The following is a 135,900-nucleotide window of genomic DNA, read 5'->3' on the forward strand; positions in this document are numbered from 1 at the left end:
GCCCAGAGTCCTTCTGTGAGCTGGTTCAAGGGGCCTCAGACTCCCACACCCTCCATTGCTGCATCTCCTCCAAGAAGCCAGAATCCTCAGTCACTCACCAAGATGTCCAGCTGCCAGTCTCCAGTGTCCAGCTCTGCACCAAATGCCACTACTTCTAAGGACTCCAGCAGCCGAGGTCCCTCACAGTGGCCAGTATGAGAAGGGAGGGGGCAAACAACAAAGGGCAGGGAAGGGACCTCAATAGCTGCAACCCAGGCTGACTTTCCCTAACTTCTTCTGTGACTGCAGATGGGTCACTGTCTCTTCAAGCCTCAGTTTCCCATTTGATGTGCTTCCATGCATCAATCTCACACAGACTGTGATTAACGATTTTCATAGAAAGGCTTTGTCCCTGTGGGGAGCCACTCCACATTCATGCACCTTTAAGTCCTCATGCACCACAGGGATCAGAAAGATCAATGTACCCCTTTGCCCTTTTGGGGATAGAGTGTTCCGTGGAACCTCCCTTTGTGTGTTCCTTGTATAAGAATAAAGAATTCCAATGGCTCTCTCTCTTTTCAAGGACTCTTAAGATCACAAAGCCATCTCCGGAATATTGAAAAAGGTTTTTCTGTGTGGTTGAGAGCTTTCTTTGTCATTTTGTTGAGTTCTTGGAATAGTCAGATTTTGGGAACCCAGCATTAAGTCACCAGCTAAGATAGAGGGCGATAGTTCCCTTTGCAGTTCCTTGTGCAGTTAAGGGGTACTGGATCCTTTTTGTGCAACTAAACCCCTGGGTAAACTTAAGAAGAGGCTCACTTCAACTGTTACTCCAGCCTGGAACCCTGGCACCCATACCTCAGAAGTGGCCCTGGGCACTTTAATAGCCCCAGGAGCAACCAGTGTTAGGGATGGTTCTGGAAACCAGGGCAGGTGAAAGGTGACACTGTTCCCTACCTCAAATCCTGCTAAAAAGAAGCAAAATTTGCCCCTTCCTGTAATTGATAGATCCCCAGTAGGTTTCAAGCTGGAGAGTGAATGGGGTCTCTCTGCCCTTCTGTCTGCCAGGCCTGGCTCCAAGCTCCCCAGCTTGAGATTAGCCAGGGATGGGGTGCCTTGATCACAAGTGGCTTCCAGGGCTGTCAAGCCTGGCCCAGAGGCCCAGTACGGTGGCTGGACCTTCTCAAGATCCCCTCAGGACAACCTGACTTCAGAGACCAGACCTGCAGAGAAGGAAGGGGCTTGCCAGGGGCCTCGTCCACTGGAGGCCACAAATGCCCCCACTGTGGCTGAAGAGTTCCATCTGCAAGTCAACCACACAGGGGCAGCATGTGCCCAGAGCCAGGTTGAATTTCTGGTTCTCATTGTCCTTCCCCAAATCCCAACTTGGTTGAAGTCCTGGCTCTCTGTCTCATGGGAGAGACAGAGAGCCAGGACTTCAACCAAGACAAAGAGGTGATGGGGCTAGGGAGGGACTATTCTCACCTATAAAAGAGAGTCTTCCCATCTAACACCCAGCCCATCTCAAAGACTTGGGGAAAGGCTCTCCACTTAAAAAACAATTATGGAATCTTTTTTGACTGCATTGGAGATTGAACCCAGGGCCTCACACATGCAGGAAAGCACCCTACCACTGAGCTACATCCCCAGGCCCACAATTGCAGAATTCTCAAGCATACACAAAAGCACAGGGGATAACTTCACAAAGCCCCAGGTGCTTATCAGCCAGCTTCAACCACTATCAACTCATGGCCAACCCAAAACTAGACCCACATCCGCCCCCCCTCACCTCTGGATTACTTTAAAAATAAAGCTATCAAGTCATTTCACCTATAGAACTTCAGAACAAGTCTCTTAAAGACTGAAAGAAAAAAAGAAAAAAAAAAACAGCACCGTTATCACTTAACCTTATTCCTTAATATCATCAAATATTTCATCAGAGTTCAAATTTCCCCCAACTGCTCACGAATGCTTTGCAGTTAGTCTGGATTTGAATCAAATAAGGTCAACACATCACATTTGGTTGACATGTATCTGAATTTCTTGGAATCTAGAGATTCCCCATCTTTGCTTTTTCTTGTAATCTTGTTGTTGTTATTGTTGAAGAAAAAATTAGGTTATCCGCTTTATGGAGTGTCCCAATCCAGATTTTGGTAATTGTATCCCCATGTGTCATTTCACATGTTCCTCTGGTCCTTGTATTTCTTGTAAACTAGTAATGGATCCAAGAAATCAGATTCAGATTTGATTTTGTGGCAGAAAGAATGCCCGCTTGGATGCATGTAATCCCAGTGGCTCGGGAGGCTGAGGCAGGAGAATCTCAAGTTCAAAGCCAGCCTCAGCAAAAGTGAGGTGCTAAACAACTCAGTGAGACCCGGTCTCTAAATAAAAGACTAAAAGGGCTGGGGATGTGGCTCAGGGGTCGAGTGCCCCTGAGTTCAATCCCCAGTACCACCCCCCCCCAAAAAAGAATGCCTGTTTGGAGCTCCCTTGCCCGGAAGGAGGGTGTGGCTGAGATTTGAGCAGCAGTTTCAGGTGTTGCCAGTCGGATGTGCTTATTATGAAGTTCCCATCAGGTGACAGCTCCAGCTATAAAACCCTTGCACAAACACATAGACTGGCTGCAGAGTTGGCAGGGTTACATTTTGGAAAGATCACTCTGGGTGTTGAAGGATGGGTTGGAGAAGGGAGCCAGACTCCCTTCGGAGGGCTGAGGGCGTAAGACTGCTTTCTGGAGGGGGTGGAACTGTAGGGACAGAAAGCAGATCTGGGGTTGGTTGGGGGTAGGGGAGTCATTGGCAGCAGAGAGGAGGGAAGTCATGGAGCCGTTGTCCAGGCCCTGGTGCTGCACGTTCAGCTGTCAGGACTCGCTGTCCTCCCAGCCCAAGACAAGGGTGCTGTGGACCCATTTCCAGCTCCCAGGCCCTGTGAGGGACACCTCTAGTTCTACGCTCTGTCAAGGTATCTAACCTGCATGATAGTCCTCCCTTGAAGTCCATTCACTCACTTAACTAGCAATTATTGGGCACCCAGTGTATGCCAGGCTCCATGCTAGGCAAAGAGAATCACATGGACCCCTGCCCCCACCTTCCCTTGAGAAACATCCAGAGAGGCCAGGGCGTGGCCTCTGCCCACCTGACCCCTTCACCAAGGCCATCACTGGTGCATGCTTCTTCTGGTCCCTTCCCGACACCAACTAGCCAGGTCTTGCCAGACAGAACTCATGGGTGTATCAAAAAATAATCTTTATTGTCACTAGTAGAAAACACAGAGGACTGACTGGCCTCTCAGTCTGTATAAAGTGCAGGGCATGAGACCAGCTGGGCTCTCCCCATTGCTCTCAGAATGCCCTGCCCTGGAGCAGTGCCCCAGGAGCTCCACAAAGGGAGAGTGCCACCAAGGGCCTCCCCTTGGGGAGAGGGATGGAGGGTGTATGAGGTGGGGGCATCTTCTGCCTGAGGGAGGTAAAGAAACCGGGAAGCCGGAGTGGGGAAGCCCCTGGATTGTCCATTATCTGCACCCTCCGAGTCCACTTGAGTGGAGGGGTGGCAGGCATGGCGGGTCGCCTGATGCTGGGCCGTACAGGCTTGGGCTCGCGTGGCCGTCAGAAGGCCACGCGGGTGCAGCAGAGGCGCAGCAGGCATGGCAGGATGCCACGGTTCAGCTGGTGGAACTCCACGAGCTGCAGCAGGTCCGTGAAGCGGGTCTGGCCATCGTCCATGCTGAAGTAGAGGCAGCCCTCGTCCTCGCTCTGGGCACAGCACAGAGGCAAAAGCTCAGGGAGGGCAGGGCACAAGGCTTGAGGAGCTGCCTGTGTCCTGGGCCAGACAGTTGAGGATCCCGTTTTTTTGTGCAGGGAAAAAGGAGGCACCCTGGGGGCTGGGAACTTCCTACGGGAAGCTGATGAGGACAGGTTGCTGGGAGTCCTGTGTTCCCCCCTGCAGGAATCCAGGGACAAGGGGGGCTCCTCACCGGCAGGATGAGATAGTGCTTGACTTTCTTCAGGTGGCACAAGGACAGGACAAAGCCCTGTGGGTTTCGCTGACTCTCCCGGACCAGGAACAGGCTGCCAGAAATAGAGCAGCATCCCTGAGGACCCGTGGTGGCTGCCTTGCCCCAGGGTCTGTGATCCCAAGGTCTGTGATCCCTGGATCTGTCGCCCCACTCAACCCTGCCCCTTACCCATCCACCAGGCCCTGCTGCCCAATGAGCCGCTGGCTCTCCTCGCGGGAAATGCGTCCATGGAACCAGGGCTGGGTGCGGTGGATGGCTGGAGTGGGGGGAAGCAGACGGGCTGTCACTCAAGGAAGGGATCCCCATTCCACCAGGAATGCTCAGAGAAGCATTCCTGGTGATCCCCCCATCCCTGGGAACTCAGGGTCATCACCCACCTGCACTGAGGCTCGTGCCTGAGCATGGGGTGGGCAGGCTGAGGCGGTGGTTTGTCTTCTTCTGCAGTAGAGGGGACATGGGGAGTCAGGGCATGGTTGGGAGTGCAACCTGGCACCCCCCATCTGAGGTATCTCCTAGGTCCCTCTCTTCTTCCTTCTCACTCCATGGAAACCCCCGTGGAGAAGGGTCCCCTTCTCCACAAACATGCAGATGCATGCAGGCCCCTCACCCTCCAGGCCTGGGCCTCCTCCAGGGCTGCACTCAGAGCTTCCCGGGGGTTCTCGATGACTCGCCCAGCATGGCCGGAGAAGTCCATAGCCACCAGGGTATTATCCGAGACACTCCTCTGGAGATGGGACAGGATGGGGAGGGGACGGGTCAGAACAACTGCCCTGGACCAGGACCTGGATGCCCACCCCCACCCAGTGCCCCTGGGTATACTCACCAAGGGCGGGGAACCCAAATAGGATGGACGCAGGTGGCGAGACTGGGCCTGCTGATAATTCTTATACAGCTGCATCCCATACTAAGGGCAGGAACAAAAAGAGGGTAGAGGTTCGGGGGGCCTGAGAGCTGGCTGTGACACCTCCCAGACGGGGACTCCTCAGGAGCAGGGCTGTTTCTGCTCTTGGCTAGAAGCCTCCTAAAGCCACACTCGAGTTCTCAAAGACCAAGGTGGTCATGCCGTCTCCTCATTCAGGAGACTTCCAGAGGGCAGCACTAGGACTCCTTCCTCATACTAGGGACCCCTCAGGCAGGACCAGCCCCCTACAGTCCCAGGGTCCCACCTTGAAGAGACGGAAGGCAGACAGCCAGCAGGTGCGGCTCTGCTCATCCTCACTGCAGAAGATGCGAAGCCCCTTGTGGCCATTCCGAAGCTTGTTGGGCTGTGGGGAGAGGAAATAGACTGGTCCCATATCTGCCTTTGGAACTAGATGTCTGTCCTCGGATGTCCCATGGGATACCCAAGGAGTCTCCAGCAGTGTAGGTTACAGGGAAAAGTGTGTGGGTTCCCAAGATGGAGCTCAGAGGCCCCAGGTAGGGTCCTGGTGTCTAAGCAGCCCCCCCACACACACACACACCCCAGGTCCAGGCTAGGGTCATCACCTTGACACAGAAGCCAAAGTCCGTGGGCATCCCGTAGAGTTTTCGGCCCTGGGTCACCACATAGACATTGGACTCATTCACATCTGCCACATATTGTAGGTGCCTTGGATCCTGAGCATGAATTATGCAGAACTTGGTACAGGCAGATCCCATCTGCCTATTACTGTCCCCAAGCCAGGTGAGATTTCAGGATCAGAGAGGGGCAGGGAAGTACCCGAGGTCCCACTAGCAAATAGAAGGCAAAGCCTGACTTGAACTCAGGTTCCCCTGCCTTTTCTACTGTCACCTCCTGGGGTAAGTCAGCTGAGCAGGGGCAGGGCAGGAGGCCATGCACAGGAGGCAGTCAGCTTGGAAGGGAAGGAGAAGCAGCTGAGGATCCAAGGCCTGGAGGAGGAGGGAGTGAGGAGTGAGGGGCTGGGAGTGGCACCCTCATGGCCTCACCTTGGAGGTGCCCTTGGTGGAGTAATAGAGGCCAGACCGGCGCAGGAAGCAGAAGAAGCGTTTCCACAGCTTGCGACCTGAGCCCCTCAGCTGCAGGAAGCCCTGGATCTCGGGGAAGCTGCCGGCATTCAGGAAGTTCTGAGGAGAGACCACAGGGTGAGGGCTCCCCTCTCCTTCCCTGCCCTGGGGCCTTGTAGGAAGGGGCTCTGTCTGCAGGGATCCTCCCACTTAGTCGATGAAAAAGTGACACACAGGTAAGGACAGTGACTTGTCCACAGTCAGGTAAAGGGGAAAGAAACATTGGGCGATTTGGGGGGGACTTGGGAATACGTGGCAAAGTGGGGGGCCCCCTCACCTGGATGAGGTCTTCATGGGATGCGCCGGTGTGGGCATCGAGACAGCTGGAGACCATCTTTTCTGGGAACAGGGAGTGCTGGGGGAGAAAGGGAGCAGGAATCAGGGCCCAAGGGCCCAGGTTGAGGATCGGGGTGTTCCAGCGCCCAGAGTCCCCTCGCACACACTCACCGGGGGGCTCTTGAACAGTTCGTACTTGGTGAAGTTTTTCCGGAAGATGAAGCGGCTGTCTCCACCCACGGGCCAGGTCGCCTGCACTTCCACCACAGACTCGTGGTCCTCCAGACCCCGCTCTGGGGTCAAGGGCAAAAGGCAGGGGTTAGTGGAGATTAACCGAGCCGCCCAGGGGAGCCAGGCCGGGCCCCAGATGTGAGGCACTGTAGCCCAGCTGGTGGGCTCCCTGCATCCCGACTCACCCAGGGCTAGACAGGGGTGGCACTCCACCAGCCCCCAGTGCTCGTCGCTGAGGGCATGCGCTCGCTGCACCAGCATTTCACACACGTGGCGAGCCGTGGCGCCTGCCGCCACCTCCACCGAGCGGCAGGCCCCGTCCTCACTGTACACCTTCACCACCTGCACCCCAGGAACTGCAGATGACTTGAGGCAGGGGCACAGGGCGGGACCCCTGACCAAGATGCCCCCGCTCCACCAAAGAGATGCTAAATCCACCCCGGGTCCAGGGCACCCCCCAGCCCTGCCTTGCCTTGCCTTTCCCAGAACTCACGTGAGGGCAGCTAGCATCTCGTGGTAGCAGTCCCCTTGCACTGGAGGGCCCCCCGAGAATGGGGGTCTTTGAGGGAGGACTGCAGAGCTCAGGGAAGGGGTTGGGGATGGAGGGGAGAGAGGTTGCCTGCCGCTCCTCCTCTGGGAGTCTCCTGCAGCAAGTGCGGGGAGGGAAGCCTCAGGTGCTGATGTCCCCCCCCAGGCCCTCCCCAGCCCCATCTCGCCCCACTGTACCTGCAGGTCGGGATGGGCAGAGGCTGGGACCTCTTCACCTCCCCAGACAGAGGGGCGTCCTGGGGCGGAGGAGTTCCAGGCGGGGTGCCAGGGGTTGGGCACAGGTCTTCTGGGGAGCTGCTGAGCTGAGGTGGGGAGAGATCCAGCTCCATGACATCTAAGGGAGGTGGACCGATTCCAGCTGCTCGCAAGCCTTGTCCTGAGGAGAGGGGCCAAGAGAACTCAGGCCTGGGGACCTCACAGAGCTGGCAGTTGCCCTCTGAGCTGCATTGCTCCCCCTCTAAATGGAGTTCCCCAGAGCCCTCAGAGAAGGATAGAATGAACCCAATTTATTAAAGGAGGCCCTGAGGCCCTGAGAAGGAAGCATTCATGCCCCTGAGGACAGGTGTTCGGACTCCAAATCCAGTGCTCTTCCAGCCAGAGTCACTCAGTAGAAGAGCTAAGAGGGTCCCACTTGTTACACGCCTGGTAACAGCGACCGACTCCACAACCCACACTGTCAGCTCTCAGAGTCAGGGCAAAGGCCACCCTTCGACCTCCAAGTGTGGGACACTCACTGTGCAGGGCTCTGCCCCGGGTTTTTCCAGCACTTCCCCTGCCAGACCCAGTTGCCAAGCCTGTTGTGGCAACATCAAGTGATGAGTGATCCACAGAAAGGAAGAAGGAGGTGGAGAAAGACAGGAACCAGGAGGGCTCAGCAGTGGTGGGAGGGGAAGGTCTAGTTGGGGGCCCTTGCTCCAGTAGCCCCTAAGCCTGTGTGCCCTCCGTAGAACCCTCAACGGGCCCAACTCTTTCCTGAATCCCCAATGCTAGAGCCACCTCCTCTGAGAAGTCTTCCTGGATTTTCCACATTCAGACTCAATGGCTCCCTCTCAGCACTGGGCCTTGGCAACAACTACTATGCACCTGTCTTATCCACCACTGGTCTGAGGGCATCCAGCATGGCCCCTCCCAGGCTGAGCCAGAGTCTTATCCATGTTTTAGCACCCACAGGTGTTAAGGACACCCAGGACAAGTAAGGACAGGAAGGGAAGGGCAAAGATGCCCCTAGGGGTAGAGGCAGTACTGCTCCACCTCTCCAACAGAAACCACAGACCCCATGGGCTGAGTAGAGACCAGGAGAAAGCACCAGCCCCAGCCCCCTGCTTGCTCTCCAGACACTGGGCCAGTACCATGATGCTTTGGGGGGCACCCAGGATTGCCACCTCCATAGGGCAGGCACCTGACCCTTTAGTGAGGGCATGAGGGACGTTGGGGGACAGGTGAGTCAAGGCGGGCGGGACAGCACTGCTGCAGGCTCTACATTCAACCTTGACTCATCCACACAACTTCCTGGCTTAAGAGGAACACAAACAACCCAGCCCCCCCCACACACACACACACACAATCTACAGGTAGCCTGGGAGGATGGGGGAGGCCCTGGGAAGGAACAGGATGGGGAGAAGAAGGATGCCGGCCTGAGGCTCCTCTGACGTCACCTCCTCCTCCCCACCCTTGGCTTACCAGGTGGGAATGCAGCAATCTGCCTACCTCCGGGTCCCAAGCCACCACCCAGTCACAAGCCCACTTGCCCAGGAAGGAGAGAGGAAATGCCCGGCCTGGATTCCTGAAGCCTGTCTGGAATGGAGCTCATCTCCTTGTGTAGCCCTCTACCTCCACCCCGAGGGGGCACCCAGAGTTTCCTACCCTGGGTCTAGGGCCCGAAAGTTTCTCATTTCACAGCTGGCACACCCATAGGACTTAGGAGGTCATATCTGGCCCAGGGGCTTTTCCGCATCATCCTGGGAATGAGGTTCCTCCTAACACATCCCGGGGTTACCACGGGAGCAGGAGTGGAAAGTCAAAATATCCAAGAGGACAGACTGGCAGATGGGCGAAAGGTCCTCAAAGAGCCTGGGAGAGATGGTGCGCTATGGGTCCTACCAGGACCAGGAAGGGTAAGAAACACCAACCATCCAGGTCACCAGAGCACCAACACTTGAGCACCAACACTCGGGGGCCCCACCCCCATCCCTCTAACCTCTCATTTAAAGGACTAGAGGAGGTGCTGCCGGGCTGCCCCTTCCCCAAAGCAGGACCATACATGAAGGGGTACATACATGGTGGGGCAGGGCGACCTCCAGGTTAGGAATCCCTCCACCCAGCCCTACAGACCCTCCCAAGGCTGGGGAGAAGTGGGACAGTCCTGATCAAAGAGATGAGGTGCGGTCTGGGGCCTGGCTCAGGGGCAGAGCGCTTGCTTGCCTACCACCTGTGAGGCACTGGGTTCGATCCTCAGCACACCATAAAAACAAAAAATAAAGGTATTGTTTCCATCTACTATAACAAATATTAAAAGGAGGAAGGGAGAGATGAGGTGGGAGAAGGAGGCCCCTTCCCAAGACTTTCTAACTGGGGCCTCAGCAAAGCTTGTTGGAGAGTCCGGTCCCCAAAATCAATTTGTCCTCTCAACACTGCAAGTCCAAAGCAGGGCTTCCCCAACGGCCTCTCCTGCCCCAGCGGCTCCAGCCCCACCCTCCTCCCTACCCTCCCTACCGCCCTGTGTTTACTTCCTGAATCCAGCCCCACCTGGCTGGCCCCAAGGGCGGGTGTCCAGGCCCAGTGTTTAGGGCAAACAGAAAACAAGGCCACTGGGTTGTAGCTCGGTGGTAGAGCGCTGGCCTGGCATGTGTGAGGCACTGGGTTCCATTCTCAGCATCACATAAAAATAAATAAAATAAAAATACTGTGTCCATCTACAACTGAAAACATTTAAAAAAGAGAAGAAAGAAAGAAAACAAGGCCACCTTCCAGGCTTGCCAGGGTGGAGATAGGGGCTGGCGGGCTGCGGCTGGGGCCAAGAGGCAGGAGGTCGGGTCAAGCCCAGCCCTGCAGACCATCCCTTAGGGATTTACTTGGGGGCGGGGCTTAACCTGGGGGGAGGGGGATGCGGGGCCCAGGTAAGGAGGTGGGAAACCCCTAGTTGACCCAGAGTTGAGGGCGAGCCCAGGACACTGAGGCCCCGCCCACTGACTCTCAGGGGAAAAAAAACACCCAATGAGAAGGGGAGGGGGCAGCTCTTTTAAAGTTTAATTTGGGACAAACGCAAGACCGTCCCCTGGGGAGTTAATCATTATTTTGCCTTCAGGGAGGTCCCCCTCCTCCAACACGCACAAAGCAGGATATCTGCGGGAAAAGGTAAAGCAGAGTCCAGGCCTGGCAGACCCAGAGGGCATTCCTGGGGGACAGAGGGATTGGGGGGGAACTTCCACCTAGTCCACAGGTGCATTCTCTGTCCCCAACCCGCCATAGAGAATCAGACCCCAACCTGGGTCTTTCCCCAGTCTCATCAAACAAGACCACCTGCCCCCAACACACACACCCTCCACAGGCCCCACTACACTGTAAACCCCCCAGCATCCACCGCTTCATTCCGAAGCCAGGAGGGACCCCCGGGCCCAGCCCCACGTTTCATCAAAGCCACACGCTGTGTTCCCGACCAGGGAATACAGTGAGCAGAGATGGAACTCCAGTACTTGGGAAAAATCCCTCTTCTTTACTAATCCTTCCAAATTCGAAGGTGCCCCCCACCCCGCCCGCGGAAGCATCTTAGTAGAGACTTGGGGATACACAAATTGAGGTAAATTGGGGTGAGCAAGGGCATGAGGGCAACCTCGGTACGGAGACCCCTTTCTAGCTCCTTCTCGGTAAGCGGGGAAGGGCTAGTTTCAGCGGGAAAGCAAGCCTCCTAGAGGAGCCCCTCTGAGATCTCACATCCCCTCCGCATCAATGGGCGGGGAGGGAAGGAGGGAATGCGGAGGGCGGGAAATGAAAAAGGGGGGTTGGGGACGGATGGGAGATGGGAGGAAAAGAGAAACTGGGAGGCCGCGGGGTAACACAGCAGGTGACAGAGTCTTCCCCTGCTGAGCCCAGACCTGCCCTGCATCCCACCACCAAGATGAAGTGCCCACTTTGGTCCTTACCTGGACCCTGGGCGTCGGAACACCTGGCTGGAGCCACCGGTTTGGGGAGGGAGACGTTCAGGCCCTTAACTACCTGTCCTTCTCCCTTGCCCCCGCCCCTGGCCTGACATCACCAAGCGGGGAAAGAGAGGGGGAGAGCCAGGCGGCCGTCTGTCCACCCACCTGGGCAGCCAGCCAGCTCGGAATGAAACGGGCACGGCCTGAGGCCCCGGTGTTGCTGGGGAGCGGGGTGAGGGGTATTAGGAGCAGGCTGTCCTGGGACAGATCTCGATCCGCTTACCTGAACGAGCCCCAGCAGCGGCAGCAGGTCACCAGGTCAAAGTCTGCCTCTGTCTAGGGACCCCAGGGACCTGAATTTGATTTCAAAACCACTCCGGCTTCTCGACAGGTGCTAGGAGAGGGTCCCGACCCTGGACGTGGAAGTCGAGGAGGAGGCGGGAGCTCGGCGTGTCCAGATTCCAGGCCCAGGGAAACTAAAATTATCCTGGGCAGGTGGGGGCGGGGCCGGGGAGGCGCCGGGAGGAGCAAGCCGAGGAGGAGGGGCGGAGACTCCCGACGCGGTGCCGACTGGAGTTGTTTTTGCCCTTCCTAGCCCGGCAGCAGGTGCCGGGGGAGGGTGCAGGTACCTGGGGAGAGGCGGGGAAGACGGTCGAACAAAACAGCCTGGAGAGCGAAGTTCAAGAGACGTGTCTACCTGGGAGAAAGGTTTTGGAGACTGGAAGATAAGGGGAACCGGCCCCGCTCACTCTTCCTCACGCCCCTTCCCAATACTGGTCAGTTCATTGGCCTTGCTAGGGAGCCCATCAGCAGCTGTGGGGAGGACAAAGGGCACTCTGAGAAAAGAGAAACCAGCCAGAGGGGTGTCCCACAACGAGTCCTGCCCCTTGACCTCCAGCTAGCTTGGCCACCCAAGAGGTACCCTTAGAGGTACCCAGAGTATGCCCTCCCTCTGAACAAAGTCCAGGTCTCATCTTTTATTTATTTATTTTTTTAATCCAAAGGGTCAGGCAGGGTCACACAGCAGGAGGGGCCACGGTGATCTGTAGAAAGCTCTGGCCCCAGCACCGCAGGCAACTTCTGTGAGAGTAATCCTCTTCGCTTTCTCATTCAGCCTTGGACAAACACAGGAGAGAGCCACCGTCCACCGGCAGGGGCCACCTGCCAGCTCTGTGTAGGTTACAGTTGAGAAAACAAACAATCCACCGTGATAAGAGGTCTGCCCTGGGGGGGGGGGGGCATGGAGGAGTGGCTTCAGCCTGCTTTCTTCAAACTGAGTTTTCCTTGAAAAACCAGTCTGAGTGGGACACTAAATGGGGTGAGCTCGCAAGGGCACCTGGACCAAGGAGCAGCTTGGAAAAAAGGTAGACAGTTCACTCACTCACTCATGTAATCCGCTGTTTAAGTACCTACCATTTGTCAGCCCCATGCTTGGTTCAGAGGATACAGAGTTCAGAGGTGAGCAAAGAAAACAGACCCCACCCTTAGCCTCCTGCAACCCAGTTTGGAAAACCTTTGATAATCAAGAAATCAAACAAATAAGAAATGACTGGTGACCACTATTCTGGGAGAATGACTCACATAGGGACGTAGGGAGAACCTCTTTGTGGAAATGACAATTGGGCAGAAAAGAAGGGCCAAAGCCTCTGGCAGGAGGGGACACAGCATGCAAAAGCAGAGAGGGAGGTGGTCAGAAGAGAAGGGAAAGAGGCCACACAAGGAAGCTGAGCAGGGGTGGAGAAAGCAGCTGTGCTTCTGAAAGGGTAGCCTGAGACCACTGGCCTCCATGTCTCCAGGCTTCTGTGAAAAACAGATCACTGGGCCTCTCCAGCTACTAAATCTCAATCTCTGGGGCAGAGTCCCAGGAATGTGTGGTATTGACAAGCCCTCAGGTGGCTGTTCTGCAAACCAGGTCTGAGAGCTATCTGTCCTGTTTGTCCGGATTGGCAAGAGTGGTGGGTAGAAGCCAGACCCTGCAGGTTCCATCTGGGCCTGAGTAGAGGACAAAGCACTGGTCAGGTTTACTTACATTTTGAAAAGATCGCTCTGGGTGTTGAAGGATGGGATGGGAAGGCAGCCAGACTCAGAGGGCTGAGAGCTATAGGACGGCACTTCTGTGGCTTTCTGGAGGAGATAGAACTGTAAGGACAGAAAGCAGATCTGGGATTAGGGAGGAGGGAAAGGTGTTGGTAGTTGGTGACACAGGGACTTGTGCGAGGTCACTGAGCTATGATGATGGAAGCACAATTATGTGTGTTTGTCACAGAAAGATCCACTAAAAGGATGTAAAATTCAAATCTGAATTTTTAAAAAAATTTTTAGTTGTAGTTGTCAAAACCTTTATTTTTATGTGGTGTTGAGGATTAAACCCAGGGACTCACAGCGGCTAGGTGAGCCCTCTACCGCTGAGATTTGCAAATGTTCCTTGGCTTATAATGGGGTTATATCTCAATAAACCAAGCATAAACTGAAAATATCTTGAGTTAAAAATGCATTTAATACACCTACCCTACCAAGCATGAGTCCAGCTTCTACTGAATCCTTATAACATTCACAACATTGTAAAGTTGAAAAATCGTAAAGCAAATTGTGGCAAGTCAGGAATCTTCTGCATAGATCAATGGAACAGAACTGAGAGTTCACATATAAACTCTTACAATTCCAAGCAATAAATTTTTGTATTATTATTATTATTATTATTATTATCATCATTTGGGTACTCAGGATTAAACTTAGGGGCACTTTATCACTAACCCATATCCCCAGCCCTTTTTCCTTTTTCTTTTTTTTTAATATTTATTTTTTAGCTGTAGGTGGACACAATATCTTTATTTTATTTTTTTTATGTAATGCTGAGGATCAACCCAGTGCCTCACGCATGCCAGGCGAGTGCGCTACCACTTGAGCCATATCCCCAGCCCCCCCTTTTTACTTTTCTTTTTTTTTTTTTTTTGAGACAGGGTCTCACTAAATTGCTGAGGATCTTGCTAAGTCACTAAGACTATTCTCAAACTAGCAGTCCTCCTACTTTAGCCTCCCGTGTCGCTGGGATTACAGGCGTGTGCCACAATCCGTGCCTGGCCAATAGATATTTGGCAAAGGTGCCAAGACAATTTGATAGGGGAAGAGATAGTCTTTGGGGGAGGAAAATGATGGGGCTGGAACCCAGGGCCTGCGGGTGCTAGGTAACTGCTCTGTCACTGAGCTACCCTGCTCCAGCCCCTATCCTTTTTTTTTTTTTTTTAACTTTTCTTTTTTTGAGACAGAGTCTTGCTGTATTGCCCAGGCTAATCTTGAACTCAAGGTATCCTCCTGCCTTAGTTTCCTCAGTGGTTGGGACTATAGGCACATGCCACTGCACCTGGCTATAAAAGAGTCTTTTCAATAAATAGTGCTGTGGCAATTGAATAACCATATGCCAAGAGATGAATTAGATATATTTATCTCACCGGATACACAAATGTTAATTCTAAATATACCATACACCTAAATGTAAGAGCTGAAGCATGATGCCATTTTATCTAGATAAAATGAGAACTTGTCTCAAAAAAGGGAGGGTGAGCATGTAGCCCAATGTTGAGTACCCCTCTGTCCAATCCCCCAGTTCCAAAAAAAGAAAATATTGCACTTTTTAAAAACATCATTAAAAAAAGAAAGAAAGAAAGAAAAAACATCATGTGGGGTAAAAAGGGTTGGGGTGAAGCTCAGTTGCACAATGCTTGTGTAGCATAAGTGAGGCTCTGAGTTTGATCCCCAGCATAAGGATGAGATAGGGAAGCTAGCTAGTCAAAGACTTGGAGAAACTACCAGAAAATCAAGTTATCTCATTAAAGACTTTGTATCAAAAATATATAAAGAAACTGGTGTGGTGGTGCACACCTGCAATCCCAGCAGCTAGGGATGCTGAGGCAGGAGGATCACAAATTCAAGACCAGCCTCAGAAACTTAATGAGGTCCTACACAACTTAGTGAGACCCAGTTTCAAAATAAAAATTAAAAAGGGCCCCTGGGTTCAATCCCTGGTACCCCCATATATATATATATTTTTTCAATCCCTGGTAAGATATATATATATATATCTTACATGTCAAAAATAAAGAGATAAGTAACCCAATTAAAAATGGGCAAAATATCTGAATAGATATTTCTTCAAATAATATATATGCATGGTTAATAATTGCACAAAAAGATTAGAAATGCAAATTAAAACCACAGTAATATACCACCTCTCACTCACTAAAATAGTTAGTCAAAGAGACAGACAAGTATTGATGAGGATATAGAGAAAAAATCCTTGTATATTGTATTGGTGGTGGTAATGTAAAGTGGTACAGCCACTTTGAAAAACAGTTTGGCAATTTCTTAAAAATTTAAACATAAGCTTAACCATAGAATCCAGTAATTCTACTCCTAGGAAATGAAATAAAATGAAAATACACATCCATACAAACACACCTGCATGATATTTATAGGAGCATTATTCAAAACAGACTGGAAACCCAAATGTCCATCAACTGGGAAATAAAGAAAATGTACTTCATCCATGGAATGGAATACTTTTCAGCAGTGGAAAAGGACCTACTGCGTGTAGGATGATGATCCTTGATAAATATTTTACAGCGTGAAAGAAGCCAGAAGCAAAAGACCACATATTGTATGATTAGCTTCATAAGAAATATCCAGGAAAGGGAAGTTTATAAAGTAAGAAAGCAGATTAGTGGTTGCCTATGACTGGAGTTGGGAACTGAAATGATGGCAAACAAGCAGAGGGGACCTTATTAGGCTGATGGAAATATTTTGTAACTGGACTGTGGCAATAGTTGCACAACCATACAAATCACTGAATTGTTTAAAAAGCGAAAGCGGGGTGGGGGGGCAGTTTAAAGGGACACTGAAGTGGGTGACTTGCTAGGATACTATCATGATGCTCCAGAGAGGGGAAGAGGCAGCCAGGACTTAGGCAGCCTCCGCTTCTCAAGTTGCAAAATGGAAAAGATGATGCCAATCCTCTAGTGAGGAGCCGGAATGAGACAGGGGATGTGCAGGAACTGGGTGCAAGTGATGGAGACATAGACCCAGAAGCTGGCACCTTCCCGCTCCCGAAGTGAAGGAAAGAGGCAGTCGCAAAATATTGGAAAAAGAACCGCGTTAGTGCTTCAAAGTCCAAAGAACTTGAGCGTGTGACCATGGGACGTTTTAAAATGCCAGCAGCAGACCAGCGAAAAATGGCAACTATTACCAACCATCAGTCACTCCATCTCCATCCCCAGAATGCTTGCCCTTTTATAAACTGGAAAGCGCTTTGCAGCCTAAATTCATCAGATTAAGCAGGGCCATGAAGTCCGGCGGACCCTTGGTGCGGGGCAAGACCCCTACTCGAGGGCCCAGGGACTCCAGTTCTGCGCGCCGCAGTACAGAACCTGCACGTAGCACAAGCCGTAGCCCGCAAGGGGCGCCCAGACGCAAAGCGCGGTCCCGCCACGCCCCGCGGCCACGCCCCGTCACGTGCTCGCGGCATCGCGTCACACCCGGAAGCAGCGGCCGGAGCAGAGCCGGCAGCGATGAGCGGGGATTCGGGGCAAGTGTCCGTAGCGCCCCCTCCTGGGGAGGTCGAACCGGGCAGTGGGGTCCGCATCGTGGTGGAATACTGGTGAGCAGTCCGGCTGGAAAGGCCCCTCTCTGTCCCCGAGGCCGGACGGAGGTGGGTCCATGGGAAGCCCCTCCCCCGAAACCCCAGTCCACCCTATGTCTCTTCTCCCCAGTGAACCCTGCGGCTTCGAAGCGACGTACCTCGAGCTGGCGAGTGCTGTGAAGGAAGAGTATCCGGGCATTGAGATTGAGTCGCGATTGGGGGGGACAGGTGAGGTCCGAAGAACACCTGCTGAGTCAGTCTGTGTTCTAAACCCCAGCTCTCCTACTTTCTAGCTCTGACATTGACTGCTTTATGTGAAGTGCCCAGCAGTGTTTTGCACATCGTAAAAATGTCCAACCACCATGCGTCTGCTTGCATAGGTGAGGGGGCCACGGATGAGGCCTATAAGGAGTAACCTGTTAGACTGCAATAGTGTGGCTTTGGAGTGTAGGGAGCCCTTCATTAAGTGGTGAAAGGACACACAGTTGAGGCCTCCTCTAGGTTCCATTGAGTTGACACCCAGTTGAGGATTGGATTAAGGAGCTACAAATGTCTCTGATGGGGGAACATGAAGAAGCCTGTGAGGAGTCTAAGGAATGTGGAGGGTCTCCCCTGACTTTTTGCCTGTTCTCAGCATACCATTCATTCATGCCTTTATTTCATACCAGGAGCCTTTGAGATTGAGATCAATGGACAGCTGGTGTTCTCCAAGCTGGAGAATGGGGGCTTTCCTTATGAGAAAGATGTGAGTATTTGTAGTCTTGGGAGGACCCTGGGGCATCCTGCCCCATGAGTGCATCGTCCTATTCCACATCTCTACTCTCTAGCTCATTGAGGCCATCCGAAGAGCCAGTAATGGAGAACCCTTAGAAAAGATCACCAACAGCCGTCCTCCATGCATCATCCTGTGACTGCACAGTTCTGGGTTCCTGCTGTGTTCTGGGATCCAGACCTTGGTTTCCTTTGGTCCTACTGGGAACAACCCCTGCCTCTTTCCCCTCACTTAGCTCCTGGTAGCTAAGAGGCCCTGGCCTCCACTTTGCCCCTTTGGGCAACAGAAGGGAATAGAAACTTCTGTGGTCTTGGGTGTAAGAAAGGGATGCTCTCTGTGGATATTTCACATCCACCCTAATACCCGCTTCTCAGAATCAGTGCCCACAAAAGCCCGGTCTCCTCCCCAACTTGGCAATACCTGTCAGATGCCACAGTAGATCTAATTTATTCCCCAAGCCCTGGGCAGTGTCAGCAGTTGGCAATAAAGAGGCACTATGAACACTTGTGCCAACTAGTGTGTGTTTATGTGTCCATTCTAGGGTTAGGGGTGGGGGGCAAAGGTCAGCCTGGCCTTGACACTACCTGATGCGTGGGCTTTTGCTGAACAACTGCTTCTTGGTTCAATAAACCCCTTTTTTAGCCAACAGCAAAGAAAAAGAGCCACACAGTAGACACTCCCACTTCTTTCCCCTTCCTACCCCCAACTCCCCTTCCCCACAGGGAGGAAATGACCTTAGTCTAGTAGATAGCCTTAGGAATGAGTTTGTTCAAACAAGAATTATCTGGTTGTCAAAGGGCTCTTGGATGAGTTTCCTAACTTCCCAATCCCCCCCCAACCCAAACCCAAGCCATTCAAGCTTAGGGAAGATTCTTCCCACTCACTCTTGAAAGAGAGTTGCCTATAAGGTGAACAATAGAGTTGAGCATAGATTCACTCCCAGACACAGGCTGGGGCTCAGCTCTTTTCCAAAATCTATTTGCAAATGAAATGGAGAAGAGACATCTTTCCCCAAACCCCAGGGACACCTCCCTCCCCTTTCCACACAACACCCACTCTCCCTCTGGTTCCTTAATTCATCTTTAAAAAACAAGTAAAAACAAGGGCTGGGGTATAGCTCGGTGGTAGAGTGCTTGCCTAGCATGTGCCAGGACCTGTGTTCGATTCTTGGTACTGAAGGGGGGAAAAACAAGTAAAAACATAACAAAAAAGCACTCTGTACAAGGATTGGTCTGGACGCTAGTACAGCTCCCTTCCTCCTGGAGCATAGCACTAGGTCTCAGGGACAGTCTCCCAGTGTCTTGTTCTCAGAGATTCCCTTGGGGCCTCTTCCCTCCTAGGGCCAGCTTCTCTCTTGTTCTTGATTCTTCAGTAGGAAAGATCTGGAAGAAGAGGGCCAGGCTGGGTCACAGCCTCTGGTGAGGAGACTGTGGCCTTGATATCCATTGGACCCTAAAGTCTGGTGGGGCAGGGCTCCAAAATCCCCAGTGCTGCCTCCATGTCCAACCAGGCTGGGTCCCTCTCAGCTGCCTGGGGAATTCAAACAGGAAGGAAGGTTCCTTAGGACACATTCCTGGCATGGCAGTTTCTTCTACACATGGTCAGAGGGTTTCATGACGACATGGCCCAAGTCAGGCCTTCCCACTCCCTGAGAGCACAACAGGGCCTCAGCAGACTAGGCCCTGGCTCACACTGGCACATCCAGGCCCAGGTACTCAGGGTTCTCTGCTGTTGGGGTCCCTTCAAAGGTGCCAGGCGGAGATCCCCGCTCTGATGAGTCCTGGTCCCAGTAATAGAGGTTGTCAAAGGCTGGGCTGAAGGCAGGAGGAGGATGGGGCTGAGGGGCAGCACCTCCTCTGGGTGCCAAGTACTCAGGGTTCTCCACAGTACCCCCAAAGGCAAAAACGTCTTTGACAACCCCATTTTTCCCAGGGGAGAGAGTCTTGGGTCTTTCCAGAGTGGCACCAGCAGGGCAGACAGGAGGCAGAGGACCCTCTAAGGGTGAGGGGGGCTGTGGCCGAACCTCTGGCTGGTTCACATATTCTGAAAGGGCAAGAGAAGAGGACTTGTTAAAGAAAAGAACCAGGTATCCCAGCCTCTATCACTGTTCCCCCAGCCAGCCCTGCCTGAAGGTCCCCAGCTCCCCCGCCTCCACATCTCTGAGCTTGAGCTTGGATTCCATACCAGGCTGGGGGCTGCAGGTCAAGGGAGCAACGTAGCCATCAGTCTCGGGGGGCAGGGGTACTGTGGGGTCCTCACTGTACCGCTGTAGAGGGTTGGGGTCGTGTGTGGGGAGGCTCTGCAACCCCTTGGCTGCCCCTATTCCCAGGTCACCATCAAACACATCAGAGCCAGCCCCTTCTGAGGGGGCCAGAGGAGACCTTGGGGGGTCTTCTTCAGAGGGCTCCAGCCCCAGTGTCAGCTCACCACCACCACCACTCTGGGGACAAGAGAGAAAGTTACGATGGGGTTCATTCCTGGGCCTGGGAGGGAGACTCTATGGAAGGTGACAGTATCACAGGAGAAAAATAGGTCACTTTTGGGGTATGATAGTCATGATAGAAAGAAAGGGATGGGATGCAGCAAGAATCCTCCTTAGGGACAATAAGGTCTCCATGAGAGGTGAAGGTCGGGAAACATTAGAGAAAAGGACCCTGGTCCATTAGGGTGGGAGAGGTAAACAGTCACCAGTGGGACCAAGGGCACTGACCCTGGTGGATGAGCTTCGGTGCCTGCGGTGAGCTGTGCCCCCAGCACCTGGGGCAGGGTCTGGGCAGAAGAAGCCCTGTTGGGGTACCAGATACTCCTCAGCATCCACCAAGTCCCCCATGTCATCATCCTCCAGCAGCGAGCGGTAAAAGGTGCTGTCCAAGGGGCTGGCTGGACCCAAGTCCTCATTCTAGGGAGGAAGGAGAGAGGGTGCAGCTCCTCACCAACCCAGAGCATGGCCTCCCAGGAAAGCCCGGCGCCCAGGCCTCCTGTGCCTTTTTTCCCCTCTGTGGAAAGGAGGGAGCTCTTCGTCAGAGGTAGGGAGAGGCAGGAACACCCAGTACCTGGATGACCACAAAGCGCTGGGGATCCCTGGCCATACGGGAGAATTCAGCCACCAGCTCCCGGAATCTTGGCCGACATTCAGAGTCGATCATCCAACCTGGGGTGTGAGGAAGCTCATCATGCAGCCTCCCCCCAACACACATGGCTCTCATTCAGCCCTCCCTAGCTGCGTCTCTTCTCCCACCCCCTCTCCACTCTGACCTAGACGACTCCCAAAGAAGCCCAACGCCCCTCACATGGTAGAGAAGCAGAACCTTGGGGCATTTCTACTGGTTTCCTTCCTTTTTAATTTTGCATATGTCTTTGGCTAGCTCTTCCTTTATAGCACTCAGAACTTCCACTGTGAATAGGATACCAGATAGTTTTGAGTCTCCTTCAAGTACACCAGGGCTCCTAGGTCCATTCACATGCTGCTTTTGGTCCCCTCCACCCAGGACTTCCCACCCTTCCTCCATGCAGCCAGCACAGCCCCACTACACACATTTGACCATGATCATGTAGACATCAATGGTGCAGATGGGAGGCTGGGGCAGCCGCTCCCCTTTCTCCAGTAGGTCAGGGATCTCCCGGGCTGGGATCCCATCATAGGGTTTGGCCCCAAAAGTCATCAGCTCCCACACAGTGACACCTAGGACAGAGACAGGCATCAGGAGGAGGGGATCAGAGGGAGCTTTAGTGTAAGGAGCCCAGAGGCTCTGCCCAGGAGCCTGGTTTCATGGCAAGGAGAGTGGGACAGGATGCCAACAGACAGGGTCTACCCAGTCTTTCCACAAACTGGATGGGCACAGACCCTGCAGGGTGGGGCACAGGCAGCTCTTCTCCCTCCCTCCTCAAACTGTGTCTCATCCTTCCACCAGCCTCCCCCCACCCCTCCATGGCTCCTCATCCAGCCCTCCCTGCTGTTCCCACAGCACACCGTAGCTCCACACATCACTCTGATGGGTGAACCGCCGACGAAGAATGGACTCCAACGCCATCCACTTGATGGGCACCTGAGAGAGCGGAAGAGGAAGTCCTTCAGCTGGGTGTGGGGGAGGTAGCCCTTCTCGCAGTTTTGGGGGTGGGGCAGATCCCACTCTGCCCTGCCTTGCTCTGCTCCCTCCTCTGACCTTGCCCCCGTCGGCATGGTACTCTGTCTCATCAATGTCCAACAGCCGAGCCAACCCAAAATCTGTAATCTTCACATGGTTGGGACTCTTGACCAGCACATTCCGGGCAGCTAGGTCCCTATGCACGAGCCGCACATCCTCCAAGTAGCTCATCCCCTGGAAGGGTGGATCTCGGGGTCAGGCCTCACCCTGGCCACACTGCCAGGATGCTTCCCAGCCTTGCTCTGTGGAGAGAAGGGTTTGCTTCCAAGGGGCCCGCCGAGCCCGGCTCCAAGTGCATACCTTGGCAATCTGCACACACCAGTTCAGCAGGTCCTGGGAGCCCAGGCGACCACGGTGTTCTCGGACATGGTCCAGGAGGCAGCCATAGGGCATAAGCTGGGTCACCAGTTGTACCGTGGATGTCAGGCAGATGCCCAGGAGTCGGGACACATAGGGGGAGCCCACACCAGCCATCACATACGCTTCCTGGGAGGAAGGGCACACTGAGAGGGCACAAACCCCCAGCCACCATCTTTCCCTCTCAAAGGGTGAGGGTATAGCTAGGGACCCTCACACCTTGCCCTACCCAACCCCGTCCATCACAAACCACAGCTGGGGTCTACAGACTGGGGTTAGTCAGGATTTAGAGATCCCACCCGCTCCAATCCCAGTGAAGAGGGAACGACCCCCAAGCCCTACAGCCAGGAGGTCCCTCACAGATTCTCACAGGACAGAGTGGAGAGGCTTACATCCAAGATTTCCTTGTTGGCTTTGGGGGATGTGTTTTCTCTCAACACTTTGATGGCCACAGGGATTTTCACATTCTCCCCATCAGGGATCCAGATGCCCTATGTAGCAAGAGGAGAGTGTAAGTGAGGACTGTGGTCCCTGTGCTCTGAATACCTTCCCTGCCCTCTGGCTTGGCCCACCCCCCCTCCCAGATAGCACCGCCCAGGTTCTTGGCTATCACCCCCACTCCATATCAGAACTCCTGACTACACCCCTCCAAGCACTGCCCCATTCTCCAAATCCACCCACCCAGACCCTGGCTGGGCCCCTGACCTTGTAGACTGTGCCAAAAGCTCCGGATCCAAGAACTTTCACCTTCCTTAGCTCTGTCTCTTTCAGGATTCGCATCTGAGCCTGGTTGGGCATGGCTCCACTGGGTGTCAGCGGCTCCACCAGCTGGGTGAGGGGTGGTGGGTCAGTGCTGGGACTGGGCTGCAGACCCCAGGCTGGCTGGGAGGTCCTCGGCCTGCCTCACCTCGGTTTCCTGCAGCAGCCTCCGCATCGTGTATTTCCGAATCTTCTGTCGCCTTCGCTTGATTAGGATCCCAAAGACGAGTCCCATGACCACGAACAGCAGAATGCCCACCACAGCAGCAATGATAGATGTCACAGGGCTGGGGACAGAAGCCAAGGTCAGGGGTCGGGGGGGGCCAGTATGGGGCGGGGGTTTGAAGGGACTCCATGGAAAGACATAAAGTTCTCTGGCATTTGGAAAGGGTGACCCACAGGCTCTGACCCTCTCTTTCCTACTGTGCAACCCGTCTTGGCTCCCTATTGCCTCCATAATAAAGTCCAAACCCCTGTGAACACTTGCAGCAGCAGACATCCCGGTCTCCCTATCCCCTCTGCTCTTGTCCTTGGCTCTAACTCAGGGCTCTAAAACTTCATGGCAGAAAACTCACCAAGGAACTTGTTAATATTCATAATTCTGGAGTCCCACCCCCAGAGATTCTGATTGTTGCATAGGGTGGGGCCAGGAATGTGTACCCAGTGATCCTAGTGTTCTAGCCAATTTTTTCACCTCAGGTTATAATTTTCCACACCCCCCAGCATTTACACATGCTGTTCTTACTGCCAGGATCACCATTTCATCTGTTAAGACTCAGCTTATCCTGGATAGATAAAGATGGGTGTTTACCTGACATTCTTGTCTCCCCCTCGCCCGTCACCCAGCACAGGGCCTGACACATGGCAAACCTCTAATGAATGTTTGCATCTTGGACAAATGATTGCCTAAGACATACTTCAGTCTGTTTTTCTTCTTTCCAAAGCTCCCCACTGTCCAGACAATCAAGTCCTGTGGCTTGGTAGACAAGGCGCCTGCCCTCCAGATCTGGCCCTAACATGACTGCACTCAGCAGCCCACCACACCAGAACCTTCGATCAACCCTAGATTTACCTGACACCTCTTCCCCAGGCTTTCCATCCAAATGCAAGGGAAATGCCTGCCCCTCTTTCAAGGTCTGGCTCAAATGCCACCTCCTCCTCGGAGACTCCCACTGCCCCCAGTTACAAATTTGCTAATTCCTCCTCAATCTACGTTGAATTCCAGGGAGTTGAACTTGGCCCGTGTCCTTCAAAAAATATCAAGCTACTCCAGAGTGGAAGGTACACATAATATACTGGGTATATTAGCCCCCTTTCCCTGCAACACACCACCCCTAGCATCCCGACCAGGTCCTCCATCCACTTATTGAAAGAAGGCTCAACAGTGTAAGAATGCGATGGAAAGGAACTTGTCAGGTGATCCCTCTCTGCAGTAGTGACCCCCCACCCCCGGGGACAACACGGGTACCTCCTGGGGACCAGGCCCACCTGGCTCTCTGCTCAGCTGGGCAGCCTTTGTCATCCAGGTCCACGCAGCTGCAGGAAAAAGAGTCCCATCAACAACTCAGGGAACCAGCCTCCTGGGGTGGATGTGGCTGGTTATTATCCCCTTTTTGACAAAGGCAGAAACTGAGCTCAAGGTCACCAGCTCAAGGAATCACCCCACAAGGTGATTCCTTCTCCAGATTGGGAACCCACATCCTGGCTCCCCTGTACCTCCCTGTGATGCATAGGAGTGGGGAGCAACCAGAGGAGCATTGAGCCTGAAAGCTCAACTATTCCTTCTATGAAAGAATCTCAGGGTAAACTACACAACTTCTGAGACTAATCTGGCAATGCCTATTAAAAAATAAGGATAATTAATTCAGTGGTAAAAGCACACACGTGCTCAGCATGCACAAAGCCCTGGGTTCAATCCCCAACACCAACCAATCAATCAGCAGTGCCACCTGTCAGTATGCACCCTAAAAATGCCAATAGCAGTGTGCTAGGGGGCATGCACAGAATGTTCCTCCACACATGGAGCTGAATTGCAATAAGCTACTGAAAAAAAAAAAAAGAATAAGTAAGCTAAAAATAAGGACAGGGTTAAATTATGTCCATGCTAGAGTGTGAGTTGCTTTAAAAAAGAAGATAAATCTATTTGAACTCATAAGAAAGGATGCATGAAGTAAGGAAGAAACCAAAATTCAGAATAATATGCAGAGTGTGGTCCATTTACATTAAGAAATGCACACAAGGGGCTGGGGTTGTGGCTCAGCGGTAGAGCATTCACCTTGCACATGCGAGGCCCTGAGTTCGATCCTCAGCACCACATAAAAATAAATAAATAAGGGGCTGGGGATGTGGCTCAAGCGGTAGCGCGCTTGCCTGGCATGCGTGCGGCCCGGGTTTGATCCTCAGCACCACATACCAACAAAGATGTTGTGTCCGCCGAGAACTAAAAAATAAATATTAAAAATTCTTTCTCTCTCTCTCTCTCTCTCTCTCTCTCTCTCTCTCTCTCCTCTCTCTTTAAAAAAATAAATAAATAAAATAAAATGAAGCTATTGTGTCCACCTAAAACTAAAATAAATATTAAAAAAAATAAAAAAATAAAAATAAATAAAAATAAATAAAATAAAGGTATAAAAAAATTTAGAAAAAAATGTGTAATGCTTTAAAAAATGCACACAAAATGACCATTTTGAATTTACACAAACAGCAATCCTTTTTTCTTTCTTTCTTTCTTTTTTTTCTTTTGGTGTTGGGGATAGAGCTACACCCCAGCCCCACAAAGAACAATTTTACATGATTCAATCAAAGAATGTTGAAATGGGCTGGGGATGTGGCTCAAGCGGTAGCGCGCTCGCCTGGCATGCGTGCGGCCCGGGTTCGATCCTTAGCACTACATACAAACAAAGATGTTGTGCCTGCCAGAAACTAAAAAATAAATATTAAAAAAAAATTCTCTCTAACTCTCTGTCTCTCACTCTCTCTTAAAAAAACAAAAACAAAAAACAAAGAATGTTGAAGAATATACACAGAGAAGTCAATCCAGTGGTTCCCCCCAGGGAGGGGAGCTGGCTGGAAGTGAAAGTGCATGTTTAGAACACAGGAAAACATTGCAAGATGCTATTTAAAAAAAAATTGAAAATAATAGTATGGTCTATGATCCCAATTTGAAAAAGACAATACACAGATAAACAGGCTGGAGATGTAGCTCAGAGGTAGAATACATACCTAGCATGCATGGAGCCCTGGATTGGAGCCCCAGTATGGGAGAAAAAAAAAGATGGGGGGAAATATTCCAAATCATTATAATTTCATTTATTTATTTATTTTTGTATGTATGTATGTATGTATGTACAGGAATTTAACCCTGGGGTGCTTAACCACTGAGCCACATCACCAGCCCTTTTTATTTTTTATTTTGAGACAGGGTCTCCCTAAGTTGCTTAGGGCCTTGCTAAGTTGCTGAAGCTGGCTTTGAACTTGCCATCCTCCTGCCTCAGCCTCCTGAGTTTCTGGGATTACAAGTATGCACCACCATGCGCAAGCTCCAAATTAGTAACAGAGGATAAATCTGCTAGCAACCTTCATTAATTTCTCATGTGTTAGTTTAAATTAAGTCTGAGTGAGTGAAGGTAGAGTTGTTCCCCTTTTCAAAAAAGATCCCCAGAGAGGCCCCTGCAGTGAAAGCCCTCCTTTCCGCAGAAAAGGCCCCAGACTCACGAGTGAGTGCAGTTGATTGGGCAGGGCTGGCACACGCCCTCCTCATCCGGGAACTTCCAGATGGGCATGTAGGAGACATCAGCTTTAACACCACTGGGGCAGCGAGCCACACACGAGGGAGGGTCCTTGTAGTGGGCACAGGCCACACACTGGTCAGCCTTCTGGATGGGGAGAAAAGGTTTGTGGGCAGCAGGATCAGTCCCATAGGTCCCCTTTGTGGCCACTCAGCAGTACTTGTCTCCCTACACTTCACTCAGTCTTGTGGACCCTCCTTCAAAGCTTGATCCCAAGCAGGGGTTTCAGCAGAGAAACTGAAGGTGCCCAGAGAGGGCCATGAGTTATCCAAGGTGTAAAGCGAGTGACGATGATCACTGTTATGTAGAAAGCCTCTTCAGTGCCTAGGTGCTGGGCCAACCCTATTTAATTTTGCTCTCATCACACCCCCACCAGGTAGGTACCATTACAACAATCACTTCATAAGTGAGAAAAGCAAGGTTGGAAGCAGGGCCTGGATTCGAATCCAGGGAATCTGATGCCAGGGCACACAGGTCTAATCTCCTTAGCAAGCCACATCCAAGAACACAGGCCTCCCTGGGACCTTGTCACCATCTGAAAGGTCCTAGGCTCACAGTCTGAAGGGGCAGCCCCAGCCTGGCAGTCCCCACATTCCAGCTTCCCTGACCTTTGGCCCTCCTGCCGTCCAGGTCTGAGTCCTGCGCAGTCTCCAGGGAGATTTTACTAGACAACACACCCTGAGGCTTCTCCCCAATCTGCCACGTTCCTGCCAATACCCCTTCCCAGCTCTAAGCCAACCAGCACCTCACCGATCCAACGCAGGTCACGGAGCCATTCTGGGGCTGACACTCGGGGTGGCATGGTAGACAGTGCCTGTCCCTCATATACTCCCTGGGGAGCCTGAGAGAAGGGATGAAGGATGAGTGGGTCTGAGAGAAACCTGTGCATCCCTCCAGCTTCCCCCTCCTTCACCCCGCATACCCCTGCAGGACTCGGCATTCCTCCACGCACTCTTGGCCCCGAAGGAACTGGCTGCAGTTGACACACTGGGTGGGCCCTGGCCCCCAGCAGTGCCCATTGGCACACAGTGGGTAGCAGGACAGGCCCTCACCCGCTGCAGTGAGGAGAAAGGAGTCAGAGGGGACTGTGGATGTGGCTCTGGGCTGAAGGGGTGGGGACAGGTGCTGGGCAATGCAAGAAGAGTCCTAAGAGTCCACAAACAGAGGGAAGGGGAGGGCATGATGCCAAGGCAGCGTGGCAGAACCCAGTGAGAAGCTAAGGCAAGAGGTCAAGCCAGCCAGGGGCCCCCAGTGCTGGGCTCCCAGTCTCACCACACTCATTCTGCGGCCGGTTGCCACTGTGGAGCAGGGCCTGGTGGGGGTTCCGAAAGAGCTGGTCCCAGGGCACCGTGTGCACAAAGCAGAGGCGGGTGTTGCGGTGAATGAGGGCCAGCCCGCTGCCCAGCTCCCTCAGTGAACGCAGTCCCAGCCAGCTGATGCCCAGCCCTTGCAGGGTCAATGAGTAGGCGCCACTATGGGAGGAGGGGCACTCAGACGCAGGGGCACCTGACCCCCACCCCTTCCAGGTCAGCAAGGGCTGCCCGTGCCTTCCACCTGCCTCCAGCACATCCTGCGACTCCTGTGAAAGGCTACTGCAGTGTCCCTGGGGAACAGGGCCCCCCCCCCACGCTCAGAGCTTCTCACAGAGGGCCCTCCCCACTCTCCCAGTGCTCACTCATGCAGAACTCGTCCCCTGATGACTCGCAGGTTCTGGAAGACACTGAGGTCAGGCAGGCTGTCTGGCCACGCTGAGATGTACAGGTAACCTGCAGGCAGAGGGTGAGGCTAGAGGTGTGGGGACAGGGAGAGAGCCCCCCACAACCCCCACGGAGCAGGATGCAGACATCCAGAGCCCACCTGTGATCTCCTCCAGGGTCTCAAACACTTTGAGCTGCTCAGGTTGTAGAGCGGCCGTGTTGGAGGCAGGATCCCTGGAAGGATCAGGAGGAAATCAGCAGGACCAGGAAGCAGGCGGGCATGAACCCAGAGAGGGTCCAGCCACCACACTCTCTACCGCCCACCAACACCTTTGCTTAACCCCTTTGCCCACTGAACCCAGCTGTTCCCATTCTGGGCATCAGAGCCCAGCCCCTAGTTTGGCAGCACCTATCAAAACAATATTTGTATCTTTTGATCTAAAAATCTTACATCTAGGAATGTGGCCCAGAGAGATACTGGCTTCTGTTATCAGAGGTAGACACAAGGCAGAACTGTTTGAATGAGCAAAAACTGAAAATGACCTAAGTGTCCATCAATAAAGAGGGGTGCGGTTAAATAAACCCTCATATCCGCAGACTACAGAATGAAAACCTGGGAGTGTTTAGCATCTGCAGGCACTGTTCTGAGTGTAATCAATTCTAACTCAGACTTTATAACCACCTTAGGATGTCGGGACTATTATTGACCCCATTGTGCAGATGAGGAAACTAAGGCCCAGCAACAAGACTAATAAGTGCAAGATTAAGCGGTGGTAGAGCCTGGTTTCAAACCAGTCAGCCTCCCAAGTCCGGGCTCTCAGCTGCCTGTCTTTGCTGCCACCTGCTCTGTAGTTGTTAAAAGAAGCAGGCAGTACGACGCAAACTGAGCAGTTCTCCAAAGCAAAGGCACACAGTTGCTCACAACATGCTCCCACTTAAATAATCCACCCTCCCAGCTCAGCCACAAAACTGTTTCTCTGTATATCTGTCTACAAAGATACAAGTGCTCAGATGAACACAACTGATAGTGGTTCTCTCTGGGATGGGGAATAGAAGTAAAGGAAACTTTGGAAGGGTATTTTCTTCTTTTTGAATATTATTTTTAATTAAAGTATAATTTACATACAATAACATGCAGATTTTTAGTGTCCCGTGTGATGACTGTTGGCAACTGCATTCACCCATGTATCTATCACAATCGATATTCAGTACATTTCCACCTCCTCGGAAATAGCCCTTGTAAGTGGGCTGGGACTCTGGCTCAGTGGTAGCGCACTTGCCTAGCATGTGTGAGGTACTGGGTTTGATTCTCAGCACCACATATAAATAAATAAAATTTTAAAAATAAATAGTCCTAGTGTCCCTTTCCAGGCCTCTGCCCTGGGGCAACCACTGATCTTCTCAACAGAGTGGTTCCCCCGACCCCCACCCCAGATACTGGGGATTGAACCCAGGGGTGCTTTACCACTGAGCCACATCACTAGCCCTCTTTTGAGACAGGGTCTTGCTAAGTTGCTAAGGGTCTTGCTAAGTTGCCGAAGCTGGCCTTGAACTTGAGCTCCTCGTGCCTCAGCCTCCCAAGCTGCTGGGATTACAGGCATGTGTCATCCCAGCTCACCAGAGTGGTTTTATCTGTCCATAAAGAGAATCATACAGTGTGGAGCCTATGTGATTCTGGCCTCTTCTGCTTAACATGTTTTTTGAGATCCACTCACTCTGTGGGTACAGGAGGTTCATTTATTTTTGCTTTGTGCAGGACTGCACTGTATGGCACTATCACCGTTGGTTTATTCATCCACCTACTGACATTCAAATTTGGATCATTTCCAATTTGAGGCTATTATGAATAAAGCTGCTATAAACTTGGAGAATTACACTTACCTGGATGGCTTCATCTCCATACAAGCCCATGTTCATGGATAACACGTCACTGGCAAAGATACCCCTCCACCTCCCGGCTCCTACTGGTCCCCCAGCTGCCTCTTTTGCCTTCCTGGCTCCCCACCTCTGTCTCCCTCCATTCCCCAGGGAGGCTGCTGCTACAGCTGGGTGCTCGGGATGAGGTATCTGCCCTGACACTGCCTAGGCCATTGTGCCCACCCTTACCCATCAAAGCTCTCTGGCAAAAATGCCAGGCTCCCAAAGATCTTCTTGCAGCCAGCAAACTCCTGGATATTGGCACTGGTCACTGCCCTCGCCGCCCGCAGGTGCTCCATGCCCAGACCATAGCACACTGCAGGAGTAGGGGGCAGGTGGTGAAGGGCTGGGTCATCTCCACGTGGAGCACCAGGGTCCTGACTGCAGTCCACACCTGGGCCCCCAGATCCTTTCCCCACATAGGCAGGAGGCACGGGGAAACTTGGGGGACTGATATAGGGAGGGCCAGGAGCAGAGTCAGTGGGAAAAAAGAACCAGGTCCCAGAAGGGCCCAAGGAATAGTAGAACAGAGTGGGCTGGACCAGGCTGGGTATGCACAGGGACAGGAATTACAGCGGGTCTGGGAGCAGGGGTTGGGTACCTCGAGCACAGGGCTTGCTGCATTTCTCACACCGCTGGGTCCCGTCCTCCCCTGTCACTTCTTGGTTGTTCAGAGGGCAGACCAGGGTGCAGGATCCCACATCCGTAGAGAGGTAGTTGTCTACAGAGATCAGAAACATGTATCCATGTGCCCTATTCCTTTCATGAGCAGTGTCACTGTGCCCAGGTACAAGAGTACTATCAACCAATTCTTAAATTCCCTTACTATATGTCTGAGCACTTGACATTCATTTACTCTTATAACAACTGATTGTGATCAGCAGTTATATTTTCATTTTTGCCAAAAAAGGAAACCAAAGCACTGAATTATGTAAATTATTCAAGGTCATTGTGCTAGTAAGCAGAAGAGCCAGGACTGGAGCCCAAATGGTCTGGCTCCACACCTTGTCCTCTTACCCACCAAAAGGAGGTGCAGCCTGGACCTAAAGGCCCACTACAGTCTCCCACAAGATGAGGAAAGAGATTCCCCAGGTTCAAGCCCAATCCCTAAATGTCCATCAGTGAACAGAGGTGCTATTTAATAAAACCCTGATCTTTGCAGAGCATAAAATAAAAACTGACCATTAGGAATGTTTAAACTAGCTTTTAGGCAGTGTTCTAAATGCTTGACAAATATTAACTCACTCAACCCTTAGGAGGTTGGGACTATTATTGCCCCATTTTACAGATGAGGAAACTAAGGCCCAGTGAGCCACATGCCTTGTAAGCGGGAGGGCCAGATTTCAAACCCAGCAGTCTGGCTCCCAAGAATGGCTCTCAGCTGCCTGTCTTTGCTGCCTCCTCCTCCATAGCTGTTAAAAGAACCAGATGACCAGCCCTCCAAAGCAAGGGCACATGGTACTCCCAATCCATTCCCATTCACATACACCATCCTCCAGCCAAATGACTGAACCATGCTTTTCTCCCAGCACTCACAGGGACAGGTGGTCACACAGCTGGCGCCAAAGGTATAACGGCCCTCAGGGTTGGGCATGGATTCAAAGGTGTCTGTGTTGTAAGTGACCAGGGCTGGGCAGTGAAGCTCACAGATGCCACTATGGTTGAAGTGGAGGCAAGCCTGATGGGGACAAGCAGCGGGCTGTCACTGAGCGGTTTCCCCCAGTGTGCCAGGGGCAACCGGGCATACAGGGCAAAGTGCCCACCCTCTTGCATCTTAGTGAGGAAGCACCAAGCAGAAAGGCACATACCAGGCAGTCCGAATGCTTGGGGCCTGTGCAGCCGGCAGCACACTGCTCATGGCAGCAGTCGGTGGGCAGCGTGCCCTTGCAGCGGGCACAGCCACTGGCACAAATGGTGCGTGTCACTGTTGGGCAAAGGACAGGATGAGGGCCATGCAGTGGCCCTGACACCAATCCTCACCAGTATCACCTTCTGGGGAGACTTCCTGTTCCAGGGAAGTCACCAGGGACCTGTTATCCCATCTCTCCCATGTCACCTGTTTTCCCATCCCGCCCCAGACGCTAGGCCTCCCCAAGACTCACGGCTCTGACAGTCCTGGGAACCTTCTCCCCAGCAGTGGTTGGCTTTACAGGCTGGAGAACAGGGTTGGCCTAGGAGAGAACCAGAGAGAGGCAGCAGGAGATGGGGTGCAGCAAGAGGTTGGAGAGACACAGCCACCGAGACAGGAGGTGGGATGTGCCACGTGGGAAACCCAGGGGAGAGGGTAAGACAGAGACTAAGAGACACAGGAACAGCGGGAGGGCCTGAGAAGGGGGAAATGGGGAGGTCAAGGCAGGGGTGTGGCTGTAGGTCAGGAGTTTGGGGTTGGGTGGGCTGTCAGAGAAGAGGCCACAGGTAGGGAAGGACACAGGCAAGGAGGGAGGGAGGTGACTTACAGGCCCGTGAGCGGTTGGTGTCTATCACCGTAAGTGCCAGCTGGTTGTTCTTGTGGAAGATGTCCTTCCACAAAATCGTGTCCTGGTAGCAGAGCTGGGGGTTCCGCTGGATCAAGACCCCTCCCTTCAGGATCTCTGTGGGGTAGGCAATAATCAGTGGACCGTATTCTCATGGGTCACCTCTGTCCTCCCTTGGGGCCTCCTGCCTTCTGAAGGGCGCAGGCCTCTTAAACAACCCCCTGGCTCCCCGGAAAGCAGAAAGACATCTTTAGCATCTTTCAGGCCTGCAGACACCCCCGACACCCCTGCCCCCCACACGAACAACCTGAGACCAGGCGACCAGGCGACCAGGCGGGAGTGAGCAGATGGGTGGGGTCCAGATGTTCCCATGGGTATGAGCGCTCTCCTTTCCTTTCCCCCCACCCTTGCACACCTCTTGGCAGTCAAAAAGGGGTTTGAGGGTGCAGCTCAGTGGTAGAACAACAACTCAGCACATGCAAGATCCTGGGTTTGATCCCCAGCACCACAAAAAAATAAGAGGCTGGAACCCAGATTAACCAATAACTTGCTGTATAACCCTGAGCAAGTCATTTATTCTCTGTAAGCCTCAGTTTACTCCTCTGTAAAATGAGACTAACAATGATGGATTAGTAGCAAGATTCACAAGATTACTGTATCCCGCATGAAAAACCTGGCACGCAGAGGTTGGGACACTGTCACCCCCAGGGCCATCACCTAGAATTCCATAAATTGCTGACTGCATACTTGTACTGAGTCAAGTGGGGGCAAAAACCCAGGCTGCATTCTAACGATTAAATTGTGCATGCTGGAGCAAGCTGCTGCCACTTACTAGAAAGAAAGGAAATCTGTCTGTCTGTTTTTTTGTGCATGTGGTGCGGGAACGGAACCGGAACCTCCCAGTTCTAGACAAGCGCTCTGCCAGGAAGCCACATGGCAACCCTATTTCCAATCTTCACAGGGCTCCTTACCAGCCTCTGCCTGCCTCCACCCGGAGGGGGCACTACTTGTAATTCACACAGACCCTCTCTGTGGCTAGCAGTGGCCCTGCTCCCCAAAACCAAGAGACTTCAATGATGGCGAGGGCTACCTGTGAGGCTTCGAAGCTGCAGCTCCTGCAGCCCTCCAGGAAAAGCCCCCGGAGCAGGGGTGGCACTGTCCAGAGGGTCTCCATTGTCTAACACCGCCAAGGCATAGCTGTCCTCGAAGAGTTGGGTGCCTCGTACAATCCGCAGCCTCTGCAGAGGGACTCGCCTCACTTGGTTGTGAGCAATGAGCATGTAGCCCTGCACCTCCTGGATGTCCTGGGAGGGAACAGGGCAGGGTGGGGGATGAGGTGGCCTGGTCCTGGACCACTGCTATCCCCCTGGGACCCCTGGGGCTGCTCTGGGATCTTTGGCAAGGTCCCCAGCCATTGAGCAGGTCTGCTCCCTCAGGCAGGAAATGGAGATGGAGGCCGCTCCTCACCTGACCTCGCCAGATTCTTGGATGATCTAGAAAGATAATGCTGGGGATGGGGGCGTTTTGTAAGAGGTGAACAAGGTCTGCACACTTGCTCTGCATCTCAGTATCTTCTTCTATTAAAGGGAAGGCCTAGATAAGTGATGTCTGCCATCTAGTGCACATGCAGCCCCGCTCCCCTGCAGGACCCGTGGACACAGCGGGCTGGTCTCCTCTCTCCTGCTCATAACCTTTCCACAGACATTTCTCTGTGACCTTCACAATGGGTCCCCTGGAATGCCTATTGGTCCCAATATACAGATAGGGAAATTGAGACCTAGTGAAGCTAAGAAGTCTAGACCACATTCACATTCCTGGTCAGTGACAGAATGGGACCTGGGAAGCATATCTCTACCAACCCTTACTACCACTCTAGGCAGGAGAGGGACAACAACGGTTGGAAGGACAGCTGGCGGGGGAAGTGATCTTCTGGCAAGATGTCACAAAATTTAGCAGAAACAGAATTGCATCTCACTCAGAGATGTCCATGGCCAGTCCCATTACAGAGGGAGTTAACCATTTTTGCAATTTTGCAGTAGAAAGGATCCCCTCTTCTACCACCCACCAATAAGCAGAAGGCTCAGCCCCACCCGGTGGGCCTGGCTGCTCTCCCCATAGGCCTCACCTGCAGGAAGGAGAGGCTGGCATTAGCAGGCAGGTAGGTCAGTTCCAAGTTACCCTGCACCACCTGACAACCCTGGTAGAGGTGGCGGAGCATGTCAAGGTGGGTCTCAGGACTGGCCGGGAGCCGCAGCTTCATGTCTGTGCCCGTGCACACTGGTGGGAGAGACGAGATGGGTCAGGACTCTGCCCAGTGACTTCTGACCTGGCCACCTCCTCCACACCCACTCCGTGGAGTCAGGCCAGCTCTGACAGGAAGAAAGCATGGTTGACGGGCCCCCTCCTCCCACCTCCTTGCACCTACAGGATCCGCAGCAGAAGAAAGCTTTCGTGTTGGGGAAGAATAGGGAAATTTGGGACGATGGTCCTTCTGGCTGGGCCACCCTGAGCATCCAGAGGGGCCCCAGTGTGTCAGCCCTGTAGGGCTTGCTGCCAATATTTGCGTGTCAGCTGGCAAAGAAAGCTTTCCTTTGTCCCAAAGGCACAACTCAGGGCCAAGGGGTAAAAATCCCCCAAGAAGTGACGATGAATCATGGACGCTCTGGATACCCCCTGCCCTTCTCCAAGCCATTCCAACACACCCACGTGCCCACCTCCTGGCAAGGGGTAGTGGCCCTCACAATCAACCCAGCAAGTGGGGAAGGAGAGTAAACTGGAGTCATAGCTGGAGCATTGGGCACCCAGGGGCCTGGTCATCACTGCAGGGACCTCTGGAATTCCCCCATGCAGAGGGAGAAAGTCTCAGAGCCCAGCTAAGGGATCCAGCTGCAGATCATGGGCCAGAGTGAAGCATGTTCCACAGCTTCCTACGCCAGCACCCTCACCCTTGGCACCTCCTCAGGGCAAAGCTCCAGAACCAGTTGGCACAACCTATGCCACGAAACTTCTGCCACAAGGGCACTACGTCAGCCCTGTGTACCTGCCCGGCACCAACCGTCCACCAAGGGGCATCGGGATGAACTGCCACACCTCACCCACCTGCATCGCAACCTGGTGTCCTTGAGATCAGAAGCATCTACCAAGCCCAGGTGTGCTAGAAGTGTAAATCAGCCTGTGAGGGGGCTCTGGGCAGCAGTTAGGACCAGGCCTGCCAGCAGGGGGGGAGATTAAAGTGCCCAGTTCAACTTGTTTTTCTGCTCTGGTGAGAAGATGAATCACCTGGTGCGTCTTGCCCAGGAGGCTGGGGAGCAGGAGGGGGAGGGCACCCTTGGACACACAGGCCCACAGGTGCCTGATGCCCAGAATTCCTGGCAATTGCTGCTCTACCTCCCAGGGACTCGTGCAGATTCAAAGGACAGCACAATAACCAGCTGCAGGTGCTGACGCCAGGGGACCTGCTCTCCCAGCGACTAGGAGCCTAAGGTCAAATGCTAGGTGGTGAAAAGATATCCACCTGCCTCCAGAGAGCTGGGTGAGGTTGGAGGGCAAGTCCCCGGGTTTCCCACCTGTGCCAACCGCCCCAGACTGGTGGCCTCTCAGTAACACCCAGAGTGGTCCCTACTGGCACGGCTCCCGGGCAGATAGAAAAGGAAACAAAGAGGAAGGAGGGGGAGGGCCCCAAAATACAGCTCCAGGGTCCACCTCCCAGATGAGGAGAGAGACTGTCAGGCCTCCCCACTCCACGCCACACCCACTTATTCCCACTCCCCTTCCTCAGCCCCCCGCCACAAGGCTCCCAAGAGAAACAGGAGCTGGGGGTGGCAGGCCAGGCCCAAAATAACGCACTGCTGCCAGGACCTCCCCCGGCCTGGCGGCTTCAGCTGCTTTATAGGCGCAGCTGTCTCTAGGCCTAGACCCCAGGCCCTGGCCAAGCTGGGGACAGGGACCCACCCGCTGCAACAGTTCACCCCTGTGGTTCTCTGCAGCCTCCAAGGGATACCAGCTGTGGCAGCCAAGCAACAGGAAAACAACAGTGACAACCACCACAGGCAACTGAGCTGAGCTCCTACTGCGTGCTCAGCAGAAACTCGGTGGAGCCTCCTCATCCTCCAGAGACTGGGGCTAGCACCTCTATTTTGCCAAGAAGAAAACAGGTGGACAGGGATTACATCCTCCCAAGGTCAGGTCATAAAGCTTGTGAGTGACAGAGGTAGGATTCGAACTCAGGTCTGTCTGCCTTAGACCCTGCCATTAAGCCTAACTGCACACACAAATAATGCACCACACCCCACACAAACGTAAACACACACCAACTCTCCCGATGCTACCCATCAACACACCCGAGCACCAAGCAGGGCAGGGTGGCTGGGCTGGGCAGCAGGTCAGAAAGAATGGGAGCCCCGCCCCACCAGGCAGTTTGTTTACCTGATTTGTGGCTGATTTGAGTAAGACTTAAAAAGCGTTTGCAGACAGGTGGTAAAATTGGTACCCTTGAGACCTACACACAGGGAGCTGGAGGCTGACACGCCCACCAAGCCCCCTCCTGAGCCATGAGGAGAGGTCAAAAAGGTCTGCTGGACACCTTCCACCTGACTCTCCACCTCCCAACCAGTATCCCCAGCCCCAGTCCTCACCAAGGTCCCCATAGCCATCCTGCCTTCATTGATTTTCTTGGGGGCCAGATGGTCCTAAATCCACACAGGGTGCTCTTTGTCCCTAGGGTATCTGCCTCTCAGGAGCCCCATCCTCCAACTTTCTGGGGCAAAGACTGAGGCAGGACCAGTCCAAAGCCAGGGCAGGGCCCATAAGTGAGCGCTGCCAAATGAATCAATGAATATGTCCAGAGTGGGCAAAGCAAAAGGGACCACTGAGGTTACAGTATTCATCCCTCTGCCTGGTTACAGTCCATGTCCCTCCTGCTGGACTTTGGTGGTCAGAGCTTGGCCCCAGCCCTAGTTCTCCAGTGAATTCTCCCCATGGCCATCAGCCCCAGCGGCTCCTCTTGCTTACAGCACAAAAGTCAAAGCGTCCTTCCATCTCCATCAACACTACCAGGAAACTATGGGCGTTGCCAAAGCTCCTCTCTCCCCAGCCCTCAAGGCCAGAGCCCACTCAAGTGTCTCCAGGACTCACCTGCCACACACACCTGGAGTATAGAGCATGGTATCAGGCTAAGGCCTGGGCTCAGGGTCTTTGGAGCAAAAACCCTAGCTGGACCATTCATTGTGTGACCTTGAGCACATCTCTAGACCTCCAGGGCAGAAGCCAAATCAGTCATCTCTACGCCCAGCAGTGCCTCCATTTAGTCGCCACTCAGTGAATATTTACGGACCTAAACTTGGCCCTAACAACTCTTACTCCCTCAGAGAAGGTCCATGAGATTAAAAGAGAGGATAAATCCAGAAGCAGTCTGTAAACATGACAAGGCTTTGTAAACAGAACTGGGGCAACACAAACATTAGCTATAATAATTCTCCCACTCCTCGTGAGAGCACACATGCCCTGCCCCTACTTGGGCTCTCTTCCCAGGGCTGGGGATAATGGGTGACCTAGCAAAAGATAGAAGTGTCACTCCAGATGGGTTTCCCACAGGTAGAGGCAGGGAGGGGTTCTCTTTCCAGCTCACTCCATCACCTAGGGGCAGGCACACCTACCGGGGACCTTGTAACAGCTCCCCAGCCCAGCCTCACACTGGCCCCTCACACTTCCACTCCAGCTGCCTCCCTTGCCCACAGGCATGTCTGTGCCCCCTGGCCTCCGCCCTCTACGGACCTCCATCCCTGGCCAGAATGGGAGGGCTCAAGAGGAAAGCAGGCATGGGCCACACAGGAAGGGAGAGGACTCCTCAGTCAGGAGAGACCCTCAGGCCCTCTCAGTCCACTGTCTACAGCCGGGATAAGTGGGTGGGAAGGCCATGCTTCTGAGTAACATGGTAGCACTCTTGTCCCATGCGCTGCCTGGTGGCCCCAAGACTTTGCTCAAACCATTCCTGTTAAGTGAAATAAGACTTTAACCAACTCTCAATGCCTCCTCATGAGAGTCCAAAAATGCCCTGGACATTATTGGATAGCTGGAGAGCCTTGGATAAGTCTCTTCATTTCTCTGAACTCCACTTCATCTTGCACCTACTTCTCCATATGTTGTAGAGATCAAATGAAAACAGCTCTGGATTACATCTGGCTTATAGGAAACACACTGTACCTTTTTTAAAAGGCAAAAAGAGGCAAGCGAGGGTCATTCAATACAGCAGGATATGGGTAATCCCAAATCAAAAGAAGAAATGCTTTCTACTTGACTTAGGAATGTGATATATTTTATCTTTTCATATTTTATCTTCTCTTTTCAGCTGTTTTTCCCCTGAATATTAAAAAATAAGTACTTTCCCTACATATAGTAAAAAGAAGAAACATAGAACTGTTAGAAGAACCATACTGGAATTAAGATATAAATGAGCTCTACAAGAGTAAAAAGATGTTTTGGCTGCAATTTCCAAAACTTTGACCTCAAAGAAAGATCTCAGCAAAATCCCAAACTTCTGGGCCTTTCCTGTCACTCCAGCCCTAACTTCCAGCCCTGGGATATAGCTGGGTGCTCCACCTGCACATCACACTCTGTCTCTGTGCATTTTGAGGGGTGAAGACAGGAGGAGGCCCCAGCGAAGAGAACCCAGCCCTCAGATCCCACCTCTGCAGCACCAGGCCACTCCCTGCCAGCTCCACTCCCAGGCTAAGGTGAGGAGGGCACAGCCAGGCTGGCCTCACCCTTCTCGTCAGAAGGTCGGAGGTGAAGATGCTGCCTGGGAAACAGGGAGGGGAAGGATGGGCTCCCTGGAGAGGAGCCTTCTTCCTAGGCAAGGAGGTGAAGGGCCACCTCCCGTTGTTTACAACAGATCTGGCCCAGCACCTTGAGGGAGTTCCTGGAGAGGGCAGAGTTCAGCTTGTGTCCCCAAGTCAGCAGGGAGACTGCTGTTTGGCAACACAAAGCCAGACACACACAAACAATCACACCACACAACTCAGGGTAGACACGAAGAGCAGCCTCAAACACACAATGACATGGCCACTGGGGCACCACGAAGCTTGATGATAACCCACCCCCTCCCCAGATTCTCTGATCTATGGAGACTACCCATGGCTCCCAGAACACCCTCTTTTTTTTCCCCTTTCCCATGACCCAGTGATTCAGTGAGCGGTGTCCCCCAGTGTTCCAGGTGGATTAATAATTGTGATCTAGAATGTCTGGTTACCCTGCTTGAGTCCAGTCTGGGCCCCACCACTTACTGGTTGCTACTTAACCTCTTTCAGTCCAGGTTTTCACCTGAAAAATGGGATACTAACAGGATTTCTACTCTAAGTTTGTTCCCAGGACTAAAGAAGGGAATGCACGCAAAACACCATGCATGATGCCTGGCAGAGTAGACCCAGCCCAGAGTATGTCAGCTTTTATCATTACAGGTACAGATGGATGGATGGGTCAGGAGACACACGCTGCAGGGATCACCCCTCAATATGCAGTATAAAGGAAGAGGCAGGGGCACAACCCAGCCCTCTATTCATTCCCATCTGGCCTTATTTCTTTTAACTTCAGTTCCCTCGACCACCCAGGAATCCCTTCCTTAAACCTCTCCCACTCTAACTAAGCTAGAAACCAGGAAACCCCCACCACCACCCTCCTTTGCCCACACTCTCCAAAAGTCCCAAAGCATGCAGTCCCAAAGCTGGCCCTAAGAAAATTTGTTCAAAACTCATTGATAAGGCGTTTGCCTAACATGCTGGAGGTCCTGGGTACCATTCCCAGCACACACACACACACAAAAAAAAAAAGTTGTTCAAAACAAATGCCTGCCCCTCCCCCCAACCCAGACCCCAACATGAGGCGACTCTGCAGCCTACCGGCCACCCCTCCTCCCCGCTTGGCAGGACAGGTTCCTTTCCCCACTGCCCCCCTTCTCCCGACCCTGCCTGAAGCTTGAGTAACTAAACCCAATCGGCTGAAGGGGGGCGGGGAGGGGGAGGGGCAGGGCAGAGGGGACCCCCGAGGAATCCAGCCCAGTCCAGTCCCGAGGCGAGGCTGCCAACTGGAAAAGCTTTGAGAAAGCGTCCGGGGGCTCCGAAGGGGGAACACACAGCACGCATGCACACACACACACACACACACACACACACACACACACACAACTCCCTCCCTCCCTCTCTCTCTCTCACGCACACACTCCCCACGCAAAAACCCTCTGGAGGAAAACTTTCTGAACAATCTCAGAGAACTTTCCTGACAAGCTCCGGGCGCCCTCTCCGAGTCGCGAAAGCTCGGGTCCCTACAATCGGCTGTCCCGCGCCGCTTCAGCGTGACCGACCCCCGCCCCACCTTCTCCGCCCCCTCTCGGCCGTGGGCCCCTAGGCTCCCGAGTGCCCGCACGGTCGCACAGTCGCCGGGCGGCTCTGCCCGCCTCGGCCGTCGGCGGGGACTCTGGCTGCAGGGCCGGTGGCCGGTCCGTCCCCTCCCCACACCAGACCCACCTTGGGTGCCCGCGGCTCCGGGGGGCAGGAGGGCGAGGAGGAGCCCCCAGCGGCACCAGGCCGCCAGCTCCATGGTGCTCACTGCGGCTCCGGCTCCATGGCTCGGGCTGCACCGGGCTGCGGGTGCGGGGTGCGGCGGGGGCAAGGGCCGGGCGCGCGGCCCGGAAAGGCGGCCTGGGCTGGGGCGCGAGCTGCTCGCGGGGCTCTCCGGCTCTAGGGTCCCGGTAGAGGGGAATCTCAGCTCCACAACTTCATGCTGTACTTCCTCAAGCTGCCCTCCTCCTCCACCTCCTTCGCCGCCCGTGATTGGGAGCAGCGCGCTCCCGGCTCGCCCCCCCACCCCTCCAACTGCATTCCAACAAGTCTGGGAGTGGCAACTCCCAGCTTCACTTTCTCCCTCTCGGCGCAGGCCTGGGTGCGTCCCTCCCAGCGCCCGGTCGCCTGGGTTGCCTGCAGTTCTCACCCATTTCCGTGGAGAAGCCCTAAAAGGAGACGAGGGTGATCATCGTCCTTCCGTGGAGTCTGGGTCAAATTCTCCAGGCTGCCATCCTTGACCCTTTGAAACCTCAGGTTTTTATCTTAAACATTCCTGGGGAGTTTGCATCCTACTCCATCACATGCCTATTTGTTTTAATATCAAATAATGGTTTCTCCACTACATTCTCAAGTAAAATCGACAGTCAAGGAGGGCATGTGTTGTGTCTAACTGTGTCTTCCAGGACTCCCTGAGATAGCTTCTCAAATCTTTTGGGTTTCTCCAGTCAAAAAAGCATGATATTGAAGGGGTCTACAAATCTGGGAGGAGACAGATTGGAGAGGCTTCTATCTCAATCCTTCCAAGAACATCCTTCCGGTTTCTGTATGGGGGCACTAAGCACCCAATTCGTTCAAAGTTTCTTCTCAGCTCCTTACCTTTTATTAGCTTGTTAATTCCACTTTGAGTCCCTGACCCTTTTCCTAAGACCTGGTGTTAGGGAGGGGAAGGAGAGAAGGCCTATTTTTGTTGAAAATTCCAACAACATATTGCGTGGGACATGTTTATACTAACAAATTAGTCATTGTTTATCTGAAATTCAAATTTCACTGCACATCCTTACTTTTATTTGCTAAATCTGGCAATGCTAGTTGGAATGCTGTAGCCAAGAACATACCTATACTGGTCAAGAAGGGATTATAGAGCCAGGCACAGTGGGGCATGCCTGTAATCCCAGCAGCTCAGAAGTTCAAAGTCAGCCCCAGTAAAAGCAAGTTACTTAGGGCCTTGCTAAATTGCTGAGGCTGGCTTTGAACTTGAGATTCTCCTGCCTCAGCCTCCTGAGCTGCTGGGATTACAGCTGGGCATCATCACACCCAGCCTTACTGAGCACAGTTCTCTGTAGGCACTTCCACAGTAGGGGAGTTGTTCCACAGAATAGGGGGTTCTGGGGCGCTGGGGATGTGGCTCAAGCGGTAGCGCGCTCGCCTAGCATGCGTGCGGCCCGGGTTCGATCCTCAGCAGCACCACATACCAACAAAGATGTTGTGTCCGACAAGAACTAAGAAAAAATGAATAAATGTTAAAATTCTCTCTCTCTCTCTCTCTCTGTCCCCCTCTGTCTCTCACTCTCTCTTTAAAAAAAAAAAAAAAAAAAAAAAAAAAAAAGAATAGGGGGTTCTGGTATCCAGATGACCTGGGTTCAAGTCTTGACTACATTTCTTGGCAGCTGTGTGACCTGGGCAAATTACTGAGCTTCTCTGGTTCTCAGTTTGATTATCTGTAACATAGGATCTGGCATACTGTGCTAGGGGTTAAAGGTGATAATGCTGCTGAAGCACTCAGCACAGAAGTTGGCACACAATAATTGCTCAATATATGATCCCATATTTAATTATATACTATGGCAGATCCAGGTTTTGTGGGGCCTGAAGTTTATAGAATTTGAGGGACTCTATTTAAGAAAAGGAATACAAAGTTAGACACATACGCAAATGAGGGCCCAAAGTTTACCCTTTCTTACCAATTTAGACTATCGAGTGGAGTCTTTTTTTCTTTTTTTTTTTTTTTAAGAAACAGAATGAGGGGCTGGGGATGTGGCTCAAGCACTCATCTGGCATGCGCGGGGCGCTGGGTTTGATTCTCAGCACCACATAAAAATAAAATAAAGATCTTGTGTAGGGGCTGGGGATGTGGCTCAAGTGGTAGCGCGCTCGCCTGGCATGCGTGCGGATAGGGTTCGATCCTCAGCACCACATACAAAACAAAGATGTTGTGTCCGCCGAGAACTAAAAATTCAAAAAAAAAAAAAGATCTTGTGTCCACCAAAAACTAAAAAATAAATATTAAAAAAAAGAAACAGAATGAGGTATGGAGTTATAGGTCAGTGGTGGATCATTTGTCTAGAATGTGCAAGATCCTGGATTTGGTCTCCAACATTGCAAAAAGAAAAACAAGAAAAGAAAAAGAGAAAGGAATAGAAAAGATCCAAACATACCACCTGTCCTAAGAGTCAGGTTTAGTTTTGTTGCTGTTGTTGTTTTTAATGTGGTGATGGGGATTGAACCCATGGCCTCATGCATGCTAGGCAAGTGCTTTATCACTGAGTTATCTTCCCCCTTCAGGTGTAGTTTTGTATGTGTGTTCTGTGTGATGATATATTTATTCCCTGGATTATTGTCAAGAACATTCAAGAAATACTGCTGTACCTGTGGGATAGCCATCAATATCCCTATTCTCTCTTGGGGGTAGTTGTAGGGTTAGGGTGAGGATTGGGGAAACTGGGCCTCAAAAGAGTTAAGCTATTTGTCCAGAACATCTTCAGGCCAACAAGAGAAGTTAAGAATCCATCAAAACCCAGCCCTTGCCCTTTCCCCATTGTTCAACCCAGGTCCTAATCCACAGGTCTCCAGGACCTGCAACTTCTTAAGTTTTTGGGGGGGAGAGGATTCAGTGACCTGGTTCCCATATTCACTTGCTGGCCATACCCTGGAGGGTTTGTGCCTAGGCAAGTGTACCTATGGCTTTAGAGAAAATATCCAATGCTAGGGTCAAAATTAGAGGTGTCTCTTCCCCGCCAGACCCCATCCCTCCCATGTCCTCTGGTTAGGAAGGGCTCATCCAGATGGGAAAGCTGTTGTGGATGCTGTCCTTTACTGGCCCCTACTTTGTGCCACTCTGTCCTAGAGCCTCATTTTACTGAAACTGTGAATTTCCAGAGGAGGCACTCCTTTCCCACTTGGCAGAAGAGGAACCCAAGGTAAAGGAACTTTTCCAGGCAGAGCTGGGAACTGAGCCACGGAAGCTTTGGTTTCCACTCATTATCCTCATGATCCAAGAATCAAGGGTACCATGAGCCCACCCTCTCCCCAGGCCCTTGTAAGGAAGTCAGAGGTGGCCCCTCCAAAAAGCCATCAGGGCCCCTCCATCAACAAACATCTCTTCTCCTCCCTCCCTTCACTCCCTGCCCCACGCCGAGGAGAGATCTCAGATCCCAGGAGAGACTCCAGGAGAGATCCCAGATCCCAGGAAGAACCAGCGCAGGCGGACTACGCTCCATCCTAGTGGGCTGAGGGAGGGCGGGGCCGAGGCCGGGGCGGGGCGGAGGGGCGGGGCTGGGGTCAGAACTCACGCCCCGGGGAGGAGGCTCGGGAGGAGGCTCGGGAGGGCCGGTCCGCGCCAAGAGAAAGAGCGCATTCAGAAGCCCGGGAGGAAGAGGGAAAAACCTTGTCTGGTGTTTGACAAGAGAAGAGGAAGGGGGGCAGGGTGGGCGCTACTGATTTGATTCTTTCCTCAACGGTCCTTCCAGCCAGGCCTGGCAGGAGAGCCAAGGAAAGAGGATGTCTGAGGGACAAAGACCGAGGGGGGAGCCTCGGGGAGAAAAGGGGGATTGTTGGAACTGCAGAGTTGTGTGAGGAGAGCCCAGCGAGAGGCCTGGGAGGCTGGGAGACGGGGCTACAGAGGGAGGGGTGGCCGTGGGACAGGGGCCCTCAAACCCAGACTTAGAAGGCAGATGCATCAGCTTCGCCACAGGTACAAAACTGCGGGCAGTGGAGGTGGCCACTGAACGGAAGAGGCAGCAAGCGGCTCTGGTTTATGGAGGTGACCTCTAAGGGCTACCAGGGTCTGAAACCAGCAGCCTGTAAAATGTCAGTCAATCATTGACCAGCCTCTTAGGCTGGGGGGCATAGGAGACCTGTGTGTGTGTGTGTGTGTGTGTGTGTGTGTGTGTGTGTGTGTGTGTGTGTGTGTGTTTAGAGTCTCTTCCCCTCTGCGTACCTCGCCAGCCAGCCTGGGGTCAGAGGACTACAAACAAAAAGAAAAAGGGATGCGATGGTCCAGTCCAGAGTCCAAGGTCCAGTCCATAAACTGGGGCCTACCCCACAGACCTTGAGACTGGGGGTGTGTGTGTACAGATTAGTTACTTGGAAGGAATCCCCCAGAATAGGCATAAGGCTTCCCTGGGACCAAAGGGGAGTAATTTAGAAGTTTATGATCAGAACAATGGTCCAAGCTGGGCGTGGTGGCACATGCCTGTAATCCCAGCTACTTGAGGCTGAGGCAGGATTATGGCAAGTTTGAGGCCAGTCTCACCAAATTTAGCAAGATTGTGTTCCCTAACCATGGCCCTCACACTGAAGCATTTCAAAGATGCAGGCCATTAGTGAGAAGTGATATTTCCCTAATGAGATGTGGGTGGTACCTTGAGTACTATTTTGCCCAGACCCTGTCAAACTCATGGGCTTAAGAAATCTTCCTGCTTCGGTTGTTTTGAGGAAAGGTTTCCGTTTCCCAGATTGGTCTCAAACTCATGAACACAAAGCAATCCTCTTGCCTCCTGAGTAAAAGGGGCTTGACACTACTGAGTACAATTCAAAGTAGCTTTCCCCTCCCTCCCCAGGCCCTCCCCTCCCTGCTGTCACTATCCCATTAGCCATTGCTTCTGTTCACAGCTTCTGGTTAATGCTTTAGGATTTGGTGTGGGGGTAGTGACCCTTTCAACCTCCATGCTTATCCCTTGAAAGACTCATTGAGCCATCCCTTTCTGGATTCCAGATTCCTTGTTTCATGAGCTCTGAGTCTTCCCACTCCACTGCTCCACTAGGCCCTTCAGGACCACAAGCTCACCTTTCCTGTTGCTAGAGGTATAGACCACTGGGGTATGAATGAGGACACCTCTTGCCTCTGGCTTTTGGTTTTAGAAAGACAAGACTAAGAAACTTTCAGAAGCATACAGCTATGGCAATCACAAGATCCTGATTTGGGGGACAATTCCAGTTTCAGATGATTTCACTCACTAAACCCACCTTGTTGATCCTTCTGTTTCCTTGCCCTTTATACCCAATCATTCCTGGAGATCTACCGACTCTCTTCCAATACACTGATGCTTTTTCTACCTCTACCACTGGCTAGGCTAAGCCAAATAAATATATTAAGCCTAAATCAGATCATGTAATTCCCCCTAGGGTGAAATACTCCTCAAATGGCCTTTCATTGCCTGCAGTCTCCATGAATCTATGGAATCAGGCAGAGCCTGGTCTCTGGCTGCTGCTTCAATCTCACAGCATTACAGCCACCTAAGCTTCTTTTCTGTTTTTCAAAGATGCCAAGCTTGTTCCTGCCTTAGGGCCTTTGCACTGACTGTTCCCTCAACCTAGAGGTAACTGCCCCCGGGCTTTGCAGGTCTGGTTCTTTCTGGTCATTCGGGTTTCAGCTCAAAAGATCTTCTATGGTCATGCAATTCAAAGTAGTCTTTCCTTCCCTCCCCAGGCCCTCCTCTCTCTTGCTGTCACTATCCTATTAGCCATCATATGTCACCCAATACTTGTCCATCCATAAAACTTATTTTTACATCTTTTTTTTCCTTTCTTTTATTCCCCTAGTACTGGGGATAGAACCCAGAGTCTCACACATTCTAAGCAGGCACTCTACCTCTGAGCTACATCCCAAGCTCTCTCTTTCTTTCTTTCTGTAGTTATCTATTTATTGGTACTGGGGATTGAATCCCAGGGCACTGAACTACTACTGAACTAAAATACCCAGCCTTTTTTGTATTTTATTTATATACAGGGTCTCTCTGAGTTGCTTAGGGCCTCGCTAAGTTGCCTCAGTCTCCTGAGCTGCTGAGATTACAAGCATGCACCACCGCACCTAGCTCTTTATTTTTAACTGAAGATATATGCAGATCACTGATACAAAATTTTAATAATTTGAGGATAAAAAGTGTCTTTCACCTCCCTGTTACTCAGACACACAGTTCTATTTCTGCCCAAAGACAATAATTATTTCTACTTTCTTATATATCTTTCTAGATATATTCCCTAAAATAACAAGCATATATTCTTTTATGATGAGTAATGTGTGTATGTGTGCGCATATATATATATATATATATATATATATATATATATATATATAGTTCTGCACCTTTTTGTGCTTATTAAAAATACTGCGAGCCAAGCACAATGGTGCATACCTGTAATCCTAGCATCTCTGGAGGTTGAGGCAGGAGGATCACAGTTCAAGGTCACCCTTAGCAACTTAACAAGGCCCTCAAAAACTTAGTGAGAACTTTTCTCAAAATAAAAAATTAAAAGGGCTGGGGATGGAACTCAGTGGTAAACCACCCTCAGGTTCAATCCTGTGTGTGTGTGTGTGTGTGTGTGTGTGTGTGTGTGTGTGTGTAGAGAGAGAGAGAGAGAGAGAGAGAAGATTTTTCCATGCCAGTACATTTCTATTGATTTCTATTCAGCATTAATTGAAAGAAATTCATTCCCTATCAATGGGCATTTCATTATTATTATTTTTGTTATTCCAAAATGACAAGTGCTGCCACAACTAGCTTTTTTTTTAAGTTTTAAAGATAATATTGTTATTTTTTTTTAGATTTTTTTTTGAGAGAGAGAGAATTTTAATATTTATTTTTTAGTTTTCGGCGGACACAACATCTTTGTTTGTATGTGGTGCTGAGGATCGAACCCAGGCGAGCGCATGCCAGGCGAGCGCGCTACCACTTGAGCCACATCCCCAGCCCCCCACAACTAGCTTTGTACTTACAGCATTTGCACTTGTGTAGGTATACCTGGGAGTGAAATTGCTGGGTTACAGAGTGTTCATATTTTCCAGTCTGATTGTGCCAAATTATCCTACTGAGTGGTCATACAATGTGTTCTTCCCTTAGCAATGACATTATCTTGGTCTTTTGTCTGATACTTGTTTGTGTCCCTCCTCTATGAGAATGAACAGTGCCTTGTTGATCATTCTGTCTCCAGAGTGTTGCACATTACAAACCTTAATAAATATTTGATGAATAAGGAATCCTCATGGTAAATAATCACCAGTGTTTGCTCTAAGGACATGGTCAGCATGTCACCATACTGTGTGACTTGCTTTGTCTGTACTGGGAACCATTTCTTTTATTTTCTTTGTACCAGGGATTGAACCACTAAGCTACATCCCCAGCTCTTTAATTTATTTATTTATTTATTTTTGAGACAGGGTCTCACTAGGTTGTTTACAGCCTCACTAAGTTGCTGAGTTTGGCTTTGAACCTGCAATCCTCCTGCCTCAGCTTCTGGAGCTGCTGAGATTACAGGCATGCATCATCTCGCCTGGCTTCTAATTGATTTTCATTCATGGTTCATGATTGGAGCAGCCTCCATTCTACAACACAGAATGAAGTCTTCCACTGGGCAATAGTGGGAGAGTGGGTTTTTAAGGCAGGAACAAGGGAACAGAACAATAGGGGAAAAGTTAATTGGTTTTTTGTTTGTTTGTTTTGGTACTGAGGATTGAACTCAGGAGCACTAGACCATTGAGCCACATCCCCAGCCCTATTTTGTATTTTATTTAGAGACAGGGTCTCACTGAGTTGCTCTGTGCCTTGCTGTTGCTGAGGCTGGCTTTGAACTCTCAATTCTCCTGCCTCAGCCTCCTAAGCTGCTGAGATTACAGGTATGTGCCACCATCCCTGGCATCAGATGACTTTTTTTGACTGTGTGTTGGAAATTTAATCCAGCTAGGGCTTCAAGTGAGCTAGGCAAGTATTTTACACTGAGCTATAGCCCCAGTTCATATCAGGTTACTTCTTTGGTAAGGATTAAAGCAGCGGGGAATTCCTTATTACACTCACTTAGAAATCTTCTGTTCTCCAGAACAACTGATCTGTTTTGCGATCTAGCTACTTCTCTAATGATTATGTGGCATTTAGCACAAATAACTCCATTTTGATCTCTTCTGCTGGGCCCCAGTGTAGGGGCACAGTCCAAACAATGGCCTCCCACAATTTTGTTTAACAACCCTATCTCCCAATAGGACAACAGTACAGATGACTTTAAGAGGATTGTGTTCTCTGTCAAGCACATAAGCATATAGGTACTCAGGGGTCTATGAAGCACTTGGATTCTGAACAAATTTTCACTGTTAGCTCAAAATATGCTACGAAAATTAATATTTATCAAATGTATATAAATGTAGCAATATTTAAGTTATTAACAGTAACTCAACTATAATTTTTATTTAATATAGGATATTGCCACATTTCAATATATTTAATATAATATAGGATGAGACTTTCAAATTTGGAACCTGAAGAGCTGGGATGTAGCTCAGTTGTACAGAACCTGCCTAGAATGTGCAAGGTCCTGCGTTTGAAAAAAAAAAAAAAAGTTGAAACTTAAAAGTTTTGAAAGAGTCATGTCTGTGCATACAAGTTTTCTCAAAGGAAGAATACTTATTTGACAAGACTTCATCCTCTTTGATCCCAAATGTCCTCATCTTTAAATGAGGATCTTCATAAAAATATTCATCCCAACACTGTAAGGACAAAATGAAAAAAATTGTTATGAAAGGGCTAATAGGTCAAATGCAAAGAAGTAGTGGTACATGATTGTTTTCAATCAGCTAATGAAGGGCTGAGCAATTGTTTTATTCATTTCAGCTTCCCAGTTAGTATCAACTAGGTGCTTAGCTCCAGGGCACATTATTCAAGTCATATTAACTTGAAAAAGTGCCATCCACGGGGGCTGGGGATGTGGCTCAATCGGTAGTGCGCTCGCCTGCCATGCATGCGGCCCGGGTTCGATCCTCAGCACCACATACCAACAAAAGATGTTGTGTCCGCCGAGAACTAAAAAGTAAATATTAGGGGCTGGGGATGTGGCTCAAGCGGTAGCGCGCTCGCCTAGCGTGCGTGTGGCCCGGGTTCGATCCTCAGCACCACATACAAACGAAGATGTTGTGTCCGCCCAGAACTAAGAAAAAATAAATAAATATTAAAAAAAAAAAAAAAAGTGCCATCCACAGAAAATAAAACGTGAATTGTGTGTTCTGGCTTTACTTAGTGGCATAGTGCTAGAGCTAAGGACTCAGGATATGTTTGCTGGTGACTGAATGAATAGAGGCAGATGTTAACTTCTTGCTTATTCCACTACCTCCCCAATCCTAACTCCCTCTCCAGGATACAAAGGAACAATCTGACAAAGAGTCAAAGAATGGGGGAGGAGAAAAGGCAATCATTAGCTACCTGACTTCAATGCTTCAATGAGATTTGCTTGAGTGAGTGGGTGCTGGTGGTCGTTGAGGGAGGTATGAGGAGTTACCAAAGCAAGCATCCTATTTCCAATGGTCCCCCTTAATTTTTTCCTCAAATATTACAGTTATTCTATCTCAGTGTATAAGCATGCTGGTGATTTCGCAGCTCCTGATTTAAGTAACCAGTGTTATGTTGTTCATTCATTAAAAGAAAGTGCACTAATTCCTTAAGTCTAATTTTATGCTAGTGCTGGAGGTAGAGTAGTAAGCAAAACAGGAGAGGCAGTTGGACAGGTGGCACACACCTGAAATCCCAGCGGCTGGAGAAGCTGAAACAGGAGCACTGCGAGTTCAAAGCCAGCCTCAGCAAAAGCGAGGCGCTAAGCAATTCAGTGGGACCCTGTCTCCAAATAAAAAATAGGGCTGGGGATGTGGTTCAGTGGTTGAGAGAGTGGTTCAATTCCCCGTGCCCAAAACAAAAAAACAAAAACAAAACAAGAACAACAAAAAAAAGAACAAAACAGGAGAAATACCCTATTCCTCCCTTGTGGGCAAAACAGACCATTGTATCACCCTCCAGTTGTTAACAATCACCCTAGGAGTTGGTGTTTGAATTAACAATGGAAGGGTAAGCAAGAGTGAGAGAGTGATACAAATAAAAACAAAGACAGACTTGAGAAACATGGCTCTTTGAAGAAGATCTGAAGCAAAAAAGTGAAGTCCAGAGGGCAGGAGCCAGATTATGCAAGGCTTGTGAAGTTTGTATTTTATTATCCTGAAGGCAATCATGGGAAACTAGTAAAGAACTCTAAGAAGGAAAATGACGTGATCAAATTTGAGTTTTAGAAATGGGTCTCGGATTGGAGGATGCAAAATTAGACAAGGAAACGCTTTGAGGGGCTACTGCAGCTGTCTCAAGGATAAATGAAAACGTCTTTAACCAAGGTGGTGCCAGAAGAGATGGAGAGAAGTAAGTAAACAGTGCCAGGTACATTTGGGAACTGAAATCCAACAGGGCTGGTGACAGAATTAGCCCTATTCCAAACAAAAAGAGCCCCTAGAGGAGAAAAAAAAATCACTCCTGAACCCACCAGGAGTCCCCTTTCCCTTAACTCTCGATTCAATATATGCAGATAGCTATGGGACGAGGGGCGGGGCAGGCGCCCACAAAAAATCCGGGAACCTTCATTTAATGTAGGCGGACATCAGCGTAGAGTACAAAGGAGATGACAGGTACTTCCGGTTACTCCGGAAGTGAAGGCGTCACAGGCTCTTAAGTTCCTCCCTCGGAGGCCAGCCAGAGTGACAGTATGGCCGGCCGCGCGGCGCGGCTGGTGCTACTAGCCGGAGCAGCCGCGCTAGCAAGCGGCTCTCAGGGCGACCGCGAGCCGGTGTACCGCGACTGCGTGCTTCGGTGCGAGGAGCGGAACTGCTCGGGGGGCGCACTGAGGCACTTCCGCTCCCGCCAGCCAATCTACATGATTCTGGCAGGTAAGCCCCACCCATAATAAGCCCCGCCCGTTTGGCTGTGGCCCCGCCCATAACACCCTAGTTGTTCTGCGATCTTTGACCCTTAGTTTCCCCTTCTGGTCTCTTGTAAGGGTGATTGGCTTCAGGGTTATGGGGGTCTCATCAGCTCTCTGACTTTCCCACAAGCTTTTACTTTACGTTTACTAAGTCAGACCCGTTATTTATTAAGTACTAACTGCATACAAGGCCCTGAATGACACAGTAGTCAGACCAAAGTCTTTTAATCTTTGGAGCTTTCAGTCCTTGGGGACATTAGCCTTCCCAAACAGAGAAGGTCCTAAAGGATCTTTAAATTAAGCATTAGATGTATTTGGGAGAGGAAAGAAGGAATTCTGGCTCTGAGGGAGTGGGGAAGGGATTATCTGGGAATATTTTGTGGAAGAGGGTCTTCCAGATATTTACATTAAATTTACACCCATGACTGTATTGGACAAGGAACCAACAAACTACATGTGACAGATGTCACAATAGGTCAGTTAACTTTCACCACAACCCTTTGAAGTAGTTTCTCTAATCCTAGATGTGGAAGTTAAATACCCAGCCTGAGGTCATATGGGTGGTAAATAGTTTCCAGTTCTGACTTATTTGACCACAAGCCTGTCTTCTTTTCTACGCCTTTCTATTCTAGACAGAGGGAATAGAGAAAGTGAGTGTCCTGGGAAGACCTGGGCAGCAGCTTGGATTACCCAGGGAGCAAGGAGCATGAAAAGGAGTAGTGGCAGTAAAGATGGAAAGATGGTTTAGGACCTCAGGTCAGGGTGAAGGATTTGGGTTTATTTTCATAGCAGGGACAAGACAGCAAGGACTCCTCCCTGGTAAATAAAAGTAAATCCCTTGTTGAGGTAGGTCAGACATAAACCCAATTCTCCATAGATAAGGCCTTCGATGCCAAGATCTCCATCTTGGACAAAAGGAGATGAAATATCTCTATTTGCTCACTGCATACCCAACCCTAGATTACAGTTACATATATACACATCCCTGGCCCTTGTGTCCACTATCTCTCTTCTCTCCAAGTGGGAAGCTATAATTTTGGAATTTCTTCTGGTTCTCTCCAACCTGCAGGCCCTCTTGGCCTGCATTTGTGCTTGGACTCCATTCACACCTCCTCTACACCTCCCTGGGCTGCAGAGTACACAAACCAAATTTGTCTGTTTCAGGTTGGACTTGTCATGACGACTGTAAGTATGAATGTATGTGGGTCACTGTTGACATGTACCTCCAGTATGGTCACAGAGTGCCTCAGTTCCATGGCAAGGTGAGTTGGAGGGTCAGGGAAGGATATGGCAATTATATGGTGGGAGTAAGATGCTCTGAAGTTGGCCAACACTGTCTAAGCTATTTGAGGTATGGGTGACAGATATGTATTTAAGGCAGGTACCTGTTCTCAGAATTTGTTTGTTTTCATAGCATCTGATGGGACCAATGTGTCTTGCTTCTGAATATTGAGTAACAAGACCTGAAAAGCTTTGGAGCCTCCAACTTCTTGAGGTGCCCATCTTGCTTCAGGAATAAATTCCTTGCCCCACTATGACATGTTTCTCCAATACATATCTGGATCAATAGTAATATCCCTCAGATTGCCCAGTGAGGCAATTTTTTTCTGGTGTCTTTTGATCCAGTATTATCTCATTCTAACTTGTTGAGGTTAACAGAAATTATTCTCCCCAATTTGCCACAGAGTAAGGTGATACTCAGAGCACTGGGTCAGTAGCAGAGGAGGGATTGGGACCTTTTTTTGGATAGTAGGTCTGTACTGTTTCCGCTATGCCATAAGTCATCCCATTGGTATCCCCAGAGATGGGGCTGACAGAGTTGGGCATGTTGTCCAGGATAGGGGATCCTATCCTTAGCCAGGGACTGGAGAGAAGAATTGACCTGGAGAGAATCAGAGGCTTTGACTAAAATTCAGAACTAAGACCTATAGATGCAGCGTGTCAAGAAAAGATTGATTGAAACTAGGTACAGTAGCACTTACCTATAATCCCAGTGACTCAGGAGGCTGAATCAGGAGAATTGCACATACAAGGCTAGCCTTGGCAACTTAGTGAGAACCTGTCTCCAAAGTACCACTGAGGTTGTGCTCTGTGGTAAGTGCCCATGGGTTCAATCCAGAGTACCAAAAGGGAAAAAGAAAAAAGACTGAGGATGTAGATCAGTAGTAGAGCACATGTCTAGAATGCTTGAGGTCCTGAATTCCATCACCAGAGCCCTCCCCCAAATAAAAAAGATTGGGTTGCCTGCCCCTCAGGTCCCCTCCTTCTGCTCCTTTTTCAGTGGCCTTTCTCCCGGTTCCTGTTCTTCCAAGAGCCAGCTTCTGCCCTGGCCTCTTTCCTCAATGGCTTGGCCAGTCTGATGATGCTCTACCGCTACCGCACTTCCGTGCCAGCCTCCTCTCCTATGTACCACACCTGTGTGGCCTTCGCCTGGGTAGGTAACCTGGCGGGATGCCTGCTGCACACTTCATCTAGGAAGGAGGAACTCTGAGATTCCCACTGACACCTGACAGGGCTTCCGCCCAGCCAGCTTCTCCTCTGTTTCCAGGGCTGAAGTTGCAACTATGGGGGGTGGGGGTCAGCCCTAGTGAGAAAGACGGGAAGGTGCTGAGTCAAGCTTTACCTTTTTAAAACAGTCTAGAAGGCTGTTTGGAAAGGAAAGAAGAAAGAAACATTTTTCTTGTCCTCAGAAGAAGGCACTAAAAGACCCAGTAGGGCAGTTTATGAGCACAGAAGAGAGACGGGCAGCAGGGAGAAGGCTGGGACCATGGGCTTTGCTGAGGTCCACTCTGGGGAACTTGGAGGGATCCCAGTTCCAGCCCAGGTTGTAGGCAGTAGCAGCTATAGCGCTCTTTCTGGAGCTCACCCTGGTCTTAGTATATCCCAGGGTGTGTACCATCCAAATACAGAAGGGCTCTCAGCCTCATGGTGAGGCTACTCTTTGAAGAACCAGTATCCAGGGCCTGGAACTGTGTGAAAAAAATGGACTAAAGCACAGATGTGAACTGTGACAACCTTGGGGTGGGGTCAAAAGTAAGATATTGCAGTGATTGTCTCTAGATCAGAGCCTCCCTGCTAGACCTTAAGGAAAAAGTTCTCACTCACCTTCATGCCATCAAAGCCACCACTCATTCACATATTTAGCATGTACTATGTATGTGCCAGGCACTTTGTTGGGTGCTGGGGATCCAAAAGTATATTAAAAAAGATAGGTTCCTGCCCTATGGAACTAATCACACAATCATACAATTGAATTTAAAAGTACAGCGATGAAAAGGTGCAGTGGAAGCTGGGCACAGTGGTGCATGCCTAGAAACCCAGCTACCAGGGAGGCAGAGGCAGGAGCATCAAAAGTTCAAGGCCTACTGGGCAATTAGCAAGACCTTGTCTCAAAACTAAAAGTAAGCTGAGTACAGTGATACATACCTGTAATCCCAGCAGCTTGGGAGGCTGAGGCAGGAGTTTCGCGAGTTCAAAGCCAGCCTCAGCAATTTATCGAGGCACTAAGCAACTCGGTGAAACCCTGTCTCTTAATAAAATACAAAATAGACCTGGGGATATGGCTCAGTGGTTGAGTGCCCCTGAGTTCAATCCTCGGTACCGCCACCCCCAAGAAAAAGAGCTGTAGGGTATGTGAAAGGGGCAGGACCAGCACAGAGCAGACAGAAGGCTTCCCTGAGGAAGGGAATGGGAGGAAAGATGGGAATGATGAGTGAAAGTTACTAGGTAAATTTGAGCAGAAGAGGGCTAGGGGTATTGCTCAGTGGGAAAGCACTTGCCTAGCATGTGTGAGGCACTAGGTTCGATCCTCAGCACCACATAAAAATAAATAAATAAAATAAAGGACTATCAACAGCTACAAAAAAAATTTTTGGAGGGTACTGGGGATTGAACTCAGTGGCACCCAACTATGGAGCCACATCCCCAGCCCTATTTTGTATTTTATTTAGAGACAGGGTCTCACTGAGTTCCTTAGTGCCTTTGCTCTTGCTGAGGCTGGCTTTGATCTAATGATCCTCCTGCCTCAGTTTCCCCAGCCAATTGGAAATACAGATGTGTGTTATTGCGCCCGGCAAAAGAATATTTTAAAAAATTTGAACAGAATCCAGAATGTGCATAGACAGGAGAGAATGAGGATCAATGCAGGGCCTGAAAGACCAGAAGACCTAATGTTCAGGCAGTTAGGAGGCATCTGGTATAAGACAGGTATGCAGGTGGGCAGTGGCCAAGCCAGCCCCTGGAGAGCCTAACACTTTAGATCTCAACTCTCAAAGTGTCAGGAAGCACCAAGAGATTTTCTTTCATTCATTCATTCATTCATTCAATTTTTGTGTTGGAGATTGAACTAAAGAGTTTACCACTGAGATATACCTCCAGCCCTTTTTTATTTTTGTTTTTATTTTGAGCCAATGTCTCTCCAAATTCCTGAAGCTGGCCTCACACTGTGATCCTCCTGCCTTAGCCTCCAAAGTCTCTGGGATTGCAGATGTGCTCCACCATGCTTGGCTTGCTAAGGGATTTTGAGTGAGAGTGGGGACAGAAATGATCTCAGAATAGCTTTGTCCTTTGGAAACCTTGTTTTGTCTACTGTGTGGAGGACAGATGGGAGGGTGAGGTGGATGCTGGGGGCCAGTGGGAACATTAGCACATGCCCGGTCACTGGACTAGAGGGGTGTTCTGGTCTTAGGCGTTAAGGAGAAGTACATTCTATTTTATTTATTTATTTATTTATTTTGAGAAGTACATTTTAGCTATGTTTTGGAAGTGACATTAAAACTTTTTTGTGGGGGTTACCAGGGATTGAACTCAGGGGCACTCAACCACTGAGCCACATCCCCATCTATTTTGTATTTTATTAGAGACGGCGTCTCACTGAGTTGCTTAGAGCCTCGCTAAATTGCTGAGGCTGACTTTGAACTGGCGATCCTCCTGCCTTTGCCTCCCCAGCCACTGGGATTTCAGGCATGCACCACCATGGCCGGCTAAGACTTTTTTTTTTTTTGTAGTTATAGTTAGACATAATACCTTTACTTTATTTATTTATATGTGGTGCTGAGGATCCAACCCAGGACTTTGCACGTTTGAGGCGAGCGTCTACCACTGAGCCATAACCCCAGCCCCGGCAAAGACTTTTTAAAATTTTATTTAACAAACACATATATAGCTCTTACTGTATGCTAGGCACCATTCTGACCATTTTATAAATATTAACCTTGTTCATCCCATTACAGAATTAAAAGGTGTAGATGATAATCTTATCCCCAGTTTACAGATGAGGGAAGCGAGGGCTGCAGAGGGCAAGGAGCCAGCACTGGGTCATGAGCCAGGGCGGAGTCCAGCGTCTCCTCCAGAGTCCACACTCTCACCTTCTTGGCCATGGATAAGCCTGGCAGGGCTTAGACACAGACACGTGGTGAGAGAGGATAGGATGCAGCCATTCCCAGCATTCCTAGCTAGGGGCTCGGGAATGACACATGGGACCTACGAGGAAGCTTGGGTTGGTCAGCTTGGCTGCAGTGTGGCTGAGGGAAGAGGAACAGAGGGAGGGAGTTGAGGTTGACCCTCTGCTTTAGTGACTGAAGCTGCTGAGTATGGGTAAGGCCACAAAGGGGAATGAGACAGTGAGAAGAGAAGGAGTCGAGGGCGGAGACCTGAGGAGCCCAAAACTCGATGGCTGGATAGAGGAGGATGAACCAGCAAATGGAGACAGGGGTGGCCAGAGGAGAAGCAGAAAACTTGGAGATTATGGGATTGGGGAGCCCCAGGACAGGTCAAGAAGGAAAGAGTAGTGTGCTCTCCTGAATGATGCTGGACAGACAGGTGAGAACTGAGGGTCTGGTGGCCCGAGGACCTGAGGATAGTGTGGGCATGCTGAAAAGTCCAGGCTGAGCCCAAGATCTAGGAGATGGGCACACAGGAGGCTGTTAAACTTCTGGGAGATCCTGGGCCTTCCTTTTACTTCCTTTTCAACAAATATTAATAACAATCATTAAGGATCATAGAACACAAGCCCTGTTCCATAAACACTTCACACACATCTCCTCCTGTGATCCTTGTAGTGCGCACTTGAGCTCTGAGTAACTCTCAGAGGTGGGAAAGTTGTGCCTGAGTGAGAGCGACCAAGTCAGTGGCAATGAGTAGCCTCCAGCACTGTCTGACTCCAGGGCCTGAGGGCTCAGCACCTCTCCTTGGCTGCCGGCATGTCCTGGGAGGAATGTTGGTTGAGCACTGGTCAAAGTGGACAGAGGCTGAAGCCCCAGCCCCCGGGAGCCGAGCATAGTGTGAGTACAGATCCAGCCATCCCTGGTGGCAGGACACAGGCTGAACCCAGGAGCCAGAGAGATCCCATCCTCTGGTTGGTGCCAGGGAAGCCCAGGGAGGGGGTGAGGTGTCATTGGGAATTTGCAAGCCTGGTAGGCCTTAGACACAGACACACTGGGGGAGAGGAGATAGGATTCAGGCATTTCCAGAATTCCTAGCTAGGGGCTCAGGAATGACACATGGGACCTAGAGGCAAGCTTGGATTGGTCAGCTTGGCTGCAGTGTGGCTGTGGGAAGAGGAACAGAGGGAGATGAAATGGAGCAGAGAGGACCAAATGCCAGGTGGGGGTAGAGCTTCTACTTTAGGCAGGGGCTTGGCACACATGGTTTTGGGCATGGGTGAGATAGAGCCACCACTTCCTGTGTAGGCCTGTCACAGGGAAGGGAATTTGGTCTTGGCCAGGAAAGTAGGAAAGTGAGGAGGTTACACCTGTCCCCTTTCCCTTGGGAGTCTTCAGGGACACTGCTTGTGTGGGCTCACTGCCTGTATCTCCTCTTTGCCTCCTTCTCTCTTGGAGAACGTGGGACAGCTGTGCCTGAACACTCTGAGCAGTGCTCAAAGCCTGCATGCTAGGGCCTCAGGTCTGAGGGATCCTCAGAAGGTCCCAGCCCTTGGCTGCCTAAAATGTGCCAGAAACCACTAGTCACGTCACAACTCTGGTCTTGATCTCCTTGTTTCTTGGGTCTTTTGTCTCAGTGGTATCAGCACTTATGGATGGATAAGCTTCCATCTTAGCAAGGGATCACCCCTCCCAAGGATACCCTGCAGTCCATTGTGACCAAGGGCACTTAGAAAAGGACCCCAGGGACGTTGAGGTGGGAGAGGGTACCCTACAGAATATGGGATTCTGAGTTTGGGGTCCTTCTCATGCCACCCCCAGGCCCTCAAGGGGCACATCCTCAGAGCCCGTACCACTTTGATGATCTAGTTGGATTTTACATTTGATCTTGAGCCTGTGTGTGTTTCTGCAGGAGGGAGGGATCCCAAGCCATTCAGAGGGCATGACAATGGACTTTGTCCTTGGCTGGGTCTTCTGGAGTGAGTGGGGCCCCTGATTTCTATTGGTTGCAGGTGGGAAGGCCCCTCACCTACTCCAGGTTAGTCTTGCAGGAGGGGTGTCTCAGGCTTTTTCTCTGGGAGACAAGGAAACTCTTGTGCCAAAGCTGTATCAGGCAGCCCCTGGGCTGGGGCTGTAGCTCAGTGGCAGTGAGCTTGCCTACCACGTGTGAAGCCCTGGGTTCGATCCCCAGCACCACATATAAATAAATAAATGGCATTATGTCCATCTACAACTAAAAAAATAAATATTTTTTTTAAAACATAAGGCAGCCACTGCATTCCCCTGTAGGCTTGGGCTTGGGCTGGGCAGCAGCCGGGCAGAGCTGAGGAGCCCACCGAAGCTCTGTACACTGTGGCCCTTGGACTTCACAGAGCAGGGGGCCCTGGCTCTTTGCCAAAATTAGAAGGGTAAACCAATTTTTCATCCCTTCATCTAGTGGGGAAAAGCCCCCACGTACAAGAGTGAAACGAAGAATGGCAGGGAATCCAGTCTGTCTCTCTAGTATGATTTGTGGAGGTAGGCACTGATTATATCATCCCTGTTGAGGAAACTATGAGAAAAGATAGGCTGAGGATATAGCAAAATGATGGTAGACTTCAGGAAGGACTTCCTGACCATCAGATAAGTCAGTGGAACAGAAAATCAAGGAATTCTTTGGAAAAAGCCTCTATCTCTCAGGAGTGAGCTGGGACAGGCTTGTCTTGCCTGAGGCATGGAGCGAGACACTGTGGCCTCCGTGGTGGGGGCAGTAGGCATCATATTTAACATTCTACCTCCCCCACTTCTGAGACACAGAGCTATTTAAAGACTCACTTGTCCCCACCACTACGGTGTCAATGACAGCCCCTAGCACTGGGGCTTAGCACTGGGGTCGAATTCCTGACAGATCTGGCTCACTTGGCATCCAACCAGTTTCACGGCTGTGATATTTTTGTCTCAATTTTCTTATTTTCCAACAGACTGAAACAGCCTCCTGCTCCCCCCACCAGCTTTTCCTGTCCCCCTCATCCCCACCCACACTGGCTCCCTGCCCCTGGCTGCCTCCTTTTCTCAGTGTTTGCACAGAGTTCTTAGTGCCTTGGGCCCAGCCATCACCCTCCTGGCCAGTTACACTGTCTGCCCCCTCCCATCCCACTAGGGCCTGGCCGAGAAGCCTGGGAGTAGTGGTATGTTTGTATCTTGGGACTGTCCCTTCCTTCCACATCCATCTGTCCCCTTTGCTTGTGTCTTGATTACAAACTCTGAAGAGAAACAGGATCTGTTAGGTCCATACTGGTGGGATTGTGGCTCAGGAGCAGGGAGCAAGGGGCTCTTCTCATAGCTGAGACATCTACAGGCTGGGATCCATGGGGCTTCTTCTGTCCCATAGTCTAACCTTGAATTTGGTGACCCTTGAGGAAAGGAGAATGGGGATGCATGGTGGGGGTCTGCCTGTACGTGATGCAGGACATGGACATTTATGGAATCCCTGCCGTAGGCCAGCAGTGATAGTAGTGGCCCTTTCTGGAGTGGCTGCTCCGTGCCAGGCCTTTGTGACATTGTCCCTCACAGCCCTCCTGTGGAGGAAGTGCTGTTTCTAACCCCATTTCCTAGGTGAACAAATAGCTGGAGCTCAGTTACTTGTCCAAGAACACATAGGTAAGCTGGGCAGGAGGCACACACCTGTCCTTCCAGCTCCTAGGGAAGCTGAAGCAGGAGGATCGCTTGAGCCCAGGAGTTCGAGGCCAGTCTGGGCAACATAGTGAGTCCCTATCCCAAAAAACAAAATCCAACAAAACAAAAGAAAACTCAGTTGTTTAGGGGCTGGAGCAGTACTTGAGGTCAGGGTCTGTCTCATTGTAAAGACTCTGTACTTTTCTGTCTCCGGCCTGCACCTGTGGGGGTGGGATAGCAGCAGGGGAGACCAGTTTCTCAGCCTAGACCACCTTAGCCTGGTGGGAGATTGAGAGGCAGACTTGTTCTCGGTGGCCTTTGGGCTGTGGGAGAGCTGTGAGAGTTCCATGCTGGCCCGCCGGTAAAGAAAATAGCAACTAAGGCTTTAAACCCCATCCTGGACACCATGCTGCATGCTGTGTTTGTACAGGTGCTCACTCAATCCTGATCTACACTGATATTATTCCCATTTTACAGATGAGACAACTGAGGCACAGCAAGGCTAAATAACTTGCCTAAGGACACACAGGAAATGCAGAGCCAGGATTTGAACCCTGGCAGTCTGGCTCTAGGGGCTGCATTGTTAATGACACAACTTCCCAAGTCTGAGGGAAGGGTCAGAAGAGGAGCCCCATATGGGACACTCCCAGGGGAAAAGGGCCATCTCAGGGGTGCAGAGTCCAAGCTTCAGGTGGGTCTCTGTAAGTGGAAGGCACCCTGGGGAGGCAGGTGGACAAGGGACCCAGCAGCCCTGCCCTGTGTGGAGCTGAAGCTTGGCCAATGCACTTCCACCTCTGCTTTCAGTGTTCCAACCGCCACTTAGCTCAGTCCTCTTGTCACCTCCCCCTTCCTGTTGTGGGTGACAAGGAGGCCTGGCCGGCTGCCAGTCCTAGCTGTCTTCCCCTCCTCCTCCCCACACTGGTTCCAGGGACACTGTCCTTTCTAAGGATGTCCCTGTGCCTGGTCTGCCTGACTGCCTAGGCCTTGTGTCCAGCCCAGGGCCTGCTCCTCTCCCCACGTTGACCATACACCCCACAGACTCTGGGGGAGTGTCCAAAGAAGCCACCAGGGGTAGACTCACTTCCTAGCTCCAGACTGTGCCTCCATGTTGTCCCTGGGGAGGAGCCTCGAGGCTGGTGGAAGGGGCAGAATGGCCTTCCCTCAGGGCAGGAAGGCTCTGAAGACCACTCAAGCCAGCTGGTGACAAGTCCCAGGGGAGATCTTGGGCCTGGGGGAGAGGAATGGGAGTTGCCTTGGGCCTCTGCAGCCTGGTAGCATGAGGGTGCCTGACTGGCTTTGCCACTGAGCCCTGCCCTGCCTCCCCCTGGGTCCCCCCACCCTCCTCCACTCCCCAGGCCTGTCAGGCCCCACAGAGAGGCTTCTTCCCTTGCTCCCTCTGCCCTCTGCCTGGCCAGTTGTCCTGGCACCTAAGTGCGCAGTCTTTTCCATGTCCGGCAGGCCGGGCCCACCCTGGACACCCCTCCCCAGCTCCGGGGCAGGCCAGGCCTGGCCCCCGCTCTTTCTTCCTGGGACTGTCTGTCCCTGGCTTCCCTGCTGCTATTTGTAGCTTCTCCTCAGCCCATCCCTCCCCGAAGAAAGTGCCAGCACCACCTCCCAGAAGACCTGGGGCTCATTTACAGGATGGTTCTTACTCTCTCAATGCATTTAATTTCCAGGAAGAAGGCCTCAGATATTCCCCTGGACCCTGCCCACTGCAGCCCCTTCATTCCTGCCCTGCTCCGCCCAGGTCTTAAGAGCAGCTCTGGTCTGGCAAGTCAGGCCGGCCCAGCCTGGAGGAAGCTGGGCTAGGCTGCCACTGGAGTCCTGTCCTAGGACTGGGCCCAGTGGGATCTGCTGGATCTCCCTGCCTTGCTTGCTTTTGGGGCACGCCCCAAGCTGGCTCAAGCCTTTTCCACCCCACCCACCTCATTCCCGCCCCCAGAGGCTGAGGTCACCAGCTCCCCTGGGCCCGGGTGGGGCTGTCATCACCTGGCAGTTGGAGGAGGAGGTGAGGCCCCTGGGGCCTGTTGTCTTAGTGATTGAGTAACCAAGGATCTTGGCTCTGCCAGAACTGGTTCCCAGGCCAGGCTAGAACATGTGGAGGCTGCAGCCCCCCAACCCCTCCTCCATGGCCTTAGGGGCTGGGGATGATGGGGAGTTGACCTGAGGGGACTGGGCTGGGCCTGGATGGGGGACACAAGTTTGTTTTTCCAGGGGCATGGGAAAGCACATTTCTTGCCCCCAAAGCCCCTTCCTAAAGATGAGGTGGAGAGGGACCCTGGGGTCTCCCCAACCTTGGGGCAACATGTTCATTGGCCCTTCCGTCCTCAGGTGTCCCTCAATGCTTGGTTCTGGTCCACAGTCTTCCACACCAGGGACACCGACCTCACAGAGGTGAGAGCCCTCATTTCCCTCTCCTGCATGGGACTGTCCCCAAGAGCCCGGGGGTGGCAGAGCAGGGCTCGGGAGTGCAGCTGCCCTCGGCTGGGCATTCTAGAACACACTCGAGCTTCCCAGCCTGGCGAGGTAGGGCTGATGGTTAGCTCTAACCATGAGGCAGCTGAGCCTTGGGACGCGAAATCATTTTCTCAGGGCCACCTGGTGAGTGAGGGGCTGCAGTCAGGGTAGAGTGCACAGCTAACAGACCCAGGCACTGGGCGTCGATGGTAGGTTCTCCTGCCCCACAGCCTGGCAGAGCCCGCTGCTGAGCAGCACACTGTAGGCTGTGAGCACAAGGGTCAGTCTGTCACCTCCGCAGTGAAACAGCAATAGGCAGAAGGAGCGGGAGAAGAGACCCCTCTGGCTGCAAGGTCAGGCCCTGTCCCCTCCCTTCCTCCACCCACAGTGGCTCATCTGGGCCACAAAGCTGTTCAGTCTCCAGCAGCACTCATGGGCTCCCCTTGTCCTCAGAAAATGGACTACTTCTGTGCCTCCACTGTCATCCTCCACTCAGTCTACTTGTGCTGCGTCAGGTATGCCTGTATTGGTGGCTGCAGGGACAGACTCAGGACCGGGGTCAAAAAGTGGGGTGCTGCCCCAGGGCTGCCTTCTTTGGTCTCCCACACATCCCTGCTGTCCTGGATGGGGGTTCTGCAGAGGACTGGGTGCCCTGGCTCCTCACAGGGAGCTGCAGCACTTGGCCAAGGCCCCGGGGGTGGGGTGGGTGGAGTTCTGCCCCAGCGGCCTGTTTTGGTGGGGGAAAGGGCAGTAGCTTTAGTGAACTCACTGATGTTGGGGGAGGAGAACTTCAGGGAGGGCTGCTCTGGTCATGGGCCACCTGCCACCACGTAAGCAGCTCTGGGTGGTGGGCAGGACCGTGGGGTTGCAGTACCCAGCCGTGGCCAGAGCCTTCCGGGCCTTCCTGCTGCTGCTGCTGACCACACATGTCTCCTACTTGAGCCTCGTGCACTTTGACTATGGCTACAACCTGGCGGCTAACGTGGCTTTCGGTGAGACAGAACTGAGGCGTTGGGTTGGGCCATCTGCAGGACTTTGGGGTGGGCATGGTGGGTGGCCCTTCTCTCTTCAGAAAAGACAAGGTTCTGGAGAGAGACTTGCAGGGAGGAAGGGGGAGAATTTGAAGTGGGAGAGAGGGGAGGCTGGGAGGAGTGTCTGAGGATGGTCCCAGGGTCAGAGAGCACGGGAGGGGTGGCCTGAGGGAGAGGCCCAGAGAGTGAGCCTGTCCTGCCTGTGGCACCCAGGTCTGGTGAATGTGGTGTGGTGGCTGACCTGGTGCCTACGGAACCACCGGAGGCTGCCGCATGTGCGCAAGTGCGTGGTGGTGGTCTTGCTGCTGCAGGGGCTGTCCCTGCTGGAGCTGCTCGACTTCCCACCCTTCTTCTGGGTCCTGGACGCCCATGCCATCTGGCATATCAGCACCATTCCTGTTCACATCCTCTTTTTCAGGTTGGTGCCATCCCTTGCCCGGTGTTTGCCTTCCTTGTGCCCAGTCCCTTGACAGGTCCTAAAAGAGACTGGGGACCCCATGTACTCTCTCACCCCTTCCCGATGGCCTGCGCTCACCCCCCTTGCCCAGGGAGCTTTAGAGCTGGGTTCTTTAGTGGGCTCCTCCCTTGGCCCGCAGCTTCCTGGAAGACGACAGCCTGTACCTGCTGAAGGAATCAGAAGCCAAGTTCAAGCTGGCCTGAAGACACTTGGAGTCGTCTGGTCCTTTCCTACTGGCTTCTCCTTCCCCCTCCCACCTTCAGATGATTTGTTTTCTCCTTTTAGTTTCTTGAACTTGGACATGAGGAGTGTGGGCCCAGAATCATGTAGCTGCCCACCCTTTGCTGGCCCTCACAGGGCTTGGAGCCTGCCCTAGGGATGGCCTCACACCTATCATCTGGGGTCACAGAATGGGCAGCCCCTCTGGTTCCTGAAGCTGAACTGGGGTAGAACTGTGTTCTGAGTTCCACTGAGAGGAAGGCCCTTAGGGATCCAGCGGGGTCCCTTCTATTATTGGCACCCTGCTTTGGGGCACCACTAGGTGGTGCTAGAGGCCTGCTCTTTGGCTACCCGGTTTTAAGGCCAGTCTTAAGTTCCAGGAGGGATGCAGAGGGACTAACCTGCTGGGATTGGGACTGGGGAGGGGTTTCACCCTGACTTTTGCCCCAGCCAGGCTCCCAGGAGACCTCACCACACATCACTCTGAGCCAGGACACCAGAGGGCCCAGGACAAGAATCTGATGCTGTTCTGGTTGGGAGCTTATGTGTGAATGTATAGGAGAGCATGGGCAGGCCAAGTACAGAGGTGACTGGGTAGCGAGCCCGTGGCTCTGCGTGTGTGTAAGAGACAGCATGCCTGTGCACAAGCTACTGCACTCGGGCCTGAGTGTGTAGTATAGAGTGTTTGTGCCTGTTCAAGGGCAGCTAGGTATGTGTGGGTTTGGGGAATATGCATAGATTGAGTGTGAGTGTGCTTGTGGGTGTTTCTGAGATGGGTGTAAATGCAAGTGAACGTGCCATGCAGTGCTGGAAATTGGGAACAGGATGGGAATAAAGTCACCATCACCAATCACCAGCTCTGCCCAAGGCCTCAGCCAGGATGTGTACACGCTCTGAGTGGAGTCTGGGGGTCCAGGCTGTATGCCTGCCTGTCCAGTGCCCCCTTTGCCATTCCCCTCCAAACCCCACAGGGCCCCCTCATAATTTAAGATCAGTACTAGCTCCTGGGGGCAGAGTGAAGAAGGAAAATGGGGATCCTGGGCCTTCTTCAGTCTCCCTGTCTCCTCACCTAGCACGTTTGGCCTTTCCTCCCCGGTTTCCTGCTCTAGCCCCTTTGCCACAGCCTGGACTTTGGTGTGTGTCTGTGTGTGTGTGGGGGGTGTTGCACTGTGAATTCTAGGGACAAGGGAAGAGAACTGTGGCCGAGTCTGGTTTCTGCCATCCCCAGAGGCACTCACTATTCCAGGGTGACCCCAGGGAAGGCAGGAACCACACTATGCTTGTGTCCTTATAAAGGTGACCCCTAGCAACTGCCAGCAGCCCTGGCACTCCCTTGCCCCACAAGAATAGGGTATGTGGCTTCAGAAACTTTCCATCCTGAAGGCAGTCTGCAATTGAAGCCAGAATACTGTTGTTTTGCTCTATCTCTGCTCCCTAGCATAGGGAGCTATGCTGAGACTCTAATCTCAGAAACTTAGGTGGCCCATGTGAGGTTCTTTTGATACTAAAAACTATTTGAAGGCAGGATGGTAGTGAGGATGATGCTTAATAAACCAGTTCCCCTCACCCTCCCTTTTTCAGTTCATTTGTGTACATAGGGTAGGCTGGAAGGAAGGAAGAGCTGGCTGGAAGCAGTAGACAGAGGTGGGATCTCTACCTAGGCATTGGGGGTGGGAATGGTAGGGACCAGATGCAGAGCTGGGCAGGGTTCAAGTCCATCCTAGGGGAGGGAGCTGGCACTGTTTTTTTCTTTCTCACATCCCAGGCCTGGATTGTAATACTCGCCATTCACACCCAGCACCCTGGCAATCTTGTCTCCCTGCTTTTCAGCTTTGAGTCTGCAGGCTCCGCTACTGCTTGTTACTTAACCTCTCTGAGCTTCACCTGGAAATAGGCTAACAGGGTCCACCACTGAATGCAATGACTGAATGACATGACAGATACAAGAGCCTGGCATACAACAGGTACCAAATGAGCTCCCCTGAGCTAGGCCTTCCCTAGTTTAGGAAGGATGAGTAGTACAGAAAGCTACCTTCATGGAAACTTCTGGAAAAGAAGAAAGGCTAGGGTTGATGCCTCCCACACCCCTATACTCAGAAGATAACTCTGCACCCTTGTTGCTTCCCAAGAAAGTCACAGATGGTACTGACACTTGACTGCAGGGAATGATTTCTTTATTAGGTGCCACACAAGTAATAAGGGAATCTGGTAGGTGAGGACCACAGGGCATTGGGCACACTGGATGCTCACACCTCCACCCCCACCTTCTTCTGGGCCCAGGCAAAGAAGATGCCCTTGACATCATCCACGCCTGTCCGGAGGTGGGTAGGCATGATGTAGGTGCGAAGGTCCCGTACCTCATAGCCACTGAGCACCAGGGCCTCCCTCACCTCCTCCTCACGCACAGGCACCACTGCCAGCCTGGCCTTCCCAGCCAGATACCATGACTCCTCTAGGGCCCCAGTGAGGAGGAGGTGTCCCCCAGGCCTGAGCAGAGTGGTGATGTGGTCCAGGGCCCGCTGAAAGCTGGAAAGGTCTGGACTCACAGCTTCCAGGCAGAAGGCAGAGACTAGGGCATCAGCAGGCAGAGGCGCCAGGCTGGCAATGCCCAGGGGCTGGGGTTGGTGCACATCAATGGGCAGGACCCGCTTCACTCTGGCTCGTAGCTGGCGCTCCTTCTCCTGCCAGGACTCACTGTGCAGGGGGCACAAGCAAGGCTCAGGACTGCCCCATTCAGTCTCTGCTGCTCCCCTCCAGCCACTCCATGGGAAGGCCTGCCCCCACCTCCAGCCCTTACCCCTTTCCCTCAATGAGGCAGACGTGCTGGCTGTACACGCTCCAGTTGAAAGCCCCTGGCTCCTCACGCAGCCAGAGCCCCAGCTCTTGGCGGTTGACCTCCAGGAAATCTGTCATGGTAATGTCTTCAAAGTGGGCGCAGGCACTGAGCAGCTGATATATGGTAGGTCCTGAACCAATATCAATGAGGGTGCGGCCAGCCACCTCACCTGGGAGGGCAGTAGAGGAAAAGGGTCTGTGCCAGGTCTGCCCAGGCACCATAAGGCAGGCATCCTCTGCCTTAGACAACCCTGTCTCACCTGCTTCTCCCTCCCTCTCCTGAGCTCTTCCACCTGGATAAGAGGGTCTCTCTGGAAGACGCATTGCCTCTGCAGTTAGACTGAACAGGGCTGTCCTGGGTCCAAGCACTCACTGATTTACCTTGGAAAAGGAACTTGGCTTCTTTGAGACTCAGGTTCCACATCTAGAAACCTACATCCCCAGTGAGGATTACCAGGGACAATCCTGAGACAGGTGGCTTTTCTCTCCCTCTTCAATGACTTCTTCCTCCTTTTTTTTTTTTTTCCTTATCAGTACCAGGGATTGAACCCAGGGGTGCTTAACCACTGAGCAACATCTCCGGCCTTTTTTACAAAAATATTTAGAGACAGGGTCTGCTAAATTGCTGAGGCTGACTTTGAACTTGCCATCCTCTTGCCTCAGCCTCCAGGCACTGGAATTACAGACCTGCACCAGGCATTTTCTCCATTTTTTTCCTCCCCTGTATCTCTCCTACATTCCCCAACTGACTCTGAATTGGGAGCATTTTCACCCACCCCGCACCTTCTCTTTCCACCTCTCTTCTCTCCTGTAGCGCTGCTCTTTCTCTTCTCTCTGCACTTGTTAAAAAATTAAAATAAAGGACGGGTTCTCACTGTGCGGTCTAGTACTCCCTGGCTTAAGGGTTTCTCTGCCTCAGAATCCCCAGTAATTGGGACCACAGGCAGGGCCACCGCGCATTAGGCCCTCTTTCTCTTCTTGTACCTATTACCTATCTCAGTTTCTTGGTCCCTATTTGGTTGGTTCCCTTCCTCCCTCACTTCCCTTTCCCTTTCTTGATGACAGGTCCCCAGGACTCCAGTGTGCCTGGTGCCTCAGTGTCCTGGTACTCACCTGTGGCGAAGGTTTGCGCCAAGCAGCGCAGCTTCCAAGGCCCGACGCCGTCCGGGCTACTCAGGTCCCCTCGAGGGGGCGTATAGTTGTTGCGCAGGTAGGCTCCGGGCTCGAAGCGCTGGTAGGCCGAGGCGACCGCAGCCCGGCCCGGATCCCAGTCGGTACCTGCTGTGTGGCTCCGGTCTGCTTGGCTCATACCGCTGGTTTGAATTACCCAAAGTTTGAATTATGCCCCTTTCCCCAGTCCCCACTGCCCGCCTTGTCCCCCGTCGGTCTGGCGGCCCCTTTATCTACCCCCGGACCCCCGCCCGACCCCTCCACTGCGGGGGCGGGGGCTGAGCGATGAGCCGCCCCGGGCCATGCGCGCCCGGTGGTGGCCACCCCATCCATCTCAGTTAGTGTCGAAGCAGCAGACACGCCGGTGGTGTGGGGGCGACCGCTGGAACATCAGTTCCTGCCCCACCCTTGCTCCACACTTGTTCCCGCAGCCCTCCACCCTTGGCCTCACCTGCCCGGGTCCCAGTCCTGCACCCTACCTCGACTCCCGACCCCCTGTCCCACAGCCGCGTCTCCTCTCTTCACCAGCTCCAGCTCCCTGCGGCCATTCACCCCTTTGCCTGGCATCCCATCCCTTCTTTTTTCTTTTTCTTTTTTTTTTTTGTCTTTTCTTTTCTTTTTTTTTTTTTTTTGGTGCTGGGGATTGAACCCAGGGCCTTGTACAGGTGGGTCAAGCACTCTGCCAACTGAGCTACATCCCCAGTCCCCTCCCTTTTTTCTAAGGTTTGGAATTGCTCCTGCCCCCAATCCCTACCTCTAGGAAGATCCCAGACTCCTATCTGGCTCCCCTTCCTCTAGGACACCCCTTCTAACCCCCACCCTTTCCTTATTAATGTCACCCTGACTCCCATCCCTCCTCCAGGCCACTATCCCATCTCTGTTCTCCAGTGCCCCTCCCCACCTCTAGAAAGGACTGTCCGTTCCAGTCTCTGCCTCGGTTGCCCGGGGCCCCAGAGTCAGGTTCTGCCCTTCCCGTCCGATGGCAGCAGCGATAGGGGAAGCGAGCGGGGATAATGAACTTAGCAGGCGAAATAATGGGCCCCAGGGATCCGAGCTCCTTATCTGGGGGCTAAGGACAAAAGGTTCGGGATGTTCCCGCTGCTTCCCGGGACAGAGAACACAGGTCAGTGCAGTGACACGTGGAGCATTCTTCGAGCCACCTGGCCACTAGGGGGCGCAGCCCACGTGTTCAGTTTCCTGTGGGTCTGGGATCTTGGACCCCTTTTCCAGCCCATACTCTAGCTCTTTCTGGGACTCTGGCCAAGCCAGGCCTGCAAGTCCTACTTGGTGCTCCAGGTATCCAGCCGGCAAGATGCTACAGTCTTCCCTCCTACCCCCCAAGTGAGAAGCCAGTTCCACTCTCTCCATGTGCATGGTCTTTCTGAAACTGGACTTCTCTGGATCCGAAAGGTGCACCTCTACCCAGGGTAGGCTAGTGGTCTCTGCCAAGATCAGCCTCTGGCCTCCCTTGATCCAGGCCTCCTCTGGGCTCTCTTCTTGTCCCAAGGGGGAAACCTCCTTGTTGGGTCAGACAGCTAGGTTGGGATATGAGTCATCATGACAGCTGCAGGGGTCATAGACAGGAACCTGACCCCTGTAACCCCTCCCATAAAACCCACTCAGGTCAGGGAGGGTGGCACATCTGACCCCAGGCAGGATTGATTCCGTCTGGATTTGCAGCTGAGTGGCCTTGAGGTCACTGACCCCATCCACACTCTGAGGCACAGCCAAGGACAGTCCTGGTGCTAGCCTCCTCCATGTTCGCCACGAGATATCATTTAAACAAACCCTGATGCCAGCTGGCATGCTGGGCACTGCCCAGTGCCAGGGACTGAATTCGGAAGCCAGGACTGGGCAGTGGAGTTAGGGCACAGGAAGGGGACTGGACAGACGGCAACTCTGTTTACAGTTCTGCCCTGCACCCCACCCCCAAGCATGGGGTGTACCCACAGGCTTTACCATATTTAGTTCAGAGGTACAGCCTGGTCCCAGAAGTGCTGGGGGCATAAGGGGGACATCGATGGACTGGCCCCCACAACCACAGGAAAGAGATGAGACTGGAACATGGTTGAGCATTTATTGCAGCGCTAACAGAGGGTGCTGGGGGCCCCGCCCTGCCTCTGCCCTCTTCACGTTCCCCTTCCTCCAGTCTTCTCCGTCTCCATCCCAGAGCATTCCGCTCACACTTGTCCTAGTCCTCCTCCAAAGCTGAAACCTGGACCCGGGTCACTGCTCCCAGGGACCTCTTGCCTTCACCATCATCCCTTATCCCTTTTCCTGGTGCTGAGGGTGCTAGACTGTGCTGGCGCCCAGCTCTCCAACCTTAGTGCCCACTGTCTTTGCTCCCCTCCCTTTGGGAACTCAGGGGACCCAGGCATCCAGGCCTCTGGCTCCCTCTTCCCATAGCCCCCAACTCTGGGCAAACTACAAAGCATCCATGGCCAGCAGCTCCCCTCCACGGTCCTAGCCAGGAAGGGCCCAGCCCAGGGTAGGCACAGTGGAGTCTGAGTCACAGTCCCTCTCAGCCTCTCTGTGCTTCCTGGGACATGGAGCGGGACAGGGTACGACGAAGGGTCCCAGGCTTGCTGACGGGCACCACAGGGGGCAGCTGCTTGGTGATCTCGGCCACATCCTGGCGCTCCAGGCACTGGCCACCCAGGGCTGTCTCCAGTGCCAGCAGCTCCCGCAGCTGCACGGGAGTTTCCTCGCGCTCCTCCTTGGCAGCCCCCACCTTGGTGGGTGTGAAGATGGGCAGGGGTAGCACCCGCTGGTAGGGCAGCTGGTACTCTTGCAGCCCGCGGCCCAGGATGCCCATACGCATCACCAGCCAGGGGGAGCGCTGCACCAGCGCCTGGCACTGCCCCTGCCGATGGTAGGTCTCATGCCGCTGCGTATCCTCCTCATGCAGGGAGCAACTGGAAGCAGAGGGGAGGGGCAGTGAGCTCCTGCAAGCTGCTGTCTTTCAGTCACACGGGCTGTGTAGGGGGCTCCCTGGGGCTGCCAGGACCGGGGCAGGAGGGGCGATTCCACTCTGCTCTTCCCAGTAGGCACTCTTCTTGCCCTACCCCCAGAAATTTCAGGGGTTTGTGCTCTGGCCTCATAGGACTTGGGGAGGAGGCTTTGGGACACAGAGGCAGGACTCCCAGCGGACCCACACTCACCCCTCCTCGGGCCGTGTGGACAGAGTCAGATCCTTCCACTCAGCCCAGAAGGCCTCTCGGCGCTCGCGGTTCTCCTCGGACACCTGGCAGCACAGCTCTGAAGTGGCCATGATCACTTCTTGCTCCCTACGCTCTGCTCCGCACCTCCCACATCCTTTAAATAGTCTCCTTCTCCCCTTCTCTGGGGGCTATTTTTGGCCCCTCTGGCGTCAGATGCTATAAGCAGAGCCAAGGCTCACTGGTGGGGGGGGGGCTCTGAGTCTAGGACAGGGCTTGGGGCTTTTGGACTCTGGCTGCCCCCAGGTCAGAGGTTAGTTTCTGAAGGGAACAAGGTGCTCTGGTGGGCGCAGGGGTCTTCAGATCAGCACCGCCAAGCATCTGACACTCTGCAGACACTATCTCAAACCAGGCACATGCCCAGCCTCGTGCTACCTTGGCATTGCCCTCTGCCCCGCCTGTTCCCCTTGCCCAGGGAGGACAGCACTTGTCTGTAAACAGAGCAGGAGAGAGCAGGGACTGATGCCCCTCGCTCTGTTGCAAGACTGCCAGGTCCCCCCCCCACCTCCACTTTCTCCTCTCCTGGGCTCAAGGGCACATCCTCAGCTGGGCCCCCTGGACTGGGAGGGACAGTGCACCAAAGTTCTGGTTCCCAACCACCATATATTATCAGCAAGGGGAGTGGATGCCACCCCCACACCTGGAGTCCTGCAGCATGGACCTCTGTCAGGGTTTTCCTTCCTTGTGGTCAGTGGTTAGAGAATGGTCTCTCTAAGCAGATCCAGTCAGGGTGGAGGGGGCATGTGGCCCTCGATTCTACCTCTGACACCCATGCAAGGAGGAATGGGGTGAAGTGGGAACACAGGGGCTCTGAGGAGGAGCAGTCAGAAGACCTGGCTGCAGTCCCAAGTCAGTCATAAACAGGCTATGTGACTATGGCCCAGTCCCTGTCCCCTCTGGGCCTCACTTTCCCTGTTTTCTGGCTATAACAGGATGGCCAGAAGAGCTCTGGGGGTGGGACCAGCAGTCATTCGTGGGGAGAAAGGTAAACCTGCTGCCCAGCACCCCAGGGAGCAACTCATGGTACAAGAAGCTGGTGTCCAGGGCATGGAGGCATGAGGAACGAGGGAGTCACAGAGCGGAGCAAGCAAAGGCCCTGAAAGAGGTAGTGACAGGAGCTGAGGATGGGGGCCAGTGGAGATAGCAGAGCTCCCAGCTGGGCCGGTCACAGACCTGCATGCTGACTGCTGAGGCACTACACCGATTCTGCACATCTAATCTCCCGATCCTGATGCTGCTTCCATTACTATCAAGTGGGAAATGGAGGCTCAGAGGTAGATTTGCCCAGGGTCATACACCTGTTCCTGGGACCAAGATAGGATCACCCGGCTCAGAACAAAATGAACCATTCAGAGGACAGCAGGGGTCGGGTGGGGAGGAGGCCAGGAGGAGGGTAAGGCCCAGTTCCAAGCTGCCCTAGTGTGAGTTGGGGGGAGAGTGGAACCCAAGGGTCCCAGGGTCCTGGGATCCCAGAGGTGCCTCAGGGACCCTGAAGCCCAGGGCCCACCTAAAGGACCTCCTGGACACCAGACCCAGGACAATCAAGACCTGCTATGAAGCTGATGGTGGCTCTTCCACCTCTAACCCTGGCCCAGGGGACACTGCTCTCCTCCAACATACCAGCTGGGCTGAACCAGCCAGGGCTTGCTCCTCCTGGGTGAGCTCATGACGGGTGGCCTTGCTGCATGCTAGTGACCCACTCCTTCCCCATCCAAGGGCTGCTCTTTGATGTACTCATGAGTGAGGAGACCCAGGCCCAGGACAAGGCAGCAGAAGCAGAAAGGGCCTTTTTTTTTTTTTTTCATGTGTTTAATTGGCTCAAATTACAAAGGTCCCCAAGGAGGCCTGGGGAGAGGGGGACAACCTGGGAAAGGCAGAAATTCACTACCAGCACCCACCGCCCCCTCACTTGCCCCCACTCCTCCACAGGTGCATATGGAAAAAGGTCCCAGACCCTTTAAATAACTCTAAAAAACCTTGATAACAAAGGAGGCAGATGAAGGCTCCTTCACCTTAACACTGGTGACAGGCTGCTCTGCCGTGCTCTGTCTTCCCCAGGGCGCTGGTCCTCTGAAACCAAGTCTGAGCTTCCATCCCAGCTCTGCCCCTGGCAAAGTCCGGGATGGCAACTTCTCCAGAGGGCAGGGATGTCATGTAAACATCAGCAGGACAGACCCCACTTCTTCAGCCAGCAGCCCCCAGAGTCCACATGCTCCACCCCACACCTGCTCAGGACCCTGGTTCCAGACAGTGCGGCTCAGGGCAGGGAAGTAGCTTGGGACCAAAGTGCTACCCACTGCTTGGGGCCAGGTTCTCTGTGGGCCATGGAAAGCCCAACCAGCCCCCCTTTCTAGCTCTGGAGGCTGTGGCGGCAGTACCCCGACCTGCAGGGTAGAAGAAGGGCATGTTCACACCCGGGCCCCCAATTCTCCAATGCGCTGCCGCAGGTGAAAGGCAAATTCAAACATGGTGGCTGCGAGGCTTTGGTGGATGAGGTACCGGGGCAGGCGACCCTGGAGGAGGCAGGAAAAAGTCACACCATGGCTCATTCTTAGCAGGGCCTCCCCCTCAAGCTGGCACCGGGAGGAGTGCTCTGGCCAGAATGCAGGTGCAGCTCTGGGATCCTGCCTGGGCCCTGCTCCCCACACTCCTGGTGGGAAGAACACGCTGTGCCTGGAGCTTGGCAGCAGCCACACAAACAGAGCTGGTGGGTCTAGGCTGGCAGCCAGCCACCCCACTTCAGGGCCTCAGGATCAGAGGTAAGATGGGGAAGGCCCGTGTCCTCCTGCAGCTCGCGGCTAGAACACCATCTGGACCCTGCCCCATTCCTCAAGTCACGAAGTGGGCTGAGTAGGGGCCCCTGAGCAAGGCAGAGAGCCCTCAAGGTCACTCAGCAACCAAGCCAGGAGCAGCGTCCCCTCCACCCCACAGGCCTGGCTCAGCCCCCGGTGCCCACCTTGAGATCTGTGTTAAGAATCCAGACAAAAGTGCAGACTCGAGGGTTGCTGGCTGATTTGAGCACGACGAAGCCCCCAGGACCATTCTCTCCCCTGAGGACAGAGTTATCACTGAAGGAGGGGCACACGGGAGCCAGCAAGGCCCCTGCCCACCCCATTGTCTGCTCCAGGCCCAGCTTGCATTGGGGTGGAAGAGGGAGTGCAGGTGCTGGTCCAGGAATGCACCCTGTCTCAGCAGGCTCACACCTGGTGTCCAGAAGCTGGGGTATCAGCCGTCAGTGCCACCCACTTGGTGTGCACCCCAATGGCAGAGATCTCGCTATCTTTTCAGCCCTCACCAGCTCTGCCCAGGGATGTGAGTGAGGTCAGCTCTGCCCTGCCCAACTCAGGGAGCACGTGTGCCGTCAGCCTCCAGAAGAGGGCGCCTTCCCAGGAGGCCATCAGGGCTGGGACCCAGTTCACCTCTGATGGCCTTTCATTCTCCCTCAGGCCACTGAGCACGCTTAGGCCCACTCCAGAGATAAGGGAGTTGGCACCCAGAGTGGAAACGAGCTTGCCCTTCACCCAGCAAGTCCCTCGCAGGGCCGAGAGCCCCAATCTCACATTCCAAGAACAGCGTTCTGCGGGAAGCATGAGACCCACAGGAGGCCCGCGGCTTTGCAGTCGGGGTTAGAGGGTGGGGAGAAGCAGAAGGAAGCCTGGGACAGGCACAGGAAGACCCCACTCCTCTTCCTCTGAGGGGACTGCTGCGCAGCCCAAGAGAACGGTGAGGCTAAGGGGATGGGGGAGGAGGAGGAGGAAAGGGACCCTCAGGGGACCCGAGTCTCCTGAGGCAGGAAGATGAAGCCCAGAAGCCAGATCCAGAGCAACCCCATGGCTCCCAGCCCTGCTTCCTGGACTAGTTCCCACTCTGATCTCTCCCAGCCAGCTGCCCACCGCACATGTCCCTCCAGCCTGGTGGCCTGGTTCCAGTCAGCAAGATTAACAGGATTAGGGGCTGGGAGGGGCAAGGCCTGGCGGGACAGGGAGCAGGAACACGACCTCAGCAGGAGAATGTGCCCAGCTGCACACACTGTACCCTGTGCTGCTCACTGCTTCCAGGAGAGGGGCTGCGGCATGATCCCAGGCAAGGCCCCGGCTCACCTGACGTATTTGTGCGTTGGAGGCTTGGCACAGTGTGTGGTGGCAATTCCTGATGAGAGGTACCGGTCTCTACGCCGCTCTATGCGCCGGACATTCACAAAGTCCCTGGGGGAGGGAAGGTTAGAACTGGGGGTACAGAGCTCAAGGAGAGCTGGGCATGGTGGCACACGCCTGCAATACCAGAAACTAGGGAGGCTGAGGCAGGAGGATCGCAAGTTCAAAGCCAGCCTCAGCAAAAAGCGAGGCACTAAGCAACTCAGTGAGACCCTATCTCTAAATAAAATACAAAATAGGACTGGGGATGTGGGTCGGTAGTCGAGTGCCCTGAGTTCAATGTCCAGTACAAAAAACAAAAAACAAAACAAAAACAGAGCCCAAGGAGGCCTGACTGTGAGAAGAGGGTGTGGGGACACTCACCTGGGAGAGACCACACCGCCTGCAGCCCCTGCAGACACGTCGTAGGAAACAAGGGTGTTGTCTTCCACCCGCTGCAGGATCTGAGGGCCCATCAGGGGGACATGAGGTATAGCCCACGCCAGGAAAGCCCCAGGGACAGTCCACATGTCAGGAACCTCCTAAACCAGCCTCCTCCCTGCCTGGGACCCAGGACTAAAAGCCATCACCCTTTGTGGGCCCTGGGCTGGGCACTCCACAAGCATACTCCTGCTTCCCACCTCCTGCCCTGGCCCAGGAGGCACTAAGACCATCACCGCATTTTACAGAGGGGAAGCGACGTCCCCTTGTTGTTAATGGTCACTCTAGGATATGGCTGGGCCCTGACACATGTGGGGAGGCAGGGCTGACCTGGCAGGCAGTCACCGTCTTGTTCCACAGCACCATCCTCTCGGGCTGCAGAATCACTTCTTGGTACACCAGCTCCGCAGGACAGGGCAGGAAGGTCTGGGCAGGACAGGTGGAGGCGGATGGTGTCAGAAGGGCTCGGGCACACCAGCCCTTCTCTGTGGTGGGGGTGCTGCAGGGGGGTCCCTCAGCCCCTTCCTAAAGCCCCAGATGGAACAGGAGGCTCCAGGATCCTCCTCCCTTCACTCACCTTCAGGATGAAGGTCTTGCCATGAAAGGGAACCTCGATGGTGTACACAGTGTCCCCATACTCCTGCGGCAGGGACAGAAGGGTGGTAGGGAGGAGCTTGGGGTGAGTTGTGGCATGAATGAGTGACAGGCAGGACAGGTTTTCACCAGGATTTGGGGGCTATCTGAGCAGCCATTAAAAAATGGTGGTTCTGGGCCAGGGCTGTGGCTCAGTGGTAGAGCGCTTGCCTGGCATGTGTGAGGTACTGGGTTCAATTCTCAGCACCACATAAAAATAAATAAAATAAAATAAAGGTTCATCAAAAACTAAAAAAAAAATTTTTAAATGGTGGTTCTGAGGAAAGCTTCTGATCTTAAGTTGAAGGACAGGAGTCCAGCTACAGCTGTGACCATGAAGAACCACGTCTCTAAGCCAACAAGGGCTGCCAGAGGGACTGGCTAGAGAGAGAGGGGGACTGGGGCATGTTTCCCTGTTTTCTAAGCTCTCTGCAATCTTTGTAGATAATGTAGTTTTGATCATGAAACAAAACACCGGACACAGGGCAGAGCCTGGCTTCCCCTTCAAAGTGGGAGCTGAGGGCTCAGAGCAGCAGGGAGTGAGGACTGAGGCTCCCACATGGGGAGACAGGAAGTGTCAGATCCAGCCTGGGCCCCCTCTCGGGGCAGGAATAGGACTGCAACCCATGCAACTCTCAAATATATGGGCTCGGGCCTCAGGAAAGGAGTGAAAACTCTCACACACACAGGAGGGTCAGGTGGCAAAGGGGCTTCTTACATTATTCTTCTCAAACTTCCAGTTCTCCTCCTGGGCCAGGATCTGGTCCACCACGGCAGTGGCCTCCTTCCCCTGGCGGAGGTACTCTCGCTCCTGGTCAGGAGTGAGAGGCAGGAAGGGGTCAGATGGGGGCCTGATCCAATTAGACATGGGGTCTGGGCTGCTCTCCCAGAGGTCTTGGGGGCTTCCTGAGGCCTGTGGCTGTGCCAGCTCCTCCTTGGTCCCCTGTGGCATGGGGCACACCAGGGGGCTTGTCTGGCCCAAGGAGCAGTCCTGAGGTCCACCCTGGCTGAGGCCAGCGCTGGCCCCTTCAGGTGCACACTCTGAGGAGGCTCAGGGTAGGCAGCCAAATACCTGGGCAGAGAAACTTTTCTTCCCAGTGACTTCCTCATCTGATCCGTTGTCAGACCCTGTGGAAAACAAGCACAGATGACAATGGCAGGGGGTGGGGAGTGTGGGAGGGGGTAGGGCTCAGGGACCTGAAGTGCAGGGATGTGGGGGAGAGGTTGCTGGCTTTCCCCAGGGAGCCTGAGGGAAGAACAGAAAGAACAGGCCCAGCCCACCCTCGCCTCACACAGCCCCTCCCTGTAAGCTCCCCACCCACCAGCCCTCACCTGCAAAGGATTCTGGGGGTGAGTAGAACTGGCCCTCAGACAGAGCGCCAGAGAACAGCAGGGGTCCACGCGCAACAGCAGCCTGGGCAGCAAGATACCCTGGGGGAGCAGACATGGGCAGCCATCGTCCCAGACCAAGGACAGTCATGCAGAAGCAGCCTGGGGTCCCCTCTCCCCACCCAGGCTCTAGAGCTGCTCCTAGGAGGCAAATGGCTCAGAACTCACTCTCATTCCTGAAACTCTCCTCCCTTAGGGCTGGGCTTACCCTCACTGCCCTCACTCTGTCCCCCAGGACTCACATCGCTCCTCCTCAGCCTCCTGGGGTAGAACTTTGAAGTCAAGGAACCAGGTCTCCAACCAGGCAAGGACAAAGGAGACGATGGGAAGCAGGTAGCCAAACGCACCTTTGCTGAGCAGCTAAGGTGGAAGGAGGGGGCTGAGTTCCACAGCAGCGGGGGGGCGGGGGTCGCCTTAAACCCAGAGCCCCTTCCTGGAGCCACCAGCTCTGGTGTCATACACCCCATTCCCGGAACCATATGCTTGGATACCCTCTGTGGCACATGCCTCTGAGATGGATTAATTGGGTCTGCAGCAGGACATACCAGGGTTAGGCTGTAGGAAGAACTTTGGTTTCTGGGGTGGGGGGATAAGTGCAGGAAGCAGAGGCTGATTCCTTGGAAATATCAAAAGACAGGAGTCCCCCTCATTCCAACCCTGACAACAGAGGCAGACACCCAAAGCCAGAGAAAGGGCCCTTTCTTAGGAGAAGCCCACTGAGCCACTGACCTCAGAGAGGATAACCTTGACAATGAGGAAGGCACTGGAGACCAGTGTAGTGACCTGACAGGAGAGAAGGAAAGAGGTCAAGAGGGAAGGCAGAGGCTGGGGGTGAGTCCTCCCCCATCCCAGCCCCTGCCCCCAGGTGGTGGGAAAGTGGCATCTTACCGCAATCACCCACCAGTGGCGGAGTCGCAGCACAGCATAGCCCAGGAGTAGTCCAGAGAAGCGGAAGAAGGCCAGGACCTGACCGAGGAGGGCACCAGATGGTCAGAGGCAAGCTGCGTCCCCACCCAGCTGCAGGGTGAACTGCCCCCAGCCTGCTCAGCATTTCTTTGAGACAATTTGGATGGGATTTTGGAGGGGATCCTGTCTCCCTCATCCCACTGGGGCTCTCTGAAGGTGGGGTCCCACTGAGGATCTTCTGGAAGACGGAGGATGGGGGCCAAGTCTCCTGATTAGACTGGGTGTGTGGCAGAAAGAAGGGGACCAGCCGAAGGCACCTCACTGCTCCCTCTGCCCCCAGGGCCCTGGGGTCTCCCAAAGCCACTCACAAAGATGTCAAAGAAGGACGTCTTAAAGTTGTAGTGGATGATCTCTTGCTCCAGGTTCTTGCGGATGCCTGTGTTGGTCTGGGGGAGGAAGACAGGAAGAGCTCTGTGGGCAGAGCCGAGCCCCCGGGGCTGCCCCCACCTCCCAGAAGGGAGAGGTAGGAGGGGCTGGGGGACCTGGAGAAGAGGTCAAAAAGGCTAAGCCACCACCCAAAGGAGTTCCCAAAGCACCAAGGGAGCTCAGCCAGAGGTACCAATACTATTCCTCCAGGAGCAAGGCAGCGCAGCCGGGCAAGGCTGGGTTCCAGTGCGCTGGCCTAGGGCGGCAGGTCTGATGGCCTTGGAGCAGTGCAGGGAGGTGCTGGGAGTCTGCTCTCATGTAATTCCATTTTCCTGCCAGCACTGTGGTGCTCCACCTTCCCAGCCAACAATCCATCTGAGGTGATGGGGGCTGAGGTGGGTGGTGGGGGCAAGGGTGGGTGGTGGTGTCAGACAGAGCCCCAGGTAGCAAATCAATTGATTAGGTTTGGGCTTAATGGACAAAATCTATCAACCTGCCAGAGAAGATGGTGTGGGGAGTCAGGAGACTTGTCCTCGCTCCTGTCTCTACCCCAAAGATGGAGGATGGGAGCCAAGTCCCCTGAGAAGACTGGATGTGTGGTAGAAAGAAGGGAACCAGCCGAAGGCACCTCACTGCCTCATTTTCACCAGGATCCCTGAGACTTCAATGTCAGGGGTGTGGAAGGTGAAGGGCTGTATGGACACTGGGAACCAGACTGAGGTGTGAGTCCTCTGAAGGATGGGGGTGCCAGCACTCCTGGATAGGAGGGGGTTTGAGGTGACCCCAGGGAATGGAGCCCAAGGACCCCACTGAGGAAGACCCTTCACAACCACCTAGACTGGGGTTCTGGCCTCTGGCAGGTAATCTGGATTTAGGGGGCTTATTAAAGACATTGACAATCAGGCCTCAGTGTGAATCTGAGGCTGAATACCAGGAATCTTTATAAAGCTTCCAGGAAATCCTGGGGCTAGGAAGAGGGACAGCAGTCTGAATGCTGATGGACATATACTGACACTTGAATGCCCCTCCAATCCCCACCATGTGGTTCTACCCCAAGACCACCTGGGCCTCATGAAATCTGACATCACCTCTCCTTTGGCCTACCCGAAGAGTCCCAGTCTGGCACCCAGCCCTGCCCTCTTCTTCCTGCCCTTGGGCTCCACAGCCCCTCCTACCCTTTGCAGTCTCTGTGGCTCTGAATGCTGGACCAGGTCCCTCAGTCACACACAGCACGGGGACCCACCAGCACCACCCAGATCAGGACTCAATAATCATGTTTCACTCCCTGCTTTGCCAATCTCTCTGCTGGTCATACAACCCAACAGGGGTCCTTGTGCCCACTGGACAACACAGTCTGCTAGAGAACTGAAAATATATACAGTCCAAAATACCAAGACAGAACTACAAAACTGAAAATTAATAAAATTTTCATTAAGTGTCATCCAGGGGAAACATTACAGGGATTCTACAAAGAGTTAAATCCAGTATTCTGGCATTTTCATTACATTTGAAAACAATTTGTGGTTGGATTCTCTTTGCAGGAATCTCAAGTACACATGAGGACTGCTGAGTCTTCTCACCTGACAGCCAAATAATCTCAAAAGAAAAATTATCAAAAAATTTTCAGCCCCTTCTCCAGTTATAAAATCTGGATTGAACGTAGGCTGTGTGTGAATTTTCTTCTTTGCTTTATATTAGTTGGAACCTTTGAAAGGAAGGATTCTGAGCACTCAGAAGCTCTGCAAAAGGCCCTGAACCTTGCTGGGTCTCAGTTTTTTCATTGTTAAGATGTCCCAGGGCCCTCTGTGGCAGCTGACAGTGCCAGTTCATCTCCAGTACACAAAGCACAGACACCCGCCCTGAGCCCTGCCTTTCTTTTCAGACCAACATGCCCCAAATAAAACTTGTTGTCTCTACACCTATGCCAGCCCCTTCCCCAAATTCCACTTCTATAAAGAAAGGCACTGTCAGCCAGTGTGGTGGTGTGCGCCTACCGTCCCAGCTACTCAGGAGGCTGAGGCAGGAGGACCACTTGAGCCCACAAGCTCAAGGCCAGCCTGGACAACACAGTGAGACCAAGGAAGGAAGGGAGGGAGGGAGGGAGAAAGGCAGAAAGGGAGGAAAGAAGAAAAGGGGAAAGAAGAGGAGAGAAAAAAGAAAAGTAAGAAAAAGAAGAGGCTTTGCTTTCCTATCACCCACGTTAAGACCGGGCTACTGCCACTCCGAACCTCTGCCCACGCTGCCGAGGAAAGCAGAGGGAGGCCCCAAGGGGCTGAGGTCACGGTGAACAGAGGAGGAGCTGGGGTGAGACCAGACCTGGGACACCCTGCTCTCAGTGCTGAGGTCAGATGAGGCCCCGCCACCAGCTAGACTGTGTTCCTGCGGTGGCGAGCACTGTGTGGGGTGGGGTGAGACAGTTCTGTCTCCAAGCACGAGGTGGCATCTCACCAAAACCAGAGCCATGAGGAACTCAGAGTTTTACTGTTTTCCTTCCCACTGTCCCTCTGCTTTTAGCACAATGCCTGGGCAGAGCAGGAACTCAAAAAATGTTCTCTGAATGAATGAATGAATTAGAGCCAGACAATAAAGTAGGGCAGAAAGAAGACAAGAAAGTTTCCTGGGCTCAGCCAGCTCTGGTTGTCCTCCACTTCCACTAGAGGGCAGCATGGTGCAGAGCCAAGCGCCCAGCTCAGCACCCAGCAGGTCTGTTCAACCCCTTCCTTCTCATACTTGTTGAGCAGCAGCAACCAAAAGACTCAGCCGGTCGGTCATAGCCCTGTTTTCTTCATGCAGATGACAGCAACTGTTCTTGTCTCCTGTTCTTCACTAGACCCAGATAATCAACCCCATAGAAGAGACAATCCCTCCACACAGTAGATGCTGAACTGCGCCGGGTGACTCCCAAACATAGCTTGTCCCTCCAGGGTTGCCCCTACTCACGTTCAGCTCGATAATCCACAGCAGGGAGATAAAAAGCAGGTCGAAGGTGACAAAGAGGCAGAAGGTGCGGCGGACATCAGAGATGGCCCTGCGCTTCTCTGGAGGTGGTGGGAGGAAGTGTGATGAGAGGCTTTGGCTATGGGACAATGATGAGCCCAGGGAAGCCAGGGCTGGCAGGCTGCGCTCCAAGTCACGAGTCAGTTCCCCAGGTTGTGTGCTCATCCTGGTGGCCCCACGTTGGGGTGGGGAAGGCAGGGCCTCAGCAGCAGGGCTAGGAAAGAGGGAAGTGGCTGTCAGGGTCTTGAAGGCCACATACATCCCCTGGGCCCTCATTTGTTCCAAAAACATCTGGCGCCCCACCCTATCCCAACCCCACAATCCAGGACAGTCTCTGCCCAAATTCCCTCCATGGGTCCGGCTTCCCAGGCTGGGGAGGGCAGTGAGCATCCCTCCTACTCTCTGCCCTTCTTTGCCCTCAATGCCAAGAGCCCAGCAGCCCCATGGTTCACCCTGGAGGGCCCTGGGGCTCCTCAGCTGGGCACCTACCCACTCCCAGATGCCCAGGGACACAGCCTGTTCCTGCCAAGCCCAGCTTGGTGGTCAGCCTCTGGTCCTGTCAATAGCCTCTTGGCCTGCACCACCCCCAGCAGAAGAGGCCCCAGGCTCTGTTCTTTGTTTTCCCAGCACAAAGCCACTTTCCCTCCCAGCAGCCAGCCCTCCCCTCCACCACTAATCCATGGCAACTGGGAGGGACTCAGCAGTGTGTGTGTGTGTGGATGTGTGGATGTGTGTGTGTGTGTGTGTGTGTGTGTGTGTGTGTGTGCTCTGTGGACATCTTGGACCTTCTCTCCAACTCCACCCTCTCACCGCCACCCCAGGCCCAACTTTCATCACCTCCCGCCGGCAGCTGCTCTCGCACCCCTTAACCACCTCTTCCCCACACTGTGGCCAAAGGAAGCTTTATAAAGTACCACCCTGGGGCTCCTGCTACTCATGGGACAGGAGGCCCTCTCATCAGTCCCTCTGGGGGTAGCCTCTGCCCAGCTCTTACCAGGGAGCCCCATCTCACTACCACCACCACAACATGGCCTTCTTTCAAATCCCTCAATGTGGCAGCCCTGATTTGCCTCGGGCCCCAGGATCTGACTCTCTCCATTGTCTGGAATATTCTTCCATAGCTCTTCCAAAGGCAGCTCAAAGGCCCTCGGCTCAGCGTTCCTCCCCACTCAGAGCACAGTATGTTACACTGCTTTAACCTCCTCAGCCAACTCCTCATTGTCTGGAATCTCTACTGTTCTAGTTTATGGTTCACCCTTTCTCTTAGTAGAACTTCTATAAACCTCGGGGGTGGTGACATGGTCACTGCGGTCTCCCTGGTACTCAACACAAGGCATGTAGTAGTTCATAACTACTGCTGAATAAACAAACACTCCAGAGGGGCTCCTGGCCCTCAGCTCCTTGCTATGCAGCAGAAAGGAACAGAGAAAGCCTACAGAGAGCGAGAGCCTGCCATTTCCAAGGTAAGCCCAGTGTTCTGCTGCCCAAAGCCTGAACTTCTACCATGGTATCCATGCCCACGCAGAGAAGGATGGTTCCTTCTATTTTACAGATAAGACCACCAAAGCCCACAGGGATTCCTTAACATCCTGTGCAACCATAGGGCTCTTATAAATCCTAAGAGAAAAGGAGCTCCAGGGCACTCCCTCCCTGCTGTGTGGCCCCCAGGCCTAGCATCCTTGATGTACCAATTTGCTGGTAGTCCATGCCTGTATTGCAGCAACTCTGGAGGCTAAGACAGGAGGATCACAAGTTTGAGACCAGACTCAGCAATTTGGCATGAACTCAGCAACTCAGCAAGACCCTGCCTCAAGATTAAAAATATAAAAATAAAAAGGACTAGAGAGGGCCAGACATAGTAATGCATGCCAGTAATTCCAGCGGCTCAGGAGGCTGAGGCAGGAGGATCCCGAGTTCAAAGCCAGCTCAGCAATGGTGATGCACAAAGCAACTCAGTGAAATCCTGTCTCTAAATTAAAAAAAAAAAAAAAAAAAAAAAGGACTGGGATGTGGCTCAGTGGATGAGTGCCCCTGAATTTAATCCCCAGTACCAAAAAATAAAAGGACTAGAGAGGTAGTTTGGTGGTAAAACGCCCCTGGACTCAATTGCCAATACCAAAAGAAGAAAAAAGAAAAGAAAAAAACATTTTTCTTTCTCATAGTTCTGGAAGCTAAAATTCAAAACCAAGGCAGAGCCATACTCCCCTCTGATTTTTTGCCTCTTCCCGGTCCGGCTGTCTGTCGCCAGCAACCTCTGGCATTCCTTGCCCTGCAGCTGTGTAACTCTAGGCTGCTGTCACATGATGCTTCCACTGCACCGTCTTCACATGGCTGTCTTCTTATAGGGACACTAGTCCTATTGGATTAGGGGCCCACCCCACTCCAGCATGAGCTCAGCTTAACTCATAAATCTGCAATGAACCCATTTCCAGACAATGGTCACATTCTGAAGTTCAGGGGACAGCACTTTGATGTATCCTTTTTTGCAAGGAGGGGGGGCAAGGGACAGATTTCAATCATAATAGTAATAGTAACTTCTCTTTAAGTGTCCTTTTTTTTTTTATGGTGCTAGGGATTGAACCCAGGGCCCTTATTTAGTATCTTGATTTACACTCCTGTATTTCTTTATTTTATATATATATATATATATATCTTATATCTTTCTTATATATACAGTGGCCTGTCACAGATGCTGTTTGGGGTTTTTTTTGTTTGTTTGTTTGTTTGTTTGACTTAACAATCTATCTTAGAAATCACTCCCTATTATATCTCCCTATAGAGATCTTCCTAGTTTATAAGGTTGTTAAGTACCCTTTTTCTCTCTTAGTGCTGGAGCATGACCTTGTACACATTGAGCTACCTCTCCAGCCCTAGTACTTCATTTGTGATGAGCCACATTTGAGCCAATCCACCTCTTATGAAGAAACATTTAGATTTGTGAGGATCAGAAATGCTACAATGAAAAACATAGTACGTAGTTATTTCCCTGTTGCTGAAAGTGTATCTTCAGGACAGATTCCTCGAAGTGGAATTGCTGGGTCAAGCTACGTGTGTGGTCTTGTTAGGCTGCTGCCAAATTCCCTTTGCAGCATGCATTCCCGCCAGGAATGTATGAGGGTGTCCAGAGCCCACAGATGGGATGTCCCGCATGTCCGTCTGGGATTTTTCCTCTCCACCTCTCTACCCTTAGGACTGGTGCTTCCGCCCCCATCACCTCTATCCGTGCCCCTCCCCACCTCCTTCCCCAGCTCGTCCTGGTTTCCGTCTCCCTCCCTGGTCACAGGACTTGGGTGGCACAATACTTAGATGTGAGACTCACTTGGAGTGAAAACCGCACTGACACTCACACACCCAGAAGTCCCTGGGCGAGAGATGAGCAGAGGTGCTGGGATCCAGGAGCGCTGAAACAGCTAGGGCGCACAGGACCAGGCCCTGGGCTCAGCGGGAGGGGGAGTGGCCAAGAGTCAGCTGAAGGGGTTCCACATCAGCCGCCTCACCAAGCCAGCTCCAAGTCCACAGAGAGCCTGGGTCCCAAATTAAGAGACCTGCACCTGATCTTAGGTAGTCACTGATTCTGAGTGGTTTTATATACTCCTTTTTTAGGGGGGAAGGGGGGTACCGGGGATGAACTCAGGGGCACACTGAGTCCCATCCCCAGCTCTATTTTGTATTTTATTAGAGACAGGGTCTCACTGAGTTGCTTAGCACCTGCCAAATTGCTGAGGTTGGCTTTGAACTCGGGATCCTCCTGCCTCCGCTTCCCCCAGCCGCAGGGCTTACAGGTGTGCGCTACAGCACCCAGCTTAAATTCCTTTTTTTAATCAAGAGAGACTTACTTACTTTTTTTTTTTTTAAACTCAGAACCTCAATATGTAAAACATAAAAACCTGACTGCTAGGAGTGTAACTCAGTGGTAGAGCATGTGTACAGCATACGCAAGGCCCTAGATTCAATCACCAGCACCAAAATTAAAGAAACAAACCAAAAAGGACTGCAGTGAGTGAAGGTGGCTGCAGAGTCCCCAGGTTGCAGAGTGAAAGTGTGGCTCATTCACATGACTTCAAAAAGCCTTTGAGGGGCTGGGGTTGTGGCTCAGTAGTAGAGTGCTTGCCTCACATGTGTGAGGCACTGGATTCAATTCTCAGCACCGCATATAAATAAATGAATAAAATAAAGGTCCATCAACACTAAAAAATATTAAAAAAAAAAAAATAAGCCCTTGAGCTCCCCAGGCTAGAGAGTGAAACATGCCTTGGCCTGAAAACAGCCCCATCAGTTCCCCAAGCGCTGCTTCTCAGGCTGTTTCCAGACCTCCGTCAGAGGGCAGAGGCTGGCACATGCACTACCACAGGGAGGCAAGAGTGAGAGCTGTGAGGACGGAGATGGCAGGGCTGCCACCCAGCCCCTGGGAGCTGCCCCCCCTCCCAAGCACCTTCAGAGGTGTCAGGAGAGGAACAGCACTTGTGGCGTGAAGCAGTCAGCCTGGGACAGCTGCAGACTTGACACTGTGGGTGTGGAAGCTGAGCTGTTAGGCGTGGGGAGGGGGGACGGAGGCAGGCAGCAAGGACTCAGAGGTTCCAGTTGCCCTAGACTGGGCGGGGATGGGCAAGTCAGGTGCAGGGGTTATTCAAGTTACTGCAGCTCTTGAGGCAAAGGGAATGGATGGGTACAGGCCTCAAGGCCCTTCTCGGACCGTCTCTCCAGGACATGCTAGTTACAGTTCAGCTTACAACAGGGTTTTGGCTGGGCAACAGACTCAGGCAGCAGCCAATATCCTGGAAAAAGGAATGGACTGGGACTGGGGAGATAGTGGTACAGCACTTGCCTAGCACACCTGAGCCCCTGGGTCCCATCCCCAGCCCCCCCCCCCAAAAAAAAAAGAAAAAGAGAGAAAGAAAGAAAGGAAAAGAATGGACCCTGAGACTGGGGTTCAAAACCTAGACTTCCCCCTTCCTAAACCTGTGATCTTTGTGAGGCCATTTCCTCGGTCAAAGAGTGTGTGTGTGTGTGTGTGTGTGTGTGTGTGTGTGTGTGTGTGTTTTACTGAAGATCAAGCCCAGGGCCTCAAGCATGCTAAGTCCTAACTCTACCACTGTTACTTACACCCTCAGCCCCTTGGCTTTTTTTTGGGGGGGGGAGTAGTTGTAGATGGAGAGAATGCCTTTATTTATTTATTTGTTTGTTTGTCTATTGTTGTTGTTGTTTAGTTATATGCAGTGCTAAGGATTGACCTGGTACCTCATGCATGCTAGGCAAGCACTCTGTCACTGAACTACAGCCCCAGCCCTTTTTATTTTTTATTGTGATACAGGGTCTTGCTAAATTGCTGAGGGTCTTGTTAAGTTGCCCAGACTGACCCCGGACTTGCAATCTGCCTGCCTCAGCCTCTGAAACTGCTGGGATTACAAGTGTGCACCACTGCCACCATGTCTAGTTCAGATGGATTTTTATTTATTTTTGTTTTTATTTTATTTTATTGTGATACTGGGGATTTAACTTGGGGTCTTATCCATTTTTAAAAGGCAACAATAATATACTTAATCCTCCTGATGTACACCTAAAACTTGTTACATCAGTAAATTTCATGTTCTATATTTCCTCCCTCTCTGCCTGCCTTCTCCCCTCTCTTCTCAAGCCTTAATAGCTCAGCTTCCATAAACATACCACACAAGAATTCCAATTTATGTTAAGAAGAGAAGATACTGAGGGCCAGATGTACAAGTAGCTGGCAAGACCCTTCATGCAAGAGGAAAATGGCAGGAGCAGGTGGGATACACTCAGGAATGTGTGATAAGAATCACCCTTAATCCCAGTGGCTCAGGAGGCTGAGGCAGGAGGATCAGGAGTTTAAAGCCAGCCTCAGCAAAAGGGAAGCACTAAGCAACTAAGACCCTGTTTCTAAATAAAATACAAAATAGGGCTGGGGATATGGCTCAGTGGTCAAGTGGCCCCTGAGTTCAATACCCCCACCACTGCCCCCCCTCCCCCGGGTGGGGGGAACTCTCAACAGCCTGGGTTCAAAGTTGAACTCTAAGTGAGCCATAATGGCGGGCACCTGTAATCTCAGCAACTCTGAAGCCTGAGGCAGAAGGACTGCAAGTTCAAAGCCAGCCTCAGCAACTTAGTAACACCCTGTTTCAAATAAAAAATAAAAAGGGCTGAGGATGGGCTCAGTGGTTAAGTGCCCATGGGTTAGATCCCCAGTACAAATCAAACAAACAAACAAAACAGGGGCTGGGGGTGTGGCTCAGCAGTAGAGCGCTCGCCTAGCATATGAGGGGCCCTAGGTTCGATCCTCAGCACCACGTAATATATAAAATGAAGGTACTGTGTCCAACTACAACTAAAAAATAAATATTTTTTAAAGAACCTAATAACTCTACTATTCACTTGCTGAGTGACCCAGGGCAAGCTCTCAAACTTCTCAGTCTGGTTCCCTCATCATATGGAAGCCAAGTTATTCCAGCTCCAGGCAAAGGCGGATTCCCACCTTGGGAAGGGGTAGAGAGCTGGGGACTGCTCCCTGCACAGGCCCTCGGGGATGTGCCAGGATTGATCTCCCACACTACCCGCTCTCCATGCACGAGGGAAAGGGGCCAAGATGGTGAGTCCCCTTCCCGCCCACCCACCCCAGTTCCTCATTTCCAAAAGTCTTAAGTGGCAAGGGCACAGATGAAGTTCTTGTCAGCCCTCCAGCCACAGTCCAGAGGTCCTACCACCTGTCTGTAGCTTGACAGACAGCAGCTCCCAGTGAGCATTTCCTGGCCAAGGCAAGTCTGTGACACGATGAATGCCACTTACTTGTTGTGTAAGCTGCAGCTGCCGCACATGCAAAGTGCACAAACCTGTCCAGACCCTGCACTGGCTGGACATCCAGGGAGACAACGAGGCCTGAGAAGTGTCTAGAGCAGCCCAGCACCGTGGGCTGAGTGCTCAACAGATGCCCACCCCACCACCTGTGACTTCTATCCTTTCCCTTTCTGACCCCCAACCTTATTCAGAGGGCTGGGCCAAAGTGTCTAGAGCTAGAGCTGGTTCCACAGAGCCGTGCTGTGTGAACTGACTAGGGGACAAGTCTCACTTATACCCAGAAAGGACCCACCTTTCTGGGCAGTGTGGATTCTCCAAGTCCTCTCAGAGCTAAGGGGAAGAGCAGAAATGGTTGTGCATGCTGGGTAGCTCTGCATTCCTTCAGAAATGGCCACAGTGTATATGGTGGGGTGGCCAGGAGGTCCATAACCCAGGACAAAGTGAGGGAAACCAGTGAAGCCAAATGAGGACTGGACTTCAAGCCCACAGAAGGGTCAAACTTTGAATTCCCACCTTCCTAGCCACTTCATCTCTCAGTGTCTCAGTTTCCTTCTCTGTAAAATGGGATTAAAAACAGCACCTACTTTTTACTGTAAAAAGTAAATTACCCATTCAATGCAATGGCCTAGAGCATCCCTGACACAATAGTCACTGCCTGAGGGTCAGCTGTCATTCCTGTTCTGCCTCCTCTCCCAAGAAAGACAGCCTTGAGGGCTGGGGTTGTAGCTCAGCCGTAGAGCACTTGCCTGGCATGTGTGGGGCACTGGGTTCAATTCTCAGCACCACATATAAATAAATAAAATAAGGGTCCATTAGCAACTAAAAAAGAAAGAAAGAAAAAAGATAGCCTGAGTGGCTATTGTCCTGGAGATGGCTGCTGGCTGGGGTTGGGGGCGAGGTTCTCAGTCAAGCAGCCCTTATGGATGCCCAAGTTAATGGCAGGTCCACAAAGGGGTAGAAAGCAAGGATCTGGGGTGAAGGAGGCTGGCTTTGCTCATGTCCTGCTGTTGGCCAGACCAGCAGGAGCTAACAGTGGCCCATGTGGCACCCTGCAGACATCATCTCCTTTAATCATCACATGTCTACCAAGAGCTGCAGGGATGACTATTATGGAAAGACTAAAACTCTGAGAGCTCTGTCCACAGTCCCATTCCAGGAAGAGACAAAGCCTTGTGGGCCTCAAGGCCTTGTGGGCTTCCCCCTAAGCTGGGCTGGGACTGCTAAATGCAAATGCAGCTGCTACCAGGGGCCTTTGGCTGGGGAGAGAGGTGTCATGAGACCCAAAGAGCTAAGGAACCATCTAGCCAATGACTATGGACAGCTCAGCCTTCTTCCCCATCAACATTCAAACCATCAACAAATATGTGGGGGCTGGGGATGTGGCTCAAGCGGTAGCGCGCTCGCCTGGCATGCTTGCGGCCCGGGTTGGATCCTCAGCACCACATACAAAGATGTTGTGTCCGCCGAAAACAAAACAAAACAAAAAAAACAAATATTAAAAAATTCTCTAAAAACAAAAAAAACAAATATGTGGGCTCTTCCTTCCAAATCCAGCCAGTATCTGCCTGCTGGTCAACTACCTCTAGGTCCCCTGTCCAAGCCATAATCTCTTCACAGAGTTCTGACCTCCTCCTGTCCTGGTCCCAAGTCTATTCTCAACACAGCAGTCACGGGGATCCTGTTAAAAGTCTGACCACATCTCCCCAGTGCTCCAAACCTCCAGTGGCTTTCAGCTCAGCTAGTCAGGGTCAAAGTTTCCACATGGCCCACAAGTCCTCCTCTTCCCTTGTTGGAATCCTCCACTCCAACTCACTAGTCTCTTGTCCTTGGACACACATCAAGCACACTCCAATCCCAGGGCCCTTGCTCTGTTGGTTCCCTCACTCCTCCATTCTGGTCTCCATGCAAACGTCCCTGTGAAGAGGCCTTTCCTGACCAATCCTCTCCCCATCCCTTTCCCTACTTTATGCTTCACAGCACTTGACACCCCTGATGTGTGAAATCTTCATTGGTCTGTGTTTTGTGTGTGTGTGTGTGTGTATATGTGTATGTATATGTGTGTGTGTGTGTGTGCGCGCGCGCATGCACGTGTATGATGCTGGGGATCGAGCCCAGGGCCATGTGCAAGCAAGGCAAGCACTCTACCAGCTGAGCTATATCCCAAGCCCTGGTCTGTGTTTTTTGTTCAGTTTTTTTTTTTGTTGTTGTTGTTTGTTTTGGTTTTTGTTTTTTAAATTTTTTTTAGTTATACATGGGCACAAAAATCTTTATTTTGTTTATTTATTTTTATGTGGTGCTGAGGATCGAACCCAGGGCATCACATATACGAGGCAAGCACTCTGTCACTGAGCCACAACCCCAGCCATGGTTGTTGCTTCATTCATTTGTTTGTTTTTGCAGTGCTGGGGTTGGAACCCAGGGCCTTGCATGTGCTGGGCATGTGCACGACTACCCCCCAGCCCTACTGGTCTGTGTTTACCACCCATCTTCTCCACTGGAATGCAGGGACTCCTATCTTTGCTCACTGCTGAGTGCCCAGTACCAGAAGCATACCAGGCTCACAGGAGATGTTCCAGAAATGTGAACCAGGATTTACATCCTTCTCTCCAGGGGCAGGTGCACAGGTACACATGGACACTTACACCTGACCCCTCCCTGTCCTGACACCTTCTCCTGCAGCTGGACTTTGCCCTCATCTGGTGGCCTGCCCTGCCCAGAGCCCACACAGTCCCTCCACAGCAGGCAAGGGGAACTGGTTCTCTGGGCATCTGAGGCAGGATAGCTGCTCCTCTCCCTCCCCTGGGTCCCCACATGCAAGAAGACTCAGCTGAGTTAAATTCCTTTGATGATGAGTATCAAGGAGGGGGACAGGCAGGCCTGTCCCCTTAGCAGGGCCTCAGCACTCCTCCATAGTTTCCTGACCCCAGGTCACACCACAGCTGTTTATCCTTCTGCTTCCTCATTCTGGAATGTCCACTAGGGGACAACTCAGACCCTTCAGAGACGAGTTCAGGTGATACCTCCTAGGCAAAGCTTTCTCTACCACCCAAGCTCCCCCAACCTCTCACGACTCTGCGTCAGCACCTCCCTTATCCACAGCACACCTGAGCCAAATGGTCGTCTCTTCTCAAGTCCTTGAAGCCCAGGCCACAGTGCCTGGCCATAGCACATGTCTAGGAAGTTAGCTGATGTGAATGTCCATAATGTCCACCCTGGGACAGAGAGAGGGTGCAAGTCTTGGGGTCAGCACCAGATCTGAAATCAAAAGCCCAAGCTCATTCCTTATTAGACTGTGTGCCCTTGACCAAATCACTGAGGCTCTCTGGATCTCTGTCTCCTTATCTATAAAACGAGGATAAGATAGTGCCCAATTCACAGAGCTTAAAAGAATTAGAAACTCTATATGCACAGCGTCTGTGCTTAATTAATGGTAGCTACTACTACTAGTACTGCCCTCTATGGATATGGCAGGAGAGGCAGGGCCCTGGACAGGCATGTCCAGCAGAGCACTCTGCCCAAACTGAGAGTTCACCAGTCCTGCTGGAGTCAGAAAGGGCCCTAGCCTCAGGCAGCTGGCCAGGGATGGCACATTTTGAGTTTTCCTGTAATTCAGGGTTCAGCCCTCAGCCTGGGAACAGCTGGCCTTCTAGCCCCTACCTGTTCTCCCATAGAAGGTTTGGAAAGTTGCCCAGAGAAGTGGAAATTTAAGGAATGGAGGGCATGGCAAATAAGAGCACAGAGCCAAGGCCTGGCTGTATTTCTCCTTCCTTCTGGGAAAGTGGAAGAGTCAAGTGGAAACAGAAGCTAGATTCTTCACTGAACACCCCTCCTCCCTGTAGAGAGAGGTTCTGTTGGAGCAGTTCACTGAAAAACCCCAACAAGAGGATCTGCACAGCCCTCCCACCTCCTCCCATGTGAGGCCGGGCTGAATGTCAGGGATGCCCCCAGTTCAGTGACCCCATGATCCTGGGCCTACTCAGAGGCCAGTGAGTCAAGCCCAGTCTTTAATGCTGTTAGGTAAAACTGGGGCTGAGGAAGCCCAGTCCCCAACGTCAGTCTGGAAAGAGCTAGTCATGCAGAGGGCAGACCTCTCAATCCTCTCCAGCAAAGGTGGGGGTGGGGGAGCCTCTGGTCAGCATAGGCTCCTCACAGCACAAAGGCCAGGATTAACTTCTTCCCAGCCAAAGTTCAGAAGGACACACAGCTGGCCGTGTGGGATAACCACCTTATCCTCTGCCCCCTTAGATGGTGGAACCTGAAGCAATTTCTGAGAGAAATTGTGGTCCTGGAGTCAGGAGACAGTTCTTCAAATTCCTGCTGATTCTCAGCTTTCTCATCTATAAAATGGAGCCAATAAGCTCCACCACTCAACTGAACAAGGGTGAGCTGCCAAATGTGCAGGATTAATGGCCTCACCCACACTACCCTCCCAAACAAACCTAGGTGTGTGGGAGCTCAAGTGAATGCAACCCCCAGGTATGGAGAGCCTACAGGGTGCTAGATACCAGGTCAGTCCCTGGGGTTGCAGGACCCTGTTCTTTTCCATCAGGGGCTCTAATTCAGGGAGGAAGACTGACAGATAAATGTGTGGTTCACGCTGAGATCAGCATTTTCAGGGAGGAATGAACAAAGGACTGTGGGATCCCAGGGAGGTCAGGGAAAAGAGGACATCAAAGCCCAGGCCTTAAGAATCAGCAGCTATCAGCCAGAGGCAAGGAGGAAGGGCATCCCAGGCAGACTTGAACTACACTATTTTTTTTTTTTTTAACATTACTGGTGATTGAACTCAAGGCCTCCCAAATGCTAGGCAAATGCTCTGAGGGACGTTCCCAGCCCTTTTTATTTTATTTTGAGACAACATCTTGGTAAGTTGCCCAGGCTGGCCTCAAACCTGCAGATCCTCCTGCCTCAGTCTCTGAAATCACTGGGATTACAGGTATGCACCAAGGAAATAGGTGAGACTGTTCTTAGGTAATCAGTGGTAGAGTGCTCGCCTGGTACATGTGAGGCACTGGGTTTGATCCTCAGCACCATATAAAAATAAATAAAATATACAGAGTAAGGATATTGTGTCTATCTTAAAAAAAAATAAAGAACCCAAGCAGTCTGATTCAGGAACCTATAATTCTCAGCCACAATGCTATACGGCCAGCATGCTAAGGGGACACAGAGGGGCAATTCACCTTGCAGGGTGGAGGCAGCAGTGATGCAGAAATGACAAGCAAGTCACTAAAGGACAAGTAGTGTGCAACTACTGGTGTGTGCAATGGCAGAAAAACATGAACAGCAAGGCACATCCAGTAGCACAATGTTACTGGACCCTAGGATGCACACAGGAGATTACTAGGGAGAAGGTCAGATTACAAAGAGCTCTGTTAGTCACGCTAGGCAATGGAAAGCCATAAAAGAGTTCTAAGCAAGGAAGCAACACAATCAGACTTGTGTTCTAAATGCTTTGCAAAACTGGAGACTGGGTTGCAAGTAGTTGTGACTGGAAGATTATGGGAAGCTAATACAGTCAACCTGGTGAGAAATAAGTCATCAAGAGTGGTAACAGTGGAGAAGGCGGAGTAAGAGGGTCAGGAAGTGAGCTGTACCAGGTCACTTCTGAGATGTAGGAATTGACAGAAAAGAGGAAATGGAAGATAATCCCCAAGTTTCTTGCTAGAGTGGGCTAGCAGAGGAAGAATGAATCTGCAGGAAAACATCAGTTCAAGTTTAGACCCAGTGAATTCTATCTGAAAGGGAGGTGTCCTGCTGGCAACTGGACAGTCTAGTCTGGAGATCCACGGAGAGGTCGTGCCAGTGATTTAGGTACTGAGCTGGGGTAAAGCTGATGCTATATGAGTACAAGAAACCATCCAGAAGCAGTGCATAGAGAGAGGGGTTGGGCAACAGGGCAGAATATGAAGCAGTACTTCTGCCCTCATGTCAGAGGGTTAAAAGAAAGAAATCTGGAGATGCGCTGGAAGCCAAAGGTATGGGGGAGGGACACCTGTCAATTAGGAACAATTGTCAACGGTATTGTGACCTCTAAGAACTCAAGAAAGATACTTTAAAGGGCCCTTTGAATACAGGAAGTTATTCACAGCCCTTTCCAGAGGAAGTTGGGGAGAGAGCGGATGACAGGGAGACGCAGACTGCAAACCTAACGGAATGTGTACGTTCTTCTCCAGATTCTCAGATTCTGACCCCTTCCTCCCCCCACCCCGCCTCCAATACCCAGATACAGTCCCCTCGCCTCTGCCCTCACAGTTAAGAGAGAGGCTTTGGAAGTCGATCCCGGACGCCCTCCTGGGTCTTTATCCGGGCCTTCTCAGGTAGGCGTGGCTGCCGAAGGTCAGAGTCCGAGACCCCCAACACTGCGCGCGGAAAAGTGCAGCCGGGGGCTAGAAGGGGGCGGAACCTGGAGTGCGGGGGGCGTGGGAAAGGTCGGACGGAACCGAGAACGGACATCGGGCAGCGAAGCGGTATCCGCAAGAGATAGCCCTCGTACCACCACCTGGTCCCAGTGACCTCTGCAGGACCCACCTGCTCCATCTCAGCACCGCCTCACTCTCCAGCCCCAACTGTAGTCCGGCTCCCAGGCCACCGCAGCGCCTCAGAGCGGAAGGAGATCTCCATCCGCGCCACTTCCGCCGCTGAGCCCGCCCCCAAGAGCAAACTAGGAATTGCGTTCGGCGGCAGCCTCTCCCCCAGCCCCGCCCCCAGCCCACGCCCCCAGGAGAAGGGCTCGAAGTAGAGTTGCAGTGTGTTAGGTTTAAAGAAGTCTTCCAGGCAGGCGCGGCGACCCACACCTGTAATCCCAGCGACTCTGGAGGTCGAGGCAGAATGACTGCACATTTGAAACCAGCCAGGGCAACTTAGACCCGTGTCTCAAAATAAAACGAAAAGGGCTGGGGTTATAGCTGTGTTAGAGCATCCATGGGTTCAATCCCCAGAACCAAAAAATAAAATAAAAAGGACTGGGAATGTAAAATCCTCTCTCCCGACAGCCCTCGCCCCAGTCAATGCCCAGTACTGGGGGTGGGGGGCCATGAGAAGTCTCCCTAAGGCTAGGAGAATGGGAAATAGCATGGGTATTGGACCACACAGGTCTGGCATTGTGGAACTGCCTGTGGGGAGATCTGTGAGAATGAAGAGCCAGTCCCTTCAAGAAGGCCACAGTTACTCTTGATGGACTTCTATTCTCCACCACCTCACCTTTCAGCCATCATAGCAGTAGTCAGAACTTCTGTGGGCCCTCCTGAGTGTCTCAGCCTGTTATCTCCAGAAAAACTCCCGGAGGACTGGACACTAGGGTGAAGGTCCTGACCCTTGGATGACTACTAACCTTCTATATCAGAACACTCCATTATTTCCCTTCTTCTCCTCCCTCCCCTGAAAGAGGAGTCTCAGCACAGTTATTTACAAAGATTTATTACAGCTTGGGGGAGATTCAGGTCTAGAGAAAGGGAAGAAGGAGAAGGGGACAGAACAGCTGGAGGACAAGGAAATCCTGGCGCCCCCCTCCAACGTGTGCCCCTTCTAAGGACATATACTAGGTGGCATTCCTGGCATCAAAGCACAAACAAAATGCAACAAAGCAGCCTCTGCCAGTCCATCTTCCAGGCACCCAGGAGGAGCAGGGGTGATAAAGGGATGAGTTCCAAAACGTGGAGGCTGTGGAGAAAAAAGTCTTGTCCTGGGTCCTGGTAGAAGCCAGTGAAAGGGGTAGTGACTTGGAGTTTTCCAAAGAAGAGGGGATGGAGAAAGATCTAAGGGCACCTGCAGGTTCTCAGTACCTCCTTTCCCCAGATCTTAGGGTCCTGCCCTGTGGGTCTCCTGTGCCCAGGGGAGAGGATCTGAGGAGTGGAATTATAAAGGGGCAATCCTTGTTTTGGGTTTCTGATTTTTCCAGCGTGGGCTTGCTCATATCCCACCTCCCACTGGGTGAATGGAGGAACAACTGGCAGGGATAGGCATCAGAGACTCTGGGCATCAGCCAAGGGCGGGCAAACAAGCAAACACAGACCAGCCTTAGTCTTCTAGAACTTAGAAGCCGCAGCCCTAGCAGGTGAGGGGAAGGGTACAAAACAGGATGAGGGCAGAATGGGCTTCTAGGGAAGAGCGGTGCCCCCTCCACTTCCTCTGGGGAGAGGCATGATTGGGAACTTAAGTGCCAGGCTCAGGAGGGCTGGGGCGCTGAGGCTCCTCCCCTGGCTCTGCAAAGCAAATAGAGAGGAAGTCAGGGCCTGGCCCCACCCCCCAAGTTTCCCACTCCATCTCTTCGTCCCACGCTCAAAACCTTACCATTTAGTGCTGCGTCTTCCAGTTGGTCCTCAGAGGTTCCATCTCTCTGAGGCTCATCCAGAGGGGGCGGGCGTTCCCAGGGCCCCTCCAGACCCTGGCCATAGCTTATCTTCTGCCCAGCTAGGGGTGGAAGACAGGGAATCATAACACAAGCTTTGATGGGCTGGAGGTCTAACTCTGTGGTAGAGCACATGCCAAGCACATGTGAGACCCTGGGTTCCATTCCTTCACTGCAAACTAACCAACGCAGGCTTTGAGTGTCCATCTGGATGTCCTGGAGAACGAGCTACTCTGATGACTGAGGCCAAGCTTTCTGAGTCACCATAGCATAGTGGAGAGAGCACTGGACTAGAACAACTCTTCCAATGACTCAACATATGATTTAGATACTCAGCCCATACCTTGCTAAAGGAGATGTTGTGGACGAGTGACATTATGTAGATTACCTCAAATAAGATTATGAGATAATGCCTGCAGAGCCCAGTGCCAGCATTCAGGAGTGCTGGGGGTTAATGTTGCTCCTTGGTAGTCTTGTCATGTGACCCGGTGCCCTCCTGCTTGTCCTGGGAAACTTGACCCTCTCCCTGTGTCCTGGGAGACTGGTCCCCTCTCCCTGCTCTTGGGGTCTCAGTTGGAGCTAAGTTAACAATTCCAGTCCTCTGGTCCCCTCACTGTCAAAGATGGATGCAGAGAGGTGACCCAAGCTATCTTGTTTGGGTTTAAGGGTTAAATACTTCAAGCAGAGATAGTCAGCTGTTTGTCATTCCCATAAATAATGATACCACAAAGTTTAGGGTGCAGTAGGAGGGATAGATGTGGCACAGCCTTCCATGGCCAGGCTGGAAGAAATAACTGTGGGAGGGGTGAGATCTTTCTGCCCAGAATTCTGTGGGTTTTAGGATGGCCCATGGAGATTTTTGGACCTGGAGCCTCTGGCTTCAGGCCCCTTCTATGGAGGTTTTAAGCTTCTCTCTGGTCCCTTTTCCCCAGGCAGCTGAGGTCAGAGATGCAGAGGACCAAATTGGTTCTTAAATCTAGATTCTCCATCTGGACACTAGAGGGCACCCTCCATCCCCCTAGGAAGGAAAAGGAAGAAACAGTCATTGGGTCCTGGAGAGGGCAAATCAGCCAGCCCCCTGCATCCCAGCAGAGACCACATCCCAGATTCAGAAATACAGGCACTGGGGAAATTGGGCTCTCTCAGTCCACTATCCCTGAATCTCCTCACATCCTCTCGTTGCTCTTGTGTGGAAAGTCCTTTTTTAGTTCTTTTTTTTTTTAGTTGTAGTTGGACACAATGCCTTTATTTATTTATTTACTTGTTTGTTTGTTTTATATGGTGCCGAGGATCGAACCCAGGGCCTTGCACATGCTAGGCGAGCGCTCTACCGCTGAGCCACAACCCCAGTCCCCCTTTTTTACTTCTAACCTCAAACCCTCATGTGGTCTTGCCTTAATTCTTAGGGAAGAGAGGAACCATTAAGGAAAATCTGATTGTGAGAGGAAAAAGCCAAGACTGGAGGAAGCCCAAGTCATAGGTGAGGTTAAGTGTGAGGAATTCTGTGGGGCGGGAGGAGGGGAGGCCCCATGGTGTCATTGCCGTGTACCTGTATGAAACTGTTCCAAGATCCTCCAGGAGCACCCACGCCTAATGCATGGTGGAGGAACCCACGCCTCACAGTCCCTTCAGCTTACCAGACCCCCTGATGCTCTTTAGGACTTCAGCCTGGCTGTCTTCTTCTTCCTCCTCGTCCTCATCCTCCTCCTCATCCTCATCCTCCTCTCTTGGGTAACCCAGCTCCCGCAGCTCTCCCAGCTCATCCTCCTCCTCCGAGGCCTGGTTCTCACTCAAGTTGCTGATGGTCTGCAGGTGGGACTCAGCAATGCGCTGCACGGCTGGCACAGAGAGGACCCCGGAAGGCGAGGGTCAGTCAGGCCCAAGATACAGCCCCCAGAGCTCCTCCCCATGAGTCTGGGGTAGGGGTAACTTTCTCAGGAGACACAGTTCAAGGGCCAAAGGCTACAGGCCAGCCTGCTGGAGGCCAGACCAAGGCAGAAGCAGCAGGGGGTAAATTTGATCACGTTTGATTCTTAAGCTGTCCCAAGATATTGGCCACCCCCAGAGACTGGCACCACAAAGCAGTCCCACACCATAGGGTGCCAGGCTGGGCAAGACCAGACCCGACAGGCACAGCAGCAGCTAACCATGCCCTGGCTGGGGAGCTGGCCTTGCCAACCAGCCAGTCCTGGAGACAGTATCCACCAGGTAGAAGCTGCTGTCTGCGGGCTGGGGCTTTGCTCCTTTCCATTTCTGGCGGAGAACCTTGCCTGCTTAGGGCTCATGGCTCACCCCAGTCCTCATGCAACACCCCACCACCACCAAACCACCCCGTCTTAGATGCCAATCCACACATCCCTGCCCCAGGCTCCAAGAGTAGGAATAATTGATTCTGGATTGAAGATACAATAGTCTGCAGCCAATGAAGTCCATGCCTGGGGAAGTGGCCTGTTCAGATGCAGCCCCCACAATCTTGACCCACATCCCCAAGCTCCCAGCTCCCTCTGCGGTGACCTAGAAAGCAGCAAACACACCCCACCGCCACCAAGACCTGCTTGGATAGGGCCTAGGAAGGGAACAGTGTGGGTGGCTGGAGGAAAGTTTCACAAAGATGGAAAGGAACAGGGGGCTGGGAGAAAAGGGCCACGCCGAGGGTTCTGGGGCGTGACAGGGCTAAGGAAATATCCTGAGCTGAGACTGAGCAGAGTTGGCAGGGGGTCAAAGGCTGGTAGATTTTAAAGCACATGGGACATTCAGTTCATGGCCCCCAGGCCAGACACTGCCCAGCAGGGCAGAGTTGAACAGCTCCTTGGTCTGCCCACCACCCTCCCCTCAGAAAGTCCAGGGGGTAGATCCTGGCTGGAAACCTCCGGTGCAGTGAGAAGGCCCAGTGCTCCTGCCAGCTCAGGGACAGGCACAGAGGGTGCATTGTGTGTGCCTACTGCCCCGCCCTGCCCCCAGCAGCCAGACCAGTGCCTCCCGCTGACTCTGGGCAAGATCCCCAGGCAATAAAAGTGCAATAAGTCATAAACTGCCCTGCCCTGGCCTTGAGCACTCAGCAAAGCTCCACCTCGAACCAAATGTGAGAGCTCTGGCCTTGGAGCATCCCGCCCCCAGCCAAGACAGTGTTGCCCACCCGCCCCTAAGGCCTTTGAATCCTTCCCTACAAACCCCCGTGCCTGCCAGGCCCTTTCCCTGGCCCAGAAAGGAGCAGGATCCTACCAAACAGTGCCCTCTGGGAGAGGGCCCCTGAGGGAGAGAGAGAAGGTGGCAGCTGGGGCAGCTTCCTTTCCCCCCCAGCCGGGGGAGGAGACTCCAGTTCGTGAGCTGCAGTGACAATAGGTGTGTGCAGCACCTGTGCTGGCTCCCGTGGCCTCCCTCGTGCCTCACCTCGCCTGCCTCCCTCATCCTCCCTCTTCCTCGTGCCTGCTTCCCCAGGCTGCCTCCTCCAGCTTCTTCACTTCTGGGACCCTGAACTCCCCCCACCCAGCACGTCTCCCTTTTTTATCTGCAAGAACCCAACATGGTCCCCAGAATGCCCACCTCGCTCCTGACCCCTTTTCCACCTCCCTGCCTCTCCCCACCTAGACTCTTCAAGATGTGACCCAAAGGGGAGTGTGGATGGAGACAAATTCTTGGCCACTGCCAGGTGCATGGGAAGCACCCTGGCCCCAGTCTCCTCACCCCATGTTCCCACACTCACCATTGGGCCCTGGGCTGGGATGTAGATGGGCAATAGAGTGTGTTTGGCATGCGCAAGGCCCTGGGTTCAATCCCCAGCACACCTCCCACCAAAAAGAATCCCTCACCCTACCACTTCCAGGAGGAGGCAGATTATTATGTTCTTTCCTGCAAAGATGCGACCTCTCCCTCATGCCTGCTTTGTGACCCTACAGGTAGAGAAGTCCTTCCATACCTGCTGTGTCCCTTCCTGTCCTGGAGGAAAAGAAAGAACCCCTGCCCTTCTCCTCTACTCCCAGCTCTGGCCCAGACAGGCTGGCAGGTGCACCTGTTGATCTTGGCTACTGCCAGGGAACAGTTTAAACCCACCCTAGGGAGCTCTCAGCACACCCTTCCGGTCTCCCTCCCCCTCTTCAGGGGAGGAGGGGGCTGGCCAGGCAGGAAGAGACTCAGGCTGGAGTAGAGGTGGAGATGGTAGGTGCGTGGCACTTAGCTAGGAAGAGGCCCTTTGCATACCATATCTGCACCCCTTCTCCCTCAGGTGCATTTCCCACAGTTCCTGGACAGAAGCCAAGTCTCCATCTGGCCCTAAGGCTCCCCTGGGATGCCCACCTCCTGCCCTTTGCAACTTTCTTCCCTTTTGCCTGCCTTGCTGGCCTGTTGGATTCTATATCCTTCCAATCCTGGGTCACACACCCTTCCCTCTTCGAACTCTCGCTGACCTTGGAGGCAAAGGGCCCAGGATGGCGGGAACCAAATCTCATTTTTTCCCAGTGCTAGGGATGGAACCCAAGGCCTCTGCATGCTGAGCACATACTCTACCACTGAGCCACATCCCAGCCCCCAGATCTTACTCATTTTGCCCAGTGCCCACCAGCAAGGCCTGGCACACAGCAGGGGTTCAGTATATGCTACAGGAATGACTTGTCTGTTAATACAGAAAGGAAAAGCAGAAATGGGGCGAATCCTGGATGCAGATCTGTTCAAATGAGAGGTGAAGGGGAGAGAAAAACAGGGGGACCCATGGGAGAAGGTGCCTTTTGATGGGCTTGCACAGTGGAGATGCAGACTGAGTCTCTTTCACCCATTTGTCACTTTGGGTATGTCTCTTCTTTTGACCCCCTACAAACTGTTTTAAGGGCCACAGCTGCCCTTTCCAGTCTTTGAGCACCTGTGTTTTGCAAGAAAGAGCTGGTCTCCAAGTTGGGTTGCGATGCAGGAAGCAATCACCTCTGCTTGACAAGAGCTGACATTTCACCCCCCTCCCCCACTGTCAGCCCAGTTCCAGGGCTCAAGGAACAGCCAGGCAGACAGGACAGACAGGTGGGATATAGTACCTTTCAGCGAGGGGGGTGTGTAGGCACAGGGATTGGGTCTCTTTGACTTGAGGTGGTGCCCCTCTCCTGAGGCTCTCTGCAAGGGAAGAGCCAGGTTAAATGGACTCCTCAGAGGCTCCTACCCCTCACCCTCTCTCCACTTCATCCTGCGTTGGCAACCCTGGCAGACTGGTCTAGGCTTCGCCAATGAATTCTGCACTGAGGCAGAGCTCTGACCTCACTGCTGCTTTGGGATGGGGGCTCCCAGAAGCTTAGGACCCGAGGCCCTGGGCATCCTACTGTCAGTCTGAGCAGAGGAGGATCTGTTGGGGCGCCCTGGCACCAGGACCTCTCAGAGGAGGTACCCATTGACATGCTGATGTCTCTCCAGGGTGGCACCCTCTGTTAGTTGGCTGGCAATGCAGGCACAGGTCCACTCCACCCCAAAAGGCCCAGGCATCCTCCTTCCAGCTGCCCCAGGAAACTCACCTGGTGGGGGGAGGCCTCCTCCTCTGAGGGAGCCATCAAAGGGACCAGCATCAACAGAGGATCCAGAGAGAAGGGGAGAGGGAGAGAGAAAGAATCCCAGTTACTTTTCACAAAGTCTCAGTCTCTAGGGACAAGGAGGTGTGTCCTTCCTCTTGGTGTTGGGAGGTGCTCTGCTAACCCCTGAACAGTGAGCTGAGCTCCCAGAGCTTATCTACTCCCCAGTCGTTGCTCCTATTCCTGGGACTTTGGCAGGGCCCTCAGGAAGGCATCAGAGTTAGGGTGGGGCCTGAGATGGGGAGGGAAAGAAGGGGCCCTACCTGGTGAGGAGTGCTCTGAGAGCCGGAACAGCATGGCAGGGGTTGGTCTCCTGCGCCGGATCTAAGGAGATGGAAAAAGGAGGGGCAGGATAGACACCTGCAGGATAAACACCCTAGGTCCCACTCCACCCCCATGCCCAGGCCACAGGGAAAATGCTTTGGAGACCCCAGGGAGCCTTTGAATCAAAGGCGATCTGAGCTAAAAGGAACTCTGTAGCTCACTCAACCCTTTCATTTTGCACAGATGAAAACTCTGAGGTTCAGAGAGGTTCAGCCATGTGCTCAAGGTCACACAGCACATAAACTCCAAAGGACTAGAAAAAACCTAGTCACTAACTCTTAGCCCAGGCCCGTTCCATTCATGTCTCCTCCAGAGCTAACATCTCCCTTTTTATCTTCTCTCACTGAGGCCCTTCCTCTCTCCAGTTTCTGAAGACCTTGGGAGCTGTGGTTTAGTCTGTGGTTTGTGCTTCCTGATGCCTAGGATGGGCCCTCTGGAGGAGATGCCCGTGGGTCATGGCACCCACATGGCCCTGCCCATCTAAGAACAGCTCAAGGGCTCCAAAGAAACTGGAACCAGCTACAGAGGGAGACTGAGCCAGGGCACTGTGGACACCTCGGCCTCACACTGAGGCTCAGGTGTGGGTCTGAGTCCCAGATGCCCAGAGGCCTGGGGATATCTCTGGAGGCAGGGAGAGCTCTGGCCCTCTCTGGCAATCTTTCTCAGGCTGTAGAGTTCACCCAGTCCCTGTGAGAAATGAGAAGTTGCCCTCCTTGCCGCAGGAGCCAGGCTGTATCCTGAGAGTGGGGGAATGAGCACTCCCAGCAACTGCCCCCCCCACACTAGCTTGGCAATCAGACCAACTGTCAGTTAATTAGGTCCCTTTTGAGCTCCAGGGAAATGCACAAAGAGAACCAGGTGAGTCAAGCTGAAACTGTCACTTTCCCCTGCCAAGCTTCCAGCACTGCCCTCCAGACCCCAACTCCCAGTATCCCCGCAGAATGACTTGGCCCCTTCTCACTGCTCTGCTAGAAACCAGTGGCATCTCATCAACAAGTGTCCCCTGCTGGGCTGTGGGCTCAGACCTCTGCCTCACCCCCCCCCCACAAACACACACACACACACACACACACACACACACACACATTTGGAGACCTCCCAGCCCCCATGAGGGAGTAACTGGTCACCTTTCCCACCTTGAGGTTAGGGCTCCAGGACCCCACAACAGAAAGAGGTCAGAACAAGGTGCTAGTCACTCCAGGTCAGACACGCAGGGTGCGACTGGAGGCCAGCAGGGCAGTGGGGAACCAGGGTGACAGGCTCAGACTCCTGGGCCGTGTAATAGGGTCAATGTGTGATGTACCAGTTTTCTCACATGTGACCAGCTGTGGAGCTGGAATCGGGACCAGTGGTCCGGGTGGTAACCTAGGGAAAGGAACTAGCCCAGGGCAAGTGTGCAGGGCGGAAAGGACAGTCTCCCAGGAAACCAGCCTGTCTCAGAAGCTCAGAATTCTCAGGCCCGGGGATCGGGGCGGCCGGGAAAAAGTTGCCGAGTCTCCAGCCAACTTCACGCGCTGCCCGGCGCCCCCGCCTTGGCCGAGGCCACGTGCCCTCCTGGCACCCCATCCCCGGACGGGTGGGCTCAGCAGCTCCGGGGAGTGCGCTGGGAGCGCTGCGGGGCGGAGCGCGGCCCCCTTACCATCTCCACCTGGCGGGGGTCGAGTTGGCTCGGGGGTGCGGGCACCGAGAACTGGATCTTCTTTCGGTCCTTGGGGTCCATGGCGGGCGCCTCGGGATCTCGGGCTGCGTCCCTGCTCGGCTCCCCTGTGCTGCTCGGGCCGTGGCACTGCCAGCGAGTGCGTGCGGCGAGAAGAAGGAGGAGGAGGAGGAGGAGGAAAAGGAGGAGGAGGAGGAGAAGGCGGCGGCTCCCGCACAGATAAAAATACCGCGCCGAGCGAGGGGAGGGCGAGCAAGCGCCGGGAGGGCTCGGCCGCCGGGCTCGCCTCCCGCGCCGGGCTCGGCGCGCCCCCCACTCCCGGGCCCGCCGCGCTCCTGCTCCGGGTCTCCGCCCAGGTCCCCGCGCGCCCCAGCGGGCTGCCCGGCTCCCGCGCCCCGGGCTCTGCCTCCTTCCTCGGGCTCCCGAGGTCGCTGCCCGCCCGCGGGTCTTTTCTCAGCGAATCCTGACCTGCCTCTACCTCCCTCCCGTGCCTCTCTTCGCCCCCGGGTCTCTCGGTCTCTGTGGGGCTCCCTCCTCTAGTGCCAAATCTGGGGTCCCTGCCCGTCCCCTCTGCCAGGGACTGGCGCGGGGCGCTGGGAGGGAGGGCGTAGGAGAAAGTAGCCAATGAGCATCGAGAACCGTGCTCCCCTGGGGCTGGGAGGAGGTGTGCAGCGCGGGGCCGGGCCGGGATCGGGGAGCGGCCAGGGCCCCCTGCCGACTCCCCAGAACTCCAGGCTGCATTATTGATGGAGTCCAGCCGGGAGGATGAAGGAGGGGGGGAGAGGGGAGAGGGACAGCGGGAAGTCAGGGACTCGGGCTTTAACCACTCAGTGGCCCTGGTACTTGGAGTTTCATGGAAGGTCTGTGAGGGTGAGGAGAAGAGTACCAGCGTGTCACGCTGTGAATGGGGGTGTCCTAGAAAGCGAGTGCGTGTGAACGAGGTGTGCGTGGGAGGACACGTGTCAGTCACATCGTGGCAGGGAGTATGTGCAAGTGAGTTCCAGGGGCCTGTGGTGCTATAGCTCGGGAATGGGGGGAGCAGTGTGGTGTGAGTGTGTGTGTGTGTGTGTGTGAGTCTACATGAGTAAGTGTGTCAGAGTGTTAAAGATTAGGGTGTGAGTGGCAGGGCGTGGGAGGGCTGCGTGTGTGCGGGGGAGGGTGTGGGTGTGGGGGAGGACGTCAGAGGCTGTCAAGGTGATGGGCAGGCGGGTGCCAGCTTGAGGGGTGGGAGCAGTGTATCCACAGGGCCTATGCAGTAGAGGGGCTCCTGGCTGTGAATGTGAGCATATTCCCTGGGGGAGAGGGGGATGTGTCCTTACCATGATGTACCCTGCATTCACGTGTCTTCTGCCTTTTCTCCCCAGATCTAATGGGGGAGGGGGCAGAGCCAGCCCAGGGGGCAGGTGGGGGACTGCCTTACCAGTACACGTGCCATCACATGTGTGAGCTGGGTGCATTGAGCAACAGAACTTGGGAGAAAGGTGCTTATGCTACTGAGGTGCAAGCCTCCTTTCTACAGAGGTGCTTGTGTGTGTGTCGGAGGGGATGGGAGGGGAGGGCCACCCTGTGGACTGGAGAGTCCCTGTTTACCTGTCCAAGCCATTTGGTCTTTGCAGGAGCTGGCATTTCCCTCTTCAGGGCTGTTCACCAGGGTGGGACTCTCTGTAGCGACCAAAAGGTGTGTGTGTGCATAGGCGTATGTCTTCCTGGGGCTCTGTTTGTGTTGGCTGTCTTCTCTCCTGGTCACTCTTGGGCCTGGAACAGCCAGGAGTCCTCCCTAGCCTCCAACTCCACAGCAACTTTTCCATTCCCAGCCCCAGCACACTGGCTCTTTGGCCCAGGGAGAGGCCAGAGCAAGCTTATGGGGAAATGGGATCAGGGGCATGCAGTTCTGCCCCACAGTCAGTGTCCACTGGGGGAGGGGGCGCGAGAAAGAGTGGTGGGAGGGGCAGAGCTCTGCTCACAGGAATGGGATGTCCTGGCCACTCAGCTCCTTCAACCCAGGCCTGGCTCAAGTCCCTGTGTGTTTGTTGATTTAAATATGTCAGGAAACAGCCGGATACCAAGTTGCTGGCCCAGGGGTGTGGACACCTCTGGCAGCCCCTGACTTGGCCCAGAACCCCTCTTCCAGATGGGGTGTGGTGGGGAGTGGTAAAGACAGGGTTGACCTTAGGAGGTTTAACCTTAGGAGGGGAAGCAAAGGGAGCCTGGGTCAGGGCATGGGTCAGGCAGTAACCTCAACAATCAGGGGGCCGAGGTGGGAGCAAAGGGCCAGTACTGGGGTGTACAGGCAAAGATCACAGAGGGGGATAACAGGGACAGAGGACAGCAGACAGTGATGAGAGGACAGGGATGGGGGCACAACCCCCAGCTGCTCCTCAGCTCCTACGGAAGCTGTGAAGGGCTGGGAGCACACTGTGAGCCTTGTTTGAACCAGCAGGGCCTGTGCCTAGAGGATCTGCTCTGGGAGACCCTGAGTCAGGAAGAATCCTCTGAACCCAGGCTGCACCAGGGAAGGGAGACAGAGCAGAAAGCCTGTCAGCCAGGCCTGAAGATGGGGTCTTTGGAAGTGGAAGGGAGCTCTTCACCGGCTTCGCCCAGCTTTGGCCAAGCACCTGTGCTTCTGACTGCTCAACCCTGGGGCCATGAGGGATGGGGAAGACCGGCCAACAGAGGTATAGACAAGAAGGACAAATAGGAAGGGGAGGGAGGATAGGGACACAGAGCTAGGAGGTTAGGGAGAAAGGGGAGGAGGTAGGAAAAAGCGAAGAGAAAGAGACAGAAAACCCATGTGAGAGATGGAGAGACAAAGGGAGGCAGAGAGGAGAAAGCGTCACGACAGAGAGGCAGCAGACAGAGATGGAGAGAGAGTAAAAATAGCTCAGCATTAAGATAATTGCAGCTCACAGCTCTGCCCTCCGTTAGGAATTAAATGAGGTTTTATTACTTTGATTTTTCTCTCCTGGATCCTACGCGACTTCTTAAGAACTTGGGGAAAAGTTTTTCCGGTGGGCGGCCAGGTGGCGGGGGCTGTGTGGGCGACAGAGGAGGAAGGGAACTGCACTTCTGGGAGCTGAGGGGAAGGGCGGGCGGGCAGGGGCAGGAGTGGGTCGGAGCTGGTGGAGGCAGTGAAGCCCAACAGAGGCTGGAGGAGGGGACCAGGGCCAGGCTTGGGAGATGAGGGGCTGAGAAGCTGGGGGCCACAGAGTGACCTGCATTCACTTTGACTTGGGATTAATCATATGCAAATGAGATGTAAAAATAATATGCCACTCCCCAGTTATTATTCTCGAGTTAGAAGCACGGGTGGTTAGGTCCAAGGAACAAATTCAAGACCTCGTTTGACTTAACTAATTGAATTATGGGTTTTCTGCTTGGACGGATTAAAAAAAAAAAGTTTTCAGTAGGTGTTTATTAATGCACATAGGTCTGAGAGCCCTGTTTTGAGGCCTGTTCTTCCTGCATTTACCTTCTCATCATTGCCCAGTGCCTGCCACAGAGCCTGGCACACAGCAGACACTACACTCACCTTCTTTGGAAGGTGACTTATGCATGGTGTAGTGAAGCCTCTGCCCTTCTTCTTGAAGATGGTGAGAGGGGACAATCTGGGATATTCCTTCCTGCTCCCCAAGCAAGATATAGTCACATGAACAGAACTTAAAACTGGGGAGTAGGAATCTCAGATTTGTAGTTTACTGTGTGGATTCGGACAAATTCCTTAGCTTCCACGTGCCCCTATTTTCTTACATTTCAAAGCCCACTTTCCATGGTGCCTGTGATGATTTAATAATATAAAACTTAAAGCCCCTAGTCTAGTTCAGGACTGAGGATAGTCCTCAGGATTTGTCTTCCCTGCAGCTATAGGGTGCAGTTCTGAAAATGGCCAGCAGATGGCAGAATCAGCCAGGGTTTGGGCAGATGGAGCTGCTGGCACCATGGATTTGTAGTTGGGCATCACACCGGTGACCTTGGCACCACTGAAGTGAACTGGAGTTGGCAGAGTTGGCATGTGGCAGCTGGAAGGCAAGCCCCTGGAAGTCCTGGGAAGCAGCCTTAGAGGAGCTAGAGAGTTCTGGTTGGGCATTCAGGGGTATCTTTCCTTACCCTCAAGGAGAGATTGGGATGGGTGAAGGGACAGAGAAAAAAATTCCAAAGTCCATCTCTGGGGAAACACACAGATAAGGGAAAGTAGAAGGCAAGGCGCTGTCAGTGGGGACAAGGGTGGTACTAGGACAGGTGGGCCATCATCTGAGACAATTCATTCATTCATCTGTTATGTATCCATTCAATATTTTCACATTGGGTGCTTAGGTGCTATTTTATTATGTTTTGGAGGCACTAGGGATTTTAATTCAGGGGCGCTGTACCACTGAGCTACATCCCAGCCCTTTTTATTTTCTATTTTGTTACAGGGTCTTGCTAAGTTGCCCAGGCTGGCCTCAAACTTGTCCTCCTGCATTCAGACTCTACAGTAGCTGGAATTACAGGTGTGCATCACCAGACCTGGCTAGATGCTTTTAAAAAATCAAGTTTGTAAGGGGAAGATCAGATATCATAAAGATATAGGGAAGATCAGTGGAGTAAAAGGAGATTGAGAGGGAGGGAGGAGGTTCAGGAAAAGGAGGAAATGTGGAATGAATTTAGCAAAATCACTCTATGTGCATGTATAAATATACCACAGTGAATTCCACCTTTATGTACGCACATGTGAGATAATAAAATAAGAAGCAAATAAATAAGTGAGTGACAGGAAGACCAGTAGAGTAAAGGAAGAAAAATAGGGGGAGGCAGGAGGGAAGGAAAATGGGGGGGGGCACTGGATATTGAAATGAAGTAAATAAAATTCCATGCATGTATGATTTCATCAAAATGAACCCAGCTATTATGTATAACTATAATGCACTAATTTTAAAAAGAAAAACAATCAACTTCTTTCAGTTAGAGTTTACATACAACAAAATGTACCTTTTTTTTTTTTTTTTGGTACCAGGGATTGAAACCAAGGGAGCTAAACCACTGAACCACATCCCCAGCCTTTTTTTTTTTTCTATTTTATTTAGAAACAGGGTCTCATTGAATACCTTAGGGCCTTGCTAAGTTGCTGAGGCTTGCTTTGAACTAGAGATTCTCCTGCCTCGACCTCTGAAGCCGTTGGGATGGGATTACAGGCGTACTCCACTGTGCCCAGCAAAATGTACCAATTTTAAGTATACATTTTGTAGTATGCGACCACTACAACACAGATATAGAATATTTCCATCACTCTAAGACGTCCTTTTGCCTCATCGAAGTCAACTCCCCCCCCCACCATGGATGTATCATAACTCTTAGCACGCCAAATTGAAACATGTCCTTCCCACCATTTATCTTTATACTCAAAATATAGAAGGCATTACATACTGTAGAGAGCATGGGTTGAAGAAAGGAGGCAAATACGTCATAGAAATTGACAACGGGTGATGTATATAAAGCATTTACTCTGTGCTGGGCACTGGACTGGGATCTTTATATGCATGATCTCTTTTGATCCTCACTAGTATCATTCCATTTTACAGAGGAGGCAAGTGAGGTTCAGAAGGCTTCAGCCGCTTTGCCTAGAGCCTGCTTCAAACGCCGTCTGACACATCGCTCGTTCTTTACTGCTGTCTTTAACACATTCAGGATGAAAGAGGGCAAGATCGTTAGCATGCACGTGCGCGGTCTTCTCTCCTGCTTGGCATGGACCTGGTTTCTCTCTCTCCTCCAGCCCAGTTTGGACCCATAGTTGGAGAAGCCGAAATCGATGTGCCGAGGCTGCCCTCTGGTGATAGAAAAGAGAACAGTACTATTTGTGCCCTCTGGCGCCCCCAGGTGGGAGCTGGGATGTTCCGAAGACAGCGAGCTGCAGCCCACAGCGGAGGCAGCCTCAGCCCCGGGCACCTGGAGACCCCCTGCTCTGGCCACTGCCTGGTGCCCCCCGAGGTGCCAGCTGAGGCTGCCCCCGAAGAATGCCAGCTGCCTGATCTCTCCGCCTCCCACTCCCTCCACCAGCTTCACACACACTCCAATCCCGGTCCAGTCGGCTGCTTCCATTCCCTGAAGAAGAGGCCCTAAAGTTAAAACAGCTGTTAATTTATAAACCAATTTTTCCGTGACTGCTTAATAAATCGCCAGCAGCTGCTCTGCCCCCTCCTCCTGCCCAGGCACCCGGCCCCGGGGGCTGCATGGAGAAGCTCAAAGCAGCCAGCCTGCCCCTTCTGCCTCCTTCCCCCAGTCCCCTAACCTACCCCCATTTCCCAGAAACTGGGCTTGTTTGGGGGAACCCCTGGTGAACCCATATTCTCTGGTCTTCAGTGGAGTACTGAGATGAAAATAGGTTTTCTTTCCTAGTAGGCTGCAGCCCGAAGGCCACTCCTCCAGTGCCCCACAACCTTCAGCCTAGACTCCCAAGCCCAGACGGTGGACATCAAAGGTTTCCCTAGTTCTGAGGAAATGGGGGTGTCCAGATTCCCTGGAGAAGATCCCCTGATCCACTAGGAGATAAGGGGATCTTGGTCTGGCCCAGGGCTCATCCCTGAGAGCGCAGGAATCTCAATTTCCCCTAACAGGGTGGTCCCTCTGACAGATGCTAACCGACTCCCTGACCCTGCTGTGTTCTCAGGGGTGGGCTGGGAGGGGCAAGGGATGCTGGGATATCGTCCCACTCTAGGGAAATGCCCACACACACCACCCTCAGGATAGTGGAGGGGAGGGATTTGGGCCTCCTGATCATTCACTCTGCATGGCTTCTGCTAGTATATAAAAGGGAACAGGAAAATCCACATGGAGGTGGGGTCCATGTGACCACCAGGCATAGGACATGTTCTTTCTCCTTGCACCTGCATCCAGGGTGCAGATCTGCTGGACATGGGGGTCCATCCAGCCATGCCACAAGCTCAGTAAAATGGGGAGCAGGGGTGTAAAGCACACCAGCTCAGGAGTTCAAATCCTGGTTCTTCTACTTTACTAGCTATGTGACCTTGTCATTCATACCTGTCTTTCTTCCTTCAAGGTCTTCACTTACAAAATGGGGATAACAAAATTGTGAAAGCTAAGCAAATTGATGCATATAAGCACATAGGGGGGAAAGTGATTTATTACAAGATGCTACTTAGGGGCTCAGCGTGTGTGTGTCAGTGCTAGGGTGCTTGTCCTCAGATCCATTCCCAGCACCGGGGGAAAAAAAAAAAGTGGTATTTATTTTTCAACTCCCCTGCTGGAAAGAGCCCTCTGGAGTTCCTGGTTATCCCCACAGCAAATCTTGGGGGGCAAAAGGGCCCAGAGAATTTCTAAGGGAAATGGGGGAATAGAGATGATGGGGACAAAATTAAGTAAAAAACCCAACTAGATCTCTGGGTTACATGTCTTGCAGGAGCTTTCTCCTTCTGGGCTCTTCTATTTTCCCCCATCCCTTTGCCCCACCCCTGACTCCACTCCAGCAGCAAAAGTTGACCCTTTGCCAACAGGCTCCTGAAATTGGAAGGAAAAGGATCCACTCCACCCCTGCTCCTGGTTCTCCTTACTAATTTAAAGCCCTTCCATTTCATCTCCTGTTCTCTGGTCAGCAAGGGTTGTCATGACTCCCTCCTGCCCCAAGCCCAAAAGGAAGGAACATCAGAGAGCCTGGTGAACTCTGCTGTCCCACACTTAGTTTGGCCTTACTATACCCTTCCTGGGTGTCCCAGAGCAACTTAGTCAACCTTTCTGAGCTTTGGACTCCACATCTCTAAAATGTGGATAATCCCAGAACCTAGCTCCTGAGTTATTGTGATTGGAATGGGGTATGGCTGATGAAGGTTTTTAGCACAAGGTCTGGCTCACAGCGGGATCTGCAGACATGGTGATGGAGAAAGGTGACAGTAGGGGTGATGGAATGAATGCAGGTGCCAGAATTGAACTGTCTGGATTCAAATCCCACTCCTCAGCACCGTGAGGCGACTTTGGGCCAGGTTCTTGGCTTTCCTGTGCCACTTCTCCATCCATAAAATGGGGACAGTAACAGAATCTGTGTCACCTGGTGATTGTAAATGACAGTTCTTCAGATACACAAATGATCCCTGAGTTGTTTTATCCACCTCATTAGAGGCTGACCTTCTGTGACTTTGCCCCACCCCAAAGCATTTTGGTGGCAGGAGATTGGAAGGTGATCACTACAAGACTGGAGACCCTGGCATGGGGGTCCAGCTCAAAAGAAGCCCACAGTCCCCACCTCTGCACTGTGCCCAACTCTGGCATCCCCTTTGACCCATTGGCTTTGGCACAATGGGTTCCCTCTGCCTCCCCTGGTCAATAGCCCCGTGAAGCAGCCAGCCCCATCCCGGTGCCTGGGTCCTGAATACCTCCTGGAAATAAAGCAGGGTCCCCAGGGTCCACTCAAGCCCAGGACTGCTCTGCCAGGGTGCCAGCTGGTGCCCACAGGGGCGGGGCAGTGGTTGATCATGTGTAAAGGGAAAGTTGGAGGCACCCCCAACCTTGGTGGCCCCCACCAGAGACAAGAAAAGGCACTCAGGACATCTCCTGGGAATAGGAAGAGGTGAAAGCTAAACTTGACCTGCCCCGGACTTCAGTTTGCCAGGTCACCCCGGGGATGGAGTCTTCATTCTGCTCTCCAGGACTCCCTGGGGTTCCAAAGGCCTTGGCATTGGCCTCCCAGAGATCCTTGCCCTCTTTCCTTTCTTAAAGAAACGAAGCTCAGCCTCTTCCTCTCCGCCCAGATTCTCTCATTAGAATCTATCCAAGGGGACACTTAGCCTCAGAAGGGAAGGAAAAAGCCAGAAGCACGCTCAAGACAGCCCCTGCAGGGCGTGGGGCTGCCTCTTGAAGCCCGCCTACGGCGCCGGTCCCTGCCAGGGTCACCCGGCGCTGGCAGCCCCTGCCCCTTCCCGCCTCCACTGGCCCTTTAAGAGCCTCTCCGCGCGCTGCCGTCCCGGATCAGCCAGAGAGACCATTAAAATTTTATGCAGAATGAAAATGGGCCAGGTCTCCAGCTTCCTCGCTCCCATCCAATGATTTATTACTCGCAAATACCACAGAACTAATTAGTATAGTAATTAATTAATACGCATTTGCATATTTGCATGTGCAATTAGTGCAGTGGAGTGATTACTGGGAGAATGAGGGGCCCCGATTGTCAGATGTGAGGGGGAAGTGGCCTGGAAAAGAGTTAGTGGGAATGAACTTTGTAGGGAGCGCGAAGGCGGGGAGGGCGGGAGGCGAGCGCGCGGGCCGGGGCGCGGGCGCAGCGGCCGCGCAGGGGAGCGCGATGCCCGGGTCCCCCGCGGCCCCCGGACTGCGGTCCCGGGGTCGCGACCCGCGCCCCCCGCGCCGCCCGCGCCGCCCGCGCCTCGCCCCGCCCCCGCCGCGTGGCACGGCTCCAAGCGCGCGCCTGATTGTTATGCATTGTGTTTCTTGTTGCGAGCGGAGCCGGGCGGAATGGGGCTGGCACAAGCTGTTTCCCTGCCACGCGGCGGTGGCACCTTAAAGGCGCAGCGTCCCCTTCCCGCCGCCGCCGCCGCCGGTCCGCTCCCGCCGACCCCAATCTCAGTGTCCAGGCCACCCAGGCCCCAAGGCTGGCTGCCGGCGGGAGGCCGCCCAGGAGGGGCGCGGTCCCCGAGGGCGCGAGACACGTGCCGAGGGAGCCCGGCAGGCACGAAATCAGGGCTGCCAGCGGGACTGGGCGGCTGGGGCGCGCCGGGCGCAGTGCCAGGCGCGGGGCGGGGGAGGGCAGGAGAGACCTGGAGCAAGCCAGAAGAAGGACAAGGAGGAGAAAAAGCAAGTGGCAGGGGCCACGGGGTGCCAAGTGTTTACTCATAGGACACCGCTTTTAATCTCAAGAGGATTCTGTGAGGCAGGATTCCTTATTCCCATTTTACAGACGGAGGAGGATCAGAGAGGAGCTGGCAAGGAAGTGGTAACTATGGGATTCTTGGAGTCCCTCCGTTCAGCCCCCAGTACTCAATATGTGCCAGGAGCCACAGGGAGCCATATTTTCTCAAAGGAAATCAGGGAGGACTTTCCGGTGGAGGAAGCACCTCCCCGAGCCTGTAGGGAAGAGGACAACGATTTCTGAAGGAGCTAAGGAAAGCAGGAAGCAGGGTGGATAAACCCCGTGTTTAATGGGGCTGCCTCTGCTGCGGTAAAGAAGAAGCTGGAACACCCTCCCACTTACCCACTTGACCCCGCCCCCAGAACTTGATAAACGCGGGGCTTTGGCCTCTGTGACTTGGGAGCCTAGACTGAGCACAAACCTTAGGCACGAGTTTTTCCCAGTGTACCCTGTTTTCCCTCTTGATTGCAAAGTCTGCTGGTCCTGCAGTGTGGAGATCACTGGAGTCCAGAGAACTCCACACAGTGAATAAAAGCACGACTGGGATGTCAGACAGCTTTGTTCTTCGAATCTGGTCTGGGCTCTGCTACTTGTTGGTGACCTTTGCAATGACCCCTAACACCAACCTTTCTGTGCTTCAGCATGCAGGACTTGAAGGGGTGGTACCAGTCCACCCTTCCTCTGATGTCCTGAGAATGAAGCAAGGTGATTTGTGTGAAGTCCAGTATTGGGCTCAGATAATGCCCACCACTGTCATGATTACATTACCACATCACCACTAAGAGTGTTGAAGTCCCAGGACAGGAGGACACCACAGTAGGAATCAGGGTGCTGGTGTCTAGTCCCAGCTCTGCCATTCACTGTGTGAGACCAGACAAACCACTCCGGCCTCTGTGCTATTTTGTTCTCTGTGAAAGGGAGGTTGGTTCTGCCCTTGTACTGTTCCCTTCCCTCCCCATGGGCCCCAGTTAAGAAGCTCCTACCCTATAAGGATAGAACCCAGGCCCCTCAGGGAAGTGAAGTGGAAGAAGGTCACACTCCTGGTCTGGCTGTCCCCTATCTTGAAGTGGAAGTCTGATTCATGCTGTCCTGGGCTTCAGCCTCCTGGGACTGAGCCAAGAGGCCTCTAGATAAATTGTGACCTCCTGCCCTGACCATGCCTTTCACATACACTCTACCCAGGTGGCCCTTTGAGCTGCAGTGTGGGTCATCTGTGCCTATTGCCAGTCCTAGTGTCCCCAACATTGATGTGTCAGGTTTCAAGGACACATCAGAGAACTGTTCATTATCTGGCCCCCAGAATTTCCCAGACCTCTGGCTCTGCTTTCTAGAGGAGGCAACTGGGAAATGCCCAGTTCACAGGAAGCTGGCAGCAGAGCCCCTCCCCACACCCTTGTTCTTCCCATTGCCCAGCAAGGGACCCAGCCCCCATCATTCCATGTTTGGCCACTCCAGAGTGCACTCATAACCTGCTGTCTTTTGGTCCTCCCATCAGTGCTGAGGCACAGCTGGACAGGTGGACAGGTGACACTATTCCCATCTTGCAGATGAGGAAGCAGAGGGTTACATGATGTGCCCAAGGTCAAGATACTGCTAAGCCGGTGCTCTGATGCCACCTTGAGCTCTCTGTTGCCTTCCTCAGAGGACCCTGGAGTAGGGTTGGGAGGGAGGTGAGGCAAGACATGCCTGCTGCTTGTGTGGAAACCCGACAAGGGAAGCAGAACAAAGATGTGGCAATGAAGATAGCTCCAGGAACCCAAATATTTAAAAACTAAAATTGATTAAGGGCTTGAGGCAAAAATCACATCTGGATGGGGCTATGGGCTGAAGTAGCACTCCTCTGTTAGCTTGCTTGGAGCTCATTACTGTCCAAGCAATCAGGTCTTATTGTAATTATCATCCCATTTTACAGATGGGAAGGTTGAGTTTCTGCATGAGTGCTGGGCTTGGTGCGTAGGCTGCAGAGAAAGGAGAGGAGATTTCCAGGGGGTACCTATAGGTGGGTGTCTTGTCCTGGCTGCAGTTTCCAGTTTCTGGGGTAAAACTGGAGCTCTTCCAGAGGCAGGCCAGGCCTTTGGTGCCACAGCTGCATATTGCGAATGTTCTGTGTGCAAATTCAGGCCCAGTACTTGCCTTCATGAAGTGTGGAACATGAAGTGCGCTGCTAGAAGGACTTCTTGGAGGAAGTAGCACTTAGGCTGAAAGGGTAAGGACAGAGATAGGGGACAGCCTGAGCAAAGGGTCCTGGGGATCGGCTTGTGAGGGCAGAAGCAGCTCAGAGCTACTGAGGGGCAGAGTTAGAGGGTTGGGCAGCAGCCAGACCAGGGGTGTCCCTAGAGGGTGTGACCTGAACCTAGGGTCAATGGGAGAGCCATCAAAAGACACCTAAGCAGGCAAATATCATGCCTAGGCTTGAGATTTAGGTAAAGTGGGCAGTGTCGGCAGCCTGGGTTGTGCAAGGGAAGCCAGAGGAGAGTCCAGGCCAGGCCCATCCAACGTCAAACAGAAGGGTGCTGAGACATTGGGGGTCATCAGCGGCAAAGAGGAGAAGGCAGCAGGGCTCAGCCATGCCCTGGACCTCATCTCCCCTAAAGGAGTCACATTTTCCACATATAGGCAATGAGTGGGGCTTTGAGCATGCTGAAAGGTGTGGTAGCCCTGTCACAGGCCCTGCCCTGGTGATAGCAGGTACTGTGGGGCTTGGTGGGGGCCTCAGAACCAGAACCCAGCACCCAGGCAGTGGAATCTGGCACCTTGTCACCTAAACCAAGCCTTCTCTCTGATGGCCACTTCCCTTATGCGGGGTCCACTCTCCATCTCTCCATCTCTCTACACTGAAGTCTGTGCAAAAGGCAAGGAGAGGGGTCTGTGGCACTGGGCTTAATGGGGGACCCTGGCCTCACTGCCTCAGGAGACTTGGGAAAGTCTGGGTGCACTGGGGCCTCTCTGCTGCCAGGTTAACACAGCAAACATATATCAGGGCTGATTCAGGGAGACCTATGTGGAGCTCCAAACTGAGATCACAAAAGTAGCCACCTGGGGCAAGTCAGGGAGACAGATGGGAGAGTGGATCCTCCTACCCCACAGGGAGCCAAGCCTGGGAGATAAGGAAGGCTCGCAGGAGGAGGTGCCTAGAAAGCATCTTGGTGGAGGATGAGTTGGACCAAGGGAGATGCAGGGAAGAAGTTCTTCTCACAAGAACAGGGCTCAGAGGCCATGAGTCAAAGGTCATAGGGCAAAGGTTGCTCCACTGCTGGAGCAAGGACAAATCCTGAGGGCACTGGCTTTGCTGGGGGACTAGCTTGTCTTCTGTGGGTCCTTTGTCCTGGGTTGTGGGGAGGGCAGAGAGGCAGCAGGGGTCTGACTCTGGGCTCTTAGCTCCCTTTGGGCCCACCCATCTCTGGAGTAGGATCCAGGCCCCGAGTGGGAGCCCAGGATACAGGCAAACAAGTTGAGGAGAGTTGGGGTGGTGAGCAGGGGGGTCAGGACCGAAGGCCTGCACCGAGGAAAGGGGCCACACCTCAGCGGCCCTCCCCTCCCCCTCCCCGGTGGCACCACAAGGCACGCAGCCGCATATCACCCGTGCCAGCCCTCACCTCCCGGCAACGTCGCCGCATTCTCAGCCACGCCATCTGGCGTGCCCGCCGCTCCCCAGCACACTGCGGCGGGCGGGGGAGGGGGCAGCAGGGCAGGTGCCCACCCTGGAGCTGGGAGGAAGCGGCAGGTCCCCGCCCCCAGCATCCTCTGCACTGGAGGTGGGGCAAGGGTCTGGGAAGGGGGTGGCGAGTGCTCTTATGTTTGGGGAGGAAGCTTCGAGCATCCCCAACTGCTGGAGCAGGCGCCTTCTGGGCACTGCCAGCCGCCCCTCCCCTCCTCCTCCCCCACCGCATTGCTAATGCCAGGAGCCAGGACCTTCGAGGGTCTCCAACCTCCTGCCCTTCCCCCACATCTGAGGGCGCACAGGCGGCCCCTCCTCACCATGCTCCTGAGCTGCTGCCTCCTCACCTGCCTGCTCCCCTCCAACGCCAGGGAGGCCTCAAGAGATGGGTTCAAGAGATGGGTGTCTGCAGTGGACAGCGGGTGGACACCTGGGTCTGACCCACCTGCTCCCCAGGGCCAGGCACTGTGGTGGGAAATCAAGTGTCCTTCAGCGCCTTTGCCACCACCAGTTTTATTCAAGGGGGTGGCAGCTGGCTAGCTGTCCTTCTGGGTGTCAGAATGGGAAGCAGTGGCTACAGACTCCTGTGTGAATGTATTTATTTGGAGGGAACAGGGGTGTGTCATGAGAGCAGTTTTCTAGAACATCTTTCCTGTCCCCAAGCAAGATTCCCTTAGACTGCTCAGGAATGACCTGTCTCCTCCCTCCTGCCCTCTGTGCTCCTCCTCCACACTCTCAGCCCCCCCTCACCCCTGCCCCTCAGGACCTGAGCCTGTACAAAATGGCTGCCACCCCTCTGAGGCAGCCATTTTAGGTGCCCAGGCTGTGGCCTCCCTTGGGATGGGGCTATGTCTCCATGGGAACCTCCAGCCCCAGCTCTCTGCTTCCTCCTGAGGAGTGGGCAGCAGAAATGGGGGTCTTCCAGGCCTGGCTGAGGTACCCACCATTCTCCTTTTCCTCTCTGAGACCTGGAGGGGACCAGGCCCCTCACCAACTCCCTTCCCCCAATGCCACAGGGAGGAACAGATGGCATCTCTGGGTGTCCTTCTCCTTTCGTCTCCTTCCTTCCATTTCTGGCTCTTTCTGTCTCTCCGTCACTGCATCTCGACATCTCTGGGTGTACAGAGAGGAGCGTGCATGTCCCTGTGTGTTCATGCTCGCTCGTGTGTATGTGGACACACGTGTTGTACCTCTTTCAAGCCCATGTCTAGGCAGGCCCATCCCACACCTCCCTCTGTTCCAATTTTCCCCTGGTTTTTATTGTATCTTCTAAAAAAAAAGTTGAAATGTGTCGAGTGAGAAAAACTTGTTCCATTTTTCTGGAGGAAGAAAAGACAGGGGCAGGAACAGGCCAAAAGAGATGAAGTTCCTCATAGCCTCAGGCATGGCCCTCCCACCTCAGGCCTCTTCCTGTGGGTCTTCTCAGACTTGGGGAGCTGAGGTCATTCCTGACCTTAAACAGACGGAAAGGGACAACTTCCTAAGGGCTCCCCTATACTGAACAAGGTCCTGCCTCCTGCCACAGGAACCTATGAGACCCCTGGTGAGATAACCCAACCCTCAGTGTCCAAAGGAGAAGGTGGGGGATATTTCTCATCCCCAAGGAAGTATTTGTTTGTTTATTAATCCACATACTCACCTATTAATTTCATAAAGGTTCAGTTTCTATATAGACAAAGAATACTGAATGTGCATGGGGGAGTATTGCAAGAAATTAATATTGTAAAGCATGTTATAGTTTATAAAGTGTCTTAATAAAAATAAGAGCTGGCATTTATTGAAGGCTTATTTATTGCCAAGCTCATCACACATATTATCCCATTAGAGCTAACAACATCTCTGTAAGGGTGTATTACTCCCATTTAACAGATAGGGAAATAGGAAGATCAAGGCTGAGAAATGTTATGTAACTTGCTCAAGGCATTCAGGTTTGTTTGTTTGGTATTAGGGATTGAACCCAGGGTCACTTTATCACTAAGCTGTATCCCCAGTCCTTTTTATTTTTTCATTTGAGACAGGGTCTCACTAAGTTGCTGAGGGTCTAAGTTGCTCAGGCTGTCCTCAAATTTGCAATCCTCCTGCCTCAGTCTCTTGAGTCACTGGGATTACAGGCCTGTACCACTTTGCCCCACATAGTATCCAACATTTTTTAAAACATTGGTGAACAGGGTTGGCTGGGAATCAGAAACCTTGAGCAAGTGCAGGTAACCAACATACCATCCAGCTGGGGGACTCAGGAAGGGAGTTGCTCGTCAGGATGGATGATAGATACCATGAAGAGACAGTAAACCTTTCAGTCTGTGCCCAAAACTGGAGGCAGCCTGACCAGCCTTCCTGAGTCTTTGCCCTATGCTTTGACCTCTGCCTCTATCATGAAGTTGCAGACTATCTGCTATAAGGTCCTATGTCCTATAAGAGGTCCTATGTCTATATCCCTAGACATAGGACCTCTGAATGGCTTCCCATCCTTGGATACCACAGAAGCAGGTTGTGGGGTCACTGGAAGGGCATTAGACTGAGAGACAAGTACCTGGGTTCTAGACCCAGCCTGTTCTCCACCTGTGTTCTCCTAGGCAAGTTTTTTTTTTTTTTCCCTTGGTGACCTCTGCAAAAGGAGGAGCTGGGATTGTGTATTCTGGGCTCCTGAACTAGCACCTCTGAGAGCCCAGACAACACCAGCGCCCCATGGCCTTCCTGAGCCTTGTGTGTCTCTGTGTAGAACTTTGTTCAATCTGTGCAGCATCAAATCCATGGCTTACCTGCCCTAGGCCCCCTGTGGAGGCTCCCATTGGGAGGGAATGCACACCCCTGGATTGAGGGTGAAGCCCTCCTCCTGCTCATCTTTGTGCCACTGCAGTGCCTGACTCGTGGCTGACCTCTGAATTCGTGTGCTGAAACTATAATTGAAGTTGGAGGTGCAGAGGTAGGCTGAGGGTGAGGAGGGGCAGAAAATGCAGTTCAGGAACACAAATGCCTGGCTCAGTGTGGGTACAAAGGTCTCTCTACACCTGACTGTGATTACCTGCTCATAGGCATGTGTCTGTCTGAGTAGGTGTCTGTATTCATTTTCTGCACCACAGGGTGAGGAACAGGTGTGTGTGTGTGTGTGTGTGTGTGTGTGTGTGTGTGTGTGTGTATGTGTGTGTGTGTCTCTAAAGCTACCTCTCAACCTGTGCCATTTGCATCTGCCTCTGGCCCAGTGAGAGGGTTGAAAGGTGAGCCCTAAGATGATACAGCCATTTCAACCTTCCTGATCAAGACACTTGTCTGACCTACCTCCCCTTAGCTGCTCTTGGGACTGCTGGGGTTAGCTCCAGTGTTTTCAGTATTATTATTATTATTATTATTATTATTATTATTATTATTATTATTTTGCAGGGGGAGGAGAATGCTTGAGTTTCATCCAGGAATTCTAGGCAGTTTCCAGCCCAGTCCCCTCCTCCTCCCTCAACCAAGTCAGAAGGCTGAGACAGAAAGTCACTGGTGGGATGGTCACCTATCTGGCAAAAAGAATGATGAGGAGGGAGAGGTTTCTGGGCTAGGAATCCAGATTTAGACCTGATTCCTCCATCCCTAGATGAGGGATTTTCATAGACACACTTCAGGGGTTCTTCCCTGCCCCATCCCAAATATATATGCCCCTGTTACCCAAGGAAACATCTCCCATCGGCTGACTCCATAGACACACACGCACGAATCCGTAGACACACACACACGCCCATGCAGAGGCACAGACATCCAGGCAAATCTTTCCCTTTCTCTGTCTTTCCCTTGGTTTGAATTTCGTTCAGCCACATATGTTGTGTGTGCGTGAGGGTGGGTGGGGGAGGGGCAGACAGGGATGAGGGATGGCATAGTGCCAACATCTACCTATGGGGCTTGGGCCAGGGACACCCCCAACGCCCACTCTTGAAGGGGGCCTCAGCTGTCCCTTTGTGGTGGAGGGGACCCTCCTGGGGAGTGGGGACAAGCACTGAGGTCCCTTCTCCACACCCCAGGGTCTGGTCCTGACCCACCTTGGGGACCTTGCAGGGGAGGAAATGGACAGAGCAAGACCCTGGAGAAAGCACAGAATTGGCGGTCACCACAAACGCCCAATTTCCAGGCTTGCCCCCCATTGTTCCCATGTGGGGGGCTCTATATCTGAGGGGGGCAACTCCTCCCACCTCCCTCTCAATCCCTGCTTTCCCTGCGTTGGGTGGGGAGGGGAGGGCGGCAGAGATATTTATTTATTTCCTTTATTTATTTAATTTTTTTTTTTTTTTTGGAGTAGAGAGTGACAGATGGCGGCGGGTCCCGGGGGAGCCGGCTCTCCCCCAATGCAGACGCATGCCAATCACCGTCTCTCATGTGATAGCTGCTGCCCGTGACGTGCCAAGCCCATATGGCCTGGCATAGAGGCTGGTACCCCGCCTGGTAGAGATGCCACACTCGCTCCGCGGTTCGCATGGCGCTCTGAAGACGCCGGCGCCCGCCGCCTTGAGGAGCCGCTGCCCCCGCTCCCAGAAGATGGGGGAACAATGAAATAAGCGAGAAGATTCCTCTTCTCCCCCCTCTCTCTCTTACCCCCTCCCCCCCTCCCCTCCCCTCTCCCCTTGACTCCTCTCTGAGGTAAGTTGTCCGAGAGGGAGCTAGATCTGACCCGCTGATTGGGAGGGGGGAGGGCGGCTGCTTCGGCGGACAGGAGAGTCCCCAAATCCCCCCTTCCTGGGATGAGACCCCCTCATCGGGTGGGCATCCGAGGCGCCTCCGGTTCTTTCTCCCCTAGGGGCTGCAGCTCAGGGGGCTGCGGAGGGAGGCGTTTCTGTCTGCGATGGGCTTGGTGGGGGAAAAGGCAGGATCATGGGAGGCACGAAGAGGCCGAGTTGAGGAGCCCCCCCGTAGTTGTCCCAAAGGAACCTGCGACCTTTCCCCACCACCCCCCAAAAAGAAGCAAACAAACAAATTTGGATTTTTTTCCCATCAATCCCGAAATACAACGAGATCTGGAGAGCTGTGTGGGAGGGAGGCGGTTTGAAGGGGGGAAGGGGGTCCCTGACCGCCGGGGAGACGGACGGAGCTCGCTTCTCTGTCTCCTCCCCAAGCCGGGGTTCTTCAGTCCTCGCCGCCCAAAGCCGGCTCCAGGAGCTGGGGACACTACGGCTAGAGGAGACGATCCTCCCGCCTCTGGAATTGGGGCTGCGGGGATGGGGGCCGAGCCGGGGGCGGCGCGCGGCCAACTTGCAAATTGGATTAGGGAGCGTGGGGGTGAGAGCCACGGGAGGGGTGGGGAGCCAGGCCTGGGGCCCCCGGCCGCCGGTCGGAGGAGAGGGGCAGCTGTCTCCACCCGTGGCCGCCCAACCACTGTCCACTGCCGGGAGAGAACAGGCTTTCTGGGCGAATGCACCCGCCTCCCCTGGAGAAGATATTTGGTCCCTTAAGTCCCTACCGGGTCCCCCTCTCGGACCCTGAGAAGAACCCGGCACGGGGAACTGCCCCCCATTCCAGAGAGGGGCGGAGCCGGGGCCCAGTGCTGGGAAGAGGGCCTGGGCCGAGATCCCGGCCCGCCACCCGGCAGGGCTGGGCCGGCTCTGGGCGGGGCAGGTGGAGGAAGTAGGTATCCAGGGCTCTCTGGGCAAGAACCCGCAGGAGACTTGGGGGTGGAGGCGGTTGGGGGGCCGTCGTGACCCTAGCGCGTCCCTCACTCTGTGCTGTCTGTCTCCCCTCCCCGGCCCTCCCACCCGGGCGCCCTCAGGCACCATGCTGACCCGCCTGTTCAGCGAGCCCGGCCTCCTCTCGGACGTGCCCAAATTCGCCAGCTGGGGCGACGGCGACGACGACGAGCCGAGAAGCGACAAGGGCGACGCGCCGCCGCAGCCGCCGCCTGCGCCCGGGCCGGGGGCTCCGGGGCCCGCCCGGGCGGCCAAACCAGTCCCCCTGCGTGGAGAAGAGGTACCAGAGGCCACGTTGGCGGAGGTCAAGGAGGAAGGCGAGCTGGGGGGCGAGGAGGAGGAGGAAGAGGAGGAGGAAGAAGGACTGGACGAGGCAGAGGGCGAACGGCCCAAGAAGCGAGGTCCCAAGAAACGCAAGATGACCAAGGCGCGCCTGGAGCGCTCCAAGCTGCGGCGGCAGAAGGCGAACGCGCGGGAGCGCAACCGCATGCACGACCTGAACGCAGCGCTGGACAACCTGCGGAAGGTGGTGCCCTGCTACTCCAAGACGCAAAAGCTGTCCAAGATCGAGACGCTGCGCCTAGCCAAGAACTACATCTGGGCGCTCTCGGAGATCCTGCGCTCCGGAAAGCGGCCGGATCTGGTGTCCTACGTGCAGACTCTGTGCAAGGGTCTGTCGCAGCCCACCACCAATCTGGTGGCTGGCTGCCTGCAGCTCAACTCCCGCAACTTCCTCACGGAGCAGGGCGCCGACGGCACGGGCCGCTTCCACGGCTCGGGCGGCCCATTCGCCATGCACCCCTACCCTTACCCGTGCTCGCGCCTGGCGGGCGCACAGTGCCAGGCAGCCGGCGGCCTGGGCAGCGGTGCGGCGCACGCCCTGCGGACCCACGGCTACTGCGCCGCCTACGAGACGCTGTATGCAGCGGCCGGAGGTGGTGGCGCGAGCCCGGACTACAACAGCTCCGAATACGAGGGCCCGCTCAGTCCCCCGCTGTGTCTCAATGGCAACTTCTCACTCAAGCAGGACTCGTCGCCCGACCACGAGAAGAGCTACCACTACTCTATGCACTACTCGGCGCTGCCCGGCTCTCGGCCCACCGGCCACGGGCTGGTCTTCGGCTCGTCGGCTGTGCGCGGGGGCGTACACTCGGAGAATCTCTTGTCTTACGATATGCACCTTCACCACGACCGGGGCCCCATGTATGAGGAGCTCAATGCGTTTTTCCATAACTGAGACCTCGCGCCAGTCCTTTTCTTTTTCTTTTGCCTTTGCCCGTCCCCCTGCCCCAGCCCCGCTCCGATCGCAGGGGCACCCTCACCCACCCCGGCGGCGCCGGGTGCAGGGAGCGGGCTGCCGGTCCTGCCGCTCTTCTGGGCAGAGCCGTCTCTTGCCTATAGGTGGCCCGTCCCAGGGGCCTCGCTTTCCCCAGGGGACTCGCCTTCTCTTTCCCCAAAGGGTTCCCTCCCTCTCTCTCCTAGGGAGTGCTTCTCCAGGGACCACTCTCCGGGTCCTCCCTGGAGACCCCCAACTCCCAATAACTTCACTTACATTTTCTCCTCCCCCTCCTCCCTGCAGGCCCAAAGGAGTTGGTCAGGGGGCAGCTGAGCTGTGGGACGCGGTTTTCCCCTGTCATCATTATTATTTTAAAAACAGACACCAAGCTGCCGAGGCCCGAAAGGAGCTGGGCGCCCCCTCTTTCTGGAAGAGGGCAGAAGTCAGGGCGCCTTCACCTCCAACCCCGAATCTCCGCGTTTTGTAATTTTAATTTTGGCGGGAGGGGATGTGGATTGAGAGGAAAGAGAGAGGCCAAGACAATTTGTAACTAGAATCCAGTTTTCCCTTTTCCTTTTTTAAAAACACAAACATACAAAAAATTAAAAAAAAAAAAAGGCGACGGAGGCCGAACGCAGAGTCCGGATCGGAGAAAAAAAAAAAAAGCAGTAAGAACTTTTAGAAGCAATAAAAGGCAAAAAAAAAAATACTACTACCAATAATAAAAAGACACAAATATCTATGCAAGGAGGTTCTGACTGAGCCTAGCGGCCCGGCCCGGTCCCGGGATGCCCCTCCCTGTCGGTTGGCCGCCCCGCCCAAGCGCGGATCTGTGCACTTTGGTGAAATGGGGGCCCGCGCCGCCCCCTCTCCCTCCCCAGGTTCTTACAATCAGTGACTCGGAGATTTGGGGCCCCAGTGCCACTGCCCTCCCCCGCCCCGTCCCCTATGTGCGTCATACTGTTTTTTAAAACCTGTTTCCAAATTTGTATGGAATGGCAAACTGTTGGGGGGTCGGTTTGGGGAGGGAGGGTTTGCATGAGAGACACACACACGCACATCACACCGCACGCACACGCAGGCCCAGCGCGGGCGTCGGGGGACCCTAGGAGGTGAGCTGGTTGGCTCCTCCTCCCTGCAGGCACTTCCGTCCGCTCTGGGGGTTAGGCAGAGGGGACGGAGACCTGGGGGTAGCTCCCCGCCTGCCCCAACTGTGCCTCTGTGGGCGCCAGGCGCCCGGCGATATCCGGTGGCTGGAGAGGGTTTTTTGTTTTGTTTTGTTTTGTTTTGTTTGTCCTAGGCGTCCTCCTGGCTTTTGCAGGCGGGTGGGTGGGGAGGTTTGAGGGCTCCTACTTGGAGGTTTCCCCCAAAAGGGGCAAAAGATGAACCTCTCCCCACCAGAAGCAGGGGATCAGGCATCCAAACACACGATGCAAAAATGCAAACCCACAGGCGACACACCCACACACTCACCCACACACTTACACGCAATTTTACCTTCCTCTTGTAGCGAAGATGAAATTTCCCGTCGGACACCCGAAGTGCATTGCGTGTTTCTGTTCAGTTTAATGACGATTAATAAATATTTATGTAAATGAGATGCAAAGATGGACCCGGTTTCTCACGGTGGCCTCCTTTTATGGGGAGAGGGGAATTTGAACTGAGGCTGGGATGACGGAGGCAGTGTCAAGTGACTATGCAGAAACCAGAGAGAGGCACCCTGGATGTTTCTGGGTGGAATTTCCACCCTACAAGCCCCACACATACATTTAATGAGCACAGAAACAGCTCTTCTGGCTGCCCCTCTCAGACCCGACCCAGACTTACTGAGGCCCCAGCACCAAACACCGGTCCCATCTGATTACACTTTTCAGTCCCAGAATACCCACACGTGCCCCTTGAAAAGAGAGAAAGAGAGGGAAAACAATTTTTTTTTTCATTACTGAAAAATGATCAAGATAGGAAACGAAACGCCAATTATTTTACAATCCTCCGATCACTGTTGTAAAAAGAAGTAGGTACAGATAAGGGGAATCATTTGAGCACGTCATCGATACTTTTAAGGTAAAAAATTATAAGGTCATGAGGATAAAATTTTAATGAGGAAATCCCTTTTCCATCTTAAATGTGTGTTTCAGTGGATTCAGAGGAATCTACTATTTTGGCTTCAGGAAGGTTGACATTTTGAGGGGGGAGTAAACTGGAGGGACATTCCAGAGGTCTATGAGGTGACTGAGTCTGGGAGGCCACCTGGCATAGTGGAACTTCACTTCACCATGAACTCACTGGAACAGGGCAGTAGAACTCTCTCACACACATCTGAGCAGGCTCCCTCCACCAGTTTTAGTTCTGGACAGTTCTCAATGGGTTGAGGGGTAACATGAAAGGCACAGGGAACTACTCAGACAAGGTGGCCTCACAGCTTTATTTCTTTGAGCCTCATATGCACAGGCACCTCTGCACCAACTTCCCTGAAAGAATCTTTCCCCTTCCTTTTCCCCTTAAATTCCAATGCCTACCAGAGCCCTGAAATATTCAGAGAGGAGTCTGAGTCCTTCATACACCCATCCCGAAGCCAGAGTATACTAAGTAACTACTAAGGTAGTTCCTTGAAGGGGCTATTTTATTTTTCCAAAAACACTGTCTTTTTTTTTTTTTTTCAGGGCTGAAATAAGGTTGTAATGTTGAGGACTGAGTTCAGTTCTGCTAAAGCTTTTAAGGGTTAGGTCCCAAAATGAGATCTCCTTGACAGAGCAGGAGAGGAAAAGGTAGATGAAGAAGAAAGACTTAATGCCAAAGGGTGGGTCTGATTATACTGAACTGGGGCTTAGAGGCTCCCCTAAATGTCTATCCTCAACCTCTTAGTTTTTGGAGGAGAGATGATGCCCTTCTGGTGTCTCTAGGTGGCTGCCCAGGAAGCAAGAGGGGGGCCAGGAGCTGTCCAGTTTAGAGTGCTGACCCTTGAATAGCATCTCTCTGGGCTACAGTGCCTGGCCCTGGGGAGCCTCACTGCATGTGGCCCTTCCCAATGCTGGACCAGAATTCTGCCTCTCCCCCCGCCCCAATTTTCAGAGATTTTTCAAGAAATAATTTCAAAATTTCATCATCTTCCCTGGAATTATCTCTGGACCAACTCTCCAAAGTGAGGTTGCTGATTGGGCCTTTGTCACCAGGTTTGTTCCCATTGATGGCTAATAGAATCTTTCAGACTTCTGGATCACCCCCATTCTTGGTAGAAAGGAGTTGGCCCATCTTCCTTCTCCTCCACTTGTAGTGAGGTGGGTGGAGCAAGATGCACATCCTAGACCCTAACTTGAGGAACTCTGATCTGCACATGACATGGGGCATGGCCTGGCAGGGGCAATTAGAGAGAAAATGAACTCAGTACCCATCCTGAGGCCTGATTCTTATCTTGCTCTGGAAACAACGTTAATTGGGCTTCTCTCCCACTCAGCTGGTTTCCCAGAACTCACTCTGAACTCTGGGGCTGGGCAGGATCCAGGTGGCTTGGGGCTGGAAGCAAAGAATCCCTCCACGTGGTTCTCCTGGCCAGACCACAGACTTCTACATATCACATCATCCTTCTAGCTATCCCACTGCTGCTCACTGCTGATTTTGAAGCCAAATTCCAGCCCCTTCGGAAGGATGTTGATGACTCCTGGGTAGGGGCACAGGGTCCCCTTTTGTGGCAGAGATCCTGAGTTCCTCATTTCTAGTGAATCTGTTGTCCACACCAGCTGCCCCTTTCTTGATTCCTGACCCTTCCCCCCACACTCCTTGCACTCTAGCTGAGCGCCATCCTCCCATCACCCCCCTCCCCAACACTTAACTTCCCTGGTGAGATGGCGAGATGAGCAGGAGAAGAAGATGTGCACGGACACACGGCCCCAAATGCCCCCTTGCATATCTCTTTCTCTTGCTAGCTCTCCCGCTTGCTCGCACACACCCAGAGAAGCTCCAAGAACAGAAGGAGGGGGGAGGTGGAAAGGGGTTTGCATGGGGGGGGGGACAGGAGAAAAATGCACAGGGAGGATGCCCTTCTTGCCCTAGTCTGAGCAGCAGGATCTCCAAGCACTCACCATCCAGCTAAGCTCAACCCCTATGACCCCATGGCTGAGCCAGGTTCAATCAGGGGGCATTTTCCCCTTGATTTTCCAGTCCCCAACCCATGTCCAGTGTTTGGAAAATGACAGAGAAACAGATATCTCAGAGTCTAAGCCATTTGCCCATCTGGCAGGAAAAGGAAGGAAAGTCATTGCTGCCTCTCCCCTCACCGTTTAATTCCATTCCAGCCAGGACCAAGACAGTGAGCTCTTGTTTACACAGTGAAACTCTGATCTGATTTCATCACCCACAGGAACAACACTGGGAGAAGCCGAGCCCTAAGAGGGTCAGCAACAGGGAAGCCCTGATGTGCCAGGTACTTCACCAGGTTGTGCTTACTTCTATTTTTCCCTTTTGTAAGTAGATCCACAAGCAGTAGATTTGGGATTTGGGGGCAGAAGTTAGATATTTCGTTCTCCTTTGCACAACCTTTGCTTCTTCTACTTCCCCAGCATCTTTAACAGGAAGTCACCTGCTCCCCGGGGATTCCATTGATTTCAGGGGACATTGTGACTAAGGATGATTGTAGATTCCACAATTTAGTTCTGAAGAAAGATAGAAAGAGGCAGCACAGATCCACTCTTGTCCTTGACCTCCACACACAAGCTTCCATGGGACAATAGAGGAGCAGCCCAAGACTCCACTCTGATCTGCTCCAATGTGCCCAAAGGAGAAAAGCTGCTTGTTTGGGGGAAATGGGAGGGGACAGATGAATCTCCACTGTCTGAACAGGCTTCCCAGCTCACAGCCCGATACTAATTTTTACTCCCTTCAGGGGGCGTGGGCTCCCAGGTGCCCACCATAGGCCCATAGTAGAGGTGACAACTGAATTATGAGAAACCTTAAAACCCTGCCCTGGTTCCAAATCTTAAAGTGGCTTCTGCCTTTCTGTCCTATATCTTTTTAAAAAATTTCATCACAAAGTTTTCCTAGTGAGAAGTGGTAACAATGTATGCAGCCACCTTGGAGCCTTGGAAGGGCTATTCTGCTCTTGAAACTTTCTCCACCTAATGCACCGGAGTAGGAACGATGGCCCTGGAAGCATAGGTGGGAGAAGGAGGCCAATCCAGGGCGCCCTTCACTAGCAGGAAGGCATCGGGAATTTGCAGAGGAGATGCCAGAGTTGGGTTATCTTAGCCCCCTAATTCTGGGAGAAGAAGCTAAGTTGCTTTGAAAGGAAGGAGCACGGTATCCTTAGTTGCCAACCTGGCCAAGGGAGCTGGGGCACAGCACTGAGTAGAGAATGCCCAGATGTGCACCCAGGTATGGTCAGGTGTTGCCAACTCTCTTGTAAGCTCCAACTCAGGAGCGCAATGCGGTCTCCTCGGGCTGACACGGGCTGTCGAGTGCCTGGTTTCGGTTATTCCTTCCTTTTCTTTCCCTCTCTCCCTCCCCCCACCCCCAGCCCGCCCCAATCCTCTTTTTGGAATTAATTGAATTAGGGACGGGTCTTTCTGGGGCTCTCCCGCCTCCCGCCTGAGGCTGCGCTGGCCAGGAGGCCAAGACTGCGAGGTCAGGTCCCGCCCGGGCTGCCGGAGCCCCCAAGCCCCTTTGGGGACCCGCGTGCCAGTTCCTACCCTCAGCCAAGTCTTTGCCAAGGGCACAGCTGGGCGGGGTCTGGGCAGTCCGCCCGGCTTGGGACATCTGTTCTCGCCAGAGTCGTATTAAAGGCGAGGGGTGGGGGTAGGGGGCTCAGAACCAACTCCTCAAGTCCAGGCGGATGCCCATTTTCTGGACCGCGGGCACAGGCAGGAAAGGACACAAGTCTTACATAGTTTTTCCTTCTCCCTCGGGAACAGCGCAAGAATTGGGGTGGGGGCCGGTGGGGCTTTCTCTTTTCCCTTCATCTCAACCTCTTCCAATCAGATGCCACATCGGGCCTCACTCCTGCAGGACAGCAGGGTACTCCTGCCCCGCCCGAACTGCCGGCTAGCCCCAGGAGGCTCCCGCGCCGGGAGTACGGCGGAGGCTGCCCGCCGGCCGGGAGCGAAACTGATCCCGTTTGCTGCGAACTCGCGCTGGGCTGGGCTCCGAGGCCGAAGCTGGTGCGCCAGGCGGGGGGAGGGTTAAAAACAACTCAATTAAAACATTGAAAACATTTGGGTTTATATGGTGGGGAGGGCGGTGCTTTAAAAAAAAAATCAGAAGAACCACAAAACCCCTAAGTAAAACCAAACCCAAATCCTTAACTACTGATCATTTCTAGAAAAGGAGAAAAATCCCTCAGACACTTCTCCCCTGGTGTCGCCACGAAAAAGCTCCCGCCTAGCCAAGCCCCGCGCCCGGATGCACCTTCACCACCCCAGCGCCCTGGCGCCGAGCCCAGGTCGCCCCCTGCCCACCCTTCGCTCGCGTGTTGGTGCCAGTCTGTGCCACTCAGCCGGTGCCCGGTGCCCGGTGCCAGGCGCGGGGGGAAGGCGGGGAGGAGCCGAGGCTCCAGCTTAAATTCCATGGCATCTGTTCATTATTATACAGTGAGGATTTTTATATGGACAGCTAAATTAAAGACAGATTTTTGCCAGAATTGCAGATCCCATAAAAATGATGACACAGGATGGGGGCTTTTTCTTTAAAAAAAAAAAAAAAGGAAAGAAAGAAAGAAAAAGAAAAAAAAAAGATTCAAAAGCACAACCCAACAAGCCACAACCCCCAAACCTCTGTGCCCCTCTCTGTGGTTAGTTTCTTTGCCCCCACCCCTTGCCCACTTCCTTCTTCCACTAGCTCTGTCTGCCCAGAGAGAACCAAACCCCAGTGGCTCTTCATGCCCAGCCTGTTCACAGATGCCCAGTGACCAACCAGCTCACTCCCACCGTGGCTGGCAGGAGCAGAGGCAAAAGAGCCAGGTCATTCATGTAGGGTAAGGTGGGAATGGTGTCTAGTCTGGAAAGCTGGGACAGAAAGGGACAGTAGCCAAGGGGCTTGACCTTTCTGTGTTCCTATTTTAAAGGGCAGGCTGTGTTTTTGGCTGGTCGACAAGGTTTTGGAGGCTGCAGGGAGGACCAGGTGTGTGAGGCCATCCACTCAGAGACACAGGACAGCTACCCACTTCCACCTCGCCCATGGAAATGATATAGGAGAATTGGGCACCCAGTGTGATTTGTAACTGTGCAAGTTCTGGAATTTCAAATTTCAGAGATTCTAGAATGCTGATAGCTGCACCTGGATGGTGTTCTGAAACTTGTAGAGATGCGGCATTCTAGAATTCTGAAAGGGTCCACCCCTCTGTGAGGGAGCTTCCGTGGTTCTGCTTGCCTTGACTCAACTTTAAAGCTCCTGGGAGATATCTTGGGGCCCTCAGGGCTCCCGGAAAATGTTGGCCAGGTAATACTAGGAGGACAGAAAGTCGGGGCCATTCACAGGGATTCTGGAAGTGTCCCCCAAATTCAGTGGAAGCACTTATTCTTTCTTTCTTTAATAAATTACTTTCTGGGAAGAAAAATATCTGCAGAGTCCTGTGCCCTCCAGACAATTGCTCTGTGTCTGTGTCTGTCTGTGACTCTGGGTAGCTGTCTGCTCGTCTCTCTCTGATTCGGAGCTGACAGAATTCATATCAGAAGAGTGAACGCAGGGACATCTGTGTGTGGAATGACTGTGCCTACTCGAACCTGCCAATCGCTCCTGGCACGAGCTGGGTAACAAATGCCTGTTACCTCGGAATGCTGGCGGGTGGGGAGAGGGTGGGGGAGGGCGCCTGGCACCACCCGGGCTGCCAAGCCCTGCCAAGGCCCCCTCCTGCCCGCTGCAGGTCCCGCCCCCTTCCCTGAGTTAGGGGTCCACGGAATTGGATTATTCATTAATTAGCAGTGATTAGAAAATTAGGGTGTCTCTCAACCGGGGCCAAACACATCTCCCTCATCTTGATCCCCGCTCCCCTCCCGCTCTGCCTCTAAATTTTCCGGATTAACTCCGGGTTTCTACTGAGAGGGCAGCGGGCCAATTGTTGGTGTGTGTGTGTGTTGCGGGGTGGCGGGGAGCTCACGGAATGCAGGAAAAGGGGGTCTCTAGAGGGAAGCATTCCACCAAAGTTGCCAGGAGGAGTTTCTCTCGCGGAGTGTGAGGGTCTGCGTAGACGCTGCTGTCGGGATGGGCTGGGGGCCGGGGCAGAGACCTAACGGGCAGGACGGTGCCAAGATGGGGCTAAGGAGATGCGGAGGAAAGGAAGGAAGAGAGAAGGAGGCGAGAGGCCTGGGCAGCCGCGAACCGGTTCTCTGCGCCCGAAGCCGGCGACACCGCCCAGAGGGCCTCCGAGGCCTTCCGCGAAGGCCTCCATCCAAGGCCTCCAGCGGGCGGTGCTCTCGGACCCCTCCGCTGGTTCTGCTGTGGGGTGGAGAGAGGAGGAGGGCGCCACCGACACAGCCGTCGCCAGCTGGGGGTGGGGTTACTGCGAGGAGGGCGGAGAGCACATCTAAAATTCCGAGACATCTGTTCACCCAGGGAGGAGACACCGCTCCCAAGAAGGCAGGGCGCCCTCGCCCCACCCGCTCTGCAGTCATCCCCGCCAGGGCAGGACCCCCCACCCCCATCCCGCACCCCAGGCCGCCAACTAGGGCCCGAGAGGGGAGGGGAGGGCCAGCATGAGACTGGGTAGGGGGAAGTGCAGGAACTGCTGCCCAGCTGAATGGGAGGATCAGGGCTTAGTAAAGGGTTGTATGGGGCAGAAATCCCGAAAGGGAGTGTTTGGAGGGTGTGGAGGAACTTCCCCTGGAATAGATCCCCCCACTCCTAGCACCCACAGACAGACAGACACATACACAGTCACATCAAATACGAATTCTGTTGTTCCTGTGAACACACAAAAGTCTACATAACTGGTCCCTTGTACACTCAATCATTGAAGTGTTCAAGCAACTTTACTGGGTGTCTGTCTGGTCTGTACTGGGCCTGGGCTGGGAATCAGAAAACCTTCCTGTTCCAGGAGCTGTCAGTTTGGCAAGCACATTCAAGTACCCAAGTGCAGAGACCCACAAGCTGCCCTTGCACCCACACAGCTGCTCTCTTCTTAGTGGAGGGCTGGGAGCTGGAGGGAGGGATTTCCAGCAGCAACACCCCCTCCCTCATCTGT

At 53.1% G+C, this 135,900-nt stretch overlaps 9 protein-coding genes and 1 long non-coding RNA gene across 22 annotated transcripts; 4 read left to right on the forward strand and 6 right to left on the reverse strand.

Moving 5' to 3' along the window:
- Positions 1-3,207: 3,207 nt before the first annotated feature.
- Grb7 (growth factor receptor bound protein 7) lies at positions 3,208-16,599 on the reverse strand. Of its 5 annotated transcripts, XM_021724193.3 has the most exons (17): positions 16,433-16,599; positions 13,219-13,328; positions 11,473-11,818; positions 7,231-7,429; positions 6,998-7,148; positions 6,690-6,846; positions 6,445-6,566; positions 6,275-6,352; positions 5,920-6,057; positions 5,479-5,589; positions 5,160-5,258; positions 4,817-4,897; positions 4,601-4,717; positions 4,371-4,431; positions 4,162-4,249; positions 3,952-4,045; positions 3,208-3,730 (listed from the first exon to the last, which is right to left on the reverse strand). In XM_021724193.3, the coding sequence occupies exons 4-17, from the start codon at positions 7,380-7,382 to the stop codon at positions 3,584-3,586; spliced, it is 1,596 nt and encodes a 531-aa protein (XP_021579868.2). In that variant the 5' UTR covers positions 7,383-7,429; positions 11,473-11,818; positions 13,219-13,328; positions 16,433-16,599; the 3' UTR covers positions 3,208-3,583. The 5 variants fall into 5 exon arrangements, with proteins under 5 accessions (XP_021579868.2, XP_077898189.1, XP_077898190.1 ...); XM_078042063.1 differs by lacking the exon at positions 16,433-16,599 and having other exon boundaries at positions 13,219-13,364; XM_078042064.1 differs by lacking the exons at positions 11,473-11,818; positions 13,219-13,328; positions 16,433-16,599 and adding exons at positions 9,799-9,920; positions 11,193-11,347.
- An 81-nt stretch (positions 16,600-16,680) lies between these two features.
- Mien1 (migration and invasion enhancer 1) lies at positions 16,681-18,106 on the forward strand. Its single transcript, XM_005321786.4, has 4 exons — positions 16,681-16,839; positions 16,952-17,049; positions 17,490-17,566; positions 17,649-18,106. Exons 1-4 carry the CDS (start codon positions 16,751-16,753, stop codon positions 17,730-17,732), a joined length of 348 nt encoding a protein of 115 aa, XP_005321843.1. The 5' UTR covers positions 16,681-16,750; the 3' UTR covers positions 17,733-18,106.
- Positions 18,107-18,655: 549 nt separating this feature from the next.
- Erbb2 (erb-b2 receptor tyrosine kinase 2) lies at positions 18,656-41,577 on the reverse strand. Of its 2 annotated transcripts, none has more exons than XM_005321785.5 (27): positions 41,247-41,577; positions 34,856-35,007; positions 33,821-34,034; positions 32,713-32,847; positions 32,359-32,427; positions 32,065-32,180; positions 31,793-31,934; positions 30,858-30,977; positions 30,446-30,572; positions 28,500-28,573; positions 28,318-28,408; positions 27,915-28,114; positions 27,565-27,697; positions 27,393-27,483; positions 26,569-26,729; positions 24,343-24,390; positions 23,003-23,141; positions 22,801-22,923; positions 22,488-22,586; positions 22,039-22,224; positions 21,757-21,912; positions 21,564-21,639; positions 21,129-21,275; positions 20,647-20,744; positions 20,304-20,492; positions 19,778-20,033; positions 18,656-19,636 (listed from the first exon to the last, which is right to left on the reverse strand). In XM_005321785.5, the coding sequence occupies exons 1-27, from the start codon at positions 41,317-41,319 to the stop codon at positions 19,281-19,283; spliced, it is 3,771 nt and encodes a 1,256-aa protein (XP_005321842.1). In that variant the 5' UTR covers positions 41,320-41,577; the 3' UTR covers positions 18,656-19,280. The 2 variants fall into 2 exon arrangements, with proteins under 2 accessions (XP_005321842.1, XP_040124755.2); XM_040268821.2 differs by lacking the exon at positions 41,247-41,577 and adding an exon at positions 35,830-36,092.
- Positions 41,578-52,012: 10,435 nt separating this feature from the next.
- On the forward strand, positions 52,013-67,042 carry Pgap3 (post-GPI attachment to proteins phospholipase 3). Of its 3 annotated transcripts, none has more exons than XM_021724189.3 (8): positions 52,013-52,242; positions 53,347-53,462; positions 54,559-54,711; positions 63,644-63,706; positions 64,223-64,284; positions 64,625-64,761; positions 65,014-65,218; positions 65,397-67,042. In XM_021724189.3, the coding sequence occupies exons 1-8, from the start codon at positions 52,062-52,064 to the stop codon at positions 65,458-65,460; spliced, it is 981 nt and encodes a 326-aa protein (XP_021579864.1). In that variant the 5' UTR covers positions 52,013-52,061; the 3' UTR covers positions 65,461-67,042. The 3 variants fall into 3 exon arrangements, with proteins under 3 accessions (XP_021579864.1, XP_040124757.1, XP_005321841.1); XM_040268823.2 differs by having other exon boundaries at positions 53,413-53,462; XM_005321784.5 differs by having other exon boundaries at positions 53,442-53,539.
- A 591-nt stretch (positions 67,043-67,633) lies between these two features.
- Positions 67,634-69,693, reverse strand: Pnmt (phenylethanolamine N-methyltransferase). Its single transcript, XM_005321783.5, has 3 exons — positions 69,425-69,693; positions 68,274-68,481; positions 67,634-68,170 (listed from the first exon to the last, which is right to left on the reverse strand). The coding sequence occupies exons 1-3, from the start codon at positions 69,618-69,620 to the stop codon at positions 67,723-67,725; spliced, it is 852 nt and encodes a 283-aa protein (XP_005321840.2). The 5' UTR covers positions 69,621-69,693; the 3' UTR covers positions 67,634-67,722.
- A 1,851-nt stretch (positions 69,694-71,544) lies between these two features.
- Positions 71,545-74,332, reverse strand: Tcap (titin-cap). The gene is made up of 2 exons (XM_005321782.5): positions 72,643-74,332; positions 71,545-72,396 (listed from the first exon to the last, which is right to left on the reverse strand). Exons 1-2 carry the CDS (start codon positions 72,750-72,752, stop codon positions 72,003-72,005), a joined length of 504 nt encoding a protein of 167 aa, XP_005321839.1. The 5' UTR covers positions 72,753-74,332; the 3' UTR covers positions 71,545-72,002.
- A 417-nt stretch (positions 74,333-74,749) lies between these two features.
- Positions 74,750-97,103, reverse strand: Stard3 (StAR related lipid transfer domain containing 3). Of its 2 annotated transcripts, none has more exons than XM_005321779.5 (15): positions 96,966-97,103; positions 83,568-83,838; positions 80,570-80,647; positions 80,184-80,261; positions 80,025-80,078; positions 79,538-79,655; positions 79,239-79,337; positions 78,979-79,034; positions 78,625-78,717; positions 77,851-77,913; positions 77,604-77,699; positions 77,217-77,296; positions 76,800-76,904; positions 75,656-75,749; positions 74,750-75,212 (listed from the first exon to the last, which is right to left on the reverse strand). In XM_005321779.5, exons 2-15 carry the CDS (start codon positions 83,787-83,789, stop codon positions 75,108-75,110), a joined length of 1,341 nt encoding a protein of 446 aa, XP_005321836.1. In that variant the 5' UTR covers positions 83,790-83,838; positions 96,966-97,103; the 3' UTR covers positions 74,750-75,107. The 2 variants fall into 2 exon arrangements, with proteins under 2 accessions (XP_005321836.1, XP_040124756.1); XM_040268822.2 differs by lacking the exon at positions 96,966-97,103 and adding an exon at positions 84,114-84,225.
- Positions 97,104-97,836: 733 nt separating this feature from the next.
- On the reverse strand, positions 97,837-106,424 carry Ppp1r1b (protein phosphatase 1 regulatory inhibitor subunit 1B). The gene is made up of 7 exons (XM_005321778.5): positions 106,288-106,424; positions 104,588-104,648; positions 104,271-104,293; positions 103,803-103,878; positions 100,422-100,622; positions 98,727-98,846; positions 97,837-98,638 (listed from the first exon to the last, which is right to left on the reverse strand). Exons 1-7 carry the CDS (start codon positions 106,366-106,368, stop codon positions 98,589-98,591), a joined length of 612 nt encoding a protein of 203 aa, XP_005321835.1. The 5' UTR covers positions 106,369-106,424; the 3' UTR covers positions 97,837-98,588.
- A 610-nt stretch (positions 106,425-107,034) lies between these two features.
- Positions 107,035-112,424, forward strand: LOC120884096 (uncharacterized). 5 transcript variants are annotated; one of them, XR_005726319.2, is made up of 5 exons: positions 107,035-107,165; positions 107,922-107,983; positions 108,746-108,980; positions 110,718-110,792; positions 111,861-112,424. It is a non-coding gene; the product is annotated as an uncharacterized LOC120884096 (long non-coding RNA). The 5 variants fall into 5 exon arrangements; XR_005726313.2 differs by lacking the exon at positions 107,035-107,165 and adding an exon at positions 107,486-107,786; XR_013436040.1 differs by lacking the exon at positions 108,746-108,980.
- An 11,657-nt stretch (positions 112,425-124,081) lies between these two features.
- Positions 124,082-128,334, forward strand: Neurod2 (neuronal differentiation 2). The gene is made up of 2 exons (XM_078042067.1): positions 124,082-124,418; positions 125,542-128,334. Exon 2 carries the CDS (start codon positions 125,547-125,549, stop codon positions 126,693-126,695), a length of 1,149 nt encoding a protein of 382 aa, XP_077898193.1. The 5' UTR covers positions 124,082-124,418; positions 125,542-125,546; the 3' UTR covers positions 126,696-128,334.
- The last annotated feature ends 7,566 nt before the right edge of the window (positions 128,335-135,900 follow it).

This window comes from Ictidomys tridecemlineatus, chromosome 3 (genome assembly GCF_052094955.1).
Source record: "Ictidomys tridecemlineatus isolate mIctTri1 chromosome 3, mIctTri1.hap1, whole genome shotgun sequence".
Taxonomy (NCBI): Eukaryota; Metazoa; Chordata; class Mammalia; order Rodentia; family Sciuridae; genus Ictidomys; species Ictidomys tridecemlineatus.

Excerpts from the sequence above, each read along its gene's own strand:
- Grb7 (XM_021724193.3), bottom strand. The coding sequence starts at position 7,382 with ATGGAGCTGGATCTCTCCCCACCTCAGCTCAGCAGCTCCCCAGAAGAC. Across the intron at positions 5,259-5,478 it reads ACTTTGGCTTCTGTGTCAAG|CCCAACAAGCTTCGGAATGG; the intron begins GTGATGACCCTA and ends CTCTCCCCACAG. Across the intron at positions 4,898-5,159 it reads CTGCCTTCCGTCTCTTCAAG|TATGGGATGCAGCTGTATAA; the intron begins GTGGGACCCTGG and ends TCCTGCCCTTAG.
- Mien1 (XM_005321786.4), top strand. The coding sequence starts at position 16,751 with ATGAGCGGGGATTCGGGGCAAGTGTCCGTAGCGCCCCCTCCTGGGGAG. Across the intron at positions 16,840-16,951 it reads CGCATCGTGGTGGAATACTG|TGAACCCTGCGGCTTCGAAG; the intron begins GTGAGCAGTCCG and ends TCTTCTCCCCAG. Across the intron at positions 17,050-17,489 it reads GTCGCGATTGGGGGGGACAG|GAGCCTTTGAGATTGAGATC; the intron begins GTGAGGTCCGAA and ends ATTTCATACCAG.
- Erbb2 (XM_005321785.5), bottom strand. The coding sequence starts at position 41,319 with ATGGAGCTGGCGGCCTGGTGCCGCTGGGGGCTCCTCCTCGCCCTCCTG. Across the intron at positions 30,978-31,792 it reads CTGTGTGACCACCTGTCCCT|ACAACTACCTCTCTACGGAT; the intron begins GTGAGTGCTGGG and ends TGATCTCTGTAG. Across the intron at positions 24,391-26,568 it reads CCAATCAACTGCACTCACTC|CTGCGTGGACCTGGATGACA; the intron begins GTGAGTCTGGGG and ends TTTTTCCTGCAG.
- Pgap3 (XM_021724189.3), top strand. The coding sequence starts at position 52,062 with ATGGCCGGCCGCGCGGCGCGGCTGGTGCTACTAGCCGGAGCAGCCGCG. Across the intron at positions 63,707-64,222 it reads GGGACACCGACCTCACAGAG|AAAATGGACTACTTCTGTGC; the intron begins GTGAGAGCCCTC and ends CCTTGTCCTCAG. Across the intron at positions 65,219-65,396 it reads GTTCACATCCTCTTTTTCAG|CTTCCTGGAAGACGACAGCC; the intron begins GTTGGTGCCATC and ends CTTGGCCCGCAG.
- Pnmt (XM_005321783.5), bottom strand. The coding sequence starts at position 69,620 with ATGAGCCAAGCAGACCGGAGCCACACAGCAGGTACCGACTGGGATCCG. Across the intron at positions 68,482-69,424 it reads GGCGCAAACCTTCGCCACAG|GTGAGGTGGCTGGCCGCACC; the intron begins GTGAGTACCAGG and ends CTGCCCTCCCAG. Across the intron at positions 68,171-68,273 it reads TGCCTCATTGAGGGAAAGGG|TGAGTCCTGGCAGGAGAAGG; the intron begins GTAAGGGCTGGA and ends CCCCCTGCACAG.
- Tcap (XM_005321782.5), bottom strand. The coding sequence starts at position 72,752 with ATGGCCACTTCAGAGCTGTGCTGCCAGGTGTCCGAGGAGAACCGCGAG. Across the intron at positions 72,397-72,642 it reads TCCACACGGCCCGAGGAGGG|TTGCTCCCTGCATGAGGAGG; the intron begins GTGAGTGTGGGT and ends CTCTGCTTCCAG.
- Stard3 (XM_005321779.5), bottom strand. The coding sequence starts at position 83,789 with ATGAGCACACAACCTGGGGAACTGACTCGTGACTTGGAGCGCAGCCTG. Across the intron at positions 80,262-80,569 it reads CGTCCTTCTTTGACATCTTT|GTCCTGGCCTTCTTCCGCTT; the intron begins GTGAGTGGCTTT and ends CTCCTCGGTCAG. Across the intron at positions 80,079-80,183 it reads GCCACTGGTGGGTGATTGCG|GTCACTACACTGGTCTCCAG; the intron begins GTAAGATGCCAC and ends CTCTCCTGTCAG.
- Ppp1r1b (XM_005321778.5), bottom strand. The coding sequence starts at position 106,368 with ATGGACCCCAAGGACCGAAAGAAGATCCAGTTCTCGGTGCCCGCACCC. Across the intron at positions 104,294-104,587 it reads CTCAGAGCACTCCTCACCAG|AGGAGGAGGCCTCCCCCCAC; the intron begins GTAGGGCCCCTT and ends TGGCTCCCTCAG. Across the intron at positions 98,639-98,726 it reads GGAAGACGCAGCACTAAATG|AGCCAGGGGAGGAGCCTCAG; the intron begins GTAAGGTTTTGA and ends TTTGCTTTGCAG.
- Neurod2 (XM_078042067.1), top strand. The coding sequence starts at position 125,547 with ATGCTGACCCGCCTGTTCAGCGAGCCCGGCCTCCTCTCGGACGTGCCC.